The sequence below is a fragment of the Trematomus bernacchii genome, unplaced genomic scaffold (assembly GCF_902827165.1).
Source record: "Trematomus bernacchii unplaced genomic scaffold, fTreBer1.1, whole genome shotgun sequence".
In the NCBI taxonomy this organism is placed as follows: Eukaryota; Metazoa; Chordata; class Actinopteri; order Perciformes; family Nototheniidae; genus Trematomus; species Trematomus bernacchii.
This window is the reverse complement of record NW_022987762.1, coordinates 10,837-155,015: the sequence shown is the minus strand read 5'-3', so window position 1 is coordinate 155,015 and position 144,179 is coordinate 10,837. Positions and strand designations below refer to the sequence as shown.

The 144,179-nt window shown below is 42.0% G+C and overlaps 6 protein-coding genes and 1 pseudogene across 7 annotated transcripts in view; 5 read left to right on the top strand and 2 right to left on the bottom strand.

The window, feature by feature from the left end:
* The window catches only part of LOC117496631 (zinc finger protein 501-like), a 119,774-nt gene extending 56,587 nt beyond the window's left edge, over window positions 1-63,187 (top strand). Inside the window, exons 1-2 of one of the 2 annotated variants that reach the window (XR_004557308.1) lie at window positions 49,452-49,542; window positions 61,248-61,314. Coding sequence is in view for 1 of the 2 variants with exons in the window: in XM_034148345.1 (XP_034004236.1) it covers window positions 61,248-62,282 (1,035 nt within the window). In the remaining variant the exon portion in view is untranslated. Of the gene's footprint in view, window positions 1-49,451; window positions 49,543-61,247 lie in introns of those variants that run through there. The other variant, XM_034148345.1, reaches the window with a different exon arrangement.
* Window positions 14,021-39,452, bottom strand: LOC117496635 (zinc finger protein 675-like). The gene is made up of 3 exons (XM_034148349.1): window positions 39,061-39,452; window positions 21,755-21,814; window positions 14,021-16,061 (listed from the first exon to the last, which is right to left on the bottom strand). The coding sequence occupies exons 2-3, from the start codon at window positions 21,785-21,787 to the stop codon at window positions 15,195-15,197; spliced, it is 900 nt and encodes a 299-aa protein (XP_034004240.1). The 5' UTR covers window positions 21,788-21,814; window positions 39,061-39,452; the 3' UTR covers window positions 14,021-15,194.
* On the top strand, window positions 32,279-33,336 carry LOC117496636. The gene is made up of 2 exons (XM_034148350.1): window positions 32,279-32,663; window positions 32,824-33,336. Exons 1-2 carry the CDS (start codon window positions 32,309-32,311, stop codon window positions 33,207-33,209), a joined length of 741 nt encoding a protein of 246 aa, XP_034004241.1. The 5' UTR covers window positions 32,279-32,308; the 3' UTR covers window positions 33,210-33,336.
* LOC117496633 lies at window positions 39,971-42,943 on the top strand. The gene is made up of 3 exons (XM_034148347.1): window positions 39,971-40,705; window positions 41,731-41,866; window positions 42,077-42,943. The coding sequence occupies exons 1-3, from the start codon at window positions 40,569-40,571 to the stop codon at window positions 42,827-42,829; spliced, it is 1,026 nt and encodes a 341-aa protein (XP_034004238.1). The 5' UTR covers window positions 39,971-40,568; the 3' UTR covers window positions 42,830-42,943.
* A 23,039-nt stretch (window positions 63,188-86,226) lies between the features above and the next one.
* LOC117496634 (gastrula zinc finger protein XlCGF17.1-like) lies at window positions 86,227-112,351 on the bottom strand. Its single transcript, XM_034148348.1, has 2 exons — window positions 112,206-112,351; window positions 86,227-88,223 (listed from the first exon to the last, which is right to left on the bottom strand). The coding sequence occupies exons 1-2, from the start codon at window positions 112,338-112,340 to the stop codon at window positions 87,441-87,443; spliced, it is 918 nt and encodes a 305-aa protein (XP_034004239.1). The 5' UTR covers window positions 112,341-112,351; the 3' UTR covers window positions 86,227-87,440.
* A 9,247-nt stretch (window positions 112,352-121,598) lies between these two features.
* LOC117496639 lies at window positions 121,599-127,938 on the top strand. The gene is made up of 4 exons (XM_034148352.1): window positions 121,599-121,966; window positions 122,089-122,598; window positions 124,572-124,696; window positions 127,802-127,938. The coding sequence occupies exons 1-4, from the start codon at window positions 121,917-121,919 to the stop codon at window positions 127,936-127,938; spliced, it is 822 nt and encodes a 273-aa protein (XP_034004243.1). The 5' UTR covers window positions 121,599-121,916.
* An 11,744-nt stretch (window positions 127,939-139,682) lies between these two features.
* LOC117496638 lies at window positions 139,683-142,771 on the top strand (annotated as a pseudogene).
* The last annotated feature ends 1,408 nt before the right edge of the window (window positions 142,772-144,179 follow it).

Below are 144,179 nucleotides of genomic sequence, written 5' to 3'. Positions count from 1 at the left end.
GGCCCCTCAAATCTCACACTGCTATGGATACTTCTGAAACAATGTCAGCAACCGTCAATAGAATTTCACTGGATAATCTGAGGGACCAACTAGTCTCACAGTACAACCAGGATTTCCCTGAAAAGGAATTTGAGGAAAAAAGAGAGATGTCATGTGAGGACAAGAAATTCATGGACCTGGCTGAAAGTTCAATAATCATCAAAAACGGACATTACCACTTACCTCTACCCTTCCGTGATAAGGACTTGGCCCTGCCTAACAACTACAACATGGCACTACATCGCACAACCAACCTTGCTGGGAAATTCAAGAGGGATTCAGTTTACGCTGAAGAATATAAAGCCTTCATGGCAAAGGTACTGGAAAAGGGCTATGCCGAAAAAGTTACACAAGATCAACTTCAAAGATCAGACGGCAGGCTCTGGTACATACCGCATCATAGGGTTTACCATAAAAGAAAGAAGAAACTCAGGGTTGTATTTGACTGTTCATCTTCATTTAAAGGAAAGTCCCTTAATGCTGAACTCCTCCAAGGTCCGGACTTGACTAATCCCCTTCTCGGCGTCTTGCTTCGTTTCCGTCAGGAAAAAATTGCAATAATGGCTGACATTGAAGCAATGTACTACCAAGTACAAGTACAGGAAGACCACCGTGACTATCTCAGGTTTTTGTGGTGGCCTCAAGGAGACATCAGCAAACCACTGGAGGTCTATCGGATGAATGTGCATCTCTTTGGTGCAGTATCATTCCCAAGCATAGCCAGCTTTGCCTTGCAACAAGTGTCAAGAGACAATACCAGTAAATACAGCATGGAAGTACTGGAAACCATTCAGGGCAGCTTTTATGTGGATGAATAGCCGCGTTCACACCGGAGTACTTTTCACCGTACTTTTCGCGTTTAGTTCCGTTAGTACCCCTTATGTCGCGTTCACACCAAAAAGAGTACTTAATCTCGGGAACTTTTACCCCCATTTTTAGTGCCCGCTGAGAGATCGTACTTTCCTGTGGGAAAAAAGTGCCCCAGTGCTGATTGGCTGGGCGAATTGCAAACCACGCCCCGTACAACTGTGAAAATGTTGTGTAGAGCCGCCATTGTTTTTCCTCGCTACAAAAACCCAGTGCACCGACGGAGAGTAGTTTGTTTTTTAAAGCAGTTATGGCAAGCATCAAGAAATCATCGGAGCGGTGGAGTGATGAGGAGGTGTCGGCGCTTCTGGAGATCGACGCCGAGGACGCAACCCAGGGAATGCTACTGAAGGCAGTACCCAACTCGAAGATGTTCGATCGTTGTTCGAAGAAGTTACTTGAGATGGGAATCTTGCACAGCGCCATGGCATGCCGGCTAAAAATAAAGAAACTCCGGCAGGACTACAAAAACATTAAAGACTGGAATAACAAAAGTGGTAACGACCGGAAGACCAGTAAATGGTACGAGCGCTTGGATGCTTTGCTAGGCCACAGACCTTCATTCTCTGGTACAGCATCGAGCTTTGATTCGGGCACGATGGTGTGGGAGGCCGCTCAAACGGCGGATTCAGAGGGCGACCACGACGAAGGTAAAATCAACTACATGCACTGGGGTTTTAATCTGCACAATAATGGTCTCAGAAGTACTTTTATTTGCTCAGTAGATCAAGCTAGCCATGCTAGGCTGAACTTGCTAACACTGGCCCCGAGCTGGCTAATAACATCTAGCTAGCTAGATATTCTCGGCCGCTATGAAAACGTTTTGACTTGTGAATAACTGTGCAGTGTTTCTGTAATTTGCTTCACTAACTCATGGCACTAATCGTGTGTTTCAGGCGAGGAAAATCAACTCTCGGGATTGGAAACAAGCGAGCTTTGCCTTCAAGATCAAAGCGCTTGATCGTCTCCCTTACCAGCAACCAAACGCAAAGGTACACACACTGTAACTTTGTCTTGAAAGAATGTTACGCATCGAACTGATGTTCACAATCATGTTTATTTCCTTCTTGGTACAATTATGAAACAGCGTGAAAACGTATTCGCCTAGACCGGCAGTTACACATTTTCGTGCCTTTTTACTCTCTCACAAACATTGTAAACATCCAGGCTAGAGGTCACATGACTTCCGGTAAGAAATCGCTTCCACTTGGAGCATATATCGCCACCTACTGTTGATTTATTAAATGTTTATATTAAATCCTTGTCCTCAGACCAGTGCTTTTGAGGAATTTGAAGATCAGCTTGTTTGCTTCATTTCTTGATTTACTTTCATATATTGACTTGAAATCCATGTCCTTGATGTTGAGTTGTTCCAGTGCAGTTTTCAGAATGAGTCTTTGTCTGTTATAATCCGGGCAGCTAAAAAATACATGATGTATTGTCTGTGGTTGAAAACCACATTGAAAACCTATTCGCCTAGACCGGCATTTACAAATGTTCGTGCCTTTTTACTCTCTCACAAACATTGTAAACATCCGGGCTAGAGGTCACATGACTTCCGGTAAGAAAACTTGCCTCAACAACATTAAACAAAGTTCAAGCATACATGAAGCACTCTTCAAAAATACAAAACAATAAAGAAGGGCACTTTGAGCGGCAACTACACACACACACACACACACACACACACACACACACACACACACACACACACACACACACACACACACACACACACACACACACACACACACACACACACACACACACACACACACACACACACACACACTAGTATGTTGTAAAACTACATGGCGACTAAACAGATCTTGTATCTTGCTTATTTTCCCCTCTTAGGAAAGCGGACACGGGATGCGAATTTCTTTGACACCGTCCAGGCGTTGGAGGACCGGCGTGCCATGGTGAAAGAGTCGATGCACGGGGATCAGATGGTGCTGTTCACCAAGGCCCAGGAAACGGAGGACAATATGCTCACCAGTTCATTTTATATTATTGTTATTACTGTTATTATATAGTCTTGATACAACTGACACTTTATTTTATATTGATAATGTTAATTTACATGTACAACTTCTATTTTATTTACATTAAAAATGTGAACTTCTATTTACTGTTAAACAGATCCTGTAGCTTGCTTATTTCTCCTGACACTTTATCTTTAGTGACCTGTGTAGCATCCTATACATCACATGTAAGTGATTATTCTGATACCATCATGTTTCATCGGTTATAAACTGGCAAAGCTTTATTTGTCATTTATTTATCATCAATGTTGCAACCTTGTGGAGGAATGGCAGGGGCACATACACAAATATGATCATTTATATCATTTAAAATATTATTTGACCTAAAACTAAATGTTTTTATGATTGTCCTCTGAGGAGGACATGGGGATTTGCAAACTTTTAATTCCCCCCCCATTTTACACAACACAAAATGGAGTCCACTATGGGCCGAAACTAACATGTAGGTTTCCATAGTGTTTATGGCAGACGGATGCAGTGGGTCTCAGGAAGATATATAATAAATAATAAAGGTGGGTTTGCTGCTGAGCCTATTTACTGTGCATACAACACACCTGGCACAGTTTATTGTTATTATATTGCCACACTGTACACTATTGTAATGTTGCCTGTCTTGACTGGAAAATAAAAGAGAAACAAAAGCACTGTACAAAAGATCAGCTTTATTGTCAAAATGTTTACAATGCTGGCGCTGGCCCATCAAGCTGGGTCGCCGGTAAGGCAGTCCATTCGTCCCTGTACTCATTACTTTCACAAAGGTTATGTAATATGCAACATGCTGCCACCTGGATTTTGATCTTGTCCATCTTGCAGTCGTTTCTTTTCATCAAGCACCGCCACCTGCCCTTCAGTCTGCCAAAAGCGTTCTCCACCACCACTCGTGCTCGGCTTGTTTTGTTATTGTACGCAAGTTGCTCAGGCTGCATTAACTCAGTTACAAAGCTGTATAACATGAGCACAAACAGCACAACTTCAGTCGACTCCATATTCATCATGTCTGAGGTCGGAAGGTAAACAACAGACGTCTAATGTACAGCGAGTGGGTGGGCGTCGCAGTATACGCGGGAAGTTTTTCTTCTTCTTCTTCTCTTGTTTTGTAGCGGATTGCAAACAACTTTAAGGTGCATACCGCCACCTACTGTACTCGCCGTGAAGTGGTTTGTGGCCTGCCAGTAAAGCCAAAGCAGAAGAAGAAGAAGTGACGTCAGCGGCTCATTTGCGTAATCTTCCCTCAGGGAAAAGTACTCCGGTGTGAACGCGATCTGTACTAAGTGCCCTGGGGTTAAAAGCGCTGGGGCTCTGAGTGCCGGAACTAAGTACAGGAAAGTACTTGGTGTGAACGCGGCTAATGTCTCAAATCTGTGGCTTCTACAACTCAAGCTATCGATCTTACCAAGGATCTAATGAAGGCATGTGCCGAAGGAGGAATTACTCTTACCAAATGGGTGAGTAACAGCCAGGACGTGCTTAGAACCATCCCTGGAGTGCACAGAGCTAAACCAGTTGAGCAACTAGATCTGGACAAAGAAAAAACACCTCTAGAAAGAGTTCTAGGCATCCAGTGGAATATTGTGAGAGATACTTTTACCTTCACTGCTGCCATCAAACACAGAGTTCCTACAAGAAGAACAGTTCTTTCTATTGTCAGTTCTATTTACCTCGGTTTCCTTTCACCATTCATCCTCACGGCCAAGCAAATCCTTAGAGGACTCTGCATTGATAAGTGTGGATGGGATGAAGTTATCCCAGAACACCTTTCAAAGTCATGGATAGCAGAACTAGATCAGCTGAGCAGATTTGAAGTGGATAGGTGCATGAAGCCTGAACATTTTGGACTCATAAGGACTGCTGAGCTGCATCACTTATGTGACGCAAGTGAAACAGGGCATGGCACTGCAAGCTACATTAGATTCACGAACCACAAAGGAGATACTTATGTGTCATTCATTCTCGGGAAATCCAGACTCAATCCTCTGAAGCAAATCACCATTCCCAGACTGGAGCTCGCAGCTGCTACACTTGCTGTAAAAGTTGACAGGATGTTACAGAAGGAATTAAACATGAAACTCCAGAAATCAACCTTCTGGACAGATAGTACATCAGTACTAAAATACATCCACAACCAAAAAAAAAGATTCCATACCTACGTTGCTAATAGGATAGCAGTGATTCACAACTTGTCCCAAGAAAGCCAATGGAGGCATGTAAGTTCTAAGGACAATCCAGCAGACTTTGCATCACGTGGATTGAATATTGAACCATTCTTGGAGTCCACAAGATAGTTGAATGGCCCTGACTTCCTGTCAAAGGAGGAAAGTGAATGGCCCAAAGTGCCAGAGGATCTTGGCCACATCCTCCTCAATGATCCAGAGATTAAAAAGGAAATCTCTGTTAACAGCTTGAAAATAAATAACTGTGCAACCACCGACCTCATTGAACACTACTCCTCTTGGAAAAAACTACAGAGAGCAGTTGGTTGGTTGTTGAAACTCAAAAGACTGCTTCAATCCAAAAAGGCTAAAGCACCAGTGACCCGCTCCAAAACTGCAGAAAGCCAACAAGGACTATCTGTGGAGGATTTGGAGGAAGCAGAGAAATCCATCATTCACTATGAACAAGAGCGCTACTTTGAATCTGAGCTGATGCTGCTAAAGAAAGGAAAAGCTGTTAAAGCTGACAGCCCATTACGCAAAGTTGATCCTATTCTGGATGAAGGTATCCTACGGATTGGAGGACGCATAAGTAAATCTGCTATGCCAGTAAATTTGAGAACCCCGATAATCCTTCCAAAAAACTCCCACATATCCAAACTGATTCTACGCGATATTCATCAGCAGGTCGGACACTCTGGGAGGAACCACATGCTCTCCAGACTAGGCCAGAAATTCTGGTTAACCTCTGCCAACTCTTCTGCAAGGAAAATAATAAAGGCTTGTGTTTTTTGTAGATGCATGCAGGCTAGAGTTGGAGAACAAAAAATGGCTGACCTACCTGAAGATCGTGTGGCTCCAGACCTTCCACCTTTCTCTCATGTGGGAATTGACTATTTCGGACCCATCGTGGTTAAAAGAGGTCGAGGCCATTTGAAGCGGTGGGGGGTAATATTTACCTGCCTTGTGAGTCGAGCTATTCATCTGGAGGTGGCGAGTACCTTAGATACTAACTCCTGCATCAACGCCATAAGGCGGTTTTCATGTCGAAGAGGACCAATTCTAACAATCAGAACAGATTGTGGGACCAACTTTGTAGGCGCTCAGAAAGAACTGGAGACTGCTCTAAACCAGCTTGATCAGAAAAGGATCCAGGATTCCCTGCTCTCTGAGCAAGTCAGGTGGCTGTTCAATCCCCCATCAGGAGCACACTTTGGAGGAGTGTGGGAAAGACTGATTAGGCTGGTGAAAAAAGTACTCTTTTCAGTTCTTAAACATCAGGTCATGGATGATGAAACGCTACAAACAGCCTTTTGTGAAGTTGAATCTATTCTCAATGACAGACCAATCACAACTGTGTCAGCTGATCCTAATGATTTAGAACCCCTCACGCCAAACCACCTGCTGCAGCTGAAAACCAAACCACTCTTACCACCTGGACTCTTCTGCAAAGATGACCTCTACACCAGAAAGAGATGGAGACAAGTTCAATACATGGCAGACCTCTTCTGGCAAAGGTGGGCTAAAGAATATCTGCCACTCATGCAGCAAAGGCAAAAGTGGGTCAACACTAGAAGGAATCTTCAACCCAACGATATTGTTGTCATCGTCGATGAAACAGCACCAAGGAACTCATGGCCCCTCGGCCGTGTGGTTAAAACCCTGCCTGGACCCAAAGGTCTGGTCAGAAGTGTGTTAGTTCAGACCAGAGATGGAGTACTCAAGTCCTGGACTCGGACTCGAGTCGGACTCGAGTGCCGATTTTCGGGACTCGTGACTCGACTTGGACTCGCGCACTGATTGACGTGACTCGGACTTGGACTCGTGAATTCTCGCGCACGATGACTTGGACTCGGACTCGGACTCCTGAATTATCGCGTACGCTGACTTGGACTCGGACTCGGACTCGTGAATTTTTCCCCCCACGATGACTCGGACTCGACTTGTACATTAACGCTCCGACTTGGACTCGGACTCGAGCAAGTTTTCTATGGAGTCTGATGTCCTCTATCCTGGCGTGTGCACCGGCTGCGAGGCGAGTTCACGTACTGGGCCCCGCTATTCCAGTCTAAAGATGTCTAGAGACACACCCCGCATCGTGCTGTATGCTTTCACACATTCTGCTTCCACATTGGAAAAGAGCAGCGCAAAATGCTCTATGTGGAAACAATATTGAAGAGAAGGCTCCGTAACACATTACTCTAAACATCGAGTTCAGACATATAGGCTGTCTTGAACACTATCATCAGAGTAACGTGATCTAATCAATAAATAAAGATTCAGCCGATAACACGAAAGCACATGGCTACTTAACATGTAGAATGACGTCATTTTGCATGCTAAGTAGCCATGTGCTTTCTGGGGCTAAATCTTTATCAGTAAACCGATTTAACCGGTAAAAGTTCCTTCAAAATAAGAGTCCCGATCTTATTACTATCAAAATAAAAGTGCAAAACGAAAACTTTACCATAGGAAAATATTGGCATACAAATATAATCACTTCTCTAAAAGGTAACTCATTTTAAACATAGTTTATTTATATATAATAATAATAATAATATTAATATTAGTAATAAGCTTTATATTTGTATAGCACCTATTACAAGAATTGTAGCCAAACTGGCTTCACAGCAGTTCAATAGACAGATTAGTATAACATGACAGGATAAAAGCAATGTAGAGGAGCAGCTACATTTCAACACATATATCCACGAAGATTAATACATGAAGACTTGTGACTCAGACTTGACTTGGACTCTTCTTAGGTGACTCGGACTTGGACTCGGACTCGAACACAGGTAATGATGACTCGGACTTGGACTCGACTCGGACACTCCTTGGGTGACTCGGACTTGGACTCGGACTCGAAGAGTGGTGACTCGAGAGTGACTTGGACTTGTGAATTAGTGACTTGACTACAACACTGGATCAGACCAAGACTAACATCCTGCAAAGGCACATTAGTAAGCTCTGTCTACTCCTGGAAGCCAACTGAGCCAAGAGCTAGCTAGCCACCCTACCCCCTATCCCCTGCACACACACATACTATCTTTCTTACATCTTTCCATACACAAACCTCTCTATTTCAAACAACACTGATACCCTTTTTGACTATTGTCTCCTGCCTCAGGGACAGTGAGTGGTGATGCCACAAAAGACACTGATGCAGCATGAACTTTGGGGGGGATCTAAGTGGGGGCTAATTGAAATGACTTGTTGAATGTATATATGCATATTAATAGATTTTGTATGATAAACAGAAATGTGATTTGATATTTTGCGTCGTTTAAAATATTTAAAGGTGTTACCTGGCTCCATAGAATGTTTTGTTGTAATTGATTTGCTATAGCATCACAATTAGGGGCCGGTATGATGAAGCCATATCTAGGAGCTTATATTATTTAATAGTTATCTATTTATTTTATTGTTCTTTTTTGTTTATAGTAAATCTTCCTTTTAATTCTTACTTAAAGGAAACCTATCATGCTATATTTAAATGATATATTGTAGGGCCATACCTATATAAGGTATATTTATACGTTTCTGTTTTCAAAATACCAAACCGATCATGCATTTTAGCCATGCCTCATTTCGCTCTATGTGTTGTTTGCTGTCTACGGGTCTGATTCTGCTGACCACGCCCCCCTGCAGGAGAGGGGAGATGTGCTCTGATCAGCTGCTGGGCTGTCAGAAGAGGGGGAGAAAAAGAGATCTCCGTGTTTTATTATATAGAGTCGTTATTCATTTGTTTTAAAGCTCAATCAATAACAAAGAAGACCTTTGACCGGCACTTTTCTAATTTTGTCCGGAAGATTTAAACTTTAACGGACATCTTGACCGGCGAAAGTAACTGAAACTGAAACTCTGCCGCACGGTCCCCTCGTTCCTTGGAAGAGGCGGAGAGGTGGGTGTTTGTCATCTGCTGGTGGACTAACCGGAGAGAATTACAGTGCTTGCCTCGACGGGGAGGGATTGCATTGCAGCGGGAGCAAACGCTTGCCTCGGGGAGGAAGAAAGAAAGCCACAGCGGAGAATAAACAGAAGGGTAACCATGGTAACCAAGTCTTCTTCGCTGCTTTTGTGGCAGACTACAGCGCCACTTACAGGCCTGGCATATGTACTACAGCGTCTCCAGCGCTTTCGAACGGCAATGGCCGTGGCTGTCTCCTCCTGATTGGTGGAGTTGGCCCAATAGCCGTAGCGCCACCGTCCTGACGTCAGGACAGTGTTCAAATCTGGATCAGTTTTTATCAGATCCGTTGCAGCCCCTTTTTTAGAGATTTGGGTATGGAGGAAAATAGAGAGGGTTGTGTTTTCTGACACTTGGTGAGTTCCCTGGAACACCGGGGACACATATTCATGTATAAAAGACGTACAAAAGTGCATTTTGCATGATAGGTCCCCTTTAAGTTTATCAAATAGGTTGTACTATGCCTCTGTTTTGTAAAGGCAGCCTTTGGGCACCGGGGGATGGGAGACCTGCTCATTATAAATCTGGGAAACAGGTGGTAGTGTGGAGCGCACCCGGTAGGCCTATGGTTTTTTACCATCGGGTAAGAACGAAGAAAAGTGCTTGTATATGTGTATAATAAATTGCACTAAAACGACTTTTGCTCGGACCTAGACTTTTATCCATGCGGATGGGTGCCTCAGCGGCACTTTGCTTTGAGTTATATTTCTTTCTTATATTTTTATGATTTTGGCCACTTTACTGTGTGTTTGAAATGTACAAGGTCACATCTCCACGATGCCCTGGGCTACATACATGTGACGATGGATCATTCATCCGGCCTGCTTTATCTCTCGCTGCAGTGATTTTCATGCCAATCCGAGCAACACTTTAGCATTTATCTGAAAGATCTTGTTTGTTTCAAAAGAGCGGGAAAATGTGAAATTGTCCAAATGTCTCCAGAACCTGCGGTTAAGTATCTGAAGTGTACAGTACTCAGGTATGCAAAGTGGACAGGTTAGCGAGAAAGGGTTTTTTTGAGCCTCAGAGACCAAGTTCCTGTACACTTCGCATACATTGACTGCACGACTTCAGGCATGCGATGTGGACAGTACACCTCAAATACATCACTACACGACCTGTGGTATTTGAAATGTACAAGGATGCGAAGGGCTACATGAACGTCACTTTGAATTAGTAATCTGTGAGGCCACTGTTCTCAGTATACCAACTCTCATGCAAATCGGAGCAACTTTATTTTTGACCTTTTTTTATTTTTAACCTGTTTTTCAGTCAGTGATGAACTGGAGGGGGCCTGGGAGTATGCTTATCCGGTCTACATGTGTTTTGTAGACTTGGAGAAGGCTTATGACCGAGTTCCCAGGGAGTTACTGTGGGAGGTGCTGCAGGAGTATGGGGTGAGGGGGTCTCTACTCAGGGCCATCCAATCTCTGTACTCCCAAAGCGAGAGCTGTGTCAGGGTCCTCTGCAGCAAGTCGGACCCATTTCCGGTGAGGGTTGGCCTCCGCCAAGGCTGCGCTTTGTCACCAATCCTGTTTGTAATATACATGGATAGGATTTCGAGGCGTAGTCGTGGGGGAGGGGGTCTGCAGTTCGGTGGACTAAGGATTGCACCACTGCTTTTTGCAGATGATGTGGTTCTAATGGCTTCATTGGTCTGCGACCTTCAGAACTCACTGGATCGGATCACAACCGAGTGTGAAGCGGCTGGGATGAGGATCAGCACCTCCAAATCTGAGGCCATGGTTCTCAGCAGGAAACCGATGGACTGTCCACTCCAAGTAGGGAATGAGTCCTTACCCCAAGTGAAGGAGTTCAAGTATCTCGGGGTCTTGTTCTCGAGTGAGGGAACAATGGAGCGTGAGATGGGCCGGAGAATCGGAGCAGCGGGAGCGGTACTGCAGTCGCTTTACCGCACCGTTGTGACGAAAAGAGAGCTGAGCCAGAAGGCAAAGCTCTCTGTCTACCGGGCCATTTTCGTTTCTACCCTCACCTATGGTCCTGAAGGATGGGTCATGACCGAAATAACGAGATTGTGGATACAAGCGGCCGAGATGGGTTTTCTCCGCAGGGTGGCTGGCGACTCCCTTAGGGATAAGGTGAGAAGTTCAGTCATCCGGGAGGGACTCGGAGTTGAACCGCTCCTCCTTCACGGCGAAAGGAGCTAGTTGAGGTGGTTCGGGCACCTAGTAAGGATGCCACCTGGGCGCCTCCCTAGGGAGGTGTTCCAGGCACGTCCAGCTGGGAAGAGATCAAGGGGTAGACCTAGGACCAGGTGGAGGGATTATATCTCTTCGCTGGCCTGGGAGCACCTTGGGATCTCCCAGTCAGAGCTGGTTGATGTGGCCAGGGAAAAGAAAGTTTTAGGCATCTCAGGGTCTGCCCTCCAGTGGTTTGCCTCGTACCTCAGTGGGAGAAGTTTCTCCGTGGCGGTGGGCCAGTTCTCATCACACAGCACTCCCCTATCCTGCGGTGTGCCCCAGGGTTCTGTTTTAGCCCCTCTTCTTTTTGCCCTTTACATGCTCCCATTAGGCCCCTTAATTAGCCAATTCAAGGGTGTCTCGTATCACTGTTACGCAGATGATATCCAGATATATTTCTCTTTCAAACCCGTCAAAACCCTGATTACATGTCTGTCTGCAATTGAGGAGTGGATGTCAAGCAACTTCCTACAGCTCAATGCATCAAAAACGGAAGTCTTGATCTCAGCGGCTGATAACATCGCCTCTAAGGTAGCAAGCCACCTGGGTTCATTTAGTGGTAACGTTAGGGCAAACATAAAAAACCTTGGTTTAACCTTCGATCAGTCTATGCTACTAGACAAACACATCAAACTCCTGACCCGTACCTGTTTGTTCCACCTCAGGAACATTGCCAAGCTCAGGGGCTTTCTATCCAATGCAGAACTGGAGATGGCTATCCATGCCTTTATTTCATCCCGGCTTGATTAATGTAATGCTCTGTTCTCCTGCCTCAACAAAACATCAATAAACCGGCTACAACAGGTCCAAAATGCTGCAGCCAGGTTACTCACTCGGTCCAAAAAAAACATGCCACATCACTCCGATCCTTTCTGCCCTGCACTGGCTCCCTGTCCATCTCAGAACCCAATATATTGGTTTACACATATAGAGCTGTCCATGGCCAAGCCCCCGCCTAAATTAACGACCTTATCCACCCTCACAGCACAACCTGGGCCCTGAGGTCCTCCGAGCAAGGCCAAAAACGAAGGGGGACCGTGCCTTTGAGGCAGTGGCCCCTATGGAATGAACTCCCCCAGAAACTGAGAGCCTCTGTCTCTGTGGAGGTTTTTAACCTGTTAAGCACCAAGCCTGTTTTTCATGTTTCAGGCTAGAAAATGACATGCCCAAAACAAATGACTACAACTTAACTTCTAAAAGGGTTATATGAATAATTTATTTTATCAAAGCAAGGTTACATCTGTGAGTTGGATGTAGAAGTGTCAGAATCAATATAGATGTTTTTTATTTTAAAGAAAATTCTGATTTTACATAGTAAAAAACTGTTAATTATAGTGTCCGTCCAAAAATTCTTTGGTATAGTGAAAACTACCCTTGGATGATGGGTTAGTAGACTAAAAGCTTTAGGAATCCAAAGTACAACATATAATAAGTACCCTGTATCAAGATTGATGCAAAACAAGTGACATTAGACCTTTTTAGAGAGGTTTAGCCAAAACCACCCCACCTCTGAGGTGATTTGGGTGAAAATTGTTTTTTTTCCATATCTCTGGCCCCCCTTGGTCGATTTTGATGGTTGACACCTCTTTCTGACCGTTAGAGCCAATCGAATCGAAGGGGGAGTCCCCCACACACACTCGTTGTGAAGAGAAGAGGTGGGGGCTTCGCGCATGTAATTTTGCAGCAGAGTGGACCGATCTCTCGCTCTGACATTTGGAAACGAAAAAGCAGTTTTATTGCTTATGGATTATCAGAAATAATTTCAAAGAAGGCACAGATACATAGGATTAACCTATGGATTAACTGCAGCATCGTTTTTTTATCGTTTTAATGCCATTGAAGACCAGTTCTGACCAAGGTAAGCCATGTTAGCGTTTCTAGCTACCTAGCTCCACATGTTATGATGTACACTTTCGTTTATAGCGTCGCAAATGTTTATCACTGAGTGTTGAGGTGGGCACCGCCAGATTCTGTGTCTCCAGGAGATGCTAATCGATGGGTTGGCTGTGCATCTAGGATAAGTAATAAGGGAGTTATGAGTGAGTTTAGGTGCACTTATGTTACATGTTTTCGCTCGTGGCTAATTCAGAGGCTCAGTGTTAGCATTGTGGGTTTTTCTTGGGAAAAAAAATTAAAAAGATCAGTTAGCTGAGTTTCTTCCCGTTACATGGATATAAAACATTCATAGTTTATTAAATATTAAGATTCCTTAGACGTTGTTTACTGCAAATGACGCGTTTATCCGCCCGGTACCGGGGGGGCAGTGGGTAACAGGTTAAGGGGCAGCTAAAGACTCACCTTTTCCGACAGGCTTTTGGGGCGTCGGCGGACGAGGTGAGTTTGTAGCTGTTTCTCAATGGTCTTTTATCCTATCTTTTACTGGATGTGTTTTATGCCTTTTATTACAAACTAAAACATTGTTCCCAATGTTTAAAATCTTTCATACCAGTCCCATGTTTATATATTATTATTATTGTTATAAGTATTATTATTATTAATAATAATGTAATTATTCATTATTTTAATACTGTTCGTTTTTTCACCACAGGGGGCAGTGAAATTATGTTTAAAAGAAAAACTACAATCCCATGATGCATTGCGGCAGTCCGTTTCTAGCTTCCGGTCCTCAGAAGCTGCACGTTGCTAACAGACGTTGATGCAGATTTTATACCGAATGTAATGTGTTTAAGAGACTTTTAAAACACATACAAAGAGTTAGTTTATCCTTGGAAAACATACCAATAGAAGTTTAAAGTCACAACATTTTATTAACCAAACAGATTATTGGAGAAACTACTCGGCAGATTAATGAACAGTGAAACTAAATTCCTTCAATGCAGCTTAACGAGGCTAGCAGTTGAGATATAATATTTAAAAAAAGGAATAACAAGGCTATTAGAAAACCATGGTTGAAACACAGCATAGTAAAACATTTCTTCATAGATCAGGAACCATTACAAACATCAACTAAATTGGAGAAACAGCATCTCTGTGGCCTTGTGTTGGCATAGTGTGAACGCTGGTTAGAACATAAAAAACTGTTGTAATAATAAAGCTTTATTTATACAGCACTTTTCATACAGCACTTTTCATACAGCACGTGCAGCTCAAAGTGTTTTACAAAATGGCGACACATCACAAGTTAAAAATAAACAACAAGAAAGTCCCCTCAGACGTTAAGACCTTTACAGATACATGCAGCAAAATATAACATTTTAACAGGTTAAGATACACAAGGAGGTAAAAGGTATGACAATAACAAATGAAATACAGTACAAAAAAATATAATTTATCTCGGAAAGATAAGACACAAGACAGGTGAATAGATTCAACAATATAAAACCCTATAAAGTAAAGTGAACATATAGGTACAAAATTAAATGAATAGTAATAAAAACATCATAATTCTAATAAAAATATAAAGAAACCAAGAAACTGTTAAATAACTAATATAAGATAAAACCCTTCCTATATCATAAATGAAACAATATAAAAGTAGGTAAATAATAAAGACTAAAACACCATTTAAAGTGGGGGGTTGCTAATAAAAAGCTAATCTAAAGAGATGTGTCTTTAGCTGGCATTTAAAAATGTCCACTGAGCCTCTCTGATATTTCCTGGTGTTCCACAGTTTGGGAGCGTAGTGGAGAAAAGCCTCACCCATTTTATTTAGGGGGATTTTAGGGATATTTAAAAAGCTGAGGAGGACCTCAGGGCTTGTCCAGGGACATCAAACAAGACTGACTCTGAATTGAAGTCTGTTAGTCAGACTTCAATTCAGAACGCCTCTTAAAATATAACTACAGCTCTCAGGACATCAGGAGGAGGAAACAGCTAGCTTGGCTCTCATAGTTGTTCAAAACTATGCAGAATGGATTCGGTGAATACTTTGAGAAAACGTTTTCCCACACTCTTAAAACCACTATGGTTTTTCTCCAGTGTGAACATGTTTATGTCTTTGGAGATTACTTGATGTAGTGAACGTTTTCCCACACTCTTCACACCAGTACGGTTTTTCTCCAGTGTGAATACGTTGATGTTTTTGGAGTTCACTTGATGTAGTGAATGTTTTCCCACACTCTTCACACCAGTACGGTTTTTCTCCAGTGTGAATACGTTGATGTTTTTGGAGATGACTTGATGAAGTGAACGTTTTCCCACACTCTTCACACCAGTACGGTTTTTCTCCAGTGTGAATACGTTGATGTTTTTGGAGATCACTTGATGTCGTGAATGTTTTCCCACACTCTTCACAGCTGTATGGTTTTTCTCCAGTGTGAATACGTTGATGTGATTGGAGAGCATCTGATCTATTGAACGTTTTCCCACACTCTTCACACCAGTACGGTTTTTCTCCAGTGTGAATACGGTGATGTGAATTTAGAGTACCTGATGTAGTGAATGTTTTCCCACACTCTTTACAGCTGTACGGTTGTTCTCCAGTGTGAATACGGTGATGTGATTTGAGAGCATGTGATTGAGTGAACGTTTTCCCACACTCTTCACAGCTGTATGGTTTTTCTCCAGTATGAATACGGTGATGTGTTTTGAGATGATGTGATTGAGTGAACGTTTGTCCACACTCTTTACAGCTGTACGGTTTTTCTCCAGTGTGAATACGTTGATGTGTTTTGAGATGATGTGATTGAGTGAACGTTTTCCCACACTCTTCACAGCTGTATGGTTTCTCTCCAGTGTGAATACACAGGTGGCTCTTTAAATCTTTAGATGATGTAAAGGATGTGTCACATTGCTGACAGCTGTGACGTCTCTCTCTTCCTTTCGGTTTCTAAAACAGACGGACAGAGAATAAGAGAAAGTAAATCTAAAAAGCATAAATACATATACAGTTAACACAATAAAAACTTGCTTAATATAAACCTTGAGTTAAAGGTGGGGTAGGTAAGTTTGAGAAACCGGCTCGAGTGCGCTAGAATTCGAAAATACACAACCGGAGAAAATCTGCCACTTCCTCACAGAGCCCCTCCTCCAACACACACGAACGCGCACATGACCAATGAGGGCACGAGATAAGTTTGTGCACAGATGGAAGGCTGACAGGCAGGTAGGCCATCCAGTTATTTTAGCCGGGCCGGCGCAGATGATTGGTCGTGCTTTTTACAGTACTACGGCTTCCACAGATGATATTTTTTTATGGATTTTTTGTCAAAGCACTTCAGATATTCATTGCTATCGGGATGTTAAGAGCATTCCTTGGAATATAACAAAAAGTGTATCTCGAGCCGGTTTCTCAAACTTACATACCCCACCTTTAACAAAATACTTATTTTACTAATATAACTGTGTTTAATATATTTGTATTATATTTGATGCAGTAATACAGCAACATTCTAACCAAAGTAAACACAGCAACGTTCTTTATTGGGAATGAGAGGTCTGTAAATATTTTAACTAAATAAACTACCCAGTAATAAAACTAAATAGCCCTTATTTGAATCATTAGGTTTTAAAAGTTGTAAAATGCGCTAAAAGCTGAATCCAGATGTATTTTCTCTCTCCTTTCATTCTACTGAGCTGAGTGAGGGAGATTGGAGGCGGGGCTTAATGGAAAACTCAACTGGCATGCTCTATGCCAGGGGTCTGCAACAGGCGGACCGCGGTCCGGATCCGGACCCAGACCTATACGGACCCGGACCTATAATCAATACATTAATAGGGGATCTCAATTTTGACGGGGCGATTCTATTTGAACCGCCGCCGACAGGGGGCGAAAGAGACGAGTGAGCGATACAGGGAGAGAAACACAGAAGAAGAGATGAGAGCGCGGCAGAGAGAAGCGGAGAGGAGAGTGAACAGGCGTGTTAGCGGCAGACAGGGAGAGACACATAATTACACATGGCGCTCTCCAAGAAGAGGAAAGTGGACAGTGAGAACAGAGCTTGTAACCCTGAGTGGACGGACTCATTCATGTTCATCCTGCCCACTGGGAGCACAGAACCAGTGTGTCTCATTTGTTCAGAGACCGTGGCGCTCATTAAAAGTGCCAAAACGCCACTATGAGACAAAACACAAAGTGTTTGACCAAACATTCCCTCTCAAGTCAGAACGGAGGTCACAAAAAATAAGCAGTCTCAGAGCCCAATATGACCAGTCGACCAGGATCAAAATTAAAACTAAATATCGCTCCAGGGCAGGCTAACCGAGCCTAACCAATGAGCACCTGCATGTGTATGAGAATTTTAGTTGAATACCCCTGCTCTATGCTCTCGACAGCAAGGCATGATGGGTAATTTGTGACGTTTTGCTCTTGAGAATGTCAGGCCATTTTGACTTCATGCGCCAATGAGCGGCTCTCATAACAATGAACGAGGCCTTCGACCACAGTGATGCAGGAACATCTCAAACGTAAACCACCCGATCAAGATCCCTCCGCCTCGCGTCCGTCCCTCTGATCATACTGTCGGGGTTTCTTTTTCCAATAATGACCGGCTCGCTGCACATTATCCGGTATATTACACGGCCAAATGCTAAACAAACTGACGACTAACTTGACTTATTTTAACTTATTTAAACTATGCCAATTTATTGATTCAGCTATTTCAAAGAGTTTGCAAAAAATAGGTCGGGTTGAGACACTGTGCTGTATTTATGTGTGTGTGAGAAAGTGTAACTGCTGTATTTATGTGTGTGAGAGAAAGTGTAACGGCTGTATTTATGTGTGTGAGAAAGTGTAACTGCTGTATTTATGTGTGTGTGAGAAAGTGTAACTGCTGTATTTATGTGTGTGTGAGAAAGTGTAACGGCTGTATTTATGTGTGTGAGAGAAAGTGTAACTGCTGTATTTATGTGTGTGAGAGAAAGTGTAACTGCTGTATTTATGTGTGTGTGAGAAAGTGTAACTGCTGTATTTATGTGTGTGAGAGAAAGTGTAACGGCTGTATTTATGTGTGTGAGAAAGTGTAACTGCTGTATTTATGTGTGTGTGAGAAAGTGTAACTGCTGTATTTATGTGTGTGAGAGTGTAACTGCTGTATTTATGTGTGTGTGAGAAAGTGTAACTGCTGTATTTATGTGTGTGAGAAAGTGTAACGGCTGTATTTATGTGTGTGTGAGAAAGTGTAACTGCTGTATTTATGTGTGTGAGAAAGTTTAACGGCTGTATTTATGTGTGTGTGAGAAAGTGTAACTGCTGTATTTATGTGTGTGTGAGAAAGTGTAACTGCTGTATTTATGTGTGTGTGAGAAAGTTTAACGGCTGTATTTATGTGTGTGTGAGAAAGTGTAACTGCTGTATTTATGTGTGTGAGAAAGTGTAACTGCTGTATTTATGTGTGTGTGAGAAAGTGTAACAGAATAACAAGGCTATTATCACGATACGATGCTGTATCGATTATTTCCCCCACCCCTGTAATGTAGACATACATACAGTATATGTCACATTTGGGTTAATAATGTTTCTGTAGAGTGTTGTTTATTATATTAGCAAAGGCACTAACAGTAGTTTTGACTTTGGAGTTAGCTAGGAGTTATGTTATGTGTCTCTGTAATAATCAACACAACTACAGCTGACACAAAACCGGACAACTCAATACAACCGACAGACACAACAAAACAAATCTACTTCGTAGGTTCGTAACAGAGGAGAGAAGTACATTTACTCAAGAACTGTACTTAAGTACCATTTAGAGGTACTTTTACTTTACTTGAGTATTTCCATTTAATGCTACTCTGGGCGTTTCTGAATCTCGAGTACGCTTGCTTGGTAGCACATGACTTGCGAGCGTCTTGCTTCAGAAGCGAGGCAAGAATACTTCCTGGCATTCGGAAAACAAAGAGTGGCACAGGTGAGCACGTGTGCAGGTGTGCATCACGTGAGAAGCCCCGCCTTACATTTTCCGCCACAGATTTGGGGAAATTGGTCCGTGCGCAAAGCATTGTGGGGATTTTAAGACCGTGGAGTCTACTCATGTGCAGCCTCGAAATTTCTCCAAACGAAGTACGCCGGGCTCGCTAGAATTCCAAGTATGCTGGACATTGGAAAAGTACTTCGGTGGCACTTGGTGACGTAGTATGCTTGAAATAGTGGCTCTGGAGCAACTTTACTCGCGATTGAGAAACACCCTCTGTAACACACACACACACACACACACACCTTCTCTCAACATCTTCAAATCAACCCTGATCAGTCCTTATGTTTCTTTGTAAAGCGACCTTGACGTTATGAAAGGCGCTATATAAATTCAAGTTATTATTATTTACAAACAGTGAGCAGCTGTAGCATATGTCTTGCAGGACATGAGTGGGACACAGACTGTGTGGTTGGACTCTGTCTCCCAGGCAGGTTGCAGTATTCAATAACAGCAACAAAATTAAACAGTATGAAGTGATTTGTAAATAGGAATACAGATTTTACTTAAATATATTTTTCTCCCAGTGAAATTGGCATGGGACTTATTTTTATCCTCTCAAAGAACCGGAATCGAGAACCGAAAAGAACCGGAATCGAAAAGCAGAATCGTTAAAATCCAAACGATATCCAACCCTAGTTAACACAATAAAAACTCACTTAATACAAACCTTCAGTTAATAAAATACTACTTTTACAGTTTGTGTTTATTATATTTGTATTATATTTGATACAGTAATACAGCAACATTCTAACCACAGTATAAACCAGAGGTGGGGGATTCGAGTCACATGACTTGACTTGAGTCACATGACTTGGTAGATAGAATCGGAGGGATGAAACCCCTCTTTAATGGTCACACATGCAGAGCACACAGCACACACAGTGAAATTTGGCCTCTGCATTTAACCCATCCTAGTACCAGGAGTCTAGTACTAGGAGCAGTGGGCAGCTATTGTACAGCGCCCGGGGAGCAATTGGAGTGGGGGGGGAAGGGGGTTGTCCGGTGCCTTGCTCAAGGGCACCACGGCATGGCCCAGGAGGTGAACTGGGACCTCTCCAAGTAGCAGTCCACACTCCATATTTAGGTCTATTCGGGGACTTGAACCGACGACCCTACGGCTCACAGTCCAAGCCCCTACTGACTGAGCCACTGCCGGACATCGGTATTCACGACTTGAGACTTGACTTAGGCTTGAGACAGATGACTCTAAAGGACTTTACTTTTTAAAATAAAATATTTGCATTTGCATTGTACGAAGCCCCTAAAGGGCAATGAAAGAAAGGAGTGAGAGACTGGGGGTGTTTCTCAATCGCGAGTAAAGCTGCTTCAGAGCCATTATTTCAAGCATACTACGTCATCGAGTGCCGCCAAAGTACTGTTCCAATCTCCAGCATACTTAGAAATCTACCGAGCCCGGCGTACTCCGTTTGGAGAAATATCGAGGCTGCACATGAGTAGACTCCGCGGTCTTAAAATCCCCACAATGCTTTGCGCACGGACCAATTTCCCCAAATCTGTGGCGGAAGATGTAAGGCGGGGCCTCTCATATGACGCACACCTGCACACTTGCTAGCCTGTTCCACTCTTTGTTTTCCGAATGCCAGGAAGTATTCTTGACTCGCTTCTGAAGCTAGATGCTCGGCAGACATGTGCTACCAAGCAAGCGTACTCGCGATTGAGAAACACCCAGTAACTCGTTCGCAGGAGAAAGTTACCGGTGCGCCAAGTAGGAAGTGGAGCGCACAGGAGAAGGACGTTTCATTGCAGACTGTTATGTTTATGTGGGGAAATGGCAGTGCATACATTACTTTAGATATATTTAGAACTCTGACTTCTTTTTAGGGACATTTGGCTCTCGCTCTCATTCCTCTGGGCACACTCTCCGTGCCAGCCTCGGGGGACCTGTTGCTGGCTTCTCTCATTTATTTGTTTAAATTATTGTTATATTGTCGCACCTCGTCTCGGCTCTCCGGTTTTTGTTATAGCCCCAGAGCCGGGCAGTACCTCCTTCACTTCATGAAATCTCTGCAGCACCAGGAGGCAGTAACGTGTAACTCAGCAGAATCTGAGAAGAGCAGCACCAGCTGCAAAGAGCTGTGCCTTTTACGGTTTACTTCACTGTGTTTACCTTCATTAGAACAGCTAAAGAGCGACCGCAGGCTGCTACGTTTTAACCACACGCACCTCTACACATACACACATTGAACACAATTATTCCCCTATTATTACTTTTATGAAGGAGATGTCCGGTCACCATGATGTGTGTGTGTTAGTGCCCTGGGGCCTCATTTATAAACTACCATTTTCTAAGCAATCTTTGCGATTTATGAAAAACTTGACGGGATGACACTCTGACCCATGGGTACGCACAACAACGGGAGAGACGAGAAACTACGACACCATTGGCAGAAGGAAGAATGGAGAGAAATATGTGAAATTACCATAAATAAAATATTACCATGTATCATATAGGAAGAATTCATTTGCAAAAATTGATTAAAGCCAATCTTAAAATGATTAAACAATTCATATTGTATTTTCTAAACAGGTTGTGATCTTTCATTTGGGGATAACAGTGTTAGGAATATATTGTGATGAAGTGCACACTGACCTGAGCTCCAGGGGTCTCTTTGTTCTCCTCCATGCTGCTCTCAGCGCTCCTTCTGTGTCTCTGTAATAATCAACACAACTACAGCTGACACAAAACAAGATAACTCAATACAACCAACAGACACAACAAAAGTACATTGGACTCAATAAACATACAGAGTTATGGACATAAATGTGTCAGTATAGACGGGATAATGTACATATTAATAATATTTAATTAGTTAAATGTACAATGAGCTAAAAACAGCAGAATCACTGCTGTTAGCAGGGTCTCAGAGACCCATAGACCCAGGGTACAGCACCTCGCTGTCTTACCCAGAAAACAGGGCTCTGATCAGGGCTAAAGTAATGTTATAAACTGGTGAATCTGTTTAAATGCAGGAGACCTCCAGCATGAGTCCCTAACAGTGGCACTCCTCCATAACCTTGCACACCATGAGTCCCCGGGCCCCCGCAGTTAAGCACTCCCCCACGGACTAAACCCAGATATTCACACCCTCCAGAATCTCGTGCCCCTGGTAAGACTAACAAGGGGTGGATTTTGTGGTGGTCTACCGTCCGCCCTTAAGCATCCAACTGCGGACTAAACCCAGATATTCACACCCTCCAGAACCTCGTGCCCCTGGTAAGACTAACAAGGGGTGGATTTTGTGGTGGTCGACCGTCCGCCCTTAAGCATCCAACTGCGGACTAAACCCAGATATTCACACCCTCCAGAACCTCGTGCCCCTGGTAAGACTAACAAGGGGTGGATTTTGTGGTGGTCTACCGTCCGCCCTTAAGCATCCAACTGCGGACTAAACCCAGATATTCACACCCTCCAGAACCTCGTGCCCCTGGTAAGACTAACAAGGGGTGGATTTTGTGGTGGTCGACCGTCCGCCCTTAAGCATCCAACTGCGGACTCCTGACACTCAGACACTTTTCATATTTTTAGGTTACATGGGGCACGCTTGTCTGGCAGTTATGCACATGGGGTTTTGTCCAAGGCAGTGTGCTTAAGTCAGGGGGCCCGGGGACTCAAGGTGCGCATGGCAGGCCGTCTATGAGCGGCCAAAATGTTTTAATTAACTCATTATTGTCGTTTTTAGACAGTGTACATTGGACGACATAAACATACGGAGTTATGGACATAAACGTGTCAGTATAGACAGAACAATGTACATATTAATCATATTTAATTTATTAAATGTACAATAAACTAAAAACAGCAGAATCACTGCTTTAAGCAGCATATCACACTTCCAGGCAGACATACACACACCCAGGGGGGGAAGAGAACACATTGACCCAGGAATAAGTGCTCAAAACGTGGGTAAAAGTGTGTTAAAAAGTCGGGGAACATGTTTCAAATGACAGCAGACTGCTGCTTGTTTGCAGGCTGACTCTGTTCACTTGTCTCACACACACCCAGGGGGGGAAAGAGAACACATTGACCCATGAATAAGTGTCTGAATCATGGGCACATTAGTGTTTAAAGTCGGGGGACCTGTTTTAATTCAAGAGGAGAGTGTATTTCAAGTGTTACCCGGTCAGCAGCGCTGCAAACATGGCTACACGAGTGTTAAAATCAGGTCAAACTGTTTTAATTCAGTCATAATTGTCATTTTTAGACGGTGTACATTGGAGTCAACAAACAGACAGAGATATGGACATAAACCTGTCAGTATAGACACAACAATGTACATATTAATCATATTTAATTTATTAAATGTACAATAAACTAAAAACAGCAGAATCACTGCTTTAACCTGTTAAGCCCCAAGCCTGTTTTTCAGGTTTCAGGCTCGAAAATGACATGCCCAGAACAAATGACTTTAACTTCACTTCTAAAAGGGTTAAATTAATAATCTTTTTTCTCAAAGCAATGTTACATCTGTGAGTTGGATGTAGAAGTGTCAGAATCAATATAGATGTTTCTGTGTCAGAGAAAATTCAGATGGAACATAGCAGAGGTGTGGACTCGAGTCACATGACTTGGACTCGAGTCAGAATCGAGTCACCAATTTGATGACTTTGGACTCGACTTGACAAAATCACAAAACACTTGTGACTCGACTTGGACTTGAACACCAATGTCTCGGGACTTGACTTGGACTTGAGCCTTCTGACTTGAGGTGACTTGATACTTTAATTTATTCAAAAAAAGTTCCTCGCAATATATTTACTGAAGCAACAAACCAAAACGTTGAATCTCGGCAAGTTCCCCATGATATAGCTATTAACCAATCAGGTTGCAGGAGAGAGTCGTGACCATGACACGTGATGCTGCGTGACCCAGCACTATCGAAAAAATGATACCGAAGGTAGTCGCATTCGGCTACAAAAACTACGCAGTTTTAAACAAAAAGCGAACGGCACAATGCTTAACCTGTGCCGCACACATCACAGATGGAGACGCAACAACCTCGAACTTTGTTCGCCATCTGAAACTGCATAAAGAACGGTAAGTCAAGTCTACTATTAGCTGTTTGTTCATCTCATGCAAACGTTAGCTTAAAAGCTAAATATCTGTTGTCTATCCAGCTAAATAGATGCGGGTTCTATGAACAGTCTATGGTTAAAAATATACGGTTGCATTGAATACACAATGTAATATGTTAGCATTACAGGGGCCAAGCCGCTAGGATAACGTTATGTTGCCGTTCTCCAGAGACAAGTAATGAATATCCCGCGTATGCGATCCAGTTGTTGTGATTTGATTATGTGCACTGGGAACGGTCTAGCAGGTAGTCATCATTGTGTCTATAAATATAGCCTTTATATTTACAAAAAACGACCAGAAAGGTATCTAGTTCCCTCTATATTTTCACTGACAGTAGTGTTGCACTCAGAAATTCGGTTCTCTTTCTTCACTCGTCAGCACTTTAACCCCACAACGAGTAAACTTTGAACATACACTTATTCTTTGCTGCGTCATACAATACTGCCATAAACTCCTTACTTATTTTAATCCACCGAAGAAGCCACGTTCTTCTTCTACTTCTTCTTCTCTTGTCTACTCATAGGCGCCACATTGTGGTGAAAACTAGCAACAACAACAATATTAATACTGCTTCGAAGCACACAATATGGAGATGTGAATGACATTAGAAAATGATTAGGTACAATATTAAATACAAATAAAAATAGATTGTGGGGTCCCTTATAACATACTGTACACAGTGGAAATAAACATTCTTAAGATTAACGTTGCATTAACTTAACATCAGGGATCTTATTAATAAATTCCTGCTGACAGTCACAGTAGCCTAACCTTACTGATCCCTCTTAAAATAAAATAAAAACACGTTACTTTACCAGCAGAGAGAAAATTGATTATTCAATTATTAATGTGACTATTAAAGAGCAGTTTGATCTGCAATTCGAGAAAAAACAACAATGCATTTACTAATTGTTGTTTTCTTCATATGTTTACCTTTTTACAGATATGAAGAATACCAGAGGAACAAAAGCATTACAGATGATGCACAACAACCTTCAGTATCACAGTTTTTTGGCAACCAAGATGGACAGTACAGCATGACTCATCCACAGCAGAAAGCTATCACCAATGCAATACTGTCCGACTTAGCTGTCGATTGCAGCTTGCCCCTGTCAATTATTGAAAATAAAAGTTTTCGCCACTTTCTGACAGTAATTGACAGAAAGTACAGGCCAGTTTGTCGCAGGACACTGACTGTGAAAGTAGAGAACCTTGCTGTGGAAAGACGTTTAAAATTAAAAACCCGGATGAGCAATATAAATCATGTCTCAGTCACTGTGGACATTTGGTCTGACAGAAAGATGAGGGGATTCCTTGGTGTTACTGCACACTATTTAGAGAAGGATGAAGAGAGGATAGAGCTGAAATCCAATCTCCTGGCCTGCGACCGCTTCAAAGGCACACACACACACACACACACACACACACACACACACACACACACACACACACACACACACACACACACACACACACACACACACACACACACACACACACACACACACACACACACACACACACACACACACACACACACACACACACACACACACACACACACACACACACACACACACACACACACACACACACACACACACACAGCAGAGGTACTCATTAAACTGAGCGCCCTCAAACCTAACAAGGCCACTGGCCACGACAATATCCCCTCCAAATTCCTCAGAGACACAGCAACCGCCATCTCACCAGTCATAGCTCACATAATTAACCTCTCCATAAAACAGGGAAAAGTACCCAAAGACTTCAAAATTGCAAGAGTAACCCCCCTGCACAAAAAGGGCAGCAAATTGGACCCAGGCAACTACCGCCCTGTTTCTATACTTACCTCCATCTCGAAAGTCATGGAAAAAATAGTATATGAACAGGTCGAAAAGTACCTCGCAGAAAAGAAACTAATCTATGAATTTCAATCTGGCTTTAGAACATCCCACTCCACTGACACATGCCTTCTTTATTTGAACGACCACATCAAACAAGAGGTGGACGAGGGTAAATACTGCGGCATGGTGATGCTGGACCTACAAAAGGCTTTCGACACTGTCAATCACCCCATTCTGATTGACAAGCTAAAAGCAATTGGTTTTGATAAACTATCGGTGAGCTGGATGCAATCCTACCTGGAGGGGAGAGAACAGATGGTGGAGGTAAACGGTACTCTGTCCCCCCCCCTCCCAGTGAGCTGTGGTGTTCCACAAGGAAGCATATTAGGTCCGTTACTGTTCCTAATTTATGCAAATGACATGTCATCAGCATGTGACTGCAACTTGTTCCTGTTCGCGGACGACTCAGCCCTGCTGGTCTCTGACAGGAGCAGATTGCAGGTTGAAAAAACCCTCAGCTCCGAGCTCGGCAGAATCTGCACCTGGCTCGCCGATAATAAATTATCATTACACCTGGGTAAAACAGAGTCCATTCTCTTCGGTTCGAAACATAATCTCAGCAAATCCGACGACTTCTCAGTTGCAGTGGGTGACATTATTGTCACAAGTAAGAAGGAAATTACATACCTAGGATCTATTCTTGAGGCAAACCTCTCCTGTGACAAAATGGCATCCAATGTAATAAAAAAAGTCAATCAAAGAACTAGATTCCTATACCGGATCTCCTCTCTGGTAAACAAAAACACCCTGAAAACTCTGGCAGGAGCACTCATTCAAGGGTACTATGACTATGCTTGCACGTCATGGTACCATAGCACCTCCAAGGCGCTAAAAATAAAACTTCAAACATCGCAAAATAAACTGGTCAGACTACTGCTTGACCTTTCATCTAGAACCCACCTCACCTCTGCCCACTTTGACAACCTAGGATGGCTTAGAGTAGATGACAGAGTACAGCTACTTGCAATGGGCCTGGTCTACAAGATCCACTACACCTCTATGGTACCCATGTACATGTCAAAATTCTTCCCAAAGGTCAAGGAATACCATGATCATAACACCAGAGGGAGCTCCACAAATCATGTAAAACCCAGATTTGGCACAAAAAAAGGGGAATACACGTTTCGCAATTATGCCACATCAAGGTGGAACGCTCTTCCCACAACTGTAAAGGAAAGTAAAACTATACTTACCTTCAAAACCTCTCTTAAAGAGCACCTTCGGGGGAAAGCATTGCAAAACTGGCCCCGGTAATGGTACAAATCTCAACCTGTCGTACAATGGACAGCTTCCCCCCCCATCTATGTATATACTCGCATTTTAGACTCTGTTACTAACTGTATATCTGTAGACTTGGTATGTCTTAAATGTCCGGTTAGGATGTATTAGAACGAAATCTAAAATGAAAATTGTAAATAAGCCATCTGTATGTAAAAAACCACCTGTATGTAAATTGTAAATAAGCCATCTGTATGTCAAATATGTCTTAAATGATATGATGAATTGGAAATGGGGGACCCCTGATGTAAACAAGACGAAAGTCTTTCTCTGGTCTGCATCCCCTTAACAATTGTATGTTTTGAGCTGTACTGTACTGTACCCAATATACAAGCAAGCAAGCAAGCAATCAATCAATCAAGCAATCAATCAATCAATCAATCAATCAATCAATCAATCAATCAATCAATCAATCAATCAATCAATCAATCAATCAATCAATCAATCAATCAATCAATCAATCAATCAATCAATCAATCAATCAATCAATCAATCAATCAATCAATCAATCAATCTCACACACACACACACACACACACACACAACACACACACACACACACACACACACACACACACACACACACACACACACACACACACACACACACACACACACACACACACACACACACACAACACCACCACACACACACACACACCATTCACACACACACACCACACACACACACACACACACACACCACACACACACCACACACACACACACACACACACACACACACACACACACACACACACACACACACACACACACACACACAGCTGAAAGAATCTGTGAGCAATTTGAGGCTATATGTGATGAGTACAGCATTAAAAACAAGATAGACTACATTATTAGTGACAATGCCGCCAACATGCGCAAAGCGTTCACTGTGTGCTTCCCAACGGAGCAAGAAGATGAAGATGTTGATGAAGAGGATGATCTTGATGACCCAGAGCTATGGCATGACCTTTCCCTTGAAGATCAGGAAACAGTAGATGCTGCCATGGCAAAAAAACAGCGCTTGCAGTGTTTTGCGCACACACTGCAGCTGGTGGTGGGAGACGGATTGAAGGAAACAAAAGGAACAACCTCTTCTCTTGCAAAGTTGTCTAAGCTCAGCTCACTGCTGCATACAAGCACAACTTTTAAAGATGTGTTTGATGCTGAATTTGGGGAACAAAGAGGCATCCCTGCTGCTGTCACCACAATGCTATTAGGCGCCGTGCTGGTGGCTGCCTGTTGCATGCAGCTCCCGGTGTTTTATTGATCTTTGTCTTTTTGTTTACTTTTATTCTCTTAGTTGTACTTTTTTCTTTGGATATTTATTTTGTTTTGCAGCGAACTATGGCCACGTTTTACTTCGAACGTTTTCTGGTCATTCTTCTGCTACTTTTTTCACTTTTTGTGTCGGAGAGCCATGCTCAGAGGAGTGATGGCATTGTTTACACGCGTGAGCAGCTGATTGCGCTGTGCCGACCCGTGCTGCTGCCCGGAGCCAGGCATGACATCCCGGAGGAGCTTCGGAGGCTCAAGCGGGGCTGCAGAGCTGGGGCCAAGCTGAGGATGAAGAAGAAGATGAGGTACAAACCCTGTGTACCGGCCATCATAATGGGGAACGTGAGGTCTTTGGGGAATAAGATGGACGAGCTCCGCGTGCTGACGAAGACGCAGTGGGAATACCGTGAGTGTAGCATCATGTGTTTTACCGAGACTTGGTTGCACTCGCTCATCCCGGATAATAACACGGCTCTTCCCGGCTTCACGAGTGTTCGGGCGGACAGGGACGTTATTCTGAGCGGTAAAAAGAAAGGAGGAGGGATTGCACTGTATGTGAACGAACGATGGTGTAATCCTGGACATGTTACTGTGAAGGAGCGTTTCTGTAGCCCGGACATTGAACTGCTAGCTGTGGGATTACGTCCATTTTATCTACCTAGAGAACTTTATTCTGTCATCGTAGTTGCTGTCTATATTCCACCGAACGCGGACGCGGAGGTGGCTGGTGACGTCATTCACTCCTCTGTGGCCAAACTCCAAACTCTTCACCCAAATGCATTCATAACAATAACTGGGGATTTTAACCGTGCAAAACTGGACAAATCTCTGCCTACATTCACTCAGTATGTGAAATGCCCCACCAGGGGAAATAATACTCTGGATCTTCTATATGCAAATACCAAGAATGCATATTGTGCCACTGCCCTCCCCCCCCCTGGGCAGATCTGACCACAACCTCGTCTTTTTGGCTCCTAAATATGTCCCTCTGGTGCAGAGGCAGCCTGTATCCACCAGGACTGTGAGGAAATGGACTCCAGGGGCTAATGAGGCTCTACAGGACTGCTTCGAGACCACTGACTGGGACGTGCTTTGTGTGCCACATGGAGAGGACATCAATAATATGACTGACTGCATCACAGAATACATCAACTTCTGTGAACAAACAATATTACCGGCTAAAACTGTCAACTGTTTCCCCAATAATAAACCCTGGATTACTAGTGACCTGAAAACTCTTTTAAATAAGAAAAAGGAAGCGTTTAAGTCTGGGGACAAATCAATGCTAAAGAGTATCCAGCATCAACTGAGAGACAATTTGAGGAGGGGCAGAGATTCGTACAGGAAGAAGCTGGAGACTAAGCTCCAGCAGAACAATAGCAGGGATGTCTGGGCTGGGATGAAGGCTATCACTGGCTTCAAAGGGAGAGACAGACTGACTGTGGGCACCCTGGAGAGGGCCAACGAGCTGAACACCTTCTTCAATAGGTTTAGCTCTCCGCCCGCTGCTGTCTCCTCCACTTCCTCTTCTCACCTCACCTCCTCCTCTCAGCCTGGCGTCAACATCCCCCCTCTGCTCACCACCTACACTTCACACCTCTCCTCCACCACCCAGCCTGGCTTCTGCACCCCCCCTCTGCTCCCATTGCCGCTGACCCCCCCCCCCCCCCTCTGCTCATCTTGCCTCAGCCCCCCCCCCCCTCTATCCCCCCTGCCATCAAGCCCCCCCCCCCCGCTTTACTGTGAGCACAGGACAGGTCCAGAGTCAGATGGAAAAACTCCACCAAGGCAAGGCTGCTGGCCCTGATGGTATCAGCCCCAGGGTCCTGAGGACCTGTGCACGCCAGCTGGCTCCTGTTCTCCAGTATATATTCAACCTGAGCCTGCACTTGGAGACCATCCCGGTGCTGTGGAAGACATCATGCGTTGTTCCGGTCCCTAAAAAGACAACTCCTTCTGGGCTCAATGACTATCGCCCTGTAGCACTCACATCTCATGTGATGAAGGTGCTTGAGAGACTGGTCTTGGCCCATCTCAGACCGCAGGTGAGATCATTCCTTGACCCTCTGCAATTTGCCTACCAGCCTCACCTGGGGGTGGACGATGCCATTATTTACCTGCTGCAGCGTGCTCACTCATACCTGAATGGATCGGGTTGCACTGTGAGAATCACCTTTTTTGATTTCTCCAGTGCATTCAACACGATCCAGCCTCGGCTACTGAGTGACAAGCTGCAGGCTATGAGGGTAAACTCGTCCACCATCTCCTGGATTACCAACTACCTCACGGACAGACCACAGTACGTCCGGCTGGGCAGTGTGCTGTCTGATGTGGTGGTTGGTAGTATTGGAGCCCCACAGGGGACTGTGCTGTCTCCTTTCCTGTTCACCTTATACACCTCTGACTTTCTATACAACTCAGAGTCATGCCACCTGCAGAAGTTTTCGGATGACTCTGCAGTGGTAGGGTGTATAAGGGATGGACGGGAGGAGGAGTACAGAGCGCTGGTGGGTGATTTTGTTGAGTGGACTGGAAGAAATCATCTGCTTCTGAATGTGGCCAAGACCAGAGAGATGGTCATTGATTTCAGGAGGAAGAGGACATCTCCTCCTCTGCCCCTGTGCATTCTGGGAGAGGATGTGGCAGTTGTGGAGGTCTACAAGTACCTGGGAGTGCACTTAGACAATGGGCTGAACTGGAGGATCAACACTGACGCTGTGTACAAGAAGGGGATGAGCAGACTCTATTTTCTGAGGAAGCTGAGATCCTTCAACGTATGCAGTAAGATGCTGGAGATCTTCTATCAGTCTGTTGTGGCTAGTGCACTCTTCTTTGCTGCGGTCTGCTGGGGGGGCAGCATCAGAGCCGGTGACACCAGCAGGATCAATAAACTGATCAGGAAAGCTGGGTCAGTCATCGGCATCAAGCTGGAACCCTTTGAAGCTGTGGTGGAGAGGAGGACACTGAACAGGCTGTTGTCCATCATGGATAACCCCACCCATCCTCTCCACCTGCAGCTGGACAGTCAACGGAGCTCCTTCTCCTACAGACTGCTGCAGCTCCCCTGCCACAAGGACAGATACTGGAAAACATTCCTGCCCACTGCAATAACACTGTACAACAAATCACCTCTGGCTGGAAGAGAACTCTCTGCTCCATAGTTTCTCTAGAAATAAAACCACCTTGTACATTTTTACTCACACATAATCTGTTTCATATTTAATACTCCATAATTCCATATATTTTGAATATATATATATTTGTATATATATATATATATATATAATATCTGTATGTATATTTTCTATTTTGACATGTATATTTTATATTTTATTTTATATTTTATTTTATTTTATTTCTATTCTTGTATATTTTGTTTTATTGTAAAATGCCTTTTATGCTGCTGTAACAAAAACAATTTCCCAATTTGGGATCAATAAAGTACGATCTATCTATCTATCTAAGATGGAACTCGACACTCAGGCAAGTGAAGGCAGTACTCCGTTGTGAACATCCGAAGCTTTGCCGTGTACTAGAAAAGGCTGGGCACAAGGAGTTGTTGTTCACAGCACGGGAGTGGAATGTTTTGAAGGAGTTGGTGGACATCATGAATCCATTTGGAGAAGCAACAGATTTGACACAAGGGGAAAAGATAGTGACAATCAGTTCTGTTGTTCCATCTGTCCTGTCCCTAAATCACCACCTCGAGAAGCTGAAGCCACAAGTCCGTTTCCTCAGCAGCCTGGTTAGAAGTCTCCAGGTGTCCCTGAAGAAAAGGTTTGGGGGGATTTTCATCAATGTGAAAATGGCCACATTAACACAGGATGGAACAACTGCCCCCTTTTCAGATCCTGTGTACCTCAAAGCAGCTGCTTTGGATCCAGCCTTTTCTCTGATGTGGATAGACCACCATGTGCTGGTCAGTCTTGAGGTCAAAGCTGAGGTTCGACAACATGTGAAAGGTAAACTTAATTGAGTTTATTATTACTATTTTACTCATAATTTCCTTTTAATTGATTGCAACAATAATATGTGTTCAGTTGAACCTACTGCATCACCAATACAAAATATAATAAGGGCTCTTTTGTGTCTTTTTTGTTTTGTGTTTACATGTTTTGCCAGAACTGATCCTGCGAGAGGCTGTGGAGACAGAGCAACCTACGCCTTGTGTTGATGAGGAAGAGCAAGAGAGCCTTGGACAAGGTGAAGGGCTGTTTGCTGCCTACCATAAGAGGAAGAAGAAGGATGTTGGGACCACTCCAGCACTGCAGCTAAGTCACTATCTCCACATCGCTGACGGACAGAATGTCCTTTTGTTCTGGGCAATGAACATGAAGGTTCTTCCTTCGCTGTTCAAAGTGGTCATCAGAGTTTTGGCAGTGCCTGCCTCCAGTGCTCCGGTGGAGCGAGTTTTTAGCCATGGTGGCATCATCCTGCGACCCCATCGTGCACAAATGAGTGACCGACTATTGACCAATTTGGTCTTTTGCAAATGCAATGCATTATAGGGCCCCGAGATAATAGCAAAAGTGTGGGTGAATGAAACTGTTACTTCATGTTATGTTTATGCAACTGTTATGTTTCTCAGCCTGTCGCTTAATTTGGGCAAATTTGGTCTCTTGGACCCTGAGATTGATGCATCTATAACTTGTGTTTTTCACTCACTCACTCTGTCTGACAACAACAAACACACACTTGACATCATTTTTCATAATAATAAAAAGCACACAAATTGTGTGGCTGAATGAAACTGTTACTTCATTTTATGTTTATGCAACTGTTATGTTGAAAAGCACATGATGACTTGTTAAAGACTCGGTTTTCAAAGTTTAGGACTTGGGACTTGACTTGAACTTGCCCAACCTGACTTGAGACTTGACTCGGACTTGAGCGCAAAGACTTGAGACTTGACTCGGACTTGAGCGCAAAGACTTGAGACTTGACTCGGACTTGAGCGCAAAGACTTGAGACTTGACTCGGACTTGCAAAACAATGACTTGGTCCCACCTCTGGAACATAGTAAAAAAGTGTAAATTCTTACCTCCGCCTAAAAAAAAAACCTTGAGACAGATGACTCGAAAGGACTTTACTTTCTAAAATAAAGTATTTGCATTTGCATTGTACGAAGCCCCTAAAGGGCAATGAAAGAAAGGAGTGAGAGACAGTAACTTGTTCGCAGGAGAAAGTTACCGGTGTGCCAAGTAGGAAGTGGAGCGCACAGGAGAAGGACGTTTCATTGCAGACTGTTATGTTTATGTGGGGAAATGGCAGTGCATACATTATTTGAGATATATTTCGAAGTCGGACTTCATTTTAGGGACATTTCGGCCAGGAGAGCTATTTGTTTAAGCACCGGATCGGCAAAACAGGAGAGTCTGTGAACCAGTCTGCCTTGATCTAAGAATTAATGTCCGTGACTCTCACAGTATCTGCTGCCCACAGCTGTTTTATAGAAGGAAAACCTCCTTCACTTCATAAAATCTCTGCAGCACCAGGAGACAGTAACGTGTAACTCAGCAGAATCTGAGAAGAGCAGCACCAGCTGCAAAGAGCTGTGCCTTTTACTGTTTACTTCACTGTGTTTACCTTCATTAGAACAGCTAAAGAGCAACCGCAGGCTGCTACGTTTTAACAACACACACCTCTACACACACACACACACATTCAACTGCCTGATTCTTCCCCATATTACCTGTTTTATGATTTCAGAGCCCCACTCTCCATTGTTGCTAATGTTGAAAATAAAACTCTACTCTTCATAACCAATGTCTTCTAACTGATATAAATGTGGAAACTGGGGTTATTCATCAGAATTTGGTATGACTTGACTTGCTTGACTCACCCCAGTAACTTGAGACTTGCACATGTATGACTTACTCCCACCTCTGGTATATACAGGAGACAGAGGGAAACGGCATCCTGTCACTGCGCGTCTCAGTATGCTCCGTTCGTCTTGTGTTTTGTTTTTGTTTGTTTGGTCTAATTATTGTCTAAACGTTGTTGTGTCTGTATGAAACATCATTTTGAGAGACCATGCTTTTGATCCTGTGGATTACATTTGCCTTCTGCAGACCATGTCTGGCCATACAACTTTCCAAGACACAACTGAGTGACAGCACAAACAGGTTCGTGCGAGGAGCCCGGGCCTCTACGCTGCTACAGCCGTGAGGCTATGCTGGAGCTACAATGCGATCAGCCTCATACGAATACATCAAGCCATCTGTGCTCTTCAATATTGGATGACATCCCTCGGGAGCCGCTTAGAAACACCAGGAAAAAGAGGGGAGGAAGGAGGGGAGGCGTTCAGAGTCGCCTACGGCGGAGATTCAGCCGGCCACCACTTCCATCCATCATTCTCACAAACCTGCGCTCATTGAGCAACAAAGTGGACACACTAAGGACATACACAAGGTACCGTCATGAATATCGTCAGGCCTCTTTATTATGTTTCACGGAGAGTTGGCTACAATCTACAATGCTTGAATCTCTCTTTGAGGTACCCGGATTCACCCTTGTTCGAGCAGACAGCGATGCAAACTCGGGGAAAACCAGAGGAGGCGTTATTTGTGTGTATATCAATGATCTGTGGTGCCGATCATACTCAGTAAGATGTAAAACCTGCAATCCCAAAGTAGAAATTCTTGGCATGACGTTAAGACCCTTTCATCCTCTAATCTGCCTAGAGAATTCGGGTGTATTTTACTGTTTGTTGTTTACGTGCCTCCCAGCGACAGAGCGTCAATGGCGGCCGGCTCCATCGCTGACCGTGTTCACGAGCTGCAACTCAGCCGCCCCGATGCACCGGCAATAGTGCTCGGGGACATGAAGCAATGTCGCCTGGAGACTGTGTTACCTTGGTTCCAACAGTATGTTAGGGATCCAGTGTTGTAGTCAAGTCACCAATTCACGAGTCCAAGTCACTCTCGAGTCACCACTCTTCGAGTCAGAGTCCAAGTCCGAGTCACCAAGGGAGAGTCGTAGTCGAGTCCGAGTCACCCAAGGAGTGTCCGAGTCGAGTCCGAGTCCGAGTCATAATTACCTGTGTTCGAGTCCGAGTCCATGTCCGAGTCACCTAAGAAGAGTCCAAGTCAAGTCCGAGTCACAAGTCTTCATGTATTAATCTTCGTGGATATATGTGTTGAAATGTAGCTGCTCCTCTACATTGCTTTCATCCTGTCATGTTATACTAATCTGTCTATTGAACTGCTGTGAAGCCAGTTTGGCTACAATTCTTGTAATAGGTGCTATACAAATATAAAGCTTATTACTAATATTAATATTATTATTATTATATATAAATAAACTATATTTAAAATGAGTTACCTTTTAGAGAAGTGATTATATTTGTATGCCAATATTTTCCTATGGTAAAGTATTCGTTTTGCACTTTTATTTTGATAGTAATAAGATCGGGACTCTTATTTTGAAGGAACTTTTACCGGTTAAATCGGTTTACTGATAAAGATTTAGCCCCAGAAAGCACATGGCTACTTAGCATGCAAAATTACTTCATTCTGCATGTTAAGTAGCCATGTGCTTTCGTGTTATCGGCTGAATCTTTATTTATTGATTAGATCACGTTACTCTGATGATAGTGTTCAAGACAGCCTATATGTCTGAACTCGATGTTTAGAGTAATGTGTTACGGAGCCTTCTCTTCAATATTGTTTCCACAGAGAGCATTTTGCGCTGCTCTTTCCCAATGTGGAAGCAGAATGTGTGAAAGCATACAGCACGATGCGGGGTGTGTCTCTAGACATCTTTAGACTGGAATAGCGGGGCCCAGTACGTGAACTCGCCTCGCAGCCGGTGCACACGCCAGGATAGAGGACATCAGACTCCATAGTCCGAGTCCGAGTCCAAGTCGGAGCTTCAATGTACAAGTGGAGTCCGAGTCATCGTGGGGGGAAAAATTCACGAGTCCGAGTCCAAGTCAGCGTACGCGATAATTCACGAGTCTGAGTCCAAGTCAGCATACGCGATAATTCACGAGTCCGAGTCCAAGTCATCGTGTGCGAGAATTCTCGAGTCCAAGTCCGAGTCGCGTCAATCAGTGAGCGAGTCCGAGTCGAGTCGCGAGTCCGAGTCGAGTCGCGAGTCCGAGTCGAGTCACGAGTCCCGAAAATCGGCACTCGAGTCCGAGTCCAGGACTTGAGTACTCCATCTCTGTAGGGATCACACTAGGGCTGTACCCGAATATCCGTTCGTTGGAGATTCACTGCTTCCTGCTTCTTACAGTGCAGACGTTTTTCTGCTTGCTCTTGCCTCTGCTTACTTTTTCATGCTGATTTTCCTATTTTTCTTTTCTGATAACTTCGAGCAGCGGCTCCTGGACATTAACTTATCACTGGGACAGTTATTCTTCGTAAATAGATGAAGGGTTTCAGCCATATTTCAATATTTTTACGACGACCTCACTCCTACAGTAGCGTGGCCTAACAACAGCTAAAGCCTGGTACTGCATGCTATTTAGCTAGTTAGCAGCAAAATGCCTCCGCTCTCTACAGATGACTTCCACAAACTTCTACAGAAGATGGCAGTGTTGGAAATGAAAATGCAACGGTTGGAAGTTAACGTGGAAGTGAATGGACTAGGTTGGAATGACACCACTTTACCAGTGCAAAAGAATGGAAAAGGGCATGCTAACTTACAGCTAGCTAGCAGCTACAAGGATTCCAAGGAACAGCAGGGCTGTGTACCGGGTAATAAATCTACAAGTGGTAGTCCTCCCTCGAACTCTCTGGGTGCAAGGCCGAAGAGTAAATAATTTCCATGGGATTTGGGAGAACGAATAACAGGCAGAGCCCAGCGCTCTGAAATCTGTAATGCGACCGGCTGGCCTGCATTGTTATCACCCAGGAAGAGCGCCTCTTCAACCCCTATTCATACTAGGAAGCAGCCGTGGACAGCTGCTAAAGGGAGAACTACAAACAATCCTCCTAAACCACCAAGTGTGCCAATCCAGAACAGATACGCTCCACTGACACAGAACCGGAGATCTCTTTCTGATGAGCTGGATAACCTGTCCTCTTCACACAGCAGGGTAAGGACCAATAGCTACTCCAAAAGTAAAAGGCTAGAGGGAAAGCTAACGACTAGGCCTGAAACTCTGATTGTGGGTGACTCTGCTGTAAGAGATGTAAAATGCATTCACTACTACTTACATTTAATATCTAACTCCTTCAGCCTACTTTCAGCTGCACAAACCATTCCACTATTAACTTACTCAGCTATTTCAGGACATTGAGGCTATACATGTTGTTGTTTATACCTTTTTTAAACCTTTTCTTTTAAATATTAAGCTTCTTCACTATTTTTCCTACTCTTCCAGTTTAAGTCATTGCAATGCATTTGAGCTGTAACAATTTGATTCAAATCATTTCACTTCTCTGTATTTCTCCGCTAAATTCAGCAACACACTTACTTGGTTTTTGTAGCTAAAAGCACAAAAAGGTTCATAGCAGAGGTGAGAAGTAACTAAGTACATTTACTCAAGAACTGTACTTAAGTACTATTTAGAGGTACTTTTACTTTACTTGAGTATTTCCATTTAATGCTACTTTGTACTTTTAGAACAGTTCAGAGGTAAATGGTGTACTTTTACTCCACTCCATGTATTTAATACCTTTAGTTACTTTACAGATGTGGATGTGTGATGTGAAATATAATCAAGTGTTAAATCAGACTTTAGTTCCACCTGGAGTAAATTCACAAGCTACCCTACAGTATACAAAGTCATTCAAACTAGCTGCACCTTTACCAGCTTTGAGAACACTTTCATGATCAATCAAGACAACTCAATACAACCGAAAGACACAACAAAACAAATGTACAGCTACTACGTAGGTTCATAGCAGAGGTGAGAAGTAACTAAGTACATTTACTCAAGAACTTAAGATTCCAGTCTACGAGAATCTTAGGTTATATACGTGTTAGAGCCAGTATTTTTGTTTTCATAAGAAAGGCCACCTAATTGTGACGTCTGTAGTCAACACACTATAAAAGATTACAATTCCCACAGCGCCTGCTCTAACTTGTCATCTACTAATATCTCCCAGTAACTTGGACCAGCGTGTATTTATTGAATCACCTTTGTTGTACAGCCTGTGCTGAAACACTGTTTTATATGAAGGCTTTTAAAACTGTATTTATACTATATTGATACTGTTTTCATACCGTTTTAAACACGGTTTGAATACAGTTTTTAATACTATATTTATACTGTTTTTATACTGTTTTTACCCCTGGCAGAAGCAGCTAGGTCGCATCAGCTCCAGTTAGCTCCAGTTAGCTCCAGTTAGCTCCAGTTAGCTCCCATTAGCTCCCGATAGCTCTTGTTAGCTCCCGGTGCTAACTCACCTGAACGAAGGTTGTTTTACTGGATCCTGCAATGCCGGTGTCTCCCCCGGTGTCCCGGAGGCCGCTAAACCCCCCCGGTTCTCCGGTAAATCCTCCGGAGCTGCCGAGGCCATGATGTCTGATGTTGTGGTGAACTGCCGTAAAGACACTAGTACTGTTGCAAAATGTGAGGTGGCAGAGTACACTTAGTGACCGCCAGAGGGAGCCAAATACCTTATCAATAATAATAATAATAACAATAGATTACATTTTTATAGCGCCTTTCAAGGGACCAAAGGCCACTTTACATGCTGTCAACAAACAAACAAACAAACAAGCAATGAAGTATTAACACGTTAAACGTTATTGATCCCACATTGGGAATTATTTAGTTACATAAGGAGACATTTCAGTAAAAAGATATCCACATTTATTTATATATTTTTTTTCAAATTAGTTATTGTGATTGAATTATATATTGTTATTTTATTTATTGTTTTATTATTATTATTGTTATTATTATTATTGTCTTATTAGAATTTTTATTTCATCATTTTTATTTTATTATATTTTATTATTTTATCATTTTTATTATCTTATTTTATTATTCTCAAAACAGAGAATCAAACGACCGTAAACAGGAAACGCTTGGACATTAGGCTTGTTTCAGATGAGCGAGACCGACGCAGACCTGCACAATTGCGACCGCCGTCTTGCTAGTGCGTTGCATGATGGTTAGTAATTATGTACGCCTTGCTCTGGAGGCTCGACTACATGAGACATTGAAATCTCGCGGGACAAAGACGCCGGCAGCCTTGAGAGCGAGGCGGAGCAGTTTCTCTCCACGGGCTGCGGAAGCGAAATGCTTGATGGGAAACGACTCGCTGGTATATCGAGCTGAGCGCTCATTGGTGGTTTTTCCCCCGTGCTGGTGATGAAACTCTCCAATAGGCTACATGCACTAGGGTCTGAGACGTACTTCCGCCTTAGCCGTAATACGGCTCGGCTGCTTCCGGTTTACTTCCGGTCTGCGTAGCTGAGCGGGAGATCGTCCACAAAGGTTTTACTGTTTAAATCTATGGTTTAAATATGAGTCGACGGAACATTTGCAAAGACAAGTGAATAACTACTCCGAGCACTGCTGTGTCCCACTTTGTACGGCGTCAGCTAAATTCAACGGCGTCCTAAGTTTCCATGGCTTTCCGACTGAACTCGAGCTGCGAAGACAGTGGCTGGTAAAAATACGGCACGATAACTTTACAATATCCTCTCACTCCAAGGTCTGCAGTCGTCACTTCGCTACGGATCAACTAATAGAGCCAAAAACCCTTGATGGCCGTAGGAGGCTTGTGAAAGGTGCTGTACCAACTCTGTTTGAGTGGAATCACTTTACTGCTCAAACACAGCGGGCTAGTGTTTGGGAGAGAAGGGAGCGGCCCACTGAACCAGTCTCTCGGGAGGAGCAGGAAGAGCACATCGATGTCCGTGACCATGATTACTGCTCAACCCCTGAACCAGCTTCACTGGACATGTCCTCTCAAGCTACAGAAGACAACTCCAAAACAGTGGAGGATCTGCAGAAGCAACTGCAGGAGTTAAGAGTCCAGCGAGAGTTTTGCTTACAGCGGTTTGCTGGCTCCGACGACAACATCCGATTCTATACCAGGTAAAGTTTTGTCTCAATTCTATCCAAGTTTTTGAGATGGGTTAGCTTATAAAGAATCCTGTTTACCTGCCGTGTGACCGCTGACTATATGCATGCAGTGTTGGGATATTTTATTTATTTAATCGTTTATTTGGCAGGGACAATGCACAGTAATGAACACTTAAAACATTCAAATGTATCAAGCGTAACAGTGCCAGATTTAGCTTTGAGCTAATTTCCATCCGCAGTCCCTCACATTAAACATTTAAGAAAATTACATTTTACAAACATGGTAAAAACAAAATACATGATATGCAAAAAGTGCAAAAGAGCAAGAGCAGCATACACAAGTATTACCACATGGCAGTAATAGCAGCTACGACATATAAAGTGCAAGAGAAGATAAAAGTGCTAGATAAAGTGCAAGAGGAGATACCCCTGTGTTAACGGAGAGGACATTTTGACCAAAAGTGGTCCGTCTGTGGTGGAGTTCAGTCTCCTCTGGTTTCTGACCTAGTGCAGCGTCCAGTGTGTTTTTTGTCAACTTAACTGAAGTATAAGTACAAATACTATGGTTTTAAAATACTCCTGAACTGAACATGTAGAATCATAAATCATGTGTTTTCATATATAAAAAGTAACTAGAAACTATGAAGGTTAACTAAATGTGGTGGAGTAAAACATACTAATACTAACAACATACTGATAATACTTTACTACAAGTGGAAATCTTCAAAACCTTACCAAAGTAAAAGTATGTCAATATCCACTGCGTTTCCCCCAGTTGCACACTTAAGAATGAAGAGTAAAAGTAGTCATTGTGTGTAAAATGTTCCCTGTATGTTTTAGATTATTATTACTGCTGCTTTAATGTAGTTGTTACATTTTACTGCTGTAGATTACTATACCTGCACCAAGTGCCTTCTTAATCAGTTTGAATCGTAATGTATTATAGCAAACAAGAAGAAAACATTAGCCCATGTGTTACAGTTAACACGATTGTATTTACTGTCAATTAATGACTGACATGTGTCTTTTGTGAACAGATTCCCGAGCTATAACCACCTGATGGCCTTCTGGTCTTTGATTGAGCCTTCAATTCATAAAATGGTTCGTGTTACAAGAGCGATATCAGCTGCCAAGAGGAATGAAGAAGTGGTTACACACGCACGTCCATCAACGGTAGGCTACGTTTCTTTTAACACACAATCTAAACACAAACTGAAGGGAAAATGTTTCTCCGACATTTCATTGCTTTTGTGTAGGCTAAAAGGCTAAAGTACTCAATCCTTTTTGAATACATCAGAGAACTAAAACAACTTCATGTTTTTCCCATAGTGTGCTACACTCATGACATTAATATAGTAACCTTTTTTTGTTTTTATCTTCCAGAGACAGCTGCTTCAGCCAATTGACGAGTTCTTTCTTTTTCTATGCTTCCTGTCGGTGGGTTTGAAAGAGAGGGACCTTGCAAACCGCTTCAACGTACACCAGTCCACTGTGAGCCGCATCATTGCAACATGGACACGTTTTCTTACAACTTTATTGGGGTCACAGTGCATCTGGCTTACACCTGCAGAAGTTCAAGCCCACCTCCCAGAGGCATTCAAAGATTTCCCAGACACACAGGTGATCCTCGATTGCACAGAGCTGAGGTGTCAAACACCATCCTCACTCCTCCTCCAAAGTGAAATGTATTCTACATACAAATCTCACTGCACCATGAAAGCCCTGGTTGGCATAGCCCCACATGGCGCAGTGACATTTGTTTCCAGTCTGTATGGTGGTTCTGTCAGCGACAAGGAGATTTTCAAACAATCTGGAAGAGCTGCGTTGTTGACTGAAAACATGGCAGTGATGGTAGATAAGGGCTTCCTGATCAGCGATTGCTGCAAATGCAAGGTGTACTGCCCACCTTTTCTGTCACAGCAGAAGCAAATGCCAGCCTATCAGGTGAGGGAGACACAGGCCATTGCCAGACTGAGGGTTCATGTGGAGCATGTCATTAGGAGGATAAAAGAGAACAAGCTTTTTGATGGTGTCATCCTCCTGTCCCATGCCTACAACATCAACCAACTGTTTGCAGTAGCATGTATGCTGTCAAACTATCAGAACAAAGCACTGGTCAAGAAATGGGTGAAATAAGACAAGATGATGACACCTGTGCAGGTAGCTGTGATTAAGCTGGGTGAGCACACCGTAATCCCGTGTTGCCTAACACACGCTAGTGTTTTGTTTGAATAAATGGTAAATTGCAAATTACAATGTGTTGATGATTTCTTACAAATGCAATGATTTACTATTAATTACAAAAAATCAATTCACTTTATTGTCTTTTTAACTACAATTGTATATTTATTTACATATATGAAATGTGATAAACAATATATATCAAAAACAAAATATCAAATACAATATTGAAATCACAATTTGTTGTCATTCAGAACATATGATTGAGGGATTGCCTCCTAAAAAACAGCTGAGTCAGGGTCTAGCAGCTAACTGCTTACAGAGTTAACAATGGCTACAGTGCCCACTACTTTTTTAATGACAGGTACTTCGGCATGTATGTGTAAAAAAAAAAAAAAAGTCTACTTTTTCTCTGATTGCTCTTTGCACTTCTGGATCTGTGTATATTCTTTGCACCAGGTAGTCCTCCTGTGCCCACACTACAAAGTCACACCACTGCATGGGGAGTAGTTCACGTTTGCCAGTCTACTGTATTCAGCTGCTACTGTGGGCTCCATCTCTGCACCTCTCCTCATTTCTGCAGTCTGCCTTGTACCTTTGAGTATTCACTCTGCAAGAGAGTTAGCAGAGCTCTCACCTCTGACGTGACAAATCTCTCTAAACCTAGAGGCAGTAACCCTGGGTTTGCGGAGCAGATGCCACTCTGAGCTAGAGCTTTGCTCACGGGTAGCCTCCTCAATTTTGTGAGACATTTCCAAATCAACAGATAAGCTGTTCATATGTAGTTGCTCCTCTTCTGAGCACACCAGCGGGAAATCACATGGCAAGATCACATACCCCTCTATGGGCAAGTGGGGTGTTGGTGGTGTGTCAGTGTGAAGTGTGGTGTACCGAGACGTCAAAGCAGGCCTACACTCAAACTGTGTGCTGTCTCGCTCTTCCTCATTGACCTGTAGCACAAGGCTCTCACGCTGACCTGCCCTGTCAGCCTGTCTTTATTGGACACTGAATGAAGAAAAACAGAGCAACAGCGTTAGATCTATACTCACGTCAAAACATCTATGGCAACATTGCTTTACAAAAGCTGATACCATTATGCAGTGTGGCTAACAAGACAACGTTTAGTAGGCTAGGCTATAAGGCTATTAACACTAGAACCGCCAGAGATTTTCAAGGTAAAATGTTCTTTTATTGAACAGAGAGTTTTGATCGCACAGGGATGAAAACGTATACCAATATAATCTGTGGACTCTCAGGGCTCGACATTATAAATGTCCCGCTGGGCCGGAAGCATTATTTAGACACCGCGGCCAGCATAACGTACTTTCAACTCGCCCCACAGCTGTTTGCTGCGGAGCGCAGTGCGCGCAGTCTCCCGTGAGCGGGAGCACACTCCTTCACTACAGACTGACTGACTGACTGACTGACTGACTGACTGACTGACTGACTGACTGACTGACTGACTGACTGACTGACTGACTGACCGACCGTCCGTCCGTCCGTCCGTCCGTCCCTCTCTCTCTCTCTCTCTCTCTCTCTCTCTCTCTCTCTCTCTCTCTCTCTCTCTCTCTCTCTCTCTCTCTCTCTCTCTCTCTCTCTCTCTCTCTCTCTCTCTCTCTCTCTCTCTCTCTCTCTCAATCTATCTCTCAATCTATAAGGAGGAACCGCAGTAGACAAAAGGCGTTGCTATAGCAACATGTCATGTTTATATGAAAAGGGGTGGGGTCAATATGACCCGCTTGGCGGAAATAGGTATAAATGGCAATTTTTTGGGTGATTTCTTCAATCTGACTTCATATTGACAATTTTTAACAACAGAGGGTGGTACATAACACACTTTCAGGAAAAGTCACGGACTGGGAGACTTTAATATTTTATTGAAAAAAAGTTACATCAAATATAAAACAGCTCGGGGTCAAATTGACCCCGTTGGCGGTTCTAGTGTTAAACGATAGTATTTTTGAGTAAAATGGCTAATGTTTTAAAGAATTAACACCAGAAACAGTACATAGCGTTATAGTAGTCTACTATAGTAGTAGTAGTAGTAGTAGTAGTATAATAGTAGTTCTACTATAGGGCTCTGGCGTTACCTAGCTTTTGACAGCTGACGTTAGCGTAACCTGTAGCATAAGCTAGCTGGTTAGTACCTGTTACTCCAGTTACCTTCTTACCTTCATAGTTGTGTATATATGACGCAGCATATAATTTGAAGCCTTTATCGAGTTTGCTGGCTGGGGCTTTAGTCGTCCTGCAAATGCGATGAACATCGCTAATTTTCAATTTCGGGAGCTCTTGTAGACACCGGGTGTAGAACGTCGCCATTGTTGTTGTTGTACCGGAAACAGTTGGGCAGTACTACGCACAATGCAGAAGTGACTGTGCATGTAGCCTATTGTGCAGGTCTGCGTCGGTCTCGCTCATCTGAAACAAGCATAATGTCCAAGCGTTTCCTGTTTACGGTCGTTTGATTCTCTGTTTTGAGAATAATAAAATAAGATAATAAAAATGATAAAATAATAAAATATAATAAAATAAAAATTATGAAATAAAAATTCTAATAAGACAATAATAATAATAACAATAATAATAATACAATAAATAAAATAAAATAACAATATATAATTCAATCACAATAACTAATTTGAAAAAATATATATAAATAAATGTGGATATCTTTTTACTGAAATGTCTCCTTAACACACGGCCCGTTTATTCAGAGTATTAATGAGGATGTTGGAGAGCTGCTGATGTAACTAAATAATTCCCAATGTGGGATCAATAACGTTTAACGTGTTAATACTTCATTGCTTGTTTGTTTGTTTGTTTGTTGACAGCATGTAAAGTGGCCTTTGGTCCCTTGAAAGGCGCTATAAAAATGTAATCTATTGTTATTATTATTATTATTGATAAGGTATTTGGCTCCCTCTGGCGGTCACTAAGTGTACTCTGCCACCTCACATTTTGCAACAGTACTAGTGTCTTTACGGCAGTTCACAACAACATCAGACATCAAGGTGCAATCTCCTGATGATATAGAGTGTATTATAGTGGAAATCTGCAACCCTAGGAAACAAGATAACATTAGGATAATCAATTTATACAACCCATGTAAAAATCTAACCACTAATATATTTAAAGAAATAGCAGGCAATAAACATAGGAAGGAAGTTTGGTGTGGTGATTTCAATGCACACAACAGTCTATGGGGCAACAACCATACAGACAGTAACGGAAATATAGTGGAAGAAATGCTGGAGGAAAGAACACTAGTATGCCTTAATGATGGACATGGCACAAGAGTAGATGTACACAGGGGGAAAGTCTCATGCCTGGATCTGACATTAGTGTCAAACTGTTTGGTTCATACATGCGAATGGTTTGTTTTGAATAACTCCACAGTAGGAAGTGACCATTATCCAGTGCTTACTAAAATGAATACTAATGTATATATACAGGAAGGAGGTGTAATAACCAGGTGGTGCTTTGCTAAAGCTGATTGGGGAAATGTAGGATATGGTGTGAGGAGTCGGTACACCTGCTAACATCAGAGGGAAGCATAGAGGTAATTACAAGCCAAATAACGCAACATATTCTAAATGCAGCAGAGAACAGTATACCCAAAACAACAACCAAGGGTAGGAAGAAAGTGGTGCCATGGTGGAATGAGGAATGCAGCAGGGCTATTAAAGAGCGAAATAATGCATTTAGAGAATTAAAGAAAAACATGACACAAAATAATGTTATAGAGTTTCAAAGGAAAAGGGCAGCTGCTCGAAGGACAATCAAATACACACAAAAAAGAACATGGAGAGAATTTTGTTCTACCATTGGCAGAGGAGTAACATTAGGTGATGTCTGGTCCATGTTTAAGCGGATGAGTGGGAAAAGGAAATCCATTAAAATTCCAGCTTTGGTTGATGGGGAGAGGCTGGCAGTGACAGATAAAGAGAAGGCAGACATGTTAGGAAGGACACTTGCAGCAGTACATAGCGGGGAACATCTCAGTGATATTCATAGGCAGCAAAAACAGCAGTTACTAGCAGAGAATGAAAACGTGAAGGAGAAGAGACAGGATAATAGGTCAGCTCTTGAGGTGGAATTTACAATGTCAGAACTCAAAATAGCCTTACAAGGTACAGGATATACAGCCCCAGGACAAGACCAGCTATGTTATGCTATGTTTAGACAGTTGCCTATGGAAACTATGACAATGGTGCTGAGTCTTTTCAATAAAATCTGGAGAGAAGGAGATATGCCAAGTTTGTGGAAAACAGCAGTCGTGCTACCATTCAATAAACCAGGGAAAGATACAGCTAACCCTAGTAACTACAGACCAATAGCTCTTACATCACACCTATGTAAATGGATGGAAAAGATCATTGTCCGTAGGCTCTCACATGTACTGGAGCAGAAAGGGCTGCTGAGTAGTTTTCAGAGCGGATTTCGTAAAGGGCGGTCCACAATAGATGCTTTAGTAAGAGTGAGTAATGATGTGGAAAAAACATTGAAAATGAAAGAGATAATGGCAATAGTGTACTTTGACATTGAAAAAGTGGAGAGGTGGTCATATAACTGGGGATTCAAAATGTCAGAAAGCAAGTCATGCTACATGGTATTCACAAACAAACGCAAGATTGATGGCCAACAGCTAACACTATATGATCGTCCAATGACAAAGGTGAATGAGTTCAAATACCTAGGACTGTGGTTTGATAGCAAATATACATGGAAAATGCATATTAAACAAGTGGAAACAAAATGCAAAAAAGTATTAAATGTATTGCGAGCTGTAGCTGGATGCAACTGGGGCGCAGACAAACAAGCATTAATAGACATTTACAGATCAATTATGAGGTCCACAATAGATTATGGTTGTATAGTGTATGGAGCAGCAGCAAAAACATCGCTTTTAAAAATGGATAGAATACAATATAAAGCATTGCGGTTGTGTATTGGAGCGATAAAGTCATCCCCTATCAATGCAGTTCTGATAGAAGCAGGAGAGACACCTCTGGAGATCAGAAGAGAGAAACTTGCTCTGTCATACTGGGTCAGGCTACAAGGAAGTGGAGAGGAAAATATTTCAAACAGAATATTACAGGATTGCTGGGAATATGCAAAATTCCAGGGACGTGGGTTTGGCTGGACGAGTAAGGAGAGAACGAGGGCATATGGAGTGGAGAATATCACGTTTGCTAAAGCAACCCCATTTAGTAGTGTTCCTCCATGGCTTTTCCCAGAAGCTAAAATAGATATGAGTATTGTAGAAAGGAAAAAAGAGTGGCAAATAAATGAAGTGGGAATTAAAACAAGTATGTATCTGAATGAAAAGTATTACAATTGCCTACAAATTTACACAGATGGTTCTAACAACAAGGAAGAGTGTGTTGGAGTTGGTGTATACATCCCAGAATTTAAAATATCTATTTCAAAAAGAGCGTCTGATCAATTATCAGTGTACACAGCAGAAATGCTTGCTGTAATAATAGGATTACAGTGGGTTGAAGAGGTCAGACCAGATAGGGTGGTGATGTGCACAGATTCATTATCCAGTTTACAAAGCATACAGTCAACAACAACTGCCAGAGAAGACATTCTCATAGAACTGAATCATAGCCTGTTAAGACTGCACAGAGGCGGCATAGATCTGCAGTTCTGCTGGGTGCCTGCTCATGAGGGGGTGAAAGGGAACGAGTGTGCTGATAAATGAGCAAAAAGTGCACTACAAAAGGAAATCACATTACCAGTTCAACTTGGAAAAGGAGAAGGGAAAGCAGTCATTAAGAAGAAAGGGATGGAGATCTGGCAGAAAAGGTGGGAGAAAGACCAGAAAGGCAAAGAATATCACAAAGTACAAAAGACAATTACAATTCATATTTATAAAGAAAGAAACAGAAGGGAGGAAATCACGATCGCTAGACTCAGAATAAATCACACGGCTTTGAATGGTACTCTGTATGTCATGGGGAAAAGTGACAGTGACAAGTGTGGGAGCTGTGGAGTAAAAGAAGATGTAGAACATATCTTGATACATTGTGACATATATAAAGCGGAAAGAGAAAAACTAAAGGCTAAAGTTTTAGAGGCAGAGAGGGAATGGAGTGTGGTTGGTGTTTTGGGAACAAAAGGGAGAGGGAGTAAGAGCTACCAGAAAGGCACTGTTTACATTCTTGAGTGAAACTGGGGTAGGAAAAAGAATTTAACATTAGGTCAGGAAAGAACATAGATTTTTATTTTTGTTTTATTTATTTCATGTTTTTTGTTGATTTATTTATTTATTTAGATTAGATCATAGGTTAAAGAGTTGGTATGATATGATGATTCATACTCATGTACAGTAGGGGGCGGTATGCACCTTTTAAGTTGTTTGCAATCCGCCAAAAACGAAGAGAAGAAGAAGAAGAACATCAGACATCATGGCCTCCGCAGCTCCGGAGGATTTACCGGAGAACCGGGAGGGTTTAGCAGCCTCAGGAGACACCGGGACACCGGGGGAAGACACACGGACACCGGGGGAAGACACCGGGACACCGGGGGGAGACACCGGAATGGCTGGATCCCGGACAACAACCTTCGTTCAGGTGAGTTAGCACCGGGAGCTAACAAGAGCTATCGGGAGCTAACTGGAGCTAACCGGAGCTGATGCGAGCTAGCTGCTTCTGCCAGGGGTAAAAACAGTATAAAAACAGTATTAATATAGTATTAAAAACTGTATTCAAACAGTGTTTAAAACGGTATGAAAACAGTATCAATATAGTATAAATACAGTATTAAAACTGTTTTAAACAGTATAAAAGCCTGCATATAAAACAGTGTTTCAGCACAGGCTGTACAACAAAGGTGATTCAATAAATACATGCTGGTCCAAGTTACTGGGAGATATTAGTAGATGACAAGTTAGAGCAGGCGCTGTGGGAATTGTAGTCTTTTATAGTGTGTTGACTACAGACGTCACAATTAGGTGGCCTTTCTTATGAAAACAAAATACTGGCTCTAACACGTATATAACCTAAGATTCTCGTAGACTGGAATCTTAAGTTCTTGAGTAAATGTACTTAGTTACTTCTCACCTCTGCTATGAACCTACGTAGTAGCTATACATTTGTTTTGTTATGTCTGTCGGTTGTATTGAGTTGTCTTGATTGATCATGAAAGTGTTCTCAAAGCTGGTAAAGGTGCAGCTAGTTTGAATGACTTTGTATACTGCAGGGTAGCTTGTGAATTTACTCCAGGTGGAACTAAAGTCTGATTTAACACTTGATTATATTTCACATCACACATCCACATCTGTAAAGTAACCTTGAACCTAATATTTAAAAGAAAAGGTTTAAAAAAGGTATAAACAACATGTATAGCCTCAATGTCCTGAAATAGCTGAGTAAGTTAATAGTGGAATGGTTTGTGCAGCTGAAAGTAGGCTGAAGGAGTTAGATATTAAATGTAAGTAGTAGTGAATGCATTTTACATCTCTTACAGCAGAGTCACCCACAATCAGAGTTTCAGGCCTAGTCGTTAGCTTTCCCTCTAGCCTTTTACTTTTGGAGTAGCTATTGGTCCTTACCCTGCTGTGTGAAGAGGACAGGTTATCCAGCTCATCAGAAAGAGATCTCCGGTTCTGTGTCAGTGGAGCGTATCTGTTCTGGATTGGCACACTTGGTGGTTTATGAGGATTGTTTGTAGTTCTCCCTTTAGCAGCTGTCCACGGCTGCTTCCTAGTATGAATAGGGGTTGAAGAGGCGCTCTTCCTGGGTGATAACAACGCAGGCCAGCCGGTCGCATTACAGATTTCAGAGCGCTGGGCTCTGCCTGTTATTCGTTCTCCCAAATCCCATGGAAATGATTTACTCTTCGGCCTTGCACCCAGAGAGTTCGAGGGAGGACTACCACTTGTAGATTTATTACCCGGTACACAGCCCTGCTGTTCCTTGGAAACCTTGTAGCTGCTAGCTAGCTGTAAGTTAGCATGCCCTTTTCCATTCTTTTGCACTGGTAAAGTGGTGTCATTCCAACCTAGTCCATTCACTTCCACGTTAGCTTCCAACCGTTGCATTTTCATTTCCAACACTGCCATCTTCTTCTTGATTATTTCAGAGACACAGCCGGAGAAGGAGCTCTGAGAGCAGCATGGAGGAGAACAAATGCCCCTTTCACACCAACGCAACTCCGGTTCAAGCTCCGTGCTAGAGCTTTTCTGGTTCAGAACCGGTTCTTCGGTTTAGCGCCGGCTCTTTTCACACCGCTCAGAGCCCGACTGGTGTTGCCGCTGCTGCGTCATGACGTCACAGTTTACGTCGCTGAGTTTCTCCCCAACGCCGGAGCTCACCTCACAACAACGGGCCGGGGACTGCGTTGCTTTTAATCATACGAAGCCAGATTAAATTAAATAACGACTTCTCCAACCTTATACTTTTCTCCAGAGTGCCGTGGTTCATTGTTTATTAATGTGTTTCAGCGGCATTTACCGACCGCTGCAGTGCTGGCCGGCTGCTCTTCAACGGGAGTGTATTCTGCCGTTAGCTCCGGGTTAGCTCACACGGCTCTAAAGTATTCACTGTCTGACTGTCACACAAGCAGCTGATACATATCCCCAGTTCCCCTTAAGTGAATGTGTGTCAGTCTGAATTGACGCTGTTTGGCATCACAACGCTGTTATGAAAGTTTCTCTGGTATAACATGGGTGATGTTAGCATAGCAACCGAAGCTAAACTGACTACTTGCTAAGCAGTATTCTACAGGCACTTTTTACCGACGTATTTTTCATTATGATTCTACTTGTGATAGTCGGACATGACAACCTGTGCAGCCCATGTATTGATTCCATCCGATAGCTGCTATAATAACACACAAAACGTCTGCCTGCTCTCCACAATGATCAATAACAGAGAACGGATGGTCAAAGTAAGGTACAAATAAACAGAATCACACGAAGCCTGGTTAGTGTTGCCTGACTTTATAAAGTGTGTTTTTTTTAACAAGTGTGTGGTTGCGTTCTAGTCACTTTGCTCAGCACTACTGCTTGTTACAACTTTTATTTGCCGTACTCGCCTTAAGTGTTAGCTCAGGTTAATCTCGCCCCCCTCCGACGTAAGCGTGACGTATGCGGTTCTTGCTTCTAGACGGACAACTTTTTGGTGCTCGAAACGAACCGGATTCCGGAGCTATGACGCTGCTCCGCTGCGGTGTGAACAGGAAAACCCGGTGCTTTTCAAGCACCAGCACCGAACCGGCCCTGAAACACCGTTGGTGTGAAAGGGGTAATAGAGACCCCTGGAGCTCAGGTCAGTGTGCACTTCATCACAATATATTCCTATCACTGTTATCCCCAAATGAAAGATCACAACCTGTTTATAAAATACAATATGAATGCCCAATATGGTTAGATATAGGTTAGAACGTTGTTGTATACGATACGATAAAACTTTAATGGTCAGATCAAGTCTGAAATGTGACTTGCATCACAGCAGCTCCATGTGTAACATCAACATAAACAAATATCAAGACACAATAAATGAACAACAAACAACAAACATTTAACATAACAGCAGGATCAGTGAGAGACAACCTGCTCAAAGAGCCTTCAGCGTGCATTTGATCTGGATTCAGCTCTGTATTTACTGAGAGGACTGACTGGAGCACAAAGGATGCTTCAGTCTGACTTTATTGAATCTCCATTAGATGGTAGCAGTTCATATTCTCTGTTCAGGGGCCTCATTTATAAAACTTTGCGTAGGATTCACGTGGGAAGGTGGCGTATGTAGGACAAAGCAAGTACATACGCACACAAATATTCAGATTTATAAAACACTGCGCACGCACGTCCTACGCCGGGACAATCACAATCAACTCGAAATGCGGCGCATGCAGTTTGAACCAGAGTAGCAGCATGGAGGTCGGATCCTCACCAAAATAAATAAATAAGTGGTCCGAAAAAAGTGAATGACCAAAAAAATATACACATAACCTTCCTCAGGCAGTGTGTCGATGGGTGTTTCTCAATGTCAAGGAAGGATCCTTCAGAGCCACTATTTCAAGGATGCTATGTCATCGAATCCCGTCGAAGGACTCCAATGTCCAGGATCCTTGGAATTGCAATTCCATTGCAAGTTGCAGTTGTAATGGAAAATATATTTAAAAAAAATATATTTTTCTGCAAGTGAACATTTCATCACTAAGTTCATTTCTTTTCTACAAGCTACAAAACTTTTTTTTCTTCTGTGACTTCAAATGTGGTTCACAGATACGTGGATATTTTTATAAAAGTGTAAATGTATGCACACAAGCTCAGATATCTTTTCTGCAAGTGCTCACATCAGGTTTTACACGCTCTCGCATTTTGCACCATATCTACCTTCACAGTTTATCCTCCAGAACTTTTTCAAGGCTGCAAACAGGAGAACGTTTTATGTTAGTTTAGTGGTTCAGTCCTGGAGAGATGATCATTTTACAAAATACAGTTACTCAAGTACATAAGCAGATTGTGACATGGGATTTGAGCAATGTTCTTCACCTGTGCAAAATAGTCATGGTCCAGTGGAGCAACAGCAAGTGCGGACACCTCGTTCACAAGGGTGGTGGATGAGGTGGTGGCCGCCATGCTGCTCCACTCTCACTTTCCCCACCACCTTCATGCGCAGTAGGTGGCTGGTTGTCCTCCTCCAGGGCGGCATCTTCTGGAGGTTGGTCGTCCCCAACCCCGACACATATATTGTGTACAATTGCACAGGCTGTCACAACCTGTGCACAAGGCAGAGCAGAAAAAGGACAAAACAAAGTGTGAGGCATAGTATTTTATGTGACTATGCAATTGTTAGGCATTAAGACAGTCTTAGTATAGCAGGATAAGGATATTAGGATTTCAATTAACTAATTTGCTACAGAAACATTAGAATGATTCATTACCTTGAGGACAAACTCATGATGTACTTCAAGTGCTTCTAAGAAGATGCACCTGAAGCGGGTTTTTATCACCCCAAGCGACCCCTGGAGTGATGGTAATTAAGCCGTTGTTCTGCCATGCCTCTCACTGGCCTCTTATATGGTGTGATAAGGGCCAAGGGTACCTGTAGACATGGGTAGCCACCATCAGCTAGGATGAAATACCCTGGTGGAGGGTAAGTACCCCTGGCGTAGATGGAGCTGTTCTTAACCTGTTACGCACCATCCGCCCGGTACCGGGCGGATAAACGCGTCATTTGCAGGAAACAACGTCTAAGGAATCTTAATATTTAATAAAACTATGAATGTTTTATATCCATGTAACGGGAAGAAACTCAGCTAACTGATTTTTTTTCAAAAAATTCTCCAAAAAAAACCCCACAATGCTAACACTCAGCCTCTGAATTAGCCACGAGCGAAAAAATGTAACCTAAAACGGCACTTAAACTCACAATAACTCCCTTATTACTTATCCTAGATGCACAGCCAACCACTCGTTTTTGGTGTCCTGGAGACACTGAATCTAGGGGTGCCCACCTCAACACTCAGTGATAAACATTTGCGACGCTATAAACGAAAGCGTACATCATAACATGTGGAGCTAAGTAGCTAGAAACGCTAACATGGCTTACCTTGGTCAAAACTGGTCTTCAATGGCATTAAAACGATAAAAACGATGCTGCAGTTAATCCATAGGTTCATCCAATGTATCTGTGCCCTCTTTGAAATTATTTCCGATAATCCATAAGCAATAAAACTGCTTTTCGTTTCCAAATGCCAGAGCTAGAAATCCTTCACTCTGCTGCACATTTACATGCGCGCAGCCCCCACCTTTTCTCTTCACAATGTGTGTGTGTGTGGGAGCCTCCCCCTTCAATTCTATTGGCTCTAACGGTCAGAAAGAGGTGTCAACCATTAAAATCGAGCAAGGGGGGCCAGAAATATGGGAAAAAAAACATTTTCACCCAAATCACCTCAAAGGTGGGGTGGTTTTGGCTAAACCTCTCTAAAAAGGTCAAATGTCACTTGTTTTGCATCAATCTTGATACAGGGTACTTATTATATGTTGTACTTTGGATTCCTAAAGCTTTTAGTCTACTAACCCATCATCCAAGGGTAGTTTTCACTATCTGTAAAAAATAATTTTTGGACGGACACAGTTTTTTACTATGTAAAATCTGAATTTTCTTTAAAATAAAAAACATTTATATTGATTCTGACACTTCTACATCCAACTCACAGATGTAACCTTGCTTTGATAAAAGAAATTATTCATATAATCCTTTTAGAAGTTAAGTTGTAGTCATTTGTTTTGGGCATGTCATTTTCGAGCCTGAAACATGAAAAACAGGCTTGGTGCTTAACAGGTTAAGGATCCGTGCATCAAGCAAGGATCCTGGGTAACCCACACAAATGTCCACAAAGTGTCCCTGATGGTCACAGACGCCCTGCAACACAACTGGATGTGGCAGCTGTCAATTACCCCAGCTGCCTTGCGAAAGGCTTGGTGGTGAGCCAACCGGGCAAAACCATCACCAACCACCTCCACGTGCGGGAGACGGACAAACTGGGGCAACAAGGCCACCACCTCATCCACCATCCTGTGGACGGACGGCAGATACACATCGAAGACACGGGAGACTACTCTGTAAGCGGAGCCACTGGCAACCCAAAACAGAAACACCAGGGTCTCCAGAGTTGGCCCCCATCCGTGTTGCCTCTCCGTCTTCAGCGCCACTAGGAGCTGCTGGTCAGGGCGGGGGTCCTCGTCTGCAAAATATCTCTGGAGGACTGGCACAGTGGCATTAATAATGCAGTAATGATGGGCCTGCACAACATAAAGAATAGAGGGCAGTTTCAGTTTACTTGACATTTGTTTATTGTTAACCTGTTAAGCCCCGAGCCTGTTTTTCAGATTTCTTCACTTCTAAAAGGGGAAAATTAATCATCTTTTTTCTCAAAGCAATGATAAACCTGTGAGTCGGATGTAGAAAAGTCAGAATCAATATAGATGTTTTTATTTTAAAGTAAATTCAGATTGAACATAGTAAAAAAATGTAAATTATAGTGTCCGTCCAAAAAAAACAACATTACTTATAGTGAAAACCACCCTTGAATGATGGGATAGTAGACTAAAAGCTTTAGGAATCCAAACTATAACATATAATAAGTACCCTGTATCAAGATTGATGCAAAACAAGTGAAATCTGACCCTTTTAGAGAGGTTTAGAAAAGAAACCCACCTCTGGGGTCATTTGGGTGTATTTACCATATCTCTGGAACCCATTGGTCGATTTTGATGATTGACACCTCTTTTTAACCATTAAAGCCAATAGAATCGAGAGGGGGTTCCTAAATCCATCTAAACATTTCCATTGGTGAATGAGTGATGCGCAGCCAGCATGCCCAAAATCGGAAGCTGGGTTACGCTCTCATACACTCTATATGAAAACTCCGGTTATTGACATAAATATGATGATGGATTATCAGTAATAATTTCAAAGTGACACAGAAACATTGGATTAACCTTCAGCAGCGGTTATATGCATTGTAATGCCATTGAACACAACTTTTGATCAGAAAACAGCAAAGGTAAGACGTATTTGCCGTTTTGGCCCCGTAAAGGGAAGTTGTGTGTTGGCCTTCGCTGCCGTGAGTTCTGATCGCACAGTGATGATACTTATACCATTGGAATCTGTGGAATCTCAGCTTTCATATGATGATGATCTAGTTTGTGCAGATCCGATGAAGTATAAAATATTTCTACCGTGAGTTATGTGCTAAGTGAGTTAGCACTCTTTCGCTTAGTGCTAATTCAGAGACTCGGTGTTAGACTTGTGTTTTGTTTCTGTAAAAATGTTTCATATCGTCAGTTAGCTGACTTTCTTCTCGTTAAGTGGGTATGACACATTCATAGTTTCTTAAATGTTATGAAGCCCTCAGACGCTGTTGCGGCCCAGGCTTAACAGGTTAAGGTTTTGGTGTGTTTACATTATTAAAAAAAACTATTTTAATGTGATTACACATTTTCTCCATATCGATAAGTGTTAGAACGACTACAAACATGCACAAACTATATATGTGACCTGCTCTATCGAAAATCAGTCGCATTGACCCGAAGACACATTTTGAGTTGTATACACTGTTGGAAAGAGGAGATTCCTAGCTTTCTAATGATATCATGATTGTTTTTGTACTCCAAATATTAAGCAAATTATGTCACATTATATAATGACTGTTACAGTCATCATTTTGAGAAAAAGGCCTTCAAAGTTTCCTCTTCTCTGGAATCCATCGATCTGATTGATTATTAGCGGAGCAAATGATCAAAGTAGTACGGAGGGAAAATATTTTAGTTTGGATTACTGGTCTGGGGGAAGCTCGCGAGTGTGTGTGTGTTTGTGTATTTTTGCGTTTGTTTCCCGGGGAAAACACTCACGAGAAACACCGGCTGTTGTTATGCCTGCTGTGACGTCAAGTTACTCCGTTCTCCGCTTGTAATTATGCCGTTACAAGCTTCAAAGTTGTATTTATCATCTGTATTTGCCGAAACAAGTTAAATATTCTGAAAGCCAAGACTTTGTTTATTTGAAATCAGATGAAAAAAAACTGTAACGGACCCTGCTGTGTTATCTATGATTACTATACGCCTTACATTCATAATTTCAGCCGGAGGAAGGGGGAGTGGCGCTGCGGAAGAGCAGAGCGTGAGTGAGAGCTGTCATCTTCCCTTTACAAGCTTAAAAAATGTATTTATCGTGTGATTTTGGAAATAAAAGTTTCATATGCTGAAAGCCAATACTTTGTTTATTTAAAATCAAACAAAACCCCCGAACCCCGAAAAACTAGTTTTTTACGCAAATCCACGTTTATTTTTAAATGAGCCGTTGCGACTTCCGTCTGATTTCGATAGAGCGGGTCACATATGCAAAACTGACACTGGAGAAAAGTGTTGCTTGCTTATTGTGCGGGAAGCATAAAATAGAAAGGGGTGTCAAGGCAAGCGTCAATACTTATTTAACCCATTCTCCCAACATTGAATAAAACAGTACATTATTTCTCCTACCCGAGCACGTCGTCCTCCACAAAGGCGCCAGCAGAACATCCTCCTCCTCCGAGCTGACAGACGCCGCCGATACTCCCGCTCGATCTTTTCCTCCTTCTCAACAAATCAATCAATCAATCAATGTTTATTTATATAGCCCAATATCACAAATGTTACATTTGTCTCAGTGGACTTCACAGTTTGTACAGAATATCAGTATGACAATACAACACCCTCTGTCCGTAGACCCTCACATCGTACAAGGAAAAACTTCCAGAGAAAAACCCACAGTTTAAAGGGAAACATGGGAGAAACCTCAGGGAGAGCAACAGAGGAGGGATCCCTCTCCCAGGACGGACAGAGGTGCAATAGATGCTGTGTGGAAATTGAAAAGATGATACATTTGCAACTAGGGATGTCCCGATCCGATCACGTGATCGGGGATCGGGAGAAAAAAATCGGGGATCGGATTTTTTTTTTTTTTTTTATAAAATATTTTTATACATTTTATTTAATGTTACAAAACAAAAATGACCATGTTCACGTCTTAAAGTCATCCTGAGGCCTTAGTTTTGGGTTAAAATTACACAACATCATGTATGTGTTGCTTCTTTTGGGCTTGTTTTCATAGACCTGGTTGCTTATTTCTCTCAAATCTGGCAACAGAGTGGGCGCAGTGTCTAATAGTAGCAGTAAGCTAACAAGAGGCTACGTTCAGCTGGTGACTCGGGAGTCGGGACAGAGAAAATGTCAGGAGTTTGGAAGTATTATAAAATTGAAAGCGAAGGCAGTGTAACAGCCAGATGCAATGTTTGCAAGGCGGAGGTTCCGCGTGGTGGAATGAACAGAGCTACGTTCAACATGACCAATCTAATACAAACACCACCAACAACAACACGACGAGTACACAGCGGCCACTCAGGTAACGGCACTGAAACAACCGACACTTTCAGAGACTTTTAAAAGGAAAGAGAAACTACCCCAGAACAGCCAAGATAGCTGAATTCATCGCGTTGGATGACCAGCCGTTATCTGTTACCTTTTTTTTCCTCTTAATGCATTGCATAAAGATCGGATCGGGAAAAATCGGTATCGGCAGATTGTCAAAATCAAATGATCGGAATCGGATCGGGAGCAAAAAAAGGTGATCGGGACATCCCTATTTGCAACATAGGTAGAGCAAATGCATGGATACAAGATAACATCACAAACGTGTCCATCTTCGCAAATCAGTTTTGAGTCTTCAAACAAATAGCGCTCAATGTAAGGTGGGGCCTTGCATATGACGCACACCTGCTAGCCTGTTCCATTCTTCGTTCACCGATGCTAGGAAGGATTCTTGCCTAGCCTCTGAAGGACCTGACTCGGAAGGACATGTCCTACCAAGGAAGCGTCCTTGACTTTGAGAAACACCCAGTGTGTTTGTACCGGGGACAGGAGACCCCCCCCTCGATAAGAAACTGTAAGAAATGATCAGGGAATCCCTCCGGAGTGGAGTCATGACGACTGGATTGAATTACTGAATTCATTCCAGCGGTCGATCAGCTGTGCGCAGCGTCTCCACTGCAGCCTGTGCATCTCAACCGCCACACAGCAACTCTATCCACCAGTTAAATGAAATAAAACAAATGTGTTGTTATATCAGCTGTACAATTTACCAAATATATGGTGTTCTTAGTTTCCATACCTCCTGTGTTTTATGAGAGACTTATCAAGTCTTGGCAAACGGCATAAAACACGATTAAACGTGATAGTATAATCCATGCTCGTATCTATACAACCTATAGAAAAGCAAAACGGCGTCAGTTTAAAGTAACTGTCCTCCTGCTTACCGCATCATTTATGAGAATACATTTCATTAAGACAACATATTCCAGTTGGTTTTCAATAACATATCCGTATTTATTTATTTGTTCAAGTTATGTTTTTGTGTGCACTGAGGAGTCTCAAACAGGCGTTTGTTTAATCATTTTAAGATTGGCTTTTATACATTTTTGCAAATGAATTCTTCATATTTGATAAATGAGAGGTAACATTTTATTTATGGTTTTATTTTCACATAGTTCTTTCCATTCTTCCTTCTGCCAACGGTGTCGCAGTTTCTTGTCTCTCCTGTTGTTGTGTGTACGCATGGGTCAGAGTGTCCGTGGAGGACCACACATCCTCCCGCCAAGTTTGTTTTTTATAAATCGCAAAGATTGCTTAGAAATCTTTTGAGCATACAGTAGTTTATAGATGAGGCCCCAGGGCACTAACACACATACATCATGCGCCTTGGTGACCGGACATCTCCTTCATAAAACTAATAATAGGGGGAATATATGTGTGTGTGTGTGTGTGTGTGTGTGTGTGTGTGTGTGTGTGTGTGTGTGTGTGTGTGTGTGTGTGTGTGTGTGTGTGTGTGTGTGTGTGTGTGTGTGGTGTGTGTGTGTGTGTGTGTGTGTGTGTGTGTGTGTGTGTGTGTGTGTGTGTGTGTGTGTGTGTGTGTGTGTGTGTGTGTGTGTGTGTGTGTGTGTGTGTGTGTGTGTGTGTGTGTGTGTGTGTGTGTGTGTGTGTGTGTGTGTGACGTAGCAGCCTGCGGTCGCTCTTTAGCTGTTCTAATGAAGGTAAACACAGTGAAGTAAACAGTAAAAGGCACAGCTCTTTGCAGCTGGTGCTGCTCTTCTCAGATTCTGTTGAGTTACACGTTACTGCCTCCTGGTGCTGCAGAGATTTCATGAAGTGAAGGAGGTTTTCCTTCTATAAAACAGCTGTGGGCAGCAGATACTGTGAGAGTCACAGACATGAATTCATAGATTAGGGCCTACTGGTTCACAGACTCTCCTGTTTTGCCGATCTGGTGCTTAAACAAATAGCTATACACCCCTGGCCGAAATTTTGCTAAAAGAATTTGAAATATATCTCTAATGTAGCCTATGCACTGCCATTTCCCCACATAGACATAACATTCTGCAATGAAACGTCTGTCTCCTGTGCGTTCCACTTCCTACTTGGCGCACCGGTTACTTTCTCATTTTTTTTTTTCATTGCCCTTTAGGGGCTTCGTACAATACCGAAACAAATATTTAAAGTTGAGTCTTTTATCAAAGTTAGTCAAGCAAGTCTCAAGAAAAGAAATATGCGACTCGAGTCAAGTCATGTGACTCGAGTCAAGTCATGTGACTCGAGTCAAGTCACGTGACTCGAATCCCCCACCTCTGGTATATACTGTTGTTAGAATGTTGCTGTATTACTGTATCTAATATAATACAAATATAATAAACACAAACAGTTAATATAAGTAGCATTTTGTTAACTCAAGGTTTATATTAAGTGAGTTTTTATTGTGTTAACTGTATATGTATTTATGATTTTTAGATTTACTTTCTCTCTTTCTTTGTCCGTCTGTTCTAGAAACCGAAAGGAAGAGAGAGACGTCACAGCTGTCAGCAATGTGACGAATCCTTTACTAGATCTGGAGATTTAAAGAGCCACTTGAGTATTCATACTGGAGAAAAACTGTACAGCTGTGAAGAGTGTGGGAAAACCTTCACTACATCAGGTGCCCTCAAATCACATCATCGTATTCACACTGGAGAGAAACCGTACAGCTGTGAAGAGTGTGGGCAAACTTTCACTAGGTCAGATCATCTCAAAATACATCAACGTGTTCACACGGGAGAAAAACCGTACAGCTGTGAAGAGTGTGGGAAAACATTCACGACATCAGGTCAACTCAAAACACATCAACGCGTTCACACGGGAGAAAAACCGTACAGCTGTGAAGAGTGTGGGAAAACATTCACGACATCAGGTCAACTCAAAACACATCAACGTGTTCATACTGGAGACAAACCGTACAGCTGTGAAGAGTGTGGGCAAACTTTCGCTCAATCAAGTGAATGCAAATTACATCACCGTATTCATACTGGAGAAAAACCGTACTGGTGTGAAGAGTGTGGGACAACGTTCACTAGATCAGGTTCTCTCAAATCACATCAACGTATTCATACTGGAGAAAAACCGTACTGGTGTGAAGAGTGTGGGACAACGTTCACGACATCAGGTTCTCTCAAATCACATCAACGTATTCACACTGGAGAAAAACCGTACTGGTGTGAAGAGTGTGGGAAAATGTTCACTCAATCAGGTCTTCTCAAATCACATCAACGTATTCATACTGGAGAAAAACCGTACTGGTGTGAAGAGTGTGGGAAAACTTTCACTAGATCAGGTCATCTCAAAAGACATCAACGTGTTCACACGGGAGAAAAACCGTACTGGTGTGAAGAGTGTGGGAAAATGTTCACTCAATCAGGTGCTCTCAAATCACATCAACGTATTCATACTGGAGAAAAACCGTACTGGTGTGAAGAGTGTGGGAAAACATTCACTAAATCAGGTGCTCTCAAATCACATCTTCGTGTTCACATGGGAGAAAAACCATAGTGGTCTTAAGAGTGTGGGAACACGTTTTCTCACAATATTCACCTTAAAGTCCACGAGCGAATCCACACCGCATAGTTTTGAACAACTATGAGAGCCAAGCTAGCTGTTTCCTCCTCCTGATGTCCTGAGAGCTGTAGTTATATTTTAAGAGTCTCTCTGAATTGAAGTCTGACTAACAGACTTCAATTCACAGTCAGTCTTGTTTTATGTCCCAGGACAAGCCCTGAGGTCCTCCTCAGCTTTTTTAATATCCCTAAAATCCCCCTAAATAAAATGGGTGAGGCTTTTCTCCACTACGCTCCCAAACTGTGGAACACCAGGAAATATCAGAGAGGCTCAGTGGACATTTTTAAAGCCTTCTAAAGAAACATCTCTTTAGATTAGCTTTTTATTAGCAACCCCCCACTTTAAATGGTCTTTTAGTCTTTATTATTTACCTACTTTTATATTGTTTCATTTATGATATAGGAAGGGTTTTATCTTATATTAGTTATTTAACCGTTTCAATAACAACATTTATTTTTACGTTTTATTTTACATTTTAATTGTTTAACCTTAATTAGAATTACGACTTTTTTTATTACTATTCATTTGTATTTGTATTTCTGATGTACCTATATGTTCACTTTTTTTTATAGGGTTTTATATTGTTGAATCTATTCACTTGTCTTGTGTCTTATCTTTCTGAGAGAAATCATAATTTAGTTTTCATAATCCTTCTCCTCTGGGCTGCATGTGTGACGTGCGCAGCATGTGTAGTGTGGTGTGTAAGGTGTACCCCTTGTTTTGGAGGGAACGTAACATTGTATTTACATTTTTATTATCATATCTTTTACCTCCTTGTGTATCTTAACCTGTTAAAATGTTATATTTAGCTGCATGTATCTGTAAAGGTCTTAACGTCTGAGGGGACTTTCTTGTTGTTTATTGAACTATGAAGAAATATTTTACTATGCCGTGTTTCAACCATGGTTTTCTTATAGCCTTGTTATTCCATATATAATATATTATCTATCCAGGGTTAAACTGCTAGCCTCGTTAACCTGCAATAATTACATTATTATTAATAATAATAATACTTAAAATAATAATAATATATAAACATGGGACAGATTTTAAACATTGGGAAAAATGTTTTTGTTTGTAATAAAAGGCATAAAACACATCCAGTAAAAGATAGGATAAAACACCAATGAAAAACAGCTACAAACTCACCTCCTCCTCCGACGCCCCAAAAGCCTGTCGGAAAAGGTGAGTCTTTAGCTGCCCCTTAAAAACCTCCACTGAGACAGAGGCTCTCAGTTTCTGGGGGAGTTCCTTCCATAGAGGCCACCGCCTCAAAGGCACGGTCCCCCTTAGTTTTTAGCCTGGTTCGGGCACCCTTGAGAGGCCTTGCTCGGAGGACCTCAGGGCCCAGGTTGTCCTGTGAGGGTGGATAAGGTCGTTAATGTAGGCGGGGGCTTGGCCATGGACAGCTCTATATGTGTAAACCAATACCTTACATTGGGTTCTGAGATGGACAGGGAGCCAGTGCAGGGCAGAAAGGATCGGAGTGATGTGGCATGTTTTTTTTGGACCGAGTGAGTAACCTGGCTGCAGCATTTTGGACCTGTTGTAGCCGGTTTATTGATGTTTTGTTGAGGCAGGAGAACAGAGCATTACAGTAATCAAGCCGGGATGAAATAAAGGCATGGATAGCCATCTCCAGTTCTGCATTGGATAGAAAGCCCCTGAGCTTGGCAATGTTCCTGAGGTGGAACAAACAGGTACGGGTCAGGAGTTTGATGTGTTTGTCTAGTAGCATAGACTGACCGAAGGTTACACCAAGGTTTTTTATGTTTGCCCTAACGTTACCACTAAATGAACCCAGGTGGCTTCCCAGCTAGCGGGGAACGTTCTCACAACTTTGGCGAACGTTACCTACAGGTTCTAATAAGGTTTTAAAGAAACGTTTTAATCTGATGTTCAAAGAACCTTTTTAGGATGTTTATTTTTTCCAAAAATACGTTGAATTGTACTAGGAATGGTTTCATCGAGACGTTTTATTTTGGTTCCTAGAATGTACTTCTGAAAGGTAGATTAACGTTCTCTAAAAACATTCTTAAAATGTTTGGTGATAACATTGTTCGAACATTATACCCCAAGTGTTTTTGTTTTTTATGCACATATCTCTATTGTCATATGGATCGAATAACACTTAGAAAACCAAAGACAGACATAGAGAAGAACGGACCGACTATCACTGCCCGTCCCTGAAACCCCTGTTAGTGTTTGTATGTGTTTGTTTCTACTGTGTATGTCTCTCTCCCAAAAGTGCATTTTGCATGATAGGTCCCCTTTAAGTAAACTCAAAATCATCCCAATGACCACAGTGGTCAGTCCACGTACCCAGGAATTTTGAGTTGAACAATTACAGGAATATTATGTCTTTATGTTCTAATAATGTAAAAATATGTTAGTAAATTGTTACCACAGAACATTTGCATAATGTTTTAAACATAAAGCATGTTATCCTTCTCTAAAATAATAACATTCTGGCAACATAAAAAAAATCTAACTTACAGTTGAAAATGTTTTAAGAACAGTAGGGCATAATGTTCTAACAATGTTATCAAAAACATTTTAAGAATGTTTTTAAAGAACGTTATCCTACCTTTCAGAAGAACGTTCTGTGAACCAAAGGAAAACTTCCCGCTGAAAACATTCCTAGAACAATGAATGTAACATTCTCAGAATGTTTTTAGAACCAAACATTTCTAGCTGGGTTGCTACCTTAGAGGCGATGTTATCAGCCGCTGAGATCAAGACTTCTGTTTTTGATGCATTGAGCTGTAGGAAGTTGCTTGACATCCACTCCTCAATTGCAGACAGACATGTAATCAGGGTGTTTAAATTCTCAGTTTTGACGGGTTTGAAAGAAAAATATATCTGGATATCATCTGTGTAACAGTGATACGAGACAGTCTTGAATTGGCTAATTAAGGGGCCTAGTGGGAGCATGTAAAGGTCAAAAAGAAGGGGGGCTAAAACAAAACCAGAGAAACTTCTCCCACTGAGGTACGAGGCAAACCACTGTAGAAAAATACAAATTATGAAATAAAAATTCTAATAAGACAATAATAATAATAATACAATAAATAAAATAACAATATATAATTCAATTATTAGAGGATGTTCCCTGAAAGATTGTAAAATGTCAATGAAGATGTCAGACTTAGTATATTTGTTAATAATTACATACAATACATGGAATTTGTGTGTGTGTCTGTGTTCCAAGTGAATCTGCGGCCCCCTGGTGGCCAGGTCATAAATGATGTGGCCCCCACCACCATCCAAGTTGCCCATCCCTGCACTAGATATACACAGTAGCCTATGAGCAGTATGAACAGTATTAACAGTGTGTATGAATATGCCAAGATATATAAAGTATGAAAAAGTGAAGCAGTGCAAGTGTAGTATAAAATATATAGATATTAATTTCATGATGATAAACATTGTGGAACAATGATAAAAATGTGACTGGAAGTGGCGACATAAAACCGACACCAAACAACAACAAACTTTTGCGGAGCCAATTGGAGAGTTTCATCACCAGCACGGGGGAAAAACCACCAATGAGCGCTCAGCTCGAGATACCAGCGAGTCGTTTCCCATCAAGCATTTCGCTTCCGCAGCCCGTGGAGAGAAACTGCTCCGCCTCGCTCTCAAGGCTGCCGGCGTCTTTGTCCCGCGAGATTTCAATGTCTCATGTAGTCGAGCCTCCAGAGCAAGGCGGACATAATTACTAACCATCATGCAACGCACTAGCAAGACGTTGATCGCAATTGCGCAGGTCTGCGCAGGTCTCGCTTGTCTCAAACAAGCCTAATTACTAACCATCATGCAACGCACTAGCAAGACGGCGGTCGCAATTGTGCAGGTCTGCGTCGGTCTCGCTCATCTGAAACAAGCCTAATGTCCAAGCGTTTCCTGTTTACGGTCGTTTGATTCTCTGTTTTGAGAATAATAAAATAAGATAATAAAAATGATAAAATAATAAAATATAATAAAATAAAAATTATGAAATAAAAATTCTAATAAGACAATAATAATAATAACAATAATAAAAATACAATAAATAAAATAACAATATATAATTCAATCACAATAACTCATTTGAAAAAATATATATAAATGAATGTGGATATCTTTTTACTGAAATGTCTCCTTAACACACGGCCCGTTTATTCAGAGTATTAATGAGGATGTTGGAGAGCTGCTGATGTAACTAAATAATTCCCAATGTGGGATCAATAACGTTTAACGTGTTAATACTTCATTGCTTGTTTGTTTGTTTGTTTGTTTGTTTGTTGACAGCATGTAAAGTGGCCTTTGGTCCCTTGAAAGGCGCTATAAAAATGTAATCAATTGTTATTATTATTATTATTGATAAGGTATTTGGCTCCCTCTGGCGGTCACTAAGTGTACTCTGCCACCTCACATTTTGAAACAGTACTAGTGTCTTTACGGCAGTTCACAACAACATCAGACATCATGGCCTCGGCAGCTCCGGAGGATTTACCGGAGAACCGGGAGGGTTTAGCGGCCACCGGGGGAAGACACCGGGACACCGGCGGGAGACACCGGCATGGCAGGATCCCGTAAAACAACCTTCGTTCAGGTGAGTTAGCACCGGGAGCTAACAAGAGCTATCGGGAGCTAACTGGAGCTAACCGGAGCTGATGCGAGCTAGCTGCTTCTGCCAGGGGTAAAAACAGTATAAAAACAGTATTAATATAGTATTAAAAACTGTATTCAAACAGTGTTTAAAACGGTATGAAAACAGTATCAATATAGTATAAATACAGTATTAAAACTGTTTTAAACAGTTTTAAAAGCCTGCATATAAAACAGTGTTTCAGCACAGGCTGTACAACAAAGGTGATTCAATAAATACACGCTGGTCCAAGTTACTGGGAGATATTAGTAGATGACAAGTTAGAGCAGGCGCTGTGGGAATTGTAGTCTTTTATAGTGTGTTGACTACAGACGTTACAATTAGGTGGCCTTTCTTATGAAAACAAAAATACTGGCTCTAACAGTATATAACCTAAGATTCTCGAAGACTGGAATCTTAAGTTCTTGAGTAAATGTACTTAGTTACTTCTCACCTCTGCTATGAACCTACGTAGTAGCTGTACATTTGTTTTGTTGTGTCTGTCGGTTGTATTGAGGTGTCTTGATTGATCATGAAAGTGTTCTCAAAGCTGGTAAAGGTGCAGCTAGTTTGAATGACTTTGTATACTGCAGGGGAGCTTGTGAATTTACTCCAGGTGGAACTAAAGTCTGATTTAACACTTGATTATATTTCACATCACACATCCACATCTGTAAAGTAACTAAAGCTTTTAGCTACAAAAACCAAGTAAGTGTGTTGCTGAATTTAGCGGAGAAATACAGAAAAGTGAAATGATTTGAATCAAATTGTTACAGCTCAAATGCATTGCAATGACTTAAACTGGAAGAGTAGGAAAATTAGTGAAGAAGCTTAATATTTAAAAGAAAAGGTTTAAAAAAGGTATAAACAACATGTATAGCCTCAATGTCCTGAAATAGCTGAGTAAGTTAATAGTGGAATGGTTTGTGCAGCTGAAAGTAGGTTGAAGGAGTTAGATATTAAATGTAAGTAGTAGTGAATGCATTTTACATCTCTTACAGCAGAGTCACCCACAATCAGAGTTTCAGGCCTAGTCGTTAGCTTTCACTCTAGCCTTTTACTTTTGGAGTAGCTATTGGTCCTTACCCTGCTGTGTGAAGAGGACAGGTTATCCAGCTCATCAGAAAGAGATCTCCGGTTCTGTGTCAGTGGAGCGTATCTGTTCTGGATTGGCACACTTGGTGGTTTAGGAGGATTGTTTGTAGTTCTCCCTTTAGCAGCTGTCCACGGCTGCTTCCTAGTATGAATAGGGGTTGAAGAGGCGCTCTTCCTGGGTGATAACAACGCAGGCCAGCCGGTCGCATTACAGATTTCAGAGCGCTGGGCTCTGCCTGTTATTCGTTCTCCCAAATCCCATGGAAATGATTTACTCTTCGGCCTTGCACCCAGAGAGTTCGAGGGAGGACTACCACTTGTAGATTTATTACCCGGTACACAGCCCTGCTGTTCCTTGGAATCCTTGTAGCTGCTAGCTAGCTGTAATGGCGCGTTTCCACTACACGGCCTCGCTCGGCCCCGCTCGGCCTCCTTTGGCCGCGCCCGGCCTCGTTAGGACCAGCTCACTTTGTGACGCGTTTCCATTACAGTTTAGGAACCGGGTCAGTATCTATAGTAACGCAGTGTAGGCGGAGCGACGCTGCTTAAAACTGCCGTGACGTCATCTTCAATGCGACAAAGCGACACAACACACAACAATGGAGGATGTTGAAAAGATCATTTGCTTGTTGCTTGCTGTGTGGTTCTTTATCACAAGAAATAGGCAAGAGATGATTCGAAAGAGGCGACTTGTAGCAAGACGAGGTATAGAGGCAGCTGACGCGAGAGTTCTGGCAGCCCGCAGAGACTACTGGAGGACTCTAACTACTACTACTACTGCTACTAATACTTCTTCGAGACTACAATGCTACTTGGTAAGCTAACGTTCGCTAACTAGCAATGTGTTTAGGCTCACGTTCCCCATACGACCAAAGAATTTCAAGTATTTAATTAATTGTAGCTACCACTTTTACGTATTAAAATATGTATGCTTTTGTTTGTGTATTTCAGAAGTTACTTCGCCGCCCTAGACCATGTGTTTGGATGCTCGACCAAGCTACCGAGTGGTGGAATGGGATTGTTCCATCTTTCACACACACTCAGTGGGTGGAGAACTTCAGGATGTCTGAAGAAACCTACGTCTACCTGTGCAACAAACTGCGGCCAGCGATGGAGAAACAGCACACACCATTCCGCGTGTGTATACCTTTTAAGAAGAGAGTGGCCATCGCACTGTGGAAGCTTGCTACCGGCTGTGAGTACAGAAGCATAGGACATCTTTTCGGAGTGAGCAAGACAACTGTGTGCCGGTGTGTGCAAGACTTCTGTGCTGCTGCAGAGACGTTGTTAGTACCGGAACTAATTCGTTCACCAGACCGGGAGAAATTTGCAGAAATGGCTGCCTACACTGAGCAGAGGTGGGGGCTCCCTCAGTGTGTAGGTGCTATTGATGGGTCACACATACCCATCTTGGCACCACAGGAATACCACTGTGACTATTTCAACCGCAAAGGCTGGCACTCCATCATCCTTCAAGGAGTTGTTGATGGTAAGGGACATTTCTGGAATGTGTTTGCAGGAATGCCTGGGAGCTTGCATGACGCTCGGGTTTTGAGACTGTCCACATTGTGGGAGTTGGCCAGTCGTGGCAACTACTTTCCACCTTGCACCAGGAACATTGGTGGGGTGAATGCTGGCTATTACATCCTGGGAGACAATGCCTATCCCTTGCAAAACTGGCTCATAAAACCCTTCGCTGACACTGGACGGCTAACAGAAGAACATGTGACATACAACAAGAAGATTTGCAGAGTACGGGTAGTGGTTGAAAACGCTTTTGGTAGACTGAAGGGAAGGTGGCGTTGCCTCATGAAAAGAAATGACTGTGATGTGAAACTTGTTAAATCAATAGTGCTGACATGCTGTGCTCTGCATAACCTCTGCGAGAGTCATGGAGAGACCTATGATGATGGGTGGGATGCACCAGCAGCAGCAGAGCCAGGGGTAGCAGTGGCACAAGGTGCAGAGGAGGAGGGCAGGGACATACGAGAGGGTCTGATGCGCTACCTGAATCCATAAATAGTCATTGTATGGTATTGAACATAAATAAAAAAAGAATCTTTCACATACATGTGTTTGTCAAATTATTTAAACCCAAGAAATGTTATCATAATTGACTATTTAGTAAATATTTGAATTTCAAGCACCAGTACTTACTGCCCCATAAAAATAATAATCTAAGCAAATATCAAAGCAAACTATAAACATAAATACAACAGTGTAAAACACAGCAGAACTATATTCAGCTTCAAGGTTTTGTATTTTGTCATACGAACATAGCTACAGTGTAGTTATAGTTTATTTTGTTCTCTTTTCTTTTAAATATATAAGCAATGTGTTTGAGTCTAGCACAACGAGGGTATTACAATTGAGTAATTTTTACTAAATGTATTAATCATGTATTCTTAATACCATTACAAAATATGTAATGTTATGTTTTAGAGGACCTCAAGCGAGCAAACTCAATTCCAAACAGTATGCAGAGTTGTCCTGCTAAAGACTTAAAATGTTTTATTTAACCAAGTATTTATTCTCTTATTTGCTTTAATTGCAACAGATGATAAAGGTTTCACTGTGCAGTGCTTTGTGGGCGATGATGGTGTTTATGATATTTCTGACTGCAGAGGGACGCCTAGATGATGCCATCTTTCTGTGTGATCGCTGTTGGGTGCAATTATTTATCAACAAGCAATAAGATAAGTCAAAGAAGTACTTTATTGAACACAAAGTGTTTTCTTGCAGCAGCATAAAAAAGGCATGGCATTATACAATACCAAAAAAAAAACAATGATTGTATTGTATTAAAGATAAAAAATATACAAGAAAGTACAGCCAGAGGTTATTGGATCACAGAGGCGGAGGAGACGGGGCACGTTGGCTGCCCGTTCCCACTAGCACCTGGCAAATAGTGCGCATGAAGGATGCATTAAAGCTCTCTACGTGAGCCATCTACTCCCTTCTCAAGGCGGCTTCCAACACCCTCGCCTCCCTCGCCTCCACCATGGTCTGGTTCATGTACTGAGCCTGCAGGGCCCGGTCTTCCCTCTGCTCGGCATGGATCTTCTCCTGCTGGGCATGGATCTTCTCCTGCTGGGCCAGGTTCTGCTCCTGGTGTTCCTTCTGCTGGACCAGTTGCAGTTCCAGCAGGGCCAGTTCCTCTCCTCCTCGTCTCCTCTTGCCTGGGTGACAAGATAATAATATAAATAATAATTAGCAATAACAATGAAAAAACACAGGTACAGGTCACACAAGGATATAAGAATAAAATGTATAAACAGAACAGTAAGGATGAATTAAAGAAAGTTCTGGCCCTATATACTAGCTGCTTACTAGCTAGTTACTTTATTTGTAACAGAGCATTCGCACACAGTGGTACAGCTTATTTTAAAGTCACAATTCCAGCCTATTTCTTACCTAGAACCACACGCGGTGTCGAGCTGGCACTCGGCGTTGGTGTCTGTGCTCGAGCTGGAGTTTGTGCTGTAGATATGGATGATATCGATGCACCGGACGGTGTTGGTTCATCCTCGTTATTCAAAACGTAATCATCTAGAACAGAAACATGACTTGTTAATTCCACAAACTACTGCAGCACAATACTATAAATAGCAACAACAACTATAGAAAAGACAAACTGAACGTAAACAATGGCACATGTGGTGTTAGCAAACACTAGCTCTAGCTAATGCTATCTGCCTTAGCTAGCTAGCTAGCCTTCGGGGCTCCATGAAAGCATGGGTTGTCGAACATAAATGTAAGGATAAAATAGACTTATTTGTTAGAAGTGAGCTTTAGAACAGATAGGGACACAAAGGTTTCAAGAAAATAACAGAGCGTTAGCAAAAACTTACCATTCATAGACTCCAGTAACGCTGTTGCTGAGTCCAGGCCTCCCTCCCTCCCTCCCTCCGCTAGCCGGTCTATGGCCGTAAATGCTGTTCATGAGGTCAAACCACTTCCAGTTTTTCCTACCGGCACCACTGGTGTTGTTATTGTCCTTCACCAAGCAATATTCACCCTTCAGCTTTTTAAGTTTTTCCCTACACTGCACGACAGTCCTGGAGTACCCGCTTGTGGCCATCAGTGTAGACACCTCCTGAAATACTTTAATATTTCGAGTCATCCCGTCGAGCTCCCGCTGGATCTTGTCATCAGAAATGTAATGGAGGAACGTCGTGACTTCCTCGACCGACCATGGTGTGCTTTTCTTTGCCATTGTTAATCCTCTGTTGACAAAAATGCTGTTTGTAAAAATGCTGCAAGCATCGCTGTATATAAGCGACGCTAGGGATTATCTTGCGCGCGATTGTGACGATTCTCTCCGACCAATCAGCAGCCGAGAGCGTTGACGTCACAAACTCAGCCCGGTTGCCTTGGCCCTGGCCCCACGATTTTATGAGGCCAGAAAAACTGTGAATTAGGACCCGCCGGCCGGTACTAGGCCAAGTGGAAACGCAACCACAAACGGGCCGCTGACGTCACAGCCCTCTTAAACCGGGCTGCGCGCTGTAGTGGAAACGCGCCATAAGTTAGCATGCCCTTTTCCATTCTTTTGCACTGGTAAAGTGGTGTCATTCCAACCTAGTCCATTCACTTCCACGTTAACTTCCAACCATTGCATTTTCATTTCCAACACTGCCATCTTCTGTAGAAGTTTGTGGAAGTCACCTGTAGAGAGCGGAGGCATTTTGCTGCTAACTAGCTAAATAGCATGCAGTACCAGGCTTTAGCTGTTGCTAGGCCACGCTACTGTAGGAGTGAGGTTGTCGTAAAAATATTGAAATATGGCTGAAACCCTTCATCTATTTACGAAGAATAACTGTCCCAGTGATAAGTTAATGTCCAGGAGCCGCTGCTCGAAGTTATCAGAAAAGAAAAATAGGAAAATCAGCATCAAAAAGTAAGCAGAGGCAAGAGCAAGCAGAAAAACGTCTGCACTGTAAGAAGCAGGAAGCAGTGAATCTCCAACGAACGAATATTCGGGTACAGCCCTAGTGTGATCCCTAACATACTGTTGGAACCAAGGTAACACAGTCTCCAGGCGACATTGCTTCATGTCCCCGAGCACTATTGCCGGTGCATCGGGGCGGCTGAGTTGCAGCTCGTGAACACGGTCAGCGATGGAGCCGGCCGCCATTGACGCTCTGTCGCTGGGAGGCACGTAAACAACAAACAGTAAAATACACCCGAATTCTCTAGGCAGATTAGAGGATGAAAGGGTCTTAACGTCATGCCAAGAATTTCTACGTTGGGATTGCAGGTTTTACATTTACTGAGTATGATCGGCACCACAGATCATTAATATACACACAAATAACGCCTCCTCTGGTTTTCCCCGAGTTCGCATCGCTGTCTGCTCGAACAAGGGTGAATCCGGGTACCTCAAAGAGAGATTCAGGCATTGTAGATTGTAGCCAACTCTTCTCAGATTCTGCTGAGTTACACGTTACTGCCTCCTGGTGCTGCAGAGATTTCATGAAGTGAAGGAGGTACGGCCCGGCTCTGGGGCTATAACAAAAACCGGAGAGCCGAGACGAGGTGCGACAATATAACAATAATTTAAACAAATAAATGAGCGAAGCCAGCAACAGGTCCCCCGAGGCTGGCACGGAGAGTGTGCCCAGAGGAATGAGAGCGAGAGCCGAATGTCCCTAAAAAGAAGTCAGAGTTCGAAATATATCTAAAGTAATGTATGCACTGCCATTTCCCCACATAAACATAACAGTCTGCAATGAAACGTCCTTCTCCTGTGCGCTCCACTTCCTACTTGGCGCACCGGTAACTTTCTCCTGCGAACGAGTTACTGGGTGTTTCTCAATCGCGAGTACGCTTGCTTGGTAGCACATGTCTGCCGAGCATCTAGCTTCAGAAGCGAGTCAAGAATACTTCCTGGCATTCGGAAAACAAAGAGTGGAACAGGCTAGCAAGTGTGCAGGTGTGTGTCATATGAGAGGCCCCGCCTTACATCTTCCGCCACAGATTTGGGGAAATTGGTCCGTGCGCAAAGCATTGTGGGGATTTTAAGACCGCGGAGTCTACTCATGTGCAGCCTCGATATTTCTCCAAACGGAGTACGCCGGGCTCGGTAGATTTCCAAGTATGCTGGAGATTGGAACAGTACTTCGGCGGCACTCAATGACGTAGTATGCTTGAAATAGTGGCTCTGAAGCAGCTTTACTCGCGATTGAGAAACACCCAGTGCAAAGACTTCAGCCGAGCACGTACGAACTGCGCATGCGTGAGTAGCTGAATCAATAAATTGGCATAGTTTAAATAAGTTAAAATAAGTCAAGTTAGTCGTCAGTTTGTTTAGCATTTGGCCGTGTAATATACCGGATAATGTGCAGCGAGCCGGTCATTATTGGAAAAAGAAACCCCGACAGTATGATCAGAGGGACGGACGCGAGGCGGAGGGATCTTGATCGGGTGGTTTACGTTTGAGATGTTCCTGCATCACTGTGGTCGGAGGCCTCGTTCATTGTTATGAGAGCCGCTTATTGGCGCATGAAGTCAAAATGGCCTGACATTCTCAAGAGCAAAACGTCACAAATTACCCATTATGCCTTGCTGTCGAGAGCATAGAGCAGGGGTATTCAACTAAAATTCAACAAGGTCCAGTTAGAGAAAATCTCCCCATGCAAAGGTCCGGAACATCAAAATGTCTAACTTGCTTTATGAATTAGTGTGATATATATTGAAGTAGCCTGTAGCTTTATCAACGTCTGCATGTCACTGACTGCCAATCAAATAAAGAAAGTACAATTCAAAAACAACAATATTTATTGTCAATTAACATTGAACTATACAGATATACAGTAAATAAATACTGTGGATATGTGTAATGTTCCTCTCGGGCTGCATTTAAAAATAAAATAGAGAAAATAAATAAAATGGCTTTTGAAAATATGTGCATCTTAAAAGTGCTTAATTCTTGATAAATAAAATAAAGTGTAGCAGCAGCTTGAGTTTCCCTTTTTCTTTGTTAACCATTTCACATCATGACTTAACAGTTTCAGACGATTATAGAACAATATTAGTCTTTACACATCATAACAATTGAACAGTGTTAAAGTTTCTCTTTCTTTCCCTCTTATATTGCAGTCCCTCACTCACTTTTTTTTTAATTCAGTGCGAGAATTGAGCTTGAGCTTGTCCTGCCAGGAGTTTAAATCTGGGCTGAAATGGTGTCAGGGCCATTCTCATACACATGCAGGTGCTCATTGGTTAGCCTCGGTTAGCCTGCCCTGGAACCATATTTAGTTTTAATTTTGATCCTGGTGGACTGATCATATTGGGCTCTGAGACTGCTTATTTTTTGTGACCTCCGTTCTGACTTGAGAGGGAATGTTTGGTCAAACACTTTGTGTTTTGTCTCATAGTGGCGTTTTGGCACTTTTAATGAGCGCCACGGTCTCTGAACAAATTAGACACACTGGTTCTGTGCTCCCAGTGGGCAGGATGAACATGAATGAGTCCGTCCACTCCGATTACAAGCTCTGTTCTCACTGTCCACTTTCCTCTTCTTGGAGAGCGCCATGTGTAATTATGTGTCTCTCCCTGTCTGCCGCTAACACGCCTGTTCACTCTCCTCTCCGTCTTCTATCTGCCGCGCTCTCATCTCTTCTTCTGTGTTTCTCTCCCTGTATCGCTCATTCGTCTCTTTCGTCCCCTGTCGGCGGCAGTTAAAATAGAATCGCCCCGTCAAAATTGAGATCCCCTATTAATGTATTGATTATAGGTCCGGGTCCGTATAGGTCGGCGTCTGGGTCCGGATCCGGACCGCGGTCCGCCTGTTGCAGACCCCTGGCATAGAGCATGCCAGTTGAGTTTTCCATTAAGCCCCGCCTCCAATCTCCCTCACTCAGCTCAGTAGAATGAAAGGAGAGAGAAAATACATCTGGATTCAGCTTTTAGCGCATTTTACAACTTTTAAAACCTAATGATTCAAATAAGGGCTATTTAGTTTTATTACTGGGTAGTTTATTTAGTTAAAATATTTACAGACATCTCATTCCCAATAAAGAACGTTGCTGTGTTTACTTTGGTTAGAATGTTGCTGTATTACTGCATCAAATATAATACAAATATATTAAACACAGTTATATTAGTAAAATAAGTATTTTGTTAAAGGTGGGGTAGGTAAGTTTGAGAAACCGGCTCGAGATACACTTTTTGTTATATTCTCAGCTTTTTAAATATCCCTAAAATCCCCCAAAATAAAATGGGTGAGGCTTTTCTCCACTACGCTCCCAAACTGTGGAACACCAGGAAATATCAGAGAGGCTCAGTGGACATTTTTAAATGCCAGCTAAAGACACATCTCTTTAGATTAGCTTTTTATTAGCAACCCCCCACTTTAAATGGTGTTTTAGTCTTTATTATTTACCTACTTTTATATTGTTTCATTTATGATATAGGAAGGGTTTTATCTTATGTTAGTTATTTAACAGTTTCAATAACATTTATATTTACGTTGGTTTCTTTATATTTTAATCGTTTAAACTTTATTAGAATTATGATGTTTTTATTACTATTCATTTGTATTTGTATTTCTGTTGTACCTATATGTTCACTTTATTTTATAGGGTTTTATATTGTTGCATCTATTCACTTTTCTTTTGTCTTATCTTTCGGAGAGAAATCATAGTTTTTTTTACTGTATTTAATTTGTTATTATCATACCTTTTACCTCCTTGTGTATCTTAACCTGTTACAACAGGCGCGTTCACACCGGAGTACTTTTCCCGTTTAGTTCCGTTAGTACCCCTTATGTCGCGTTCACACCAAAAAGAGTACTCACTTTTACCCCCATTTTTAGTGCCTGCTAGAGAGGTGGTACCAACAAAGTACCAATTTATATTGGCTGGGCGAATTGCAAACCACGCCCCGTAAAACTCTGAAAAGTTTTTTGAAGCCGCCATTGTATTTACTGGCATTAGCATTATTAGCATTAGCCCCGCGCACCAACGGAGAGAGACTAACTTATGGCAACACAAAATAAAACATGGGAGCGGTGGAGATGAGGAGGTGTCGGCGTTCTGGCGATTTACTCGGAAGGCTTCAGTAGAAGCAGCTGGGAGTCCCAGCAGCTTCTACTGAAGCCAGTCCCCAACTCCGAGGACTTCCGGCCGGGGACTCCGGGTGGCAGTATACACCGTGAAGTTGTTTGCGGCCTGCCAGTAAACCCAAAGCAGAAGAAGACGAATTGACGTCAGCGGCTCATTTGCGTAATCTTCCCTCAGGGAAAAGTACTCCGGTGTGAACGCGATTGGTACTTAGTGCCCTGGGGTATTAAGTGCCGGGGCACTAAGTACGGCAAAGTACTTGGTGTGAAAGCGGCTTATGTTATATTTTGCTGCATGTATCTGTAAAGGTCTTAACATCTGAAGGGACTTTCTTGTTGTTTATTTTTAACTTGTGATGTGTCGCCATTTTGTAAAACACTTTGAGCTGCACGTGCTGTATGAAAAGTGCTGTATAAATAAAGCTTTATTATTTCAACAGTTTTGTATGTTCTAACCAGCGTTCACACTATGCCAACACAAGGCCACAGAGATGCTGTTTCTCCAATTTAATTCATGTTTGTAATTAGGGATGCTCCGATCGATTGGTCACCGATCGAGATCGGCCGATACTCACTCTCTACCGATCGATCGGCGCTCTCTAAACATGCCGATCGCGAGCGCCGATCGCATGACGCCGATAGGTCCCCTTTTAAGGTACACAAACTCACCATCAACTAGTTAATTAACATGCATATTATCAAAATGTGGTATTTATATCTAAGAATATGTTCCCTATTTTAAAGTGAAGTCTTGTTCATAACCAATAAGCTAGTAGTTTGACTCTAATTAGGTATTTTTATCTAAGAATATGTTCCCTATTTTAAAGTTGCTTCCTCTTCACACTTTGTAAATACATTATAACACACACTGAAATTAACCTCAACAGCACATGAACAAAGTAGGCACATGTCAAAATATCTGTTTTATTAATGAACCACTAAAGAGAGGTTCAGACACATACCAAAACATGTCAAGTTTCTCCAAGGCTGAGAACACATATGCAGCCTGTACTTTTTAATAAAAACAGATTTTTAACAGTCGGTAAACATAAGTAAAGGCATTAACCCCATGTCGTTTCACACAGAGGTCAAGGAATAGTGGATAGGAAAAGACGATAGGAGCTGATTTTTGGACAATTCGACTGCAACCCAGAACAGACTGCTAACTCAACAGGAACTATCAAAAACATCCCAATAGAAGTTTAAAGTCACAACATTTTATCAACCAAACAGATTATTGGAGAAACTACTCTGCAGATGAATGAACAGTGAAACTAATTTCCTTCAATGCAGCTTAACGAGGCTAGCAGTTTAACCCTGGATATATAATATTTTATATATGGAATAAAAGTCTATAAGAAAACCATGGTTGAAAAATGGCATTGTAAAACATTTCTTCATAGTTCAATAAACTACAAGAAAGTCCCCTCAGATGTTAAGACCTTTACAGATACAGTACATGCAGCTAAATATAAAATGTTAGGTTAAGATACACAAGGAGGTAAAAGGCAGTGACGTGCGGTGAGGTTCATGGCTGGTGAGGCACTGACTCACTGAGTCAGATTTACAAATATTATATTTTGACCTTAATCGAAATATTCGGTTATTTTCAAAAGCTTTTTAGTCTGATGCTTCGATTCATTTTAAACAGACCGTTCAACAAAAGGATACCCAAAATCTAAATATTGGGTTGTTCTTTCTTAGTAAGATCCCATTTTAATTTTTATTATTTTATCATTTTTATTATCTTATTTTATTAGTCTCAAAACAGAGATTCAAACGGCCGTAAACAGGAAACGTTTGGACATTTATTCAAAACAGCAGCTGGGTCACATGATCTGTCCCAGGTCAGCTGACTGGATCAGACCAATAAGATCAGGTTTTTAAAAAAAAAGGATATTACATTTAGTCATTTTTAATAAATACATCCATCAACACGAAGCCTCTTTTGTCCAATAATGAGACAATTGTTGTCTTTCTTTAACTAGTAAGCAGACTGCGATGCAATATTAAATAAGGTCCCTGTCATAAAGTCAAGTGCAACAAATACTTCAGACATCTCCTAACACTTCCCCTGGTGGTTTCACTACATTAATAACATCTGTTAAATGTATAAAGGCTTTTGCATCAAGGGTTTTCTTTTTTAATTGCATTTGCTTAATTTGAGTGAATATTGTTTAAGGAACTCATTTTTTATATAAAAACGTTTGAAACAAATAATGTATTTAATTCTTATTTTTACCACTTTGTGTTTTTAGTTTCAGTAAACATTTTATTTTCATATTACATTTCTTTAAATATATTTTTTCATGTTTTTGTGATTTATTTAATTTATTTATACGGAGCCCCTAAAGGGACATGGAAGAAAGAAAGTTACCGATGCGCCAAGGAGGAAGTGGAACACACAGGAGACAACCATTTCATTGCAGACTGTTATGTTTACGTGGGGAAATGACAGTGCATACATTATTTGAGATATATTTGGAACTCAGACTTAATTTTATGGACATTTCGGCCAGGGGTGTATAGAGCTATTTGTTTAAGCACCGGATTGGCAAAACAGGAGAGTCTGTAAACCAGTCTGCTTTGATCTATGAATTAATGTCCGTGACTCTCAGAGTAGGCTACCTGCTGCCCGCAGCTGTTTTAAAGGGAAACAAACACTCAGAACACACACACTCAGAGCCAGTGGCGGACTAGCCATCGGGACGTTCGGGACGAATCCCAATGGGCCGGTACCGAAGTGGGCCGGTCGGGCCACTCGGCCCACTCCGATCAGGCCACTAGGTCCACCGTTTCCCCGCAGCGAGGCTCCCCCCGTTGACAGTTTACGTGGGCTGGGCTGGGTGAGATTCCCGGGCTGATTTTTAGTCCCAGTCCGCCCATCAAGCGCCCTGGTGACTGGACATCTCCTTCATAAAACTAATAAAAGGGGGAGTGATCGGGCAGTATGATGTGTGTAGAGGTGTGTGTGTGTAGAGGTGTGTGTGGTTAAAACGTAACAGCCTGTGGTCACTCTTTATAGCTGTTCAATGAAGGTAAACACAGTGTAGGCGGTGCGTAAAAGCTCTTCTCTGACTGATTCGAGTCGTCCTGTAGTCTCTGCGACGTAGGACTGCCCGAACTCTCGCGTCAGCTTCTTCTATACCTCGTCTTGCTACAAGTCGCCTCTTTCGAAACAACTCTTGCCTATTTCTTGTGATAATAAACCACACAGCAAGAAACAAGCAAACGATCTTTTCCACATCCTCCATTGTTGTGTCGCAGCGTCTACACTGCGTTACTATAGATACTACCCCAGTTCCTAAACTGTAATGGAAACGCGCCATAAAGTGAGCTGGTCCTAACGAGGCCAAGCGCGGCCAAGCGAGGCCGAGCGAGGCCGTGTAGTGGAAATGCGCCATTACACGTCCCGCTGCCTCCTGGAGTGACCACACACTCCTGGCCCAAATGTCCTTAAAGTGAAGTCTGAGTACGAAATCGTACTAACTCGTTATCCTGACTTTATTTTTCTCTCTCTCTCTCTTTTTTTTTTCCATGTCCCTTTAGGGGCTCCGTATGTTTCATTATTGTTTTATTTTATTATTTAAATGCTCCCATTAGGCACCTTAATTAGCCAATTCAAGGGTGTCTTGTATCACTGTTACGCAGATGATATCCAGATATATTTCTCTTTCAAACCCGTCAAAACGGAGAATTTAAACACCCTGATTCCATGTCTGTCTGCAATTGAGGAGTGGATGTCAAGCAACTTCCTACAGCTCAATGCATCAAAAACAGAAGTCTTGATCTCAGCGGCTGATAACATCGCCTCTAAGGTAGCAAGCCACCTGGGTTCATTTAGTAGTAACGTTAGGGCAAACATAAAAAACCTTGGTGTAACCTTCGATCAGTCTATGCTACTAGACAAACACATCAAACTCCTGACCCGTACCTGTTTTTTCCACCTCAGGAACATTGCCAAGCTCAGGGGATTTCTATCCAATGCAGAACTGGAGATGGCTATCCATGCCTTTATTTCATCCCGGCTTGATTACTGTAATGCTCTGTTCTCCTGCCTCAACAAAACATCAATAAACCGGCTACAACAGGTCCAAAATGCTGTAGCCAGGTTACTCACTCGGTCCAAAAAAAACCTGCCACATCACTCCGATCCTTTCTGCCCTGCACTGGCTCCCTGTCCATCTCAGAACCCAATGTAAGGTATTGGTTTACACATATAGAGCTGTCCATGGCCAAGCCCCCGCCTACATTAACGACCTTGTCCACCCTCACAGGACAACCCGGGCCCTGAGGTCCTCCGAGCAAGGACTCTTAAGGGTCCCCGAACCAGGCTAAAAAAACTAAGGGGGACCGTGCCTTTGAGGCGGTGGCCCCTATGGAATGAACTCCCCCAGAAACTGAGAGCCTCTGTCTCTGTGGAGGTTTTTAAGGGGCAGCTAAAGACTCACCTTTTCCGACAGGCTTTTGGGGTGTCGGAGGAGGAGGTGAGTTTGTAGCTGTTTCTCATTGGTCTTTTATCCTATCTTTTACTGGATGTGTTTTATGCCTTTCATTACAAACTAAAACATTTTTCCCAATGTTTAAAATCTTTCATACCAGTCCCATGTTTATATATTATTATTGTTATAAGTATTATTAATATTAATAATAATGTAATTATTCATTATTTTAAAACCGTTAGTTTTTTCACCACAGGGGGCAGTGAAATTATGTTTAAATGAAAAACTAAAATCCCATGATGCATTGCGGCGGTCCGTTTCTAGCTTCCGGTTCTCAGAAGCTACATGTTGCTAAGAAACGTTGATGCAGATTTTATACCGAATGTAATGTGTTTAAGAGACTTTTAAAACACATACAAAGAGTTCGTTTATCCTTGGAGGGTGATTTATCCGTGCTTTTATTCGTTGCCTCCCGTTCTTTGTTCGTAGCTTTTTATTAGTGCTGTAGCTCAACGCGTCGACTTCAAAATATTGTCGACGCATCGCCACACACACGTGGGTCACCCAAAACAACAAGCAGTTCGCAATCGCACTTTAAACACTATGGAGACTGAAACGGCTACCACCTCCTCCTCACAGGATTGCGCACGAAGCCCTGCAAAAAGCCCCCAAACAAAAACATCTCGCCCTAGGTCTTCAAAAGCATGGGAATACTTTAAATGTAGTCCAAAACGCAAAGGCATTGTTATTTGCAGTCTTTGCCAAATGGAGTTGGCATACCACCCTAGCACAACAGCGATGTTGGAGCATTTAAAGCGGAGGCACCCCCTTGTCTCTCGTGGAGGGAACAATGATAAATAAGTACTAACTTTGGCTTAATTAATTCCACGTTTGTGTAGTGTGTTGTGCAGCTTGAGTTCTGTGCACTTCGGTAGTGCTAACTATCTTATAGCTCTCTGTGCGGTTTGTTCGTGCTTGGTTGATTAGTAGTTAATGTTAGCTACCTAGCTAGCGGCGCCAGCTGTGTGTTATGGCGCGTTTCCACTACACGGCCTCGCTCGGCCCCGCTCGGTATGGCTGGGCCGCGATTGGCCTCGTTAGGACCAGCTCACTTTATGGCGCGTTTCCATTACAGTTTAGGAACTGGGGTAGTATCTATAGTAACGCAGTGTAGGCGGAGCGACGCTGCTTAAAACTGCCGTGACGTCATCTTCAATGCGACACAACAATGGAGGCTGTGGAGATGTGAAAGCGATCGTTTGCTTGTTTTTTGCTGTGTGGTTTATTATCACAAGAAATAGACAAGAGTTGTTTCGAAAGAGGCGACGTATAGCAAGACGAGGTATAGAAGAAGCTGACGCGAGAGTTCGGGCAGTCCTCCTACGCCGCAGAGACTACAGGACGACTCGAATCACTAACTACAATGCTACTTGGTAAGCTAACGTTCGCTAACTAGCAATGTGTTTAGGCTCACGCTCCCTATACGACCAAAGTATTTCAAGTATTTAATTAATTGTAGCTACCACTTTTACGTATTAAAATATGTATGCTTTTGTTTGTGTATTTCAGAAGTTACCGACCGAGCTACCGAGTGGTGGAATGTGATTGTTCCATCTTTCACACACACTCAGTGGGTGGAGAACTTCAGGATGCCTGAGGAAAACCTACGTCTACCAGGGGTAGCAGTGGCACAAGGTGCAGAGGAGGGCAGGGACATACGAGAGGGTCTGATGCGCTACCTGAATACCTAGAATGTATAATGTAATACCTAAATATTCATTGTATTGTATTGAACATAAATACATCTTTTCTTTTTCACATACATGTGTTTGTCAAATTATTTAAACCAAAAAAATGTTATCAGAATTGACTATTTAGTAAATATTTGAATTTCAAGCACCAGTACTGCCCCCATAATAATAATAATCTAATAAATTAAGCAAATATCAAAGCAAACTATAAACATAAATACAAAAGTGTAAAACACAACAGAACTATATTCATAAATGCAAGTGTAAAAAATTGTTAACATGGATGGAGGCTAAAGTATCCACAGCATAAAATAATATGATTATGATGGTTTGTCTGAAAGACACAGCCTCAAGGTTCAAGGTTTTTTATTTTGTCATACGAACATAGCTAGTGTAGTTATGACAATGAACATCTTAGGTCACAGGCTCCTCCAACAGTGCAACACAATAACCCAGATCAACAGAAATATAGTGCAAGTAAATATTAAGCGCTGTGCACCGCTCTCTTTGTATAGGTGTTTTCTTTTGTTCTCTTCTCTTTGAAATATATAAGCAATGTGTTTGAGTCTAGCACAACGAGGGTATTACAATTGAGTAATTTTTACTACATGTATTTATCATGTATTCTTAATACCATTACAAAATATGTAATGTTATGTTTTAGAGGAGGACCTCAAGCTAGCAAACTCAATTTCAAACAGTATGCAGAGTTGTCCTGCTAAAGAGTTCAAATGTATTATTTAACCAAGTATTTATTCTCTTATTTGCTTTAATTGCAACAGATGATAAAGGTTTCACTGTGATAAGTATTCTCTTAAATCCATAAACCCCTGTACAGTGCTTTGTGGACGATGGTGTTTATGATATTTCTGAATGCAGAGGGACGCCTAGATGATGCCATCTTTCTGTGCGATCGCTGGTGGGTGCAATTATTTATCAACAAGCAATAAGATAAGACATGGCATTGATTCTGCTGGGCCAGTTGCCGTTCCTGCAGGGCCAGATCGTCTCCTCCTCGGTTTGTGCTGTTGATGCAGAGGACGTTGTTCGGAACTGTTCCTCCTCGCTAGTCCCAATGTAATCATCTAGAACAGAAACATGACTTGTAAATTCCACAAACTACTGCAGCACAATACTATAAATAGCAACAACAACTATAGAAAAGACAAACTGAACATAAACAATGGCACATATGGTGTTAGCAAACATTAGCTCTCGCTAATGCTATCTGCCTAGCTAGCCTTCGGGGCTCCATAAAAGCATGGGTTGTCGAACATAAATGTAAGGATAAAATAGACTTATTTGTTAGAAGTGAGCTTCAGAACAGATAGGGACACAAAGCTTTATAACAGAGCGTTAGCAAAAACGTACCATGCAGACTCCAGTAACGCCGTTGGAGAGTCCAGTGTCTGTGTAGAGACCTCCTGAAAGACTTTGATATTGCGAGTTGTCCCGTCGAGCACCCGCTGGACCTTATCATCTGCAATATAATGAACGTCGTCACTTCCTCGACCGACCATGGTGTGCTTTTCTTTGCAATGTTGTAGCTCCTCTGTTAACAAAAATGCTGTTTGTAAAAATGGATTATCTCGCACGCAGATTGTGACGATTCTCTCCGACCAATCAGCAGCCGAGAGCGTTGACGTCACAAACTCAGCCCGGTTGCCTTGGCCCTGGCCCCACGATTTTATGAGGCCAGAAAAACTGAGAATTAGGACCCGCCGGCCGGTACTAGGCCAAGTTGAAACGCAACCACAAACGGGCCGCTGACGTCACAGCCCTCTTAAACCGGGCTGCGCGCTGTAATGGAAACGCGCCATTAGTTAACGTTTGTCAGCATTTAATGTTGGCTGGAATGGTAGCTAGTTTACGTCTGCAGAACACCGCTATCTAGCCGCTACTAACCCGGAACGAACACACTGCACAGAGAGCTAACTCATGTTGTGGTCAATTACGAGTCAAACATAACATTAGACTGACGTTAGTCAGCTTATAGTATCAATGTATGTCAACTAACGGAGCCAAGCAATGTCCAGGCCAGGGCTGCACGTAAGCTGGTGCGCAGTTGTCATGAATGAATTAATGTTTTTATGAGCATTGAAAACATTAAAATGAGCACCAGCACATCCAAGTGTGATAGGGCTCATATGAGTTGCACTACCAAACATTTTCACTGTGTAGATATAGTACTCTACAAGCTTTTAGATAAACATGAAATGCATTGTTGGACTTAACATTGTTTAAAAAGTAACCACGTTAGCCTTCAAGTAAGCTAATTATACCATAGCACTGCAATGAGTTTAAGAGTAGATTTAATATGCCCCACTGTCATAGCTGTTGTTCCATTGTTCATTGCTGTTGTGTTTTCTAGGACAAAGCAAAGAACCTTGCCGTCCTATCTTGGGAAAGAGGCGAAATGCACTCCACAGAAGGCAGTGTTTGTTTTTGCACTACATTTTTTATCTTTTGTAATTTTGTACAGAAGAGATTTTTTGTTGGACTGTAAGAGTAAACAGGCTGGCCTTTTTATTTTGTATAATTTTATTCTATATTTCTTATTTTGCTGTGCAATAAAAAAAAAACTATATTATTAAGAATATTTTGGTATTTATTTGAGATACATTATGTTTTTTATTAATCGAACAACAGAAAAATAATCGTTAGATTAGTCGACTAATCGATAAAATAATCGCCCGATTAATCGTTTTCAAAATAATCGTTTCCCCCCAGCACTACTTTTTATACCACGTTGCTGATCGGTAAACATAAGTAAAGGCATTAACCCCGGTAATAGTGGATAGGAAAAGACGACAGGAGCTGATTTTTGGACAATTCGACTGCAACCCAGAACAGACTGCTAACTCAACAGGAACTATCAAAAACATCACAATAGAAGTTTAAAGTCACAACATTTTATTAACCAAACAGATTATTGGAGAAACTACTCGGCAGATTAATGAACAGTGAAACTAAATTCCTTCAATGCAGCTTAACGAGGCTAGCAGTTGAGATATAATATTTAAAAAAAGGAATAACAAGGCTATTAGAAAACCATGGTTGAAACACAGCATAGTAAAACATTTCTTCATAGTTCAGAAACCATTACAAACATTAATTAAATTGGAGAAACAGCATCTCTGTGGCCTTGTGTTGGCATAGTGTGAACGCTGGTTAGAACATAAAAAACTGTTGTAATAATAAAGCTTTATTTATACAGCACTTTTCATACAGCACTTTTCATACAGCACGTGCAGCTCAAAGTGCTTTACAAAATGGCGACACATCACAAGTTAAAAATAAACAACAAGAAAGTCCCCTCAGATGTTAAGACCTTTACAGATACATGCAGCAAAATATAACATTGTAACAGGTTAAGATACACAAGGAGGTAAAAGGTATGACAATAACAAATGAAATACAGTAAAAAAAAATATGATTTATCTCGGAAAGATAAGACACAAGACAGGTGAATAGATTCAACAATATAAAACCCTATAAAGTAAAGTGAACATATAGGTACAACAGAAATAAAAACATCATAATTCTAATAAAGGTTAAACGATTAAAATATAAAGAAACCAACGTAAAAATAAATGTTGCTATTGAAACTGTTAAATAACTAATATAAGATAAAACCCTTCCTATATCATAAATAAAACAATATAAAAGTAGGTAAATAATAAAGACTAAAACACCATTTAAAGTGGGGGGTTGCTAATAAAAATCTAATCTAAAGAGATGTTTCTTTAACTGGCATTTAAAAATGTCCACTGAGCCTCTCTGATATTTCCTGGTGTTCCACAGTTCGGGAGCGTAGTGGAGAAAAGCCTCACCCATTTTATTTAGGGGGATTTTAGGGATATTAAAAAAGCTGAGGAGGACCTCAGGCCTTGTCCAGGGACATAAAACGAGACTGACTGTGAATTGAAGTCTATTAGTCAGACTTCAATTCAGAAAGACTCTTAAATTATAACGACATCTCTCAGGACATCGGGAGGAGGAAACAGCTAGCTTGGCTCTCATAGTTGTTCAAAACTATGCAGAATGGATTCGCTCGTGGACATTAAGGTGAATACTTTGAGAAAACGTGTTGCCACACTCTTAAAACCACTATGGTTTTTCTCTCGTGTGAACACGTTGATGTCTTTTGAGATGACTTGATGTAGTGAACGTTTTCCCACACTCTTCACACCAGTACGGTTTTTCTCCAGTATGAATACGATGATGAATTTTGAGATCACTTGATGTAGTGAACGTTTTCCCACAGTCTTCACACCAGTACGGTTTTTCTCCAGTATGAATACGATGATGTTTTTTGAGACCACTTGATGTAATGAACGTTTTCCCACACTCTTCACACCAGTACGGTTTTTCTCCAGTATGAATACGATGATGATTTTTGAGATCACTTGATGTAGTGAACGTTTTCCCACAGTCTTCACACCAGTATGGTTTTTCTCCAGTATGAATACGATGATGATTTTTGAGATCACTTGATGTAGTGAACGTTTTCCCACACTCTTCACAGCTGTACGGTTTATCTCCTGTGTGAATACGTTGATGTGATTTGAGGGCACCTGATTGAGTGAAAGTTTGCCCACATTCTTCACAGCTGTACGGTTTTTGTCCAGTGTGAATACGTTGATGTGATTTGAGATCACTAGATTGAGTGAAAGTTTGCCCACATTCTTCACAGCTGTACGGTTTTTCTCCAGTGTGAATACGTTGATGTCTTTTGAGAACACTTGATGTAGTGAAAGTTGTCCCACATTCTTCACAGCTGTACGGTTTATCTCCTGTGTGAATATGCAGGTGGCGCTTTAAATGTCTAGATGTTGTAAAGGATTTGTCACATTGCTGACAGCTGTGACGTCTCTCTCTTCCTTTCGGTTTCTAGAACAGACGGAGAGAGAAAGTAAATCTAAAAAGCATAAAAACATATACAGTTAACACAATAAAAACTCTCTTAATATAAACGTTGACTTAACGGAATACTACTTTTACTAACTGTTTGTGTTTATTATATTTGTATTATATTAGATACAGTAATACAGCAACATTCTAACCACAGTAAATACCAGAGGTGGGGGATTCGAGTCACATGACTTGACTCGAGTCACATGACTTGACTCGAGTCGCATGACTTGACTCGAGTCTGAAGTAAAAAGATATGATTCTACACTGTATTGAAGTAAACATGTATTATTTTGAATTGTATTTTAGTGAACATGTATTGTTTGAACTGTTTTAAGTAATCACAACTGTTTTAGGTAATCACATATATAGAAATGATATTCTCACTTTCAACTCACTGACCCAGAGATCCTGTTTCACACACACACCGCTCCTTTTCACCCCCACACACAGATGTTCTTCTCAAGGTCCTTATGGACATCATCATATTTGTGCACAAAGGTTTAATTGTATGAGAAAGAATAATTGATGTGAAAAACTCCCATGGGAAAGTAAGGGAGTGAATACCGGTGCAGAGATAAGATGGACTTTGACCTTGTAAAACTTTAGAATCTCACGTTCTGGTCAGAACTCTGATTCGCTGTATTGAACCCGACCAGGAGTGAATCCAACCAGTAAAAACACTTGGGGGATGTGAGCAGCTCATACAGCTCCTCCTCACGGACTCTCTCATTCGCTTTGGAGTAAAAGGGGAAGGGAAAAGTCAAAACATCTCCGCCCCAAAATATGATTATGAATACTGTTGTTTTTTAATGTAAAATGCTTTCTTGTTTGGTGAGTTGGCAGGTCCCGATATCTGTGTCCGCATCGCATCACAAACCTGAAGTCACTTTCTTCTTGTTTGATGAGTTGGCGGGTCCCGACACCTTTATCCGCATCGCATCACAAACCTGAAGTCCGGAGTACTCTGTATAACTTGTATATGTGTTTGGTTTCCTACCAGAAGTAAACTCAGATAATTGTTATAACTTTTGATTCCGGTGTTTTCAATTCCTTTCTTTATTTAATAGAGATTTCAGCCTCATCCAACGAACGGCGCGTAGCAGAGGGGGTGGCTATCAGCCACCACAATAGGCGTTCTGCTCCAACAAGTCGCATATTTTTGGACTTGAGACTTGCTTGACTAACATTGATCAAATCCTCGACTTGACTTTGACTTGGTATTCATGACTTGAGAATTGACTTAGGCTTGAGACAGATGACTCGAAAGGACTTTACTTTCTAAAATAAAGTATTTGCATTTGAATTGTACGAAGCCCCTAAAGGGCAATGAAAGAAAGGAGTGAGAGACAGTAACTCGTTCGCAGGAGAAAGTTACCGGTGTGCCAAGTAGGAAGTGGAGCGCACAGGAGACAGACGTTTCATTGCAGACTGTTATGTTTATGTGGGGAAATGGCAGTGCATACATTATTTGAGATATATTTCGAAGTCGGACTTCATTTTAGGGACATTTCGGCCAGGAGAGCTATTTGTTTAAGCACCGGATCGGCAAAACAGGAGAGTCTGTGAACCAGTCTGCCTTGATCTATGAATTAATGTCCGTGACTCTCACAGTATCTGCTGCCCACAGCTGTTTTATAGAAGGAAAACATCCTTCACTTCATGAAATCTCTGCAGCACCAGGAGACAGTAACGTGTAACTCAGCAGAATCTGAGAAGAGCAGCACCAGCTGCAAAGAGCTGTGCCTTTTACTGTTTACTTCACTGTGTTTACCTTCATTAGAACAGCTAAAGAGCAACCGCAGTCTGCTACGTTTTAACAACACACACCTCTACACACACACACATTGAACTGCCTGATTCTTCCCCATATTACCTGTTTTATGATTTCAGAGCCCCACTCTCCATTGTTGCTAAAGTTGAAAATAAAACTCTACTCTTCATAACCGATGTCTTCTAACTGATATAAATGTGGAAACTGGGGTTATTCATCAGGATTTGGTATGACTTGACTTGCTTGACTCTCACCCCAGTAACTTGAGACTTGCACATGTATGACTTACTCCCACCTCTGGTATATATAGGAGACAGAGGGAAACGGCATCCTGTCACTGCGCGTCTCAGTATGCTCCGTTCCTCTTGTGTTTTGTTTTTGTTTGTTTGGTGTAATTATTGTCTAAACGTTGTTGTGTCTGTATGAAACGTAAATTTGAGAGACCATGCGTTTGATCCTGTGGATTACATTTGCCTTCTACAGACCATGTCTAGCCATACAACTTTCCAAGACACAACTGAGTGACAGCACAAACAGGTTAGTGCGAGGAGCCCCGGCCTCTACGCTGCTACAGCGGCAGGGGCGGACTGGCCATCCGGGACGAATCCCGATGGGCCGGTACTGAAGTGGGCCGGTCGGAGAAGTCACTACCACCCCCGCCCCCGCCGACAATGTCCTCGCGGTATTTACTTGCGGCACCGAGGTGGGCCGCTCGGATAACTCACTAGCACCCCCCCCCCCCGTTAATAATTTACCGAGGTGGGCCGGCGGTACCAAAGTGGGCCGGTCGAGAGTCCCGGGCTGATTTGTAGTCCCAGTCCGCCCCTGTACAGCGGTGAGGCTATGCTGGAGCTACAATGCGATCGGCCTCATACGAATACACCAAGCCATCTGTGCTCTTCAATATTGGATGACATCCCTCGGGAGCCGCTTAGAAACACCAGGAAAAAGAGACGAGGAAGGAGGGGAGGGACACAAAGTGGACACACTAAGGACATACACAAGGTACTGTCATGAATTTCGTGAGGCCTTTTTATTATGTTTCACGTAAAGTTGGCTACAATCTACAATGCCTGAATCTCTCTTTGAGGTACCCGGATTCACCCTTGTTCGAGCAGACAGCGATGCAAACTCGGGGAAAACCAGAGGAGGCGTTATTTGTGTGTATATTAATGATCTGTGGTGCCGATCATACTCAGTAAGATGTAAAACCTGCAATCCCAACGTAGAAATTCTTGGCATGACGTTAAGACCCTTTCATCCTCTAATCTGCCTAGAGAATTCGGGTGTATTTTACTGTTTGTTGTCTACGTGCCTCCCAGCGACAGAGCGTCAATGGCGGCCGGCTCCATTGCTGACCGTGTTCACGAGCTGCAACTCAGCCGCCCCGATGCACCGGCAATAGTGCTCGGGGACATGAAGCAATTTCGCCTGGAGACTGTGTTACCTTGGTTCCAACAGTATGTTTGGGATCACACTAGGGCTGTACCCGAATATCCGTTCGTTGGAGATTCACTGCTTCCTGCTTCTTACAGTGCAGACGTTTTTCTGCTTGCTCTTGCCTCTGCTTACTTTTTGATGCTGATTTTCCTATTTTTCTTTTCTGATAACTTCGAGCAGCGGCTCCTGGACATTAACTTATCACTGGGACAGTTATTCTTCGTAAATAGATGAAGGGTTTCAGCCATATTTCAATATTTTTACGACGACCTCACTCCTACAGTAGCGTGGCCTAACAACAGCTAAAGCCTGGTACTGCATGCTATTTAGCTAGTTAGCAGCAAAATGCCTCCGCTCTCTACAGATGACTTCCACAAACTTCTACAGAAGATGGCAGTGTTGGAAATGAAAATGCAAAAAAAGGTGATCATCCCTACTATTCATACTAGGAAGCAGCCGTGGACAGCTGCTAAAGGGAGAACTACAAACAATCCTCCTAAACCACCAAGTGTGCCAATCCAGAACAGATACGCTCCACTGACACAGAACCGGAGATCTCTTTCTGATGAGCTGGATAACCTGTCCTCTTCACACAGCAGGGTAAGGACCAATAGCTACTCCAAAAGTAAAAGGCTAGAGGGAAAGCTAACGACTAGGCTGAACTGATTTTTAATATTGTGTATACAGTGTTCAACCACTTTGGGTCATATTGGTGATTGTACTCAAACATTTTTACTGAATCTGTCTGACGTCATCACGTATGTGCTCCGCCCCCGACGTGCCTAGACGTTCTCTCACCCATGCCTTCACCAGAGTCCGCCATTAGCTCCTCGCCTCGGTTGAAATCGCTTTTAAGAATACTTTCCCCACCTTGCTGATTGCACTCACTGCCGGAATCTTGATCCTTTTTTTGGCCGCACTACTCAGGTGAGTTACGTCTTGCCTTTGCACAGTATTTAAATGATGTTTTATTAATTTCTGCATCTAATGCACTTTGTGTCGGTGTGTTAGTTTGATTTGAGCTCTTGTTAGCTAGCCTACATTTAATATCTGCCTCACTTGAAAAATGATTTAACTTACGTGTAAGACAGTATTTCTATATTGTTTTAAGTTATATCTCAAAGTGGAACGTTTGTGTTGCAAAAGTTCTCTGGAAAATTCGAACCTAAAATGGCGGCAGGCGGCGCATTTTCTTTCTTCTTTTTTTTTACTGCATGTCTGGGCATGTTTTATTAACTTGGAGGCATAGAGGATTTACGTTCGCAATTTGAACGCAATGATTCAGAACGCAAGGTTATGTTAAAACGTTAGTGGATAAAATTAACGTAAATCCTCTATGCCTCCAAGCTAATAAAACATGCACAGACATGCATGCGGTAACAAAAAAGAAGAAAAACGAGCCTCCTGCCGCCATATTCAACCCAGTCTCACGGCATTTTGTGTTATTAGTCACGAAATTAATTTAATCTATTGATTCGTGTTCACCAACACGATTTTAAATGCAATGTATTTCTATTGGTAGTATGTTTCGTGCCTGCAACACGTCTTTTTGTCCGGTCGGGTCTTGGAAGACCGGAAGCTGTGTGGTTCATAAAAACATGTTCTTACTCAATATCTTACCCTAAGCCTAACCCTATCCCTTTTATTTTAAATTGTATAATGTAGGAGTTTTTTTGCCGTCAGTGAGGAAAAGAAATGGCTCAGAGCCTCAGAATACTGAAATCTGTATTTTATGTCATCTTTTTTTCCTTCTAATTTGTTATTATTTGGTGCAGGCACGAAACACACTACCAATATAAATACATTGCTTCTAAAATCGTTCTGTGTCAGAATACTGAAATCTGTATTTTTTTAAATGTCTTTTTCCTTCTAATTTGTTATTATTTACATTGCTTTTAAAATCGTTCTGTGTGACACGAAAAAAATGGCGAAATCGTGTTGGTGAACACGAATCAATAGATTAATTTCGTGACTATAACACGAAATGCCGTGAGACTGTGTTGCCATTTTAGGTTCGAAAATAGTGTTTCTCAGATCATTTTGTGAAAACTTTGCAACCCAGCTAACCTTCAATGTTTTTTCTCTTTAGGAAACTGAAGCAACTGGCAGATATATGGCTTCTTCAATCTGACTCTAACATCAAAAGACCAAAGAGGGCAGAGGTGAATTTCTTGCCTAATTTCCCACTGGGTGAAGATGGTACAAGCCTTGAGCGATTGAGACTCCAAATCGTAGATGAAGTTACAAGGAGTGATAAAAACCTTCCCTTGATTGAAAAGTTAATGCAGACTACCTTTGCCCTGCGGCGCAATGAGATCATCAATGATGAGCTACCTGTTGGAGAGATCCTGGAACGCTGGCCTGCCTTGAAAATGGAGTCACAGGTGAAAATATTGTATTTATTACCACTATATAATTATTTTGTGTGCCTTTGTCACTGATAACTTTGACATGTTTACTCAGATTTAGCATGTTATGTTTGTGTTTATCTCTGCTGCCTTCAGTCCACATGTACATTGTACTGTGAATTAAATAGTCATTTTATATTTTGGCAGAGTTTCACAGGATAACAAACCTCAACCTGAAGAACCACTTCTATGCGGAGTTGGATAGACATGCCCCCCGTCTTCAGAGCCTGTTCAGGAAGAAGGCGGCAAGCAAAGGGAAGGTAGCTGAAGTTCTGAATCAGCTATTCGTCTCCTATGACCTCCAGGTGAGTCGGTTATGCCTCTTGGTGTTTTATTCTCATACTAGAGTGGATTATCTTTGTCAAAATGGTAATCTCTTCAGTCATGGAAGAGCCCTTTCTTGTGATATCAATTGTTGTGTGGCTATACTGTTTAGCATCCAAAGTAAAACAAAGATATGTTCTCACACTCAAGGAGCAAGGTGACGTCCATGTCCGACGTGCTGCTGTCCTCCGTGCTCTGCCTGCATATCTGCATGAAGATGACTCCACGTTTCTGAGGCTGTGGCATGTAAGTCAGCATAATAACTGTTTTGAATGTATGTGACAGGTCATCAAAAAAATATAGTTTATCTTGTTACATTGTTTCAGGAGCTCTATCGCAGGAAGACAATTATTTGAATTTTTGTAGTGAAAAAATTATAATAAATGATAGATTTAGTTTGAAAAAGTATGAACTGTCCTGGTGTCATCAAAGCTTGATTCTGTCACTGAGGTTATACTACTCAAACATTATCTCTTGTGTTGCTCACATCCCATTCAGGTTCTAGTTCCAAGATTTGAATATTGCCATAAGAATTGTAATTATTGTAAGGTACACAATGGATATGTTGAATATAATCTCCCTTTACTTTACTACTTTAGGATTTATTTGAAATTAAGCTCTTTAGGTTTCAGTGTAAAAAATGGGCTCACGTGATTTAATAAAATATACAATTAAGAGAGGGCTTTCTTTCCTGCAGCATCAGTGTTCAATACAAAATAATCTCTAGTGTTCCCCATATTTTTGTATGTGTAGTAGGGAGAGATTATACTGTAAATATATATTCAGTTGCCAGTTTATTAGGTACAACTAGCTAATAGTAACACAGTCTAATACAGTGATAAAATAAATCCTACCCTTATGAAGGTTATAAATGTTTTTTTTGTAGAAAGCATTTATGTCAACCGATTGGTTATTTTGGAGGCTGAAGTTTCTGGGGCTGTAACATTATGTTGTGCAATGCTGATAGGTGTTTCCTTAACCCTTTAACTGCCAGCGCCACCATTTGGTAGAGCACATTTTGTGTCTTGATATCTTGTTTAAAAAAAGAAGTTGAACTCCATCTGATTCAGCCAGCTCTACAATCTGGTTGACGTGTTATGCACAAAACAACCTCTAGATGTCACTGTGGTTCGAATAGAAAGCCCTTCAGCTAGCTTCCACTGAGAAAGTTGGCAATGCTAAAAATCACTGCTGAAGAAATCTCTTTTTGGTCAACTTTTGTAAGGTAACCATATCAATTTTGACATATTTTAGTGTCAAAGCACTGAGTGAACATATTTAGATAACTTGATGCACAAAAAAAGTTTTAACAAGGGTGTAATTATTTTTTGGAAAATATGCTCAACCAATCGGTGGAATTGGCTTTTTATGGTAAACTAGCAATATGACTTTTTCAGAGTTTCAGAGATGTTTTCCAATAAAATATGGTAAATAAATGGCTAGATTCATGGTAATATTACTACATCTAATACTGCCTTATGAGTCTCAGAGTGAAAGAGTGATAATAATTTATATAGCACCTTTCATGCATGGCATTCAGCCCAAAGTTGCTCACAGATGAGCAAGTTAGGCCAACACAGGATATAGACATTTGCTGTTAGGCCAGTGGTTTCTTGTTAGGCCAATTCAGCATCTACAGTAAGATGAGCAAGTCTTTTTTTTATTTTGAAAAACACTTGTTTTTTTTACAATTATAATGTATTATCTTTTATGAATATATCTGGTTGTATATATTGCTCATTTTCCATAAAAGAAACAAATGTATTTGAGTTTGTGTTTTATTTGAGTTTGATGCGTACAAATACTGTACTGTATATGATGATTCTTGAAAATGCACTTTTACCATAAAAGGCCAGCTTGACCAGTTGGTAGAGGCTCATAAAAACAAAACTGTGGGGTCAGTCAAAACATTTTTTTTTAATTTGTGGCCCATTTGATAAAAAAAAATGCAAACAAATAATTTTTCCATAGCTTTTTTCTTGGTCTGGCAGTTAAAGGGTTAAAGCCACATTATGCACAAAACATTAGGTTATTTGATGTGATATGTTACTGATGTATTTTTCAGAAAACAGATTTCTGAGATAGCCAAGGCAATTTGGGGTAATGGGTAACGTTTATCTGTTCTTGTCATCAGGTGGAGCAGTCTGATGATCCAGACATAGAGGACATCGCGGTCGGACTTCTCATGATCAGTGCCAGGTCAACAGATACCACGCTCTTCTGCCCAGAGAGGATCGCTGTTGTCATTGAGGGTAACAGAGTTATCGAACTCCCCACACTGGCTGACGCATTCATCCTGCTTTTTGCACTGACCTTTGCCCTGCATCTGAGCTATCCAAAAGACTTTTGCCAACACTTTTGACTTCACCCAGAAAGTGTTGATGGGCCTTGATGAGGGGAACTTGAAGAATTTGAAGCCCAGGGTGTTGAGCCTGAAAAATGAGCTTTTGGCAGTGTAATACTACCAACGTGCAAAGTTGCACTTTAACAATCACACACACACACACTAAAATAAACAACTTCTTTACCGAAGACTTGTGTTTACGGAAGACAGGCAAGATATCTTCCGGCTGTGATTGGTTGTTCGTAGTCACCTGGCAAGCTGTGCTCTCGGCTGAGTTCAAAAGTTAAAGTTCTTTAAACTAAAGATGCAGTCATAGTGTCCTGGTCACGCCTTGTGAAATTGGGGTGTCTTTATTGGCAACAGTGGATTTGAGCAAGGGTACCGCCCCTATGCAAACTGCCAACATTATTTTTCTCCGAAAAAAACACACACACACACACACACACACACACACACACACACACACACACACACACACACACACACACACACACACACACACACACACACACACACACACACACACACACACACACACACACACACACACACACACACACACACACACACACACACACACACACACTTCTCCTGTTTACATCCTGCTGCTTTACATCTGTGTTCTGTATTGCATTGACAGATTTGTTACTGTTCAGCTTCAAGTTGAAGGACTGTTTGTAGATGTTGTTTTATACTTTTATATGTATTGGGTCTTTATGTGTTAAATTAATACGCAGAACTGTTCCTGAAAATTGTGTTTAATTCTTGCCAACACAAGCACATTATTATGTGTCTATGCTGGTTTTGTTAAATGTATTCAGTACCTATTCATTTTCATATGCCTTGGTAGGCTTGAAGACATTGGACCCTGTATGTGCAAGTGATCTTTCATCTGAACCTGGTGTGTCTCGTGGTAGACTGATTTCATAGAAGAGTCTCTTTTAACTTGAGGAGCCTTTCACATAATAACTTTTAGAGCCAAAGTTTGTTTCTTTTGAAACTATTGTGGTTAAAATACACACACAGATATTTCTCAAGGCCCTAGCACTGTTTTTAAGGTATATTTTTTATTTAAAAGAGTTATTTGCTATAATGTGTGTATATATATATGTATATATATATATCTATCGTTTCTTAATAAAACAGTGATTTGCATTTAAATTGTCAGTGTAAAAGTGCTTTTTAATGTTTACTCAAAATGTTAATTTAGGGATTTTGAGTTACAGTTATCTGAAAATATTTATGTAATCGGTTTCAAAAAATGTTTTAAGTACTCTACATTCAGTCAGTTTTGAGTACTAATCAATTGACGTTTTTAATTCATATCGCGTTTTATACAGCGAAAAGTTTTTTATTTAGAGATAATACAAATATTCAAGTTAAATATATTTGATTTTCATATGTACTGTGCTAACAAAATAGCTAGTTGAAAAGATATGAACATTTTTAAGTCAACAATACTTGATCTTTATACGTACAGTGTTAACACAAATTATTGGTTAAATGAAACTTAATATATAATGTTTCTTTAACTTAAAAACAATATGTTTGTGTGCCTTGAAAATTACTACTAAATAGAACTCAATTGATAAGATTATACTTTAACTTAAAACATTTCAGTTAAGGTATAAGTATTACTCAAAAATTTGTATGTAATCAGTTTCAAAGAAACTTTTGAGTTCTATTAACTTGTCAGGTTTTACAGTGTACTTACATTTAATATCTAACTCCTTCAGCCTACTTTCAGCTGCACAAACCATTCCACTATTAACTTACTCAGCTATTTCAGGACATTGAGGCTATACATAGATAGATAGATCGTACTTTATTGATCCCAAATTGGGAAATTGTTTTTGTTACAGCAGCATAAAAGGCATTTTACAATAAAACAAAATATACAAGAATAGAAATAAAATAAAATAAAATATAAAATATAAAATATACATGTCAAAATACAAAATACAAAATATACATACAGATATTATATATATATATACAAATATATATATATATATTCAAAATATATGGAATTATAGAGTATTAAATATGAAACAGATTATGGATGAGTAAAATGTACAACGTGGTTTTATTTCTAGAGAAACTATGGAGCAGAGAGTTCTCTTCCAGCCAGAGGTGATTTATTGTACAGAGTTATTGCAGTGGGCAGGAATGTTTTCCAGTATCTGTCCTTGAGACAGGGGAGCTGCAGCAGTCTGTTGGAGAAGGAGCTCCGTTGACTGTCCAGTAGGGATGTCCCGATCACCTTTTTTTGCTCCCGATCCGATTCCGATCATTTGATTTTGACAATCTGCCGATACCGATTTTTCCCGATCCGATCTTTATGCAATGCATTAAGAGGAAAAAAAAGGTAACAGATAACGGCTGGTCATCCAACGCGATGAATTCAGCTATCTTGGCTGTTATTTTGTTGGCCTTTTCACTGTTCTGGGGCAGTTTCTCTTTCCTTTTAAAAGTCTCTGAAAGTGTCGGTTGTTTCAGTGCCGTTACCTGAGTGGCCGCTGTGTACTCGTCGTGTTGTTGTTGGTGGTGTTTGTATTAGATTGGTCATGTTGAACGTAGCTCTGTTCTTTCCACCACGCGGAACCTCCGCCTTGCAAACATTGCATCTGGCTGTTACACTGCCTTCGCTTTCAATTTTATAATACTTCCAAACTCCTGACATTTTCTCTGTCCCGACTCCCGAGGCACCAGCTGAACGTAGCCTCTTGTTAGCTTACTGCTACTATTAGACACTGCGCCCACTGTTGCCAGATTTGAGAGAAATAAGCAACCAGGTCTATGAAAACAAGCCCAAAAGAAGCAACACATACATGATGTTGTGTAATTTTAACCCAAAACTAAGGCCTCAGGATGACTTTAAGACGTGAACATGGTCATTTTTGTTTTGTAACATTAAATAAAATGTATAAAAATATTTTATAAAAAAAAAAAAAAAAAAATTCCGATCCCCGATTTTTTTCTCCCGATCCCCGATCCCGTGAAAATCACGTGATCGGCTCCGATCCCCGATCACGTGATCGGATCGGGACATCCCTACTGTCCAGCTGTAGGTGGAGAGGATGGGTGGGGTTATCCATGATGGACAACAGCCTGTTCAGTGTCCTCCTCTCCACCACAGCTTCAAAGGGGTCCAGCTTGATGCCGATGACTGACCCAGCTTTCCTGATCAGTTTATTGATCCTGCTGGTGTCACCGGCTCTGATGCTGCCCCCCCAGCAGACCGCAGCAAAGAAGAGTGCACTAGCCACAACAGACTGATAGAAGATCTCCAGCATCTTACTGCATACGTTGAAGGATCTCAGCTTCCTCAGAAAATAGAGTCGGCTCATCCCCTTCTTGTACACAGCGTCAGTGTTGATCCTCCAGTTCAGCCCATTGTCTAAGTGCACTCCCAGGTACTTGTAGACCTCCACAACTGCCACATCCTCTCCCAGAATGCACAGGGGCAGAGGAGGAGATGTCCTCTTCCTCCTGAAATCAATGACCATCTCTCTGGTCTTGGCCACATTCAAAAGCAGATGATTTCTTCCAGTCCACTCAACAAAATCACCCACCAGCGCTCTGTACTCCTCCTCCCGTCCATCCCTTATACACCCTACCACTGCAGAGTCATCCGAAAACTTCTGCAGGTGGCATGACTCTGAGTTGTATAGAAAGTCAGAGGTGTATAAGGTGAACAGGAAAGGAGACAGCACAGTCCCCTGTGGGGCTCCAATACTACCAACCACCACATCAGACAGCACACTGCCCCGCCGGACGTACTGTGGTCTGTCCGTGAGGTAGTTGGTAATCCAGGAGATGGTGGACGAGTTTACCCTCATAGCCTGCAGCTTGTCACTCAGTAGCCGAGGCTGGATCGTGTTGAATGCACTGGAGAAATCAAAAAAGGTGATTCTCACAGTGCAACCCGATCCATTCAGGTATGAGTGAGCACGCTGCAGCAGGTAAATAATGGCATCGTCCCCCCCAGGTGAGGCTGGTAGGCAAATTGCAGAGGGTCAAGGAATGATCTCACCTGCGGTCTGAGATGGGCCAAGACCAGTCTCTCCAGCGCCTTCATCACATGAGATGTGAGTGCTACAGGGCGATAGTCATTGAGCCCAGAAGGAGTTGTCTTTTTAGGGACCAGAACAACGCAGGATGTCTTCCACAGCACCGGGATGGTCTCCAGGTGCAGGCTCAGGTTGAAGAGATACTGGAGAACAGGAGCCAGCTGGCGTGCACAGGTCCTCAGGACCCTGGGGCTGATACCATCAGGGCCAGCAGCCTTGCCTTGGTGGAGTTTTTCCATCTGACTCTGGACCTGTCCTGTGCTCACATACCCCATTCACACCAACGGTGTTTCGGGGCCGGTTCGGTGCTGGTGCTTGAAAAGCACCGGGTTTTCCTGTTCACACCGCAGCGGAGCAGCCTCTAAGCTCCGGAATCCGGTTCGTTTCGAGCACCAAAAAGTTGTCCGTGTAGAAGCAAGAACCGCTTACGTCGGAGGGGGGCGAGATTAACCTGAGATAACAGTTAAGGCGAGTACGGCAAATAAAAGTTGTAACCAGCAGTAGTGCTGAGCAAAGTGACTAGAACGCAACCACACACTTGTAAAAAAAAAACACGCTTTATAAAGTCAGGCAACACTAACCAGGCTTCGTGTGATTCTGTTTATTTGTACCTTACTTTGACCATCCGTTCGCTGTTATTGATCATTGTGGAGAGCAGGCAGATGTTTTGTTTGTTATTATAGCAGCTATCGGATGGAATCAATACAATTTTTCGTCAGGACCGGACTGCTAACTCGGGGAAAAGTAAGGGAGGCGGTGTGTGTGTAATGACTAACAACAACTGGTGCTCAGATGTGAAGATTATTTCATCGGACTGTTCCGCACAGCTAGAGCACCTCATGATCTCATGTCGGGCCTTCCATCTGCCGAGGGAATTCACATCTGTTGTGATAACAGCAGTGTATATCCCGCCGCAGCCACTCGCCGACAACAACACGGCACTCGATCAGCTGTTTGGGTTTATTGATAAAACCGAGACTTCACGGCCAGATGCGGCGTTCGTTGTGGCCGGAGATTTCAACACCGCCAACATGAAGAAGGTTTTGCCAAAATATTACCAACACATCAACTTCCCGACGCGCGGGGGAAACATACTGGACCATGTTTATTCCCCTTTCCGGAATGGATATAAGGCTCTCCCTCGCCCTCCCTTCGGCAAATCAGACCATATCTCACTACTGTTGTTGCCTGCGTACAAGCAGAAACTTAAAAGGGACAGACCGATAACAAGGACAGTACAACGATGGAGCGAGGAGTCAGATTCAGCACTGCAGGATTGCTTTGCATCTACGGATTGGAGTGTGTTTGAGGACAATAACATCAACACACACACGGACACTGTCATCTGCTACATTGGGAAATGCATCGATGACGTGGTACCGAAGGTTTCTGTACGGACATTCCCAATAAACGGTGAGGTGCGCGGCAAACTGAAAGCGCGCACTCTCGCGCACACAGCGGGAGATTTGGAGGAGTACAGGAAGTCTAGGTATGATCTCCGGAGAGCAATTCAAAATGCAAAGAGACAGTACAAAGACAAGGTGGAATCTGACTTCAAAGGCTGTAACACTAGGAATATGTGGGCGGGACTAAGGACAATGACTGACTACAAAGGAGCAGCGGGGGGTGCTGCGGGAGTGTCTGCGTGCGCATCTCTCCCAGATGAGCTAAACAGTTTTTTTGCACGCTTTGAGAGCAGCCAGGCTGTGGAGGTACAGAGGGACCAGGAGCTACACTGCCCTTTTGTTTTAAATAGGGCAGATGTGTGTAAATCCTTTAAAAGGGTTAACCCACACAAGGCTCCTGGACCTGATGGCATCCCTGGCCGTGTTCTCAGGGTGTGTGCAGTTCAGCTGGCAGAGGTGTTCACAGACATCTTCAACAGGTCCCTGCTGCAGTCTGTAGTCCCCACATGTCTTAAACACTCCACCATCATTCCTGTCCCCAAAAAGACAATCATCACCTGCCCCAACGACTACCGCCCAGTAGCACTCACCTCCATCATAATGAAGTGCTTTGAGCGGTTAGTCAAATTATTCATCACCTCCTCCCTCCCTGAATCTCTGGACCCCCTGCAGTTTGCCTACAGAGCAAACAGGTCCACAGACGACGCCATAGCCCTCACCCTCCACACTGCCCTCTCACACCTGGACCCGAAGAACAGGAACACATATGTGAGAATGCTGTTCATTGACTACAGTTCAGCATTCAACACCATTGTGCCCTCCAAGCTGGCCATCAAGCTCAGAGACCTCGGGCTCAACAGCGCCCTCTGTGACTGGATCCTGAACTTCCTGACGGGCAGACCCCAGGCAGTGCGGGTGGGAAATATCACATCCTCCACCCTGATTCTCAACACCGGTGCCCCTCAAGGCTGCGTGCTCAGCCCTCTCCTCTACTCCCTGTTCACCCATGACTGCGTGGCCACACACAGCTCCAACACCATCGTGAAGTTTGCTGATGACACGACCGTCATCGGCCAGATCACAGACGATGACGAGACGGCGTACAGAGAGGAGGTCGAAAACCTGACATCTTGGTGCCAGGAGAACAACCTCCATCTCAACATCAGCAAAACAAAGGAGCTGATTGTGGACTACAGGAAGCAGCAGGGAGAGGGACACGCCCCCATCGCCATCAATGGGACTACGGTGGAGAGAGTCAAAAGCTTCAGGTTCCTTGGGGTCCACATCACTGAGGACCTGACATGGTCTCTTCACACCACCACCATCACCAAGAAAGCTCGACAGCGGCTCTTCTTCCTCCGCAGGTTGAGGAGGTTCAAAATGGATTCCAGGATACTCTGCAACTTCTACAGGTGCACGATAGAGAGTATCCTCACTGGCAGCATGACGGCCTGGTACGGCAGCTGCACCGACCTCGATCGTAAGGCTTTACAGAGGGTGGTGAAAACTGCACAGCACATCACCAGGACGGAGCTGCCATCCATGGAGGACCTTTACTCCCAGCGGCTCAGGAAGAAATCACTACGGATTATCAAAGACCCCCATCACCCCAGCCACAAACTGTTCTTTCTGTTGCCGTCTGGCAGACGTTACCGCAGCATCCTGCAAAGGACAAGAAGATTCGGAGACAGTTTCTTCCCGCGGGCAGTGAGACTGTTAAAAAATTGAACTGTTGAAACAACTTCAAACATTCAACTGCTACTCAGTAGTATGTATCTAATACCTAATATATATATATATCATTCCAATAACTTGTATATAGACTCATACTGCACTATTCCACATCATAACTTTATTTCATTTTTATAACTATTATTATTTTTGTATTGCTCATGCTCTTATTGTTATTATGTTATGTTATTATGTTGCATTGTTGGAGAAGCCTGTGACATAAGATTTTCAACTGCATAATTACTCTGTAGCTATGTCAGATTGACAATAAAGAACCTTGAACCTTGAACCTTGAACCTTGGGCTGCACAGGTTGTCATGTCCGACTATCACAAGTAGAATCATAATGAAAAATACGCCGGTAAAAAGTGCCTGTATAAAACGGCTTAGCAAGTAGTCAGTTTAGCTTCGGTTGCTATGCTAACATCACCCATGTTATACCAGAGAAACTTTCATAACAGCGTTGTGATGCCAAACAGCGTCAATTCAGACTGACACACATTCACTTAAGGGGAACTGGGGATATGTAACAGCTGCTTGTGTGACAGTCAGACAGTGAATACTTTAGAGCCGTGTGAGCTAACCCGGAGCTAACGGGAGCATACACTCCCGTTGAAGAGCAGTCAGCACTGCAGCGGTCGGTAAATGCCGCTGAAACACATTAATAAACAATGAACCACGGCACTCTTGAGAAAAGTATAAGGTTGGAGAAGTCGTTATTTAATTTAATCTGGCTTCGTATGATTAAAAGCAACACGATCATCGACCCGACGCAGTCCCCGGCCCGTTGTTGTTGTGAGGTGAGCTCCGTTGGGGAGAAACTCAGCGACGTAAACTGTGACGTCATGACGCAGCAGCGGCAGCACCAGTCGGGCTCTGAGCGGTGTGGAAAGAGCCGGCGCTAAACCGAAGAACCGGTTCTGAACCAGAAAAGCTCTAGCACGGAGCTAGAAGGGGAAAAGCCTTGGTGTGAAAGGGGTAACAGTGAAGCGGGGAGGGGGGCTTGATGGCAGGGGGTATAGAGGGGGGGGGGTCTGAGGCAAGATGAGCAGAGGGGGGAGGGGGGTCAGCGGCAATGTGAGCAGAGGGGGGGTGCAGAAGCCAGGCTGGGTGGTGGAGGAGAGGTGAGAAGTGTAGGTGGTGAGCAGAGGGGCGATGTTGACGCCAGGCTTGAGAGGAGGAGGTGAGGTGAGAAGTGGAGGTGGAGGAGACAGCAGCGGGCGGAGAGCTAAACCTATTGAAGAAGGTGTTCAGCTCGTTGGCCCTCTCCAGGGTGCCCACAGTCAGTCTGTCTCTCCCTTTGAAGCCAGTGATAGCCTTCATCCCAGCCCAGACATCCCTGCTATTGTTCTGCTGGAGCTTATGGCGCGTTTCCACTACAGCACGCAGCCCGGTTTAAGAGGGCTGTGACGTCAGCGGCCCGTCTTTGGTTGCGTTTCCACTTGGCCTAGTACCGGCCGGCGGGTCCTAATTCACAGTTTTTCTGGCCTCATAAAATCGTGGGTCTAGGGCCAGAGACAACGAGGCTGAGTCAGGCTGAGTATGCTAAACTAGAGAGAGCATCGCTGGCAAGGGGGCTACAACTACAACAAGATGGACATATTTGACCGTGATTTAATTGTAATACACGTTTCAAAATGATGCCGAAGTAACAACATACTGATACCGGTTAGTAAAAACCATGAATTAATGCTTTGTCAAGTCTGCAGACAGACGGCAGGGGAAAATCCTTTTAACCTCTTAAGCCCGGCGATCCCCCCATTGGACCCCTCCCACTTTTTTTTTTTTAGATAATGTCTCAGGGCTTCTTAAATTTATGAAACTATTAATGTGTAGCACTCTCATAATAATAATAATCTCAGCTAACTGAAGATATGAACCATTTTTAGCTAAAAGAAACACAAGAGTAATACCAAGCCTTAGAATTAGCATTTTGCGAAAAAATGCTAACTAATGCTAACGGAGTTTTGCACAGCACTCACTCTCAAAATGCCCTTATTACTTATCGTAACTGCACAAACAAGATATCCGATTAAAGCTGAGACTCCACATATTCCATACATGTAGTGTCATCACTGTACGACCCCGAATTTGCGGAGCTTTCAGCCAGAAAAGAGAAAGTAAACAACATCCGGTTTCAAAAATATTACAATAATTACATCTTACCTTTTTTGATTTGTGATCAAAAGTTGTGTTCAACGGAATAAAAACGCCGCTCAAGGTTAATCCAATGTGTCTGTGTCACGTAGAATTTTTTACTGATAATACATCATCATATTTATGGCAATAAACTGGGTATAAAGTTTTGCAGTCAAGGCTTGTACTTCTCCGCAATGGTAATGTTTACGTAGATTTTGGAACTGCCCATCGGATTCTATTGGATCTAATGGTTAAGAAAAAGGTGTAAATCACTCAAATCGACCAATGGGTTCCATAGATATGGTCCTGCGTAAAGTATAAATTGTGAATGCCAGCGGCACACACACTACGCACCACACTCTACGCAGTGTTTAGTACGTAAACAAGAGGAATTGCAGCAGGACCCAGAGCGCAGAGCGGACAGCAGATAACGGAGCAGACTACAAGATTGGCGTTTAGGACTTTTGCTATACTTGCTATACTTGTAATAATGGCTTGCAGGAAAGAGATGCTTACGACTTTACAGGCAATGGAAATGGTGACTAATGCTGACAGCGATGCAGACATGTTACCTGTTGATTCTGAGTCCGACGACGAGGACCTCTTGCAGCCAGAACGGAACCCGGAGCGTTGTGACTGATGATGAAATTCCACCACGGGAAAGGTATGTAATCTCTCTGTTTTTATCTATTAGTTAGTTATTTGGTGTACGATTATTCATATAGTTAATAAATAATTAAGAGGTAATAGAAAAACAAACGAAGCACATCTGAAAGTACAAGCCTTGACTGCAAAACTTTATACCCAGTTTATTGCCATAAATATGATGATGTATTATCAGTAAAAAATTCTACGTGACACAGACACATTGGATTAACCTTGAGCAGCGTTTTTATTCCGTTGAACACAACTTTTGATCACAAATCAAAAAAGGTAAGATGTAATTATTGTAATATTTTTTAAACCGGATGTTGTTTACTTTCTCTTTTCTGGCTGAAAGCTCCGCAAATTCGGGGTCGTACAGTGATGACACTACATGTATGGAATATGTGGAGTCTCAGCTTTAATCGGATATCTTGTTTGTGCAGTTACGATAAGTAATAAGGGCATTTTGAGAGTGAGTGCTGTGCAAAACTCCGTTAGCATTAGTTAGCATTTTTTCGCAAAATGCTAATTCTAAGGCTTGGTATTACTCTTGTTTCTTTTAGCTAAAAATGGTTCATATCTTCAGTTAGCTGAGATTATTACCGTTAATCTGGTGCTACACATTAATAGTTTCATAAATTTAAGAAGCCCCGAGACATTATCTAAAAAAAAAAAAGTGTTTCTTTTCAAAGTGATGGGGATGAAATGGCTCTATAGTCACTAAATGTGTTGCCTTCACACACTCAAAATGGCATGTTTACTGCCAAGGAAACAGGAATTACAGGAATTAATCTAATCTCTTTGTTTTTCCACATTTCTTTTCATAGTGATGGAGATGAGGATGCAATGGCTTCACCACTGCCTACTTTCACCCAGACCACACCTGCCACACCTGCATCACCATCACATTCCTCCAGAAAGAGATCTGCACCAGTATTGGCCACTCAGCCTGCATCCAAAAAGCACTCACTTACCATCGTCTGGTTTCTACCAGCTTTCTGCAGCGTCAGATGCATCTGTAAACCAAAGGAAGCGTGGCCGAGGTGGGGCTCCCGCTCCTCAGCCAGGAAAAGGAAAAGCATCAGATAAATGTGTAAAACGCAGGAAGCGTGGCCAAGGTTCTTCCTCTTCCAGAATGACAGAAGAAGAACTCAGAGAGGAGAATGACCAAACACCAGAGCCACTGAATTTCACACCAGCCAGGGTCCCAGGCCCAGCGCTCGACCCCACTGTAGCATGGTCTCCCCTCTCCATTTTCAGACTTTTTTTTTAGCGCTTCAGTGGTTCATACAATCATTTCCAACACGAACGCCAACGCCCTGAAAAGACTGCAGGCTGGAAAGAAGCATGTTTGGAAAATGCTGACTGAGGGATTTCTATGTTTTCCTGTCCATTATCATTTTCTCAGGCCTCGTCACCGTTCCCAACCGATCGGACTACTGGAGGAAGAAATGGCCATATAACTTCAATTTCCCAGGTGATTCCACAAGGAGCTGCACAAGATGACGAGTGACCCCAGCAGGACAAAGCCACACACACAGAAGACTTTCAGGGAGCAGCTTGCTGCAGAAATGTTGGAATTTGGAACACCTCCACCCCCCCCCCACCCCCCACCACCACCACTCACATGCGGGCCCAAGTTTTATGGGAAAGATGTCCGGATCAGGAAGAACTGCAGGAACTGCCATGATGCTGGCAAAAAGAAGGTGAAGACAGCTGTGTACTGCAGGAAGTGTGAGGTCCCTCTGTGCTTCACTTCCAAAAAAAATTGTTACGAGGAATGGCATGCTAAATTGTAAAGTTTTAAATAAATCTGCTCCAGTTGGAGTCAAACTTCATTTTGTATATTTTTTTATTTTTTATTTTTTTTTACAACAGTTGTATTTGGATGGAATGAATACCTATAGTGATAATTCAAAGTAATAAAATGATTTTTACAGTGAAAAAGGTCAAATGGAACTGATGGTTCCCAAATTACCCAGAGGTGAGTCCGCCTGGACTTTATTTTTCTAAATCTCTCTAAAAAGGTCAAATTTATCTTGTTTTGCATCAATCTTGATACAGGGTACTTATTATATTTTGTACTTTGGATTCCTAAAGCTTTTAGTCTACTAACCCATCATCCAAGGGTGGTTTTCACTATCTGTAATGGGGTTTTTTTAGGCGGAGATAGAATTTACATGTTTTTACTATGTTCCATATGAATTTATTTTAAAATAAAAACATCTATATTGATTTCTGACACTTCTTCATCCAACTCACAGATGTAACCTTGCTTTGAGAAAAAAGATTATTAATTTCCCCCTTTTAGAAGTGAAGATATAGTCTTTGTTGTGTAAGTGGCATTTTCGAGCCTGAAAGCTGAAAAACAGGCTCAGGGCTTAACAGGTTAAAATGCTTGTTTTCTAAATGGAGATTGGCTAAGCTAACGCAGTATATGCTCCGACCGTCCACACTCACAACAACGGCCTATACAGACATAAATAAAGCAGCGACTGTATTCACCATGACACAGACAGTCTGTGGTTTGTACTTGTTTAACTTTTGTCTAGTTTCTGAACATATATGAGGAGCTGTGAGCTCTGAGTGCTAACAGCTAACGGCTGTGTTGTTTTTCTGGAGTTCTCTGAAGATCACGTCACGGCTCCGCCTACACTGCGTTACTATAGATACTGCCCCAGTTCCTAAACTGTAATGGAAATGCGCCATAAAGTGAGCCAGTCCTAACGAGGCCCAGCCATACTGAGCGGGGCCGAGCGAGGCCGTGTAGTGGAAACGCGCCATTAGTCTCCAGCTTCTTCCTGTAAGAATCTCTGCCCCTCCTCAAATTGTCTCTCAGCTGATGCTGGATACTCTTCAGCATTGATTTGTCCCCAGACTTAAAAGCTTCCTTTTTCTTATTTAAAAGAGTTTTCAGGTCACTAGTAATCCAGGGTTTATTGTTGGGGAAACAGTTGACAGTTTTAGCCGTGATGCAGTCAGTCATATTATTGATGTCCTCTCCATGTGGCACACAAAGCACGTCCCAGTCAGTGGTCTCGAAGCAGTCCTGTAGAGCCTCATTAGCCCCTGGAGTCCATTTCCTCACAGTCCTGGTGGATACAGGCTGCCTCTGCACCAGAGGGACATATTTAGGAGCCAAAAAGACGAGGTTGTGGTCAGATCTGCCCAGGGGGGGGAGGGCAGTGGCACAATATGCATTCTTGGTATTTGCATATAGAAGATCCAGAGTATTATTTCCCCTGGTGGGGCATTTCACATACTGAGTGAATGTAGGCAGAGATTTGTCCAGTTTTGCACGGTTAAAATCCCCAGTTATTGTTATGAATGCATTTGGGTGAAGAGTTTGGAGTTTGGCCACAGAGGAGTGAATGACGTCACCAGCCACCTCCGCGTCCGCATTCGGTGGAATATAGACAGCAACTACGATGACAGAATAAAGTTCTCTAGGTAGATAAAATGGACGTAATCCCACAGCTAGCAGTTCAATGTCCGGGCTACAGAAACGCTCCTTCACAGTAACATGTCCAGGATTACACCATCGTTCGTTCACATACAGTGCAATCCCTCCTCCTTTCTTTTTACCGCTCAGAATAACGTCCCTGTCCGCCCGAACACTCGTGAAGCCGGGGAGAGCCGTGTTATTATCCGGGATGAGCGAGTGCAACCAAGTCTCGGTAAAACACATGATGCTACACTCACGGTATTCCCACTGCGTCTTCGTCAGCACGCGGAGCTCGTCCATCTTATTCCCCAAAGACCTCACGTTCCCCATTATGATGGCCATGTTGTTGTTTATACCTTTTCTTTTAAGTTTTAAGCTTCTTCACTATTTTTCCTACTCTTCCAGTTTAAGTCATTGCAATGCATTTGAGCTGTAACAATTTGATTCAAATCATTTCACTTTTCTGTATTTCTCCGCTAAATTCAGCAACACACTTACTTGGTTTTTGTAGCTAAAAGCACAAAAAGGTTCATAGCAGAGGTGAGAAGTAACCAAGTACATTTACTCAAGAACTGTACTTAAGTACTATTTAGAGGTACTTTTACTTTACTTGAGTATTTCCATTTAATGCTACTTTGTACTTTTAGAACAGTTCAGAGGTAAATGGTGTACTTTTACTCCACTCCATGTATTTAATACCTTTAGTTACTTTACAGATGTGGATGTGTGATGTGAAATATAATCAAGTGTTAAATCAGACTTTAGTTCCACCTGGAGTAAATTCACAAGCTACCCTGCAGTATACAAAGTCATTCAAACTAGCTGCACCTTTACCAGCTTTGAGAACACTTTAATGATCAATCAAGACAACTCAATACAACCGACAGACACAACAAAACAAATGTACAGCTACTACGTAGGTTCATAGCAGAGGTGAGAAGTAACTAAGTACATTTACTCAAGAACTTAAGATTCCAGTCTACGAGAATCTTAGGTTATATACGTGTTAGAGCCAGTATTTTTGTTTTCATAAGAAAGGCCACCTAATTGTGACGTCTGTAGTCAACACACTATCAAAGACTACAATTCCCACAGCGCCTGCTCTAACTTGTCATCTACTAATGGCGCATTTCCACTACACGGTCGGCCTCGGCCACACTCGGTACGGCTCGGTACGGCTTGGCCGCGTTGGGCCTTAACAGGGCCGACTCACTTCATGCTGCGCTTCCATTACAGTTTAGGAACTGGGGTAGTTACTATAGTAACGCAGTGTAGGCGGAGCCGTGACGTCATCTTCAATGAGAAATCCAGAAACACAACACAGCCGTTAGCCGTTAGCACTCAGAGCTCACAGCTCCTTATATATGTTCAGAAACTCGACAAAAGTTAAACAAGTACACACCACAGACTGCCTGTGTCATGGTGAATACAGTCGCTGCTTTATTTATGTCTGTATAGGCCGTTGTTGTGAGTGTGGACGGTCGGGGCATATACTGCGTTAGCTTAGCCAATCTCCATCTAGAAAAACACGAATTTTAAAAGGTTTTTCGCCTGCCGTCTGTCTGCAGACTTGACAAAGCATTAATTCATGGTTTTTACTAACCGGTATCAGTATGTTGTTACTTCGGCATCATTTTGAAACGTGTATTACAATTAAATCACGGTCAAATATGTCCATCTTGTTGTAGTTCTAGCCCTCTTGCCAGCGCTCCTCTCTCTAGTTTAGCATACTCAGCCCGACTCAGCCCTGTTTGTTGGCCCCGATAGAACCACAATTTTCTAGGGCCAGAAAAGAGGTGAAAAAGTGGCCCCGCGCCGTGCCGCGCCGGTAATTGGCCTAGTGGAAGCACAACCAAAAAAGGGGACGGCACGACACGGCACGCTTAAAGCGAGCTCCGCGCTGCAATGGAACTGCGCCATAATATCTCCCAGTAACTTGGACCAGCGTGTATTTATTGAATCACCTTTGTTGTACAGCCTGTGCTGAAACACTGTTTTATATGCAGGCTTTTATACTGTTTAAAACAGTTTTAATACTGTATTTATACTATATTGATATTGTTTTCATACCGTTTTAAACACTGTTTGAATACAGTTTTTAATACTATATTAATACTGTTTTTATACTGTTTTTACCCCTGGCAGAAGCAGCTAGCTCGCATCAGCTCCGGTTAGCTCCAGTTAGCTCCCATTAGCTCCCGATAGCTCTTGTTAGCTCCCGGTGCTAACTCACCTGAACGAAGGTTGTTTTACGGGATCCTGCCATGCCGGTGTCTCCCCCCGGTGTCCCGGTGTCTTCCCCCGGTGTCCCGGTGTCTCCCCCCGGTGTCCCGGAGGCCGCTAAACCCTCCGGAGCTGCCGATGACATGATGTCTGATGTTCTTCTTCTTCTTCTTCTCTTCGTTTTTGGCGGATTGCAAACAACTTAAAAGGTGCATACCGCCACCTACTGTACATGAGTATGAATCATCATATCATACCAACTCTTTAACCTATGATCTAATCTAAATAAATAAATAAATCAACAAAAAACATGAAATAAATAAAACAAAATAAAAATCTATGTTCTTTCCTGACCTAATGTTAAATTATTTTTCCTACCCCAGTTTCACTCAAGAATGTAAACAGTGCCTTTCTGGTAGCTCTTACTCCCTCTCCTTTTGTTCCCAAAACACCAACCACACTCCATTCCCTCTCTGCCTCTAAAACTTTAGCCTTTAGTTTTTCTCTTTCCGCTTTATATATGTCACAATGTATCAAGATATGTTCTACATCTTCTTTTACTCCACAGCTCCCACACTTGTCACTGTCACTTTTCCCCATGACATACAGAGTACCATTCAAAGCCGTGTGATTTATTCTGAGTCTAGCGATCGTGATTTCCTCCCTTCTGTTTCTTTCTTTATAAATATGAATTGTAATTGTCTTTTGTACTTTGTGATACTCTTTGCCTTTCTGGTCTTTCTCCCACCTTTTCTGCCAGATCTCCATCCCTTTCTTCTTAATTACTGCTTTCCCTTCTCCTTCTCCAAGTTGAACTGGTAATGTGATTTCCTTTTGTAGTGCACTTTTTGCTAATTTATCAGCACACTCGTTCCCTTTCACCCCCTCATGAGCAGGCACCCAGCAGAACTGCAGATCTATGCCGCCTCTGTGGAGTCTTAACAGGCTATGATTCAGTTCAATGAGAATGTCTTCTCTGGCAGTTGTTGTTGACTGTATGCTTTGTAAACTGGACAATGAATCTGTGCACATCACCACCCTATCTGGTCTGACCTCTTCAACCCACTGTAATCCTATTATTACAGCAAGCATTTCTGCTGTGTACACTGATAATTGATCAGTTCAATTTAATTTTTATTTTAATTCAATTTAATTCAATTTTAATTTTTTGAAATAGATATTTTAAATTCTGGGATGTATATACCAACTCCAACACACTCTTCCTTGTTCTTAAATTTGTAGGCAATTGTAATACTTTTCATTCAGATACATACTTTAATTCCCACTTCATTTACTTGCCACTCTTTTTTCCTTTCTACAATACTCATATCTATTTTAGCTTCTGGGAAAAGCCATGGAGGAACACTACTAAATGGGGTTGCTTTAGCAAACGTGATATTGTCCACTCCATATGCCCTCGTTCTCTCCTTACTCGTCCAGCCAAACCCACGTCCCTGGAATTTTGCATATTCCCAGCAATCCTGTAATATTCTGTTTGAAATATTTTCCTCTCCACTTCCTTGTAGCCTGACCCAGTATGACAGAGCAAGTTTCTCTCGTCTGATATCCAGAGGTGTCTCTCCTGCTTCTATCAGAACTGCATTGATAGGGGATGACTTTATCGCTCCAATACACAACCGCAATGCTTTATATTGTATTCTATCAATTTAAAAGCGATGTTTTTGCTGCTGCTCCATACACTATACAACCATAATCTATTGTGGACCTCATAATTGATCTGTAAATGTTTATTAATGCTTGTTTGTCTGCGCCCCAGTTGCATCCAGCTACAGCTCGCAATACATTTAATACTTTTTTGCATTTTGTTTCCACTTGTTTAATATGCATTTTCCATGTGTATTTGCTATCAAACCACAGTCCTAGGTATTTGAACTCATTCACCTTTGTCATTGGACGATCATATAGTGTTAGCTGTTGGCCATCAATCTTGCGTTTGTTTGTGAATACCATGTAGCATGACTTGCTTTCTGACATTTTGAATCCCCAGTTATATGACCACCTCTCCACTTTTTTAATCGCTCTAGCTATTCTCCATTACGTATGGGGCATTTCTTCCCCTCATCCAAATAGCCCCATCATCTGCGTATAGAGCCGATTGAATGCATGTGTCTAAACATGTAAATATATCATTAATCATGATGTTAAATAATATTGGACTGACTGCACTCCCTTGGGGGATACCATTTTCTATTTCAAAATAGTTGGAAATATCTGCTCCAACCTTTACTCTAAATGTCCTGTCTGTTAAAAAGGCCCTTACCCAATTGTACATTCTCCCTCCAATACCCATTCTACTCAATTTGATCAGTAACCCATCCCTCCACATACAGTCATACGCCTTTTCAATGTCAAAGTACACTATTGCCATTATCTCTTTCATTTTCAATGTTTTTTCCACATCATTACTCACTCTTACTAAAGCATCTATTGTGGACCGCCCTTTACGAAATCCGCTCTGAAAACTACTCAGCAGCCCTTTCTGCTCCAGTACATGTGAGAGCCTACGGACAATGATCTTTTCCATCCATTTACATAGGTGTGATGTAAGAGCTATTGGTCTGTAGTTACTAGGATTAGCTGTATCTTTCCCTGGCTTATTGAATGGTAGCACGACTGCTGTTTTCCACAAACTTGGCATATCTCCTTCTCTCCAGATTTTATTGAAAAGACTCAGCGCCATTGTCATAGTTTCCATAAGCAACTGTCTAAACATAGCATAACATAGCTGGTCTTGTCCTGGGGCTGTATATCCTGTACCTTGTAAGGCTATTTTGAGTTCTGACATTGTAAATTCCACCTCAAGAGCTGACCTATTATCCTGTCTCTTCTACTTCACGTTTTCATTCTCTGCTAGTAACTGCTGTTTTTGCTGCCTATGAATATCACTGAGATGTTCCCCGCTATGTACTGCTGCAAGTGTCCTTCCTAACATGTCTGCCTTCTCTTTATCTGTCACTGCCAGCCTCTCCCCATCAACCAAAGCTGGAATTTTAATGGATTTCCTTTTCCCACTCATCCGCTTAAACATGGACCAGACATCACCTAATGTTACTCCTCTGCCAATGGTAGAACAAAATTCTCTCCATGTTCTTTTTTGTGTGTATTTGATTGTCCTTCGAGCAGCTGCCCTTTTCCTTTGAAACTCTATAACATTATTTTGTGTCATGTTTTTCTTTAATTCTCTAAATGCATTATTTCGCTCTTTAATAGCCCTGCTGCATTCCTCATTCCACCATGGCACCACTTTCTTCCTACCCTTGGTTGTTGTTTTGGGTATACTGTTCTCTGCTGCATTTAGAATATGTTGCGTTATTTGGCTTGTAATTACCTCTATGCTTCCCTCTGATGTTAGCAGGTGTACCGACTCCTCACACCATATCCTACATTTCCCCAATCAGCTTTAGCAAAGCACCACCTGGTTATTACACCTCCTTCCTGTATATATACATTAGTATTCATTTTAGTAAGCACTGGATAATGGTCACTTCCTACTGTGGAGTTATTCAAAACAAACCATTCGCATGTATGAACCAAACAGTTTGACACTAATGTCAGATCCAGGCATGAGACTTTCCCCCTGTGTACATCTACTCTTGTGCCATGTCCATCATTAAGGCATATAGTGTTCTTTCCTCCAGCATTTCTTCCACTATATTTCCGTTACTGTCTGTATGGTTGCTGCCCCATAGACTGTTGTGTGCATTGAAATCACCACACCAAACTTCCTTCCTATGTTTATTGCCTGCTATTTCTTTAAATATATCAGTGGTTAGATTTTTACATGGGTTGTATAAATTGATTATCCTAATGTTATCTTGTTTCCTAGGGTTGCAGATTTCCACTATAATACACTCTATATCATCAGGAGATTGCACCTTGATGTCTGATGTTGTTGTGAACTGCCGTAAAGACACTAGTACTGTTTCAAAATGTGAGGTGGCAGAGTACACTTAGTGACCGCCAGAGGGAGCCAAATACCTTATCAATAATAATAATAATAACAATAGATTACATTTTTATAGCGCCTTTCAAGGGACCAAAGGCCACTTTACATGCTGTCAACAAACAAACAAACAAGCAATGAAGTATTAACACGTTAAACGTTATTGATCCCACATTGGGAATTATTTAGTTACATCAGCAGCTCTCCAACATCCTCATTAATACTCTGAATAAACGGGCCGTGTGTTAAGGAGACATTTCAGTAAAAAGATGTCCACATTTATTTATATATATTTTTTCAAATGAGTTATTGTGATTGAATTATATATTGTTATTTTATTTTATTTATTGTTTTATTATTATTGTTATTATTATTATTGTCTTATTAGAATTTTTATTTCATCATTTTTATTTTATTATATTTTATTATTTTATCATTTTTATTATCTTATTTTATTATTCTCAAAACAGAGAATCAAACGACCGTAAACAGGAAACGCTTGGACATTATGCTTGTTTGAGATGAGCGAGACCGACGCAGACCTGCACAATAGGCTTCATGCACAGTCACTTCTGCATTGTGCGTAGTACTGCCCAACTGTTTCCGGTACAACAACAACAATGGCGACGTTTCTACACCCGGTGTCTACAAGAGCTCCCGAAATTGAAAATTAGCGATGTTCATCGCATTTGCAGGACGACTAAAGCCCCAGCCAGCAAACTCGATAAAGGCTTCAAATTATATGCTGCGTCATATATACACAACTATGAAGGTAAGAAGGTAACTGGAGTAACAGGTACTAACCAGCTAGCTTATGCTACAGGTTACGCTAACGTCAGCTGTCAAAAGCTAGGTAACGCCAGAGCCCTATAGTAGAACTACTATTATACTACTACTACTACTATAGTAGACTACTATAACGCTATGTACTGTTTCTGGTGTTAATTCTTTAAAACATTAGCCATTTTACTCAAAAATACTATCGTTTAACACTAGAACCGCCAACGGGGTCAATTTGACCCCGAGCTGTTTTATATTTGATGTAACTTTTTTTCAATAAAATATTAAAGTCTCCCAGTCCGTGACTTTTCCTGAAAACAGCTGTGGGGCGAGTTGAAAGTACGTTATGCTGGCCGCGGTGTCTAAATAATGCTTCCGGCCCAGCGTTACATTTATAATGTCGAGCCCTGAGAGTCCACAGATTATATTGGTATACGTTTTCATCAGTGGCGTCGCCTGGCCTGGGCATCCGGGGCTTTAGCCCCGAATGTTTTTTCTGTAGCCCCGGACAATTCTCCCTCAATAATATAATACATTAACCGTGCTTTACGTGAACCTCATCATGACACAAGAGAGGACGGCAGCACTGTAATTTCCCGTGTTCAGTGAATGCAACAGAGGCATGACACCAGACCAATCAGAGAGTTGCATGGAAATAAACGTGTGCTTGTGTCATTCAAACTCGGCTCTGTGTGTGTGTGTGGCAATAGCCGCGTTCACACCAAGTACTTTCCTGTACTTAGTTCCGGCACTAAGAGCCCTGGCGCTTTTAACCCCAGGGTACTTAGTACAGATCGCGTTCACACCGGAGTACTTTTGCCTGAGGGAAGATTACAAGTACAGTAGGTGGCGGTAAGCACCTTAAAGTTGTTTGCAACCCGCTACAAAACAAGAGAAGAAGAAGAAAAACTCATACAGGATCTGTTTAATCGCCATGTCGGTTTTCTTTATTGCACTCTCAAGACATAACATTAAATAGAAATATTTTAAATGTAACTAAAGTGTCAGTTGTACATGTCAGTAAACATTGTCAATATAAAATAAAGTGTCAGTTGTACTATATAATAACAGTAATAACAATATAAAATAAACTCCCAGGTGTAGGGAGTCTCAGCAGCAAACCCACCTTTATTATATATCTTCCTGAGACCCACTGCATCCGTCTGCCATAAACACTATGCAAACATACATGTTAGTTTTGGCCCATAGTGGACTCCATGTTGTGTTGTGTGAAATGGGGGGGAATTAAAAGTTTAGGTCAAATAATATTTAAAATTATATAAATTGTCATATTTGTGTATGTGCCCCTGCCATTCCCCCACAAGGTTGCAACATTGATGATAAATAAATGACAAATAAAGCTTTGCCAGTTTATAACCGATGAAACATGATGGTATCAGAATAATCACTTACATGTGATGTATAGGATGCTACACAGGTCACTAAAGATAAAGTGTCAGGAGAAATAAGCTTAATCGCCATGTCGGTTTTCTTTATTGCACTCTCAAGACATAACATTAAATAGAACAATTTTAAATGTAAATAAAGTGTCAGTTGTACATGTCAGTAAACATTATATATAAAATAAAGTCATAACAGTAATAACAATATAAAATAAACTGTCCCAGGTGTAGGGATATTCTCAGCAGCATGCACACCTTAGTGCAACGTTGTGTGTCGTGTGTCAGTATTTACAAAAACTATACCAAATAAACTGTTATTAAATGCAGTTTGTCGCTCATCCTGCCGCTGCGCCGACGCTTCCTCATGGCGCAGCGCCCACACTTCATCCTTGTGCTGCTGGCGCTCCATCTGCTGCTTGAACACTTCTGCCTGGCGCTCCATCGAGGTGAGCATCTTGTCCTCCGTTTCCTGGGCCTTGGTGAACAGCACCATCTGATCTCCACGCAGCGACTCATTCACCACGGCACGCCGGTCCTCCAACGCCTGGGCGGTGTCAAAGAAATTCGCATCCCGTGTCCGCTTTCCTAAGAGGGAAAATAAGCAATATACAATATACAAGTTTAGTCGCCATGTAGTTTTACAACATACTAGGAATGTGTTTTTTGTATTTTCACAAATAGAATTAAGGTTTCACAAATCTGAAACTGTGTTATAAAGAATCTTTTGACTCTCTGGGATAATCCAGTCCAGATTTGATGAGTCTAGGTATAGTGGTTTTAGATCAGGACCTGGTCTAATGTGGTCTACATGTAAAAAAAAAGCACTGAAATCTCCCTTTTTTTTTATTTTCACAAATAGAATTAAGGTTTCACAAATCTGAAACTGTGTTATAAAGAATGTTTAGACCCTCTGGGATAATCCAGTCCAAATAAATCGGCTATGCAGCGATTTAAGAGGTTCAAACACGGAGGATTGTTCCTTTTTGAAGAGTGCTTCATGTATGCTTGAACTTTGTTTAATGTTGTTGAGGCAAGTTAAACATAAAATATGATGAATATTATGAAATAAACATGATTGTGAACATCAGTTCGATGCGTAACGTTCTTTCAAGACAAAGTTACAGTGTGTGTGTACTGTGTGCTCGGGGCCGGTGTTAGCCTATTATGGCTAGCATGGCTAGCTTGATCTACTGAGCAAATAAAAGTACATCTGAGACCATTATTGTGCAGATTAAAACCCCAGTGCATGTAGTTGATTTTACCTTCGTCGTGGTCGTCATCGTTGGCCACTGAATCCGCCGTTTGTAGTCCTGCCCGAGTTTCTTTATTTTTAGCCGGTGTGTGCCGTGGGGCTGTGCACATTCCCAGGTCGAGTGAAAGCTACTGAACTGGCTTCAGTGCATTCCCTGGGTCGCGTCCTCTGCGTAGATCTCCAGAAGCGCAGACACCTCCTCATCATTTCTTGATGCTTGCCATAACTGCTTTCAAAAACAACGCACGGAGCGTTGTGTTTTTGTAGCGAGGAAAAACAATGGCGTCTCCACACAACATTTTCAGAGTTGTACGGGCGTGGTTTGCAATTCGCCCAGCCAATCAGCACTGGGGCACTTTTGGAGCACTTTTCACCCACAGAAAAGTACGCTCTCTGAGCTGGCTCTAAAAATGGGGGTAAAAGTACCCGAGATTAAGTACGATTTTTGGTGTGAACGCGACATAAGGGGTACTCACGGAACTAAAACGCGAAAAGTACGGTGAAAGTACTCCGGTGTGAACGCGGCTAATAGCGCATTTAGTGTGATAGAGAGAGAGGGAGAGAGGGGGGAGGGAGGGACCGGTGCCAGCATGGACGTGTTGTTAGCATCTGGTTAGCTAGCTGCACTAACGGACATATGGAGCTGTTTGTTCCACAACAAGCTGGAGGAGAGTCCTCTCCTCTCAGACTGAGAGACTCAGGTGAGCTAAAGGACTCTCTGAGTGTTTAGATACATAACTTTAGTCTAAGTTATCTCAGTGGGTCTCTAACGGTTTGGTCACAAATTATTCAAAAGATTATTTCCGCGGCACACCTTCATATGATCATTATAGTTATAAAAAAAATAAGAGAATAAAGGAAAAACAGTTATGAAATACTATATGGCAGTAAAACAAGAATAGAGTTTAAATGGGAGTGATTAGTAAAATATCCATAAAGAAAAAGTACATCTGTTTACAGTTCTGTTTCATATGGGTGTTGAGAGAGGTATCCATAGTTCTCTTCATTTTGCTCTCAAAGTGCACCAGATTGATGCTTTTAACTTAAATATTTAAAAAAAAATCTTCCCGGGGGAGCATCCCCCCGGACCCCCCTGGAGGAGGTGATCGTCCCCACTCATAAAACATACCACTTTACCCCTGCCTATATGCCGTGAGCTGATTATCGAGCATTCATTGTAACAGTCGCGGGTGTACTGTGTGTGTGCGTGTGGGGAGTGTTGCAGTAAAAATGCCACTGTAGTGCCGCCGCCACTGTGGGCTAAGCCCCGAATGTTTTCAGGTCCAGGCGACGCCCCTGGTTTTCATCCCTGTGCGATCAAAACTCTCTGTTCAATAAAAGAACATTTTACCTTGAAAATCTCTGGCGGTTCTAGTGTTAATAGCCTTATAGCCTAGCCTACTAAAGGTTGTCTTGTTGTTAGCCACACTGCATAATGGTATCAGCTTTTGTAAAGCAATGTTGCCATAGATGTTTTGACGTGAGTATAGATCTAACGCTGTTGCTCTGTTTTTCTTCATTCAGTGTCCAATAAAGACAGGCTGACAGGGCAGGTCAGCGTGAGAGCCTTGTGCTACAGGTCAATGAGGAAGAGCGAGACAGCACACAGTTTGAGTGTAGGCAGGCAGCATTGACACTGTGTTCCCCCCTGTTTATTGAGTTTCAGTTCAGTTAAGCATTAGTTTACCTTAAGGGAATCTCAACAGTGTCCTACTTCTCCCTGCTTTATCACAGCTGATTGGTCAGATATTATTACATTGATTATGGATGTGTAAGTTTGGGGGTTCAAATATATAGTCAAAACTGCTTTAATACAATTTTCAAGGCATCTTAGTTTCCAAAGAAGGTTCATTGTGGTATTGTAGGGTTAGAGGGTAACACTAAGCATTCAGGAATACATGCTTCTTCTAGGATAATGGGTCAGTAAAAATAACCAATAATTCTACGCATAACCTCCTGGCTCATTTACCACAAGTGAGGTTACTAATCACTAGTATTTCTTCTCTCTTTTTTAGATAATGCTTCGTGATTCATCACCAGTGGTGCTCACGCACAACCAGTGCTCCTGTGTTGCAGGAACTGTTTTGTGCAATCACACAGTAGCATTGCTGTTCCAAACGGCACACTACACTGAACTGAACATGCCAGTTGTGCCGCCTGTGCATAGCTGTACTGAATCGGAACAGCAATGGCACAAGCCGCGAACAATGGTAATTTCAATAAGGTTCAAATACTTCTTTCACCAAGTTTTTGTTTTAAAGTGACTCAACTAACAGTAATTGTCTTTTCCTTAAGGGTGTGAACCCAGGGCCCATCAACTCCATGGTCTTCACCAAGCCTGTACCAAATAGGATGGTGCAGACTGGAGTAAGGTAATTTTAGCTGAAAAATTGTGTTTCCTGTGTTTTTAAAATTCATAATGCTATTCAGGTGCTGTATTCCTTACCTTTATTGTCACATTAATGTGCTATATTGTCTTTGCCATTCTTTGTAGGAGTGGATTCTACAGAGGCATGGTGGGGCCATTACCAGATCCCTGCCTGTTCAGAGTTACGGAGGCATACTCAGCATTCAGCATTGAAGACAGACCGCTTGTGACCACAATGAACATGAGACCTGACAAGCCCCTTGTGGAAAGTGCCTTCGGGATGGTGCAGGAGGGCAGTGTTCTGTCCTATCAGATGCCTGCTTTGACGTCTCGGTACACCACACTTCACACTGACACACCACCAACACCCCACTTGCCCATAGAGGGGTATGTGATCTTGCCATGTGATTTCCCGCTGGTGTGCTCAGAAGAGGAGCAACTACATATGAACAGCTTATCTGTTGATTTGGAAATGTCTCACAAAATTGAGGAGGCTACCCGTGAGCAAAGCTCTAGCTCAGAGTGGCATCTGCTCCGCAAACCCAGGGTTACTGCCTCTAGGTTTAGAGAGATTTGTCACGTCAGAGGTGAGAGCTCTGCTAACTCTCTTGCAGAGCGAATACTCAAAGGTACAAGGCAGACTGAAGAAATAGCTTCACTTCACAGGTCAAAAGTGCTAAGTCGAAGTACTATTTGTCAGTTACTACAGAAAACCTAAATATTCCTAGGAAATTTTGGAAAGCCATAAAATCGCTATCCACCGGTGAGATCCGAAATGAGCTACCTCCGTGCATTACCACAACATCTGGCTCTATATCGGACAGGGCTACTATGTTAAATTATTTTAATGAGCATTTTGTGTCCTGCGGTTCTATGTTTGATTCTGTGACTAACTCTGCTACCGTGAACGCCACAGTCGGTGACTCTGAACCATGTGGTCTGGAAAACACTTTCAGTTTTACTCCTTTTACTGTAAATGTTGTTCATGAAGCATTATCTAAGTTAGATCCTAAGAAACCGGCTGGCCCGGACAACGAAGAACCTTTCTTTTTAAAGACAGCTGCAGATTTTATTGCTCCACCTCTCACTACTCTTTTTAACCTCTCCCTCAGCACAAACAAAATTCCTAAAGTATGGAAGTCAGCGTATGTCCTGCCTTTGCTGAAAGGTGGGGAGGCAACTGTTTTAAATAACTATAGGCCAATCTCGAAATTGTCAGTTCTGGCGAAGGTTCTTGAACGCCTAGTGAGTGAACAGGTAAAGGAATTTTTATGTAACAATGACATCCTGTCTAAACATCAGTCAGGCTTCAGAAAGCAACATAGCACCATCACTGCCACAATGAAAGTGGTGAATGACATTACAAGTATTTTAGATAATAAGCAGAGCTGTGCAGCTCTATTTATTGACCTTTCCAAAGCGTTTGATACCGTCGATCATCACATCTTAAAGCAGAGGCTACTCAGTATTGGCTTATCCAGCCATGCAGTGGGGTGGTTTGTGAACTACCTCTCTGAAAGGTCCCAATGTGTTCACTTTGATGGGCTGTCTTCTGAGTGGTTGAACATTGCTAATGGTGTTCCTCAAGGTTCTGTTTTAGGTCCACTTTTATTCTCCATCTACATCAATAGTTTAGGTGAAAATGTGGATGAAGCTACTTTGCATTTTTATGCGGATGACACCGTGATGTACTGTGCAGGTCCCTCAATTAAGGAGGCGGTTGTTAAAACCAAGGTAATGCTCTTTTCTAAAGCTAAAAAGACTCCAGAGACTGCTTTGGATATTGTGACTATGCAAGGACAAATACTCCAAGTGGTTAGCTATTATAAATACCTTGGTATCTGGCTTGATGATTGTCTTACTTTTAAACTTCAGGTCACTAATCTGCTTAAAAAGCTGAGGGTTAGATTAGGTTTCTTTTTCAGAAACAAGTCCTGTTTCTCTTTTGAAGCCAGGAAAAGGCTAGTCACTGTGACCTTTTTACCTGTGCTAGACTATGGTGATTTGATCTGTATGAATGCACCTGCCCATTGCCTGGAAAGGTTAGATGCCGCCTATCACAGTGCTCTGAGATTTGTTACTAACTGTAAAGTACTTACTCATCACTGTACCCTGTATGCCAAGGCAGGTCTGCCTTCACTTACTGGTCGGAGGCTCACTCATTGGTACATATTCATCTATAAAGCCATGCTGGGTAAACTACCGACTTATATCTGCTCTTTGATCTCACGGAGAGTGGCAAGTAGCTATTGCCTGAGATCACAGGATGTGTTTTTATTACATGTGCCTAGTGCTAGGACTGTTTTAGGTGCTAAAGCTTTTATGTGCGCTGCTCCTCTGGCTTGGAACACCATGCAAAAAATATTGAAACTGAGCATTTTGATTCCCTTGCATCGTTTTAAAGCACGGCTGGATGAAATATTATTGGATACCTGTAAATGTAAATAGGTTGCTAATGTATACCCCTGTAATTATGTTGTGATGTCCTTTTGTTTTCTGTTTGTTTTTATATGTGTAACTAAATGTACCGCAGGTCTCCCTTGAAAAAGAGATCGTTGATCTCAATGGGATTTTTTAACCTGGTTAAATAAAGGCTACAAACAAACAAGGCAGACTGCAGAAATGAGGAGAGGTGCAGAGATGGAGCCCACAGTAGCAGCTGAATACAGTAGACTGGCAAACGTGAACTACTCCCCTTGTGGCCTTGTCATTCACCCCTCTACGCCCTGGCTTGGTGCCTCGCCTGATGGAGTTGTTTTTGACCCAACAGAATATCCCCAATTTGGCCTTGTTGAATTCAAATGTCCCAATAGCCGCGTTCACACCGGAGTACTTTCACCGTACTTTTCGCGTTTTAGTTCCGTGAGTCGCGTTCACACCAAAAATCGTACTTAATCTCGGGTACTTTTACCCCCATTTTTAGAGCCAACTCAGAGAGCGTACTTTTCTGTGGGTGAAAAGTTCTCCAAAAGTGCCCCAGTGCTGATTGGCTGGGCGAATTGCAAACCACGCCCGTACAACTCTGAAAATGTTGTGCAGAGCCGCCATTGTTTTTCCTCGCTACAAAAACACAACGCTCCGTGCGTTGTGTTTGTTTTTGAAAGCAGTTATGGCAAGCATCAAGAAATGATGAGGAGGTGTCGGCGCTTCTGGAGATCTACGCAGAGGACGCGACCCAGGGAATGCACTGAAGCCAGTTCAGTAGCTTTCACTCGACCTGGGAATGTGCACAGCCCCACGGCACACCGGCTAAAAATAAAGAAACTCGGGCAGGACTACAAACGGCGGATTCAGTGGCCAACGATGACGAACACGACGAAGGTAAAATCAACTACATGCACTGGGGTTTTAATCTGCACAATAATGGTCTCAGATGTACTTTTATTTGCTCAGTAGATCAAGCTAGCCATGCTAGCCATAATAGGCTAACACCGGCCCCGAGCACACAGTACACACACACTGTAACTTTGTCTTGAAAGAACGTTGCGCATCGAACTGATGTTCACAATCATGTTTATTTCATAATATTCATCATATTTTATGTTTAACTTGCCTCAACAACATTAAACAAAGTTCAAGCATACATGAAGCACTCTTCAAAAAGGAACAATCCTCCGTGTTTGAACCTCTTAAATCGCTGCATAGCCGATTTATTTGGACTGGATTATCCCAGAGGGTCTAAACATTCTTTATAACACAGTTTCAGATTTGTGAAACCTTAATTCTATTTGTGAAAATACAAAAAACACAATCCTAGTATGTTGTAAAACTACATGGCGACTAAACTTGTATATTGTATATTGCTTATTTTCCCCTCTTAGGAAAGCGGACACGGGATGCGAATTTCTTTGACACCGCCCAGGCGTTGGAGGACCGGCGTGCCGTGGTGAATGAGTCGCTGCGTGGAGATCAGATGGTGCTGTTCACCAAGGCCCAGGAAACGGAGGACAAGATGCTCACCTCGATGGAGCGCCAGGCAGAAGTGTTCAAGCAGCAGATGGAACGCCAGCAGCACCAGGATGAAGTGTGGGCGCTGCGCCATGAGGAAGCGTCGGCGCAGCGGCAGGATGAGCGACAAACTGCATTTAATAACAGTTTATTTGGTATAGTTTTTGTAAATACTGACACACGACACACAACGTTGCACTAAGGTGTGCATGCTGCTGAGAATATCCCTACACCTGGGACAGTTTATTTTATATTGTTATTACTGTTATGACTTTATTTTATATATAATGTTTACTGACATGTACAACTGACACTTTATTTACATTTAAAATTGTTCTATTTAATGTTATGTCTTGAGAGTGCAATAAAGAAAACCGACATGGCGATTAAGCTTATTTCTCCTGACACTTTATCTTTTGTGACCTGTGTAGCATCCTATACATCACATGTAAGTGATTATTCTGATACCATCATGTTTCATCGGTTATAAACTGGCAAAGCTTTATTTGTCATTTATTTATCATCAATGTTGCAACCTTGTGGGGGAATGGCAGGGGCACATACACAAATATGATAATTTATATAATTTTAAATATTATTTGACCTAAACTTTTAATTCCCCCCCATTTCACACAACACAACATGGAGTCCACTATGGGCCAAAACTAACATGTATGTTTGCATAGTGTTTATGGCAGACGGATGCAGTGGGTCTCAGGAAGATATATAATAAAGGTGGGTTTGCTGCTGAGACTCCCTACAGCTGGGAGTTTATTTTATATTGTTATTACTGTTATTATATAGTACAACTGACACTTTATTTTATATTGACAATGTTTACTGACATGTACAACTGACACTTTAGTTACATTTAAAATATTTCTATTTAATGTTATGTCTTGAGAGTGCAATAAAGAAAACCGACATGGCGATTAAACAGATCCTGTATCAGTTTTTCTTCTTCTCTTGTTTTGTAGCGGGTTGCAAACAACTTTAAGGTGCTTACCGCCACCTACTGTACTTGTAATCTTCCCTCAGGGAAAAGTACTCCGGTGTGAACGCGATCTGTACTAAGTACCCTGGGGTTAAAAGCGCCAGGGCTCTTAGTGCCGGAACTGAGTACAGGAAAGTACTTGGTGTGAACGCGGCTAATGTCCCAAATTATGTCGACTGCAAATATGTGCAGATGGAATGTGGCTCCCCTAAGCTCAAGAAAAGCCATGCCTATTACTGGCAAGTACAGGGTCAACTTCTTGTATCTGGGATGCAGTGGTGTGACTTTGTAGTGTGGGCACAGGAGGACTACCTGGTGCAAAGAATATACACAGATCCAGAAGTGCAAAGAGCAATCAGAGAAAAAGTAGACTTTTTTTTTTTACACATACATGCCGAAGTACCTGTCATTAAAAAGGTAGTGGGCACTGTAGCCATTGTTAACTCTGTAAGCAGTTAGCTGCTAGACCCTGGCTCAGCTGTTTTTTAGGAGGCAATCCCTCAATCATATGTTCTGAATGACAACAAAATGTGATTTCAATATTGTATTTGATATTTTGTTTTTGATATATATTGTTTGTCACATTTCATATATGTAAATAAATATACAATTGTATTTAAAAAGACAATAAAGTGAAGTGATTTTTTGTAATTAATAGTAAATCATTGCATTTGTAAGAAATCATCAACACATTGTAATTTGCAATTTACCATTTATTCAAACAAAACACTAGCGTGTGTTAGGCAACACGGGATTACGGTGTGCTCATCCAGCTTAATCACAGCTACCTGCACAGGTGTCATCATCTTGTCTTATTTCACCCATTTCTTGACCAGTGCTTTGTTCTGATAGTTTGACAGCATACATGCTACTGCAAACAGTTGGTTGATGTTGTAGGCATGGGACAGGAGGATGACACCATCAAAAAGCTTGTTCTCTTTTATCCTCCTAATGACACGCTCCACATGAACCCTCAGTCTGGCAATGGCCTGTGTCTCCCTCACCTGATAGGCTGGCATTTGCTTCTGCTGTGACAGAAAAGGTGGGCAGTACACCTTGCATTTGCAGCAATCGCTGATCAGGAAGCCCTTATCTACCATCACTGCCATGTTTTCAGTCAACAACGCAGCTATTCCAGATTGTTTGAAAATCTCCTTGTCGCTGACAGAACCACCATACAGACTGGAAACAAATGTCACTGCGCCATGTGGGGCTATGCCAACCAGGGCTTTCATGGTGCAGTGAGATTTGTATGTGGAATATTTCACTTTGGAGGAGGAGTGAGGATGGTGTTTGACACCTCAGCTCTGTGCAATCCAGGATCACCTGTGTGTCTGGGAAATCTTTGAATGCCTTTGAATGCCTCTGGGAGGTGGGCTTGAACTTCTGCAGGTGTAAGCCAGATGCACTGTGACCCCAATAAAGTTGTAAGAAAACGTGTCCATGTTGCAATGATGCGGCTCACAGTGGACTGGTGTACGTTGAAGCGGTTTGCAAGGTCCCTCTCTTTCAAACCCACCGACAGGAAGCATAGAAAAAGAAAGAACTCGTCAATTGGCTGAAGCAGCTGTCTCTGGAAGATAAAAACAAAAAAAGGTTACTATATTAATGTCATGAGTGTAGCACACTATGGGAAAAACATGAAGTTGTTTTAGTTCTCTGATGTATTCAAAAAGGATTGAGTACTTTAGCCTTTTAGCCTACACAAAAGCAATGAAATGTTGGAGAAACATTTTCCCTTCAGTTTGTGTTTAGATTGTGTGTTAAAAGAAACGTAGCCTACCGTTGATGGACGTGCGTGTGTAACCACTTCTTCATTCCTCTTGGCAGCTGATATCGCTCTTGTAACACGAACCATTTTATGAATTGAAGGCTCAATCAAAGACCAGAAGGCCATCAGGTGGTTATAGCTCGGGAATCTGTACACAAAAGACACATGTCAGTCATTAATTGACAGTAAATACAATCGTGTTAACTGTAACACATGGGCTAATGTTTTCTTCTTGTTTGCTATAATACATTACAATTCAAACTGATTAAGAAGGCACTTGGTGCAGGTATAGTAATCTACAGCAGTAAAATGTAACAACTACATTAAAGCAGCAGTAATAATAATCTAAAACATACAGGGAACATTTTACACACAATGACTACTTTTACTCTTCATTCTTAAGTGTGCAACTGGGGGAAACGCAGTGGATATTGACATACTTTTACTTTGGTAAGGTTTTGAAGATTTCCACTTGTAGTAAAGTATTATCAGTATGTTGTTAGTATTAGTATGTTTTACTCCACCACATTTAGTTAACCTTCATAGTTTCTAGTTACTTTTTATATATGAAAACACATGATTTATGATTCTACATGTTCAGTTCAGGAGTATTTTAAAACCATAGTATTTGTACTTATACTTCAGTTAAGTTGACAAAAAACACACTGGACGCTGCACTAGGTCAGAAACCAGAGGAGACTGAACTCCACCACAGACGGACCACTTTTGGTCAAAATGTCCTCTCCGTTAACACAGGGGTATCTCCTCTTGCACTTTATCTAGCACTTTTATCTTCTCTTGCACTTTATATGTCGTAGCTGCTATATTGTACTGCCATGTGGTAAATACTTGTGTATGCTGCTCTTGCTCTTTTGCACTTTTTGCATATCATGTATTTTGTTTTTACCATGTTTGTAAAATGTAATTTTCTTAAATGTTTAATGTGAGGGACTGCGGATGGAAATTAGCTCAAAGCTAAATCTGGCACTGTTACGCTTGATACATTTTAATGTTTTAAGTGTTCATTACTGTGCATTGTCCCTGCCAAATAAACGATTAAATAAATAAAATATCCCAACACTGCATGCATATAGTCAGCGGTCACACGGCAGGTAAACAGGATTCTTTATAAGCTAACCCATCTCAAAAACTTGGATAGAATTGAGACAAAACATTACCTGGTATAGAATCGGATGTTGTCGTCGGAGCCAGCAAACCGCTGTAAGCAAAACTCTCGCTGGACTCTTAACTCCTGCAGTTGCTTCTGCAGATCCTCCACTGTTTTGGAGTTGTCTTCTGTAGCTTGAGAGGACATGTCCAGTGAAGCTGGTTCAGGGGTTGAGCAGTAATCATGGTCACGGACATCGATGTGCTCTTCCTGCTCCTCCCGAGAGACTGGTTCAGTGGGCCGCTCCCTTCTCTCCCAAACACTAGCCCGCTGTGTTTGAGCAGTAAAGTGATTCCACTCAAACAGAGTTGGTACAGCACCTTTCACAAGCCTCCTACGGCCATCAAGGGTTTTTGGCTCTATTAGTTGATCCGTAGCGAAGTGACGACTGCAGACCTTGGAGTGAGAGGATATTGTAAAGTTATCGTGCCGTATTTTTACCAGCCACTGTCTTCGCAGCTCGAGTTCAGTCGGAAAGCCATGGAAACTTAGGACGCCGTTGAATTTAGCTGACGCCGTACAAAGTGGGACACAGCAGTGCTCGGAGTAGTTATTCACTTGTCTTTGCAAATGTTCCGTCGACTCATATTTAAACCATAGATTTAAACAGTAAAACCTTTGTGGACGATCTCCCGCTCAGCTACGCAGACCGGAAGTAAACCGGAAGCAGCCGAGCCGTATTACGGCTAAGGCGGAAGTGCGTCTCAGACCCTAGTGCATGTAGCCTATTGGAGAGTTTCATCACCAGCACGGGGGAAAAACCACCAATGAGCTCTCAGCTCGATATACCAGCGAGTCGTTTCCCATCAAGCATTTCGCTTCCGCAGCCCGTGGAGAGAAACAGCGCCGCCTCGCTCTCAAGGCTGCCGGCGTCTTTGTCCCGCGAGATTTCAATGTCTCATGTAGTCGAGCCTCCAGAGCAAGGCGTACATAATTACTAACCATCATGCAACGCACTAGCAAGACGGCGGTCGCAATTGTGCAGGTCTGCGTCGGTCTCGCTCATCTGAAACAAGCCTAATGTCCAAGCGTTTCCTGTTTACGGTCGTTTGATTCTCTGTTTTGAGAATAATAAAATAAGATAATAAAAATGATAAAATAATAAAATATAATAAAATAAAAATGATGAAATAAAAATTCTAATAAGACAATAATAATAATAACAATAATAATAATAATAAAACAATAAATAAAATAACAATATATAATTCAATCACAATAACTAATTTGAAAAAATATATATAAATAAATGTGGATATCTTTTTACTGAAATGTCTCCTTATGTAACTAAATAATTCCCAATGTGGGATCAATAACGTTTAACGTGTTAATACTTCATTGCTTGTTTGTTTGTTTGTTTGTTGACAGCATGTAAAGTGGCCTTTGGTCCCTTGAAAGGCGCTATAAAAATGTAATCTATTGTTATTATTATTATTATTGATAAGGTATTTGGCTCCCTCTGGCGGTCACTAAGTGTACTCTGCCACCTCACATTTTGCAACAGTACTAGTGTCTTTACGGCAGTTCACCACAACATCAGACATCATGGCCTCGGCAGCTCCGGAGGATTTACCGGAGAACCGGGAGGGTTTAGCGGCCTCCGGGACACCGGGGGAAGACACCGGCATGGCAGGATCCAGTAAAACAACCTTCGTTCAGGTGAGTTAGCACCGGGAGCTAACAAGAGCTATCGGGAGCTAATGGGAGCTAACTGGAGCTAACTGGAGCTGATGCGACCTAGCTGCTTCTGCCAGGGGTAAAAACAGTATAAAAACAGTATAAATATAGTATTAAAAACTGTATTCAAACAGTGTTTAAAACGGTATGAAAACAGTATCAATATAGTATAAATACAGTTTTAAAAGCCTGCATATAAAACCGTGTTTCAGCACAGGCTGTACAACAAAGGTGATTCAATAAATACACGCTGGTCCAAGTTACTGGGAGATATTAGTAGATGACAAGTTAGAGCAGGCGCTGTGGGAAGTGTAATCTTTTATAGTGTGTTGACTACAGACGTTACAATTAGGTGGCCTTTCTTATGAAAACAAAAATACTGGCTCTAACACGTATATATAATATAACCTAAGATTCTCGTAGACTGGAATCTTAAGTTCTTGAGTAAATGTACTTAGTTACTTCTCACCTCTGCTATGAACCTACTAGTGATGTGTCGGTCGCGAAGTGAACGACGGGAGCCGGCTCGCGCCCGCGAACGAGCCGTTTTTGTTATTTTTTGTTAAGTAATACAAGAAGACAGAATGATATGATGATCTCCGCTCTACAGCTGCTCCGTGCATGCATGCAGTGGCATGTAATATCCAAGGATTAGAGACTGTTGGATGCTGCTGTTTTGAGCATTGCAATACATTTATTTGTATTATGTTTTTTTATGATTAGAGACGGTTGGATGCTGCTGTACTGAGCATTGCAATATATTTATTTTCACTATGTTATTTATTTATGATTATCCTTGGGCTCAGCAAAGATTTGATGTCAGCTGTTGCTGTCTTTTTTTCTATAGTTAATACTGAAATAGAGCCCTGCTGTTTTGTCAGGTCCTTTTCTTTAAATATAATTTGAAAATGTCGATACAGTAGCCCCTTTTTTTAAATGTCTATGCTTAAGTTTGTATAGGTGTTGCTATCTGCTTTGTGTAGCGTGGTTCTACAAGCAAGTCTGTGCATTCATTGGGTGGTATCAGAGAGATACAAGGGTCTGTAAATGCAATGAAAACAATTGGCCACATGCAGCAAATAATTGATATTAAACATGTAATTTTTACTTTTGAATACTTCAGTACAAAGGATGTATTGAATAATTTAAGTGATATGTGTACACGTATAAATCATTAGTCAAAACAGGGCTACATTTGATTGAATTATAAAAGGTATAATATGTGGTAAACTGAAGAGCCGTTTGGGAGCCGAAAGAGCCGGCTCTTCTTGGTGAGCCGAGCCAAATGATCCGGCTCACCAAGAAGAGCCGGAATTCCCATCACTAGAACCTACGTAGTAGCTGTACATTTGTTTTGTTGTGTCCGTCGGTTGTATTGAGTTGTCTTGATTGATCATTAAAGTGTTCTCAAAGCTGGTAAAGGTGCAGCTAGTTTGAATGACTTTGTATACTGCAGGGTAGCTTGTGAATTTACTCCAGGTGGAACTAAAGTCTGATTTAACACTTGATTATATTTCACATCACACATCCACATCTGTAAAGTAACTAAAGGTATTAAATACATGGAGTGGAGTAAAAGTACACCATTTACCTCTGAACTGTTCTAAAAGTACAAAGTAGCATTAAATGGAAATACTCAAGTAAAGTAAAAGTACCTCTAAATAGTACTTAAGTACAGTTCTTGAGTAGATGTACTTAGTTACTTCTCACCTCTGCTATGAACCTTTTTGTGCTTTTAGCTACAAAAACCAAGTAAGTGTGTTGCTAAATTTAGCGGAGAAATACAGAAAAGTGAAATGATTTGAATCAAATTGTTACAGTTCAAATGCATTGCAATGACTTAAACTGGAAGAGTAGGAAAAATAGTGAAGAAGCTTAATATTTAAAAGAAAAGGTTTAAAAAAGGTATAAACAACAACATGTATAGCCTCAATGTCCTGAAATAGCTGAGTAAGTTAATAGTGGAATGGTTTGTGCAGCTGAAAGTAGGCTGAAGGAGTTAGATATTAAATGTAAGTAGTAGTTAATGAATTTTACATCTCTTATAGCAGAGTCACCCACAATCAGAGTTTCAGGCCTAGTCGTTAGCTTTCCCTCTAGCCTTTTACTTTTGGAGTAGCTATTGGTCCTTACCCTGCTGTGTGAAGAGGACAGGTTATCCAGCTCATCAGAAAGAGATCTCCGGTTCTGTGTCAGTGGAGCGTATCTGTTCTGGATTGGCACACTTGGTGGTTTAGGAGGATTGTTTGTAGTTCTCCCTTTAGCAGCTGTCCACGGCTGCTTCCTAGTATGAATAGGGGTTGAAGAGGCGCTCTTCCTGGGTGATAACAATGCAGGCCAGCCGGTCGCATTACAGATTTCAGAGCGCTGGGCTCTGCCTGTTATTCGTTCTCCCAAATCCCATGGAAATTATTTACTCTTCGGCCTTGCACCCAGAGAGTTCGAGGGAGGACTACCACTTGTAGATTTATTACCCGGCACACAGCCCTGCTGTTCCTTGGAATCCTTGTAGCTGCTAGCTAGCTGTAAGTTAGCATGCCCTTTTCCATTCTTTTGCACTGGTAAAGTGGTGTCATTCCAACCTAGTCCATTCACTTCCACGTTAACTTCCAACCGTTGCATTTTCATTTCCAACATTGCCATCTTCTGTAGAAGTTTGTGGAAGTCACCTGTAGAGAGCGGAGGCATTTTGCTGCTAACTAGCTAAATAGCATGCAATACCAGGCTTTAGCTGTTGTTAGGCCACGCTACTGTAGGAGTGAGGTCGTCGTAAAAATATTGAAATATGGCTGAAACCCTTCATCTATTTACGAAGAATAACTGTCCCAGTGATAAGTTAATGTCCAGGAGCCGCTGCTCGAAGTTATCAGAAAAGAAAAATAGGAAAATCAGCATCAAAAAGTAAGCAGAGGCAAGAGCAAGCAGAAAAACGTCTGCACTGTAAGAAGCAGGAAGCAGTGAATCTGCACTGCAGCGCAACACTGCCCCCCCCTGACATGATTGGCATGATTGCACCCAGGTGTGTGTTCCAAGATGGCAGCACGTTGATTTGTTTCTGTCTCTGTTAGTCTCATTCTCGTTGTTTTTTTTGGCATTAACTACCTCTTGTGCATACTGACATTTAAAAAAAATTATTTAGCTTTTTAGACCCGTTTTTAAATTGGTCTGCTGCGCTTTTAAAAACGTTTTAAAAGCTTTTAAAAGCTTTTGGGCTGTTTTGCGTCGTTTTGTGCCGGTGCCTCGCTGTGACTGGATTGTTTGCTCTCTGCCTGAGCTGTCGCTCTTTCGGACTGTGGATTGCGGTCTGTCCTGCCGTGCTGTCGGGGGCTGGTCGACCTGAGCTGCGGATCCTGAATTGGGTGTGTTGCAGCTCAATGTTGCCTAAAGCTACCCTTGTGTTCGCTTTTTTCCTGGGATTAATTGTCAGCCCGCATGTCGGCAAAACTGACGGATTGCCTCCCAGCGATGCCTCTGTTCACTTCGGACATTCGGATGGTGGAACCTCTAGAGCGCTGACTCCATCGGATAGTTTTTACCAAAAGCTGACGTTTCATGGCACGAAATGCGCTCTCCCGTATGCCCTTTTGACTCTGGACTCGCTAATATCGAAGGATCGGAGCAGCCCCGCCCCTCTGAGGAGTGACGTGTCCAGAGTCCATGTGAAAAAAATCATCTTCCAGACTGTTAATATTGTTACTGCTATTACTCTCTGGTAACGTTAACATTAACACTGGTCCTGAGTGTTTCTCTGCTTCCTTGCATCATTTGCCAACTCCGAATGAGTTTAGCTGTAGGCAAGGATTGGGTTTTCTGCATGTTAATGCTAGAAGCCTAGTGCCCAAATTAGATGTTTTCAAGACCTGGTTTTTAGTTGCTAAGCCTGATATTGTTGTAGTTTCTGAAACCTGGTTAAAACCCTCTGTCACTGACACTGTTATTCAGATTGATGGATATAATGTATTCAGAGCTGATCGTAAGGGCAGAGCTGGTGGTGTTGCAATATACACTGCTGAGAAACTACAGTGCTCTGTCCTTCACTCAATTTCAATTCCAAGGCAATTTGAGTTGCTAGCAGTCCAAATAACTATAGCAAATGCTCCTCTCACTGTTATTGGCTGTTATAGGCCTCCATCGGCCATCATGGATGCAACTACTAGCCTTACTGAATTGTTGTCTAAGTTTTCTTCTGAAATCATTTTATTGGGTGATTTAAATTGGGACTGGTTAAGTGATAAATCTTCACAGTTTAAGCAGGTTTGTGATTCTTTGAACTTAACTCAGCTTATTGATAGTCCCACTAGAATAAACCCTGCCAAACCCAATAACGATACCCTTATAGATGTCATTCTAACAAATGCAGCTCATAAGTTTCTGTCTGTTGGTGTTTTTCCTAATGATATCAGTGACCATTGCACTATCGCTTGCGTTAGGAGCACTAAGTTGCCCAAAGCCAAGGGCCTTATTGTGCTCAGGCGCTGCTTCAAACACTTCTCTGAGCAGGCTTTCCTACCCGATCTGGCGGAGGTTAAATGGCACTTCACAGCGTTAATTCCATCTGTTGATGTTGCCGTCCAATTTTTTATTGATCACTTTTTATCGATTATTAATAGACATGCCCCCCTTAGAAAATTCAGAGTTAAGAATAGGAACACTCCATGGTTTACTAGAGAACTATCTGATCTCATTCATGATCGAAATAAGCAATGGTCCTTAGCTAGAAAGTCTAACACTAGTGATGACTGGCTTCTTTTTCGTGTCCTCAGAAATAAATGTTCTGCCCTTATTAAAAAAGCTAAAGCTGATTACTATCTGAGCTTAACCACTGATTGTTTTAATGACCATTCTAAATTCTGGAAAACAATTAAATCACTTCAGAACAAGAAGGTTTCTAGTTTCCCACAAAAACTGAAGGTCAGTGATTCTTTTATTTCAGATTCAGATGGTATGTCTAATGCCTTTAATGCTCACTTCAAAAAGGCTGGTCACATTTTTGATGAGCAAAGTCATGACTCTCTAAATGGTCGTACTCACATCCATAGTCAAGAGTTGAACTCCCCTGTTTTTGATTTCGCTTATTTCTCGGTCTCTGAAGTCTTACAGGGTTTGCACTCAATTGATCCTAAAAAGTCTGCCGGGCCTGACGGCCTTGACCCGTTCTTTTTAAAAATTGCAGCTCAGATTAAAGCACAACCAGTAACTGATATGTGTAATCTCTCCCTGTCCACTCACACACTGCCAGCTGTGTGGAAGCAAGCTCTGGTATCGCCCCTCTTGAAAGCTGGTGATCCCACGGAGTTGAATAACTATCGTCCTATCTCAAATCTTTCTGTGTTATCAAAGATTCTTGAGTCCCTTGTTTCTACTCAGCTAAAACTTTTTTTTAATTCACACAACATCCTTAACCCTATGCAATCTGGATTCAGATCAAAGCACAGTACTGTGACTGCCAGTCTGAAAGTCTTAGACGATATTAAGGCTGCTTTGGATAAGAAATCAGTTTGTGTTGCATTGTTTATTGACCTAGCCAAAGCACTTGACACTGTAGATCACCACATTATGTCTAATGTTATGTTGGTGTCTCGTTTCGGTCACAATGCCATTTGCTGGTTTCAGAGTTATCTAACCGACCGTACTCAATGCGTCAGGTTGGGTAGTACTGTCTCTGACCCTGTCACCTTGGAGAAGGGAGTTCCACAGGGCTCTATCTTGGGGCTGTTGCTCTTTTTATTATATGTAAACAATATTTGTAATCAGATGCAATTTTCTACCTATCATATGTATGCTGATGACACTATTGTATACTCGTGTGCTCCTTCTCTGGATATGGCCGTTTCCAATTTAAAATCAGATTTTATCACGCTGCAGCATGCGCTTCTTGATTCTAAACTGCTATTGAACAGTAAGAAAACCAAAGCAATGCTTTTTGCTCCCAAGTCAGCGTCCTCCTCTTGCCTCTACATTGACACCCTTGATGGCGTTTCTGTTGAGTTTGTTGATACCTACAAATATCTGGGCTTTTGGTTGGACAGTAATCTGAACTTTAAACACCATATTGAAGTTTTAACAAAGAAATTGAAATTCACTCTTGGCTTCCTTTTCAGATTTAAATGTTGTTTTTCAATTTCATCCCGTAAAAGGTTGGTCTCTGGCTTATTCCTGTCCCAGCTGGACTACGGTGATACCATTTATAGATTTGCCTGTCCCACTGTTTTGGCCAAACTTGACCCACTTTACCATGCTGCACTGCGTTATATATCAAATGCACCCTATAGGACTCATCATTGCAAACTGTACAGCCTAACTGGATGGTCCTCACTTACTATGCGTAGGATGCAGCACTGGTTTTTATTAATGTATAAAGCCATTTTAGGTAAGCTTCCACTCTACATATGTGTCAGATTTGCCCCAGTTTGCGACTCTTACAACCTCAGATCCAGTGCCTGGATACGGTTCCAGGTTCCTACTGTACGGACTGAGGCTGGAAAAAGGAGTCTTTCTTATTATGGTCCTTGGTCTTGGAATGACCTTCAATCACGCCTTAAACTGAGGGCACTTGTCTCTATATCATGTTTTAAATTGAAGTTGTCTGAAGTCCTCACCACCAGCTGCTCTTGCAGTAACAAGTAGTGTACTTTTTTTATTGTCCTAATGTGCACAATGTAGTGACTGCTTTTTCGTCTTTTGTTTTCTTAGTTATGTTCTCTGTATTTTATATGTTTGTGTTATGTGTTATGTGTAACGTTGCTGCCTTCTTGGCCAGGTCAGCATTGAAAATGAGATTTTATCTCAATGTTTTTATCTGGTTAAATAAAGGTTAACCTGTTCCACTCTGAGCCTGTTTTTCAGGTCTCAGGCTCGAAAATGACATTCCCAGAACAAATGACCATATCTTCCCTTCTAAAAGGGTTAAATTAATAATCTTTTCTCAAAGTAATGATAAACCTGTGAGTTGGATGTAGAAGTGTCAGAATCAATATAAATGTTTTTTATTTTAAAGAAAATTCAGATTTTACATAGTAAAAAACTGTAAATTATAGTGTCCGTCCAAAAATTATTTTTTACAGATAGTGAAAACTACCCTTGGATGATGGGTTAGTAGACTAAAAGCTTTAGGAATCCAAAGTACAACATATAATAAGTACCCTGTATCAAGATTGATGCAAAACAAGTGAAATTTGACCTTTTTAGAGAGATTTAGCCAAAAACTGGGCCATCTGGGGTCATTTGGGTGGATTTGACCTATCTCTGGCCCCCCTTGCTCGATCTGGTTGGTTGACATACCCTTGTGACCGTTGGAGCCAATAGAATCGAAGGAGGAGACTCACATAGACACACATTGTAAAGAAAAAATGTTGCCGCTTCGCGTGTGGAAAGCGAAACTAAACTGGAGGAATGTCTCCTTCTGGAGTTTGGAAACTAAAACGCAGTTGTATTGCTTATGGATTATCAGAAATAATTTCAAAGAAGGCACAGACACATAGGATGAACCTATGGATTAACTGCAGCATCGTTTTTTTATCGTTTTAATGCCATTGAAGACCACTTTTGACCAAGGTAAGCCATATTTACATGTTTAGCTTCTTGGCTCCACATGTGATGATGTACGCTTTCGTTGATAGCGTCGCGAATGTTTATCACTGAGTGTTGAGGTGGGCACCGTTAGATTCAGTGTCTCCAGGACACCAAAAAATAGTGTTTGGTTGTGCATCTAGGATAAGTAATAAGGGAGTTCTGAGTGAGTTTATGTGCCTTTGTAGGTTACGTTTTTTCGTCGAGGCTAATTCAGAGGCTGAGTGCTAGCATTGTGGGTTTTTTTTGAAAAAAAAATTAAAAAGATCAGTTAGCTGAGTTTCTTCCCGTTACATGGATATAACACATTCATAGTTTTATTCAATATTAAGATTCCTTAGACGTTGTTTCCTGCAAATGACGCGTTTATCCGCCCGGTACCGGGGGGAAGGCGTGAAACAGGTTAAATAAAAATAAAAATAAAAAATAAAAAATCTCCAACGAACGGATATTCGGGTACAGCCCTAGTGTGATCCCTAACATACTGTTGGAACCAAGGTAACACAGTCTCCAGGCGACATTGCTTCATGTCCCCGAGCACTATTGCCGGTGCATCGGGGCGGCTGAGTTGCAGCTCGTGAACACGGGCAGCGATGGAGCCGGCCGCCATTGACGCTCTGTCGCTGGGAGGCACGTAAACAACAAACAGTAAAATACACCCGAATTCTCTAGGCAGATTAGAGGATGAAAGGGTCTTAACGTCATGCCAAGAATTTCTACGTTGGGATTGCAGGTTTTACATTTACTGAGTATGATCGGCACCACAGATCATTAATATACACACAAATAACGCCTCCTCTGGTTTTCCCCGAGTTCGCATCGCTGCCTGCTCGAACAAGGGTGAATCCGGGTACCTCAAAGAGAGATTCAGGCATTGTAGATTGTAGCCCACTCTCCGTGAAACATAATAAAGAGGCCTGACGATATTCATGACGGTACCTTGTGTATGTCCTTAGTGTGTCCACTTTGTTGCTCAATGAGCGCAGGTTTGTGAGAATGATGGATGGAAGTGGTGGCCGGCTGAATCTCCGCCGTAGGCGATTCTGAACGCCTCCCCTCCTTCCTCGTCTCTTTTTGCTGGTGTTTCTAAGCGGCTCCCGAGGGATGTCATCCAATATTGAAGAGCACAGATGGCTTGGTGTATTCGTATGAGGCCGATCGTATTGTAGCTCCAGCATAGCCTCACGGCTGTAGCAGCGTAGAGGCCGGGGCTCCTCGCACTAACCTGTTTGTGCTGTCACTCAGTTGTGTCTTGGAAAGTTGTATGGCCAGACATGGTCTGCAGAAGGCAAATGTAATCCACAGGATCAAAAGCATGGTCTCTCAAAATGATGTTTCATACAGACACAACAACGTTTAGACAATAATTAGACCAAACAAACAAAAACAAAACACAAGACGAACGGAGCATACTGAGACGCGCAGTGACAGGATGCCGTCTCCCTCTGTCTCCTGTATATACCAGAGGTGGGAGTAAGTCATACATGTGCAAGTCTCAAGTTACTGGGGTGAGAGTCAAGCAAGTCAAGTCATACCAAATCCTGATGAATAACCCCAGTTTCCACATTTATATCAGTTAGAAGACATTGGTTATGAAGAGTAGAGTTTTATTTTCAACATTAGCAACAATGGAGAGTGGGGCTCTGAAATCATAAAACAGGTAATATGGGGAAGAATCAGGCAGTTGAATGTGTGTGTTGTTAAAACGTAGCAGCCTGCGGTTGCTCTTTAGCTGTTCTAATGAAGGTAAACACAGTGAAGTAAACAGTAAAAGGCACAGCTCTTTGCAGCTGGTGCTGCTCTTCTCAGATTCTGCTGAGTTACACGTTACTGCCTCCTGGTGCTGCAGAGATTTTATGAAGTGAAGGAGGTTTTCCTTCTATAAAACAGCTGTGGGCAGCAGATACTGTGAGAGTCACGGACATTAATTCATAGATCAAGGCAGACTGGTTCACAGACTCTCCTGTTTTGCCGATCCGGTGCTTAAACAAATAGCTCTCCTGGCCGAAATGTCCCTAAAATGAAGTCCGACTTCGAAATATATCTCAAATAATGTATGCACTGCCATTTCCCCACATAGACATAACAGTCTGCAATGAAACGTCTGTCTCCTGTGCGCTCCACTTCCTACTTGGCACACCGGTAACTTTCTCCTGCGAACGAGTTACTGTCTCTCACTCCTTTCTTTCATTGCCCTTTAGGGGCTTTGTACAATTCAAATGCAAATACTTTATTTTAGAAAGTAAAGTCCTTTCGAGTCATCTGTCTCAAGCCTAAGTCAATTCTCAAGTCATGAATACCAAGTCAAAGTCAAGTCGAGGATTTGATCAATGTTAGTCAAGCAAGTCTCAAGTCCAAAATATGCGACTCGAGTCAAGTCATGTGACTCGAATCCCCCACCTCTGGTATTTACTGTGGTTAGAATGCTGCTGTATTACTGTATCTAATATAATACAAATATAATAAACACAAACAGTTAGTAAAGTAGTATTTCCGTTAAGTCCAAGGTTTATATTAAGTGAGTTTTTATTGTGTTAACTCTATATGTATTTATGCTTTTTAGATTTACGTTCTCTCTTTCTCTGTCTGTCTGTCTAGAAACCGAAGGAAGAGAGAGACGTCACAAGCTGTCAGCAATGTGACAAATCCTTTACAACATCTAGAGATTTAAAGCGCCACCTGCGTATTCATACTGAGAGAAACCATACAGCTGTGAAGAATGTGGGCAAACTTTCACTCAATCAGGTGCTCTCAAATCACATCAACGTATTCACACTGGAGAGAAAACCGTACAGCTGTGAAGAGTGTGGGAAAACTTTCATTCACTCAATCAGGTAATCTCAAATCACATCAACGTATTCACACTGGAGATAACCGTACAGCTGGAAGAGTGTGGGAAAACATTCACTACATCAGAGGCTCTCAAATCACATCACCGTATTCACACGGGAGAAAAACCGTACAGCTGTGAAGAGTGTGGGAAAACATTCACTACATCAGGGGCTCTCAAATCACATCACCGTATTCACACGGGAGAAAAAACCGTACAGCTGTGAAGAGTGTGGGAAAACATTCACTACATCAGGGGCCTCTCAAATCACATCACCGTATTCACACGGGAGAAAAAAACGTACAGCTGTGAAGAGTGTGGGAAAACATTCTCTAAATCAGGGGCTCTCAAATCACATCACCGTATTCACACTGGAGAAAAAACATACTGGTGTGAAGACTGTGGGAAAACGTTCACTTCATCAAGTAATCTCAAATCACATCACCGTATTCACACTGGAGAAAAACCATACAGCTGTGAAGAATGTGGGAAAACATTCACTACATCAGGTACTCTCAAATCACATCGACGCATTCACACTGGAGAAAACCGTACTGGTGTGAATTTTGTGGAAAACATTCACTCAATCAGATCATCTCAAAAGACATCAACGTATTCACACTGGAGAAAAACCGTACAGCTGTGAAGAATGTGGGCACACTTTCACTCAATCAGATGCTCTCAAATCACATCAACGTATTCACACTGGAGATAAACCGTACAGCTGTGAAGAATGTGGGCAAACTTTCACTCAATCAGGTAATCTCAAAAAACATCAACGTGTTCATACAGGAGAGAACCATAGTGGTGTGAAGAGTGTGGCAACACGTTTTCTCAAGTATTCACCTTAATGTCCACGAGCGAATCCATTCTGCATAATTTTGAACAACTATGAGAGCCAAGCTAGCTGTTTCCTCCTCCCTGATGTCCTGAGAGCTGTAGTTATATTTGAAGAGTCTTCTGAATTGAAGTCTGACTAACAGACTTCAATTCACAGTCAGTCTTGTTTTATGTCCCAGGACAAGCCCTGAGGTCCTCTTCAGCTTTTTAAATATCCCTAAAATCCCCCTAAATAAAATGGGTGAGGCTTTTCTCCACTACGCTCCCGAACTGTGGAACACCAGGAAATATCAGAGAGGCTCAGTGACATTTTTAAATGCCAGCTAAAGACACATCTCTTTAGATTAGCTTTTTTTAGCAACCCCCCACTTTAAATGGTGTTTTAGTCTTTATTATTTACCTACTTTTACATTGTTTTATTTATGATATAGGAAGGGTTTTATCTTATTAGTTATTTAACAGTTTCAATAGCAACATTTATTTTTACGTTATTAGTTTTTATTTCTGATGTACCTATATGTTCACTTTAATTTACAGGGTTTTATATTGTTGAATCTATTCACCTGTCTTGTTTCTTATCTTTCCGAGAGAAATCATAATTTTTTTTACTGTATTTCATTTGTTATTGTCATACCTTTTACCTCCTTGTGTATCTTAACCTGTTACAATGTTATATTTTGCTGCATGTATCTGTAAAGGTCTTAACGTCTGAGGGGACTTCTTGTTGTTTATTTTTAAATTGTGATGTGTCGCCATTTTGTAAAGCACTTTGAGCTGCACGTGCTGTATGAAAAGTGCTGTATGAAAATTGCTGTATAATAAAGCTTTATTATTACAACAGTTTTTTATGTTCTAACCAGCGTTCACACTATGCCAACACAAGGCCACAGAGATGCTGTTCTCCAATTTAGTTGATGTTTGTAAGGGTTCCTGATCTATGAAGAAATGTTTTACTATGCTGTGTTTTCAACCATGGATTTCTAATAGCCTTGCTATTCCTTTTTTAAATATTATATCTCAACTGCTAGCCTCGTTAAGCTGCATTGAAGGAATTTAGTTTCACTGTTCATTAATGTGCCGAGTAGTTTCTCCAATAATCTGTTTGGTTAATAAAATGTTGTGACTTTAAACTTCTATTGGGATGTTTTTGATAGTTCCTGTTGAGTTAGCAGTCTGTTCTGGGTTGCAGTCGAATTGTCAAAAAATCAGCTCCTATCGTCTTTTCCTATCCACTATTACCGGGGGTTAATGCCTTTACTTATGTTTACCTATCAGCAACGTGGTATAAAAAAGCTACGAACAAAGAACGGGAGGCAACAAAAACACGGTTTTTTAAAACGAATAAAAGCACGGATAAATCACCCCTCCAAGGATAAACTAACTCTTTCTATGTGTTTTAAAAGTCTCTTGAACACATTAC

Coding starts and splice junctions, on each gene's coding strand:
- LOC117496633 (XM_034148347.1), top strand. CDS start 40,569: ATGTCCTCTCAAGCTACAGAAGACAACTCCAAAACAGTGGAGGATCTG. Junction 40,706..41,730: donor AACATCCGATTCTATACCAG/GTAAAGTTTTGT, acceptor TTTTGTGAACAG/ATTCCCGAGCTATAACCACC. Junction 41,867..42,076: donor CACACGCACGTCCATCAACG/GTAGGCTACGTT, acceptor TTTATCTTCCAG/AGACAGCTGCTTCAGCCAAT.
- LOC117496634 (XM_034148348.1), bottom strand. CDS start 112,340: ATGTCATCGGCAGCTCCGGAGGGTTTAGCGGCCTCCGGGACACCGGGG. Junction 88,224..112,205: donor GTAAAACAACCTTCGTTCAG/GTGAGTTAGCAC, acceptor CGTCTGTTCTAG/AAACCGAAAGGAAGAGAGAG.
- LOC117496636 (XM_034148350.1), top strand. CDS start 32,309: ATGAATCCATTTGGAGAAGCAACAGATTTGACACAAGGGGAAAAGATA. Junction 32,664..32,823: donor GGTTCGACAACATGTGAAAG/GTAAACTTAATT, acceptor ATGTTTTGCCAG/AACTGATCCTGCGAGAGGCT.
- LOC117496635 (XM_034148349.1), bottom strand. CDS start 21,787: ATGGAGGAGAACAAAGAGACCCCTGGAGCTCAG. Junction 16,062..21,754: donor AAGAGACCCCTGGAGCTCAG/GTCAGTGTGCAC, acceptor CGTCTGTTTTAG/AAACCGAAAGGAAGAGAGAG.
- LOC117496639 (XM_034148352.1), top strand. CDS start 121,917: ATGGTCTTCACCAAGCCTGTACCAAATAGGATGGTGCAGACTGGAGTA. Junction 121,967..122,088: donor ATGGTGCAGACTGGAGTAAG/GTAATTTTAGCT, acceptor CATTCTTTGTAG/GAGTGGATTCTACAGAGGCA. Junction 122,599..124,571: donor CGAATACTCAAAGGTACAAG/GCAGACTGAAGA, acceptor CAAACAAACAAG/GCAGACTGCAGAAATGAGGA.